We start from the raw sequence: 117,687 nt of genomic DNA, 5'->3' as shown, positions 1-117,687 counted from the left end.
AATGAGATATGGCACAGAAGGGAGTAAGCTCTTCCTGCCCTGTGGAGAATCCACCGAGACTAAGTGGAAACAGATGGGGTTGGATTGGGGGCAGGAGGATGTGGGCTGGACAGCTGGTGATTTCCTCAGGGTCCTGAGCACTGGAATCCCCCAACTTAGGCAAAGGAGGAAATAGAGGTCCTTGGGAGAACCCTGGGGCGAGGTGGGGTGGGCAGACTAGGTGGCCCCTGCCCTGTGCCAGTTCTCAGACCAGCCACGGGATCCGGAATCCGCAGGCTTCAGCTCTTCCCCTGAGCCGTCTCCCTGGAATTCACAGCAAGCGACAGCCAGTCTGGGCAGTGACAGGTGGGGACTGATAGACAAGGGCCTTGTGCTCTGCCAGCGGGTGGGAAGGGGCCTCAGCTGAGCCTTGTGTGGCTGCCTGGCTCCTCCATCTCGGGGAATTCCCCTCCTGCTAAAAGTCAGCCCAGCCCAGCCCTCCTTCCTGCAGAAGCACAGTGAGCGGAGCAGCCTTCACGGGGCCGGCAGCCCCCGCCACACACACCCTGGTCTCCTCCTGCCCTTCTCCAGGTGAGTGACCAGCCTGGGGGCGGTGAGCCAGGCAGGACAGGGGAAAGGGCTCACTGCACCAGGGTGCTGGGCCCTCCTACCTCTGGGCCAAGAGCCACCAGCCTCCCACTTTCCTGCCTGCTGGGGTCACTGCTCCAGGCCCAGGTCCCTCTTCCCCCACTTAGGGCCTGGGCTCTGGGCCTCTCTATGTCCCTGCCTGGCTGGCCGCAGGCCCTGCCGTTCTCTTCTTGCTTCTCTCCCTCCTTTTATTTCCTTTTCCTGCCCTCCTCTTCTTGCCCGGCTTCCTCAGCCAGTCTTTTCTCTCTAGTCGCTACTAGTTTTTCCAAAGAGAAGGAAAAGAAAGGTCTATTTTTATCTTATTCTTCCCCCAAGAAAAGGGAGTAGGTTCACTAGTGTGAACTTAGATGTTTGTGTGTGTGAGTACATGTGTCTTCATTGGTGAGCATGTGTCCAATCTACTGAGGTGTATATGTGTATGACCGTGTGAGTAAAAGTGTGTTTGTATATGTCTGTGTGTGAGGGCAGTGTGTAGGTGTGTAAGTGTGTCTGGATATTATGTGAGTATGTGTGTGTGTCTGTGTGTGTGAGGGGTGTGTATGTGTGTGTGTGATTGTGTCTGGGTATTATGTGTGTGTCTCTGTATGTGAGGGAAGTGTGTGTGTGTGAGTGTATGTGAGTGTTTTGGTATTATGTGAGTGTGTGTGTGTGTGTGTGTGTGTGAGGGGTGTGTAGGTGTGTGTGTGTGTTTGGGTATTATGAGTGTGTGTGTGTGTGTGTCTGTGTGTGAGGGGTGTGTAGGTATGTGTGTGTTTGGGTATTATGAGTGTGTGTGTGTGTGTGTGTGTGTGAGGGGTGTGTAGGTGTGTGTGTGAGTGGGTATTATGAGTGTGTGTGTCTGTGTGTGAGGGGTGTATAGGTATGTGTGTGTTTGGGTATTATGAGTGTGTGTGTGTGTGTGTGTGTGTGAGAGAGAGAGAGAGAGAGGGGTGTGTAGATATGTGTGTGAGTGTTTGGGTATTATGAGTGTGTGTGTGTGTGTGTGTGGTGGGTGTGTGTTGTGGGTGTGTGTAGGTATGTGTGTGAGTGTTTGGGTATTATGAGTGTGTGTGTGTGAGGGGTGTGTAGGTATGTGTGTGTTTGGGTATTATGAGTGTGTGTGTGTATGTGAGAGGGGTGTGTAGGTGTGTGTGTGTCTGTGTGTGAGGGGTGTGTAGTTGTGAATGGGTACTATGAGTGTGTGTGTGTTGGGGGTGTGTGTAGGTGTGTGTGTGAGTGTTTGGATATTATGAGAGTGTGTGTGTGTGTGTGTGTGTGTGTGTATGAGGGGTGTGTAGGTGTGTGTGTGTCTGTGTGAGGGGAATGTGTGTGTGTGTGTGTGAGAGAGGGGTGTGTAGGTGTGTGTGTGTCTGTGTGAGGGGAATGTGTGTGTGTGTGAGAGAGGGGTGTGTAGGTGTGTGTGTGTCTGTGTGAGGGGAGTGTGTGTGTGTGTGTGTCTGTGGAGGGGAATGTGTGGGTGTGTTGGGAACTTTAGTGATCTAAAGCTAGACGGGAAGGGACCGCGCTGGAAGGCTGGGACCCTATAGATCACTCCCCGACCTGCTTCCCACCCGGGGAGGCTGGGCCTTTCTGGGGTGAACCTTTAACAGAGAGCCCGAAGCACCAGGAGTGGGTGAAGGGCTGACAGACGGCGGCCTCATCTTTGATCACAAACAGTCCAGATTTTCCAAAGCTGGTCAGAGCCCAGCCCAGGGAAGTCCCTGGCTAGGAGTAGCAAGGAGTGGAGGCCCAGTCACTGGCGGTGGCTTCTGGGTGGGAGAAGCAGGAGGGGCCCGGGCAGAGCGAGCATGAGAGGACAGGGGTGAGGCTGAGGGAGGATTGATTACTCTCAGGGCCCTGTCAGGGCTTCCCAGGATTAGAAATCGCTCTGATTCCCATGGCTCTGCCTCCCTCAGGGGCTGGGCTGGGCCTGGCCGACCGCTTTCCACTTCCGGGAGGGTGACAAGGGGCAAGCCTGGATCTAAACCCAGATCCGATGGACACCCTGACCTGGAGACAGGGAGGCCAGAGGGAGAGGAGCTGGAACAGGGGAGGCCTGGGCTCCTAGGAACTGTGGGAGGGGTCTGGGGAGGCCACGCTGGCCCAGAATGTCCCCCAGTGTCATTTTGCCTTTCCTCTCTCTAGTGGTGCCCTAGAAACCCTAGTTCCAGGGCCTTAGGGGAAATAGTTGGGGTGGAGAAAGAGGAAAACAGGAGAGACCTTCTTGGCCTGGCCATTCCAAGAACACACTTTGTGAGGTCTGGGCAAGTTCCTCCAGGGCTCTAGGCCATGGGGTCCCTGTAGGATTGACGACCATAATTATTGTTGCTGCTTTTCACCGATGCCAGGCCCTGTGGCATTTCACTTGCTCCACCCTGTGTGTTGGGCACTGTTCTCACCTTCATGCTACGGATGAGGAAACAGGCAGAGAACAATCAGGAGGAGGACTTGCTGTGGCAGGGCTGTCCTCTAGGCCCAGGTCTGTCTGACTCCCTAATCCTCTCAGGATCTGCTTCTTGGAGGAAGGGCAGGTGTGGGTGTATGGTTTAATTCACACCAGGGTGCCGAATGAATGTGCAAAGTTAAAACTGTCTTGCTGCCGTTGTGTCTGTGCTCTCATTCAGTTATTTGGGAGGTAGACAGGGAGAATTAAAGACTGATGTACTTCTTACCAAAACACACGATTACCTAGTACAACTTCAGTCAACAGAAACGTGCGTGACACCCATTCCTCATTTAACTATCACTGACATCTCTCTTGTATACACACACACCCAATCCAGAAAGCACCTAGAATCCACAGTAGGGTTTTACATTCCCGGGGTGGCCTCAGGCTACGGACACGTGGCTCTAAGGAAGGGACCCAGACCCAGGATTGCTCTTTTCTTGGGTCCGTAGCTGCCTGCCCTGAGTTTCACTGACCCCCTAGCCAAGGCCCCGGCTCACTAATTCACATAATGGAATGATACACGAGCTTGTTTGCTTTGAAAGCTCCATTTCTCATCAGCAGCTCGTGTGGAAATAACACTGATCTGGAAGCAGGAGATGGGTTCTAGTCCCAAGTACTAATCACAAACTTGTGAGATCTCCGGTCCTCAGTGGCTTCTCAGTGGCTTCATCCCTACAAGTAAAAGGCTGGGTTTGATCCTTTCTAACTGCTCTTTACAAGGTCTGACATTTTGAGTTCTATGTCTTGCTAGCTGGCACGACTCCAGAACACAATGCTCAGGAATGTTATGAGTTTAAGAGCCTGGATCTTCCTGCTCCAGTTACCTGTTGCTGTATATGACCTTGTCCAAGTCATTTAACAGCCCCAAGCCCCAGTTTCATCTGAGAAATGGGGATGATAACGGTCCTGACCTCAGAGCGTGGTTGGGAGACACAGTATGGAAAAGTGCACACAGCAAACACTCCACAAATGTTACCTTTTAATGTTTTTAATATGCAGCCTTCACTCTTCTTTAGGCACTTGATTTAGAGTTCAATCAGTTATGGGAGGGTTTGGGAGTATTTTGGTTAGAAGTACAAGATTTTTTTTAATTCACTTTTTTATTGTTGACAGTATCAAAGATGTCCCCCATTACCCCTTCCACCTGAGCCCCATATATGTTCTTTGGTTAATCTATTTCTGTCCCCACCCCCCCACCCCCACCTCTGAGATCTGTCAGTCTGTTCCATGTTTCCATGCCTCTGGACCTATTTTGTTCATCAGTTTATTTTGTTCATTAGATCCCACATTTAAGTGAGATCATGTGATATTTGTCTTTCTCTGACTGGCTTATTTCACTTAGCATAATAATCTCCAGGTTCATCCATGCTATTGCAAAGGGTAAGAGATCCTTCTTTTTTACAGCTGCATAATATTCCGTGATGGAAATGTCCCACTTCGTTTTTATTTACTCATCTATGGATGGACACTTGGGCTGTTTCCAGATCTTAGCTATTGTAAACAATGCTGCTATGAACATAGGAATGCATATAATCTTTCTGATAGGTGTTTTGTGATTCTTAGGCTATATTCCCAGAAGTGGGATTGCTGGCTCAAATGACAGTTCCATTTTCAATTTTTTGAGGCAACTCCATACTGTTTTCCACATTAGCTGCACCACCCTGCATTCCCACAGCAGTGTACTAGGGTTCCCTTGTCTCCACATCCTCACCAGCACGGGTCATTTGTTGATTTGTTGATGGTAGCCAGTCTGGCAGGTATGAGGTAATACCTCATTGTAGTTTTAATTTGTATCTCTCTGGTCATTAGTGATGTTGAGCATTTTTTTCATATGTCTGTTGGCCATCTGTATGTCCTCTTTAGAGGAGTGTCTATTCAGGTCCTTTGCCCATTTTAAAAATTGGATTGTGTTCCTGGCGTTAAGTTCTATAAGTTCTTTATGTATTTTGGAAATCAACCCCTTATCAGATGTATCATTGGCAAATATGTCCCCCCACACATGGGTTATTTTCATTTTGATGATGGTTTCTTGTGCTGTGCAGCTTTTTAGTTTGATGTAGTCCCATTTAATTATTTTTTCCTTGTTTCTCTTGTCCTAGGAGATGTATCAGTGAAAATACTGCTATGTGAGATGTCTGAGATTTTACTGCCTATGTTTTCTTTAGAATCTTTATGGTTTTGCAACTTACATTTAAGTCTTTTATCCTTTTTGAGTTTATTCTTGTGTATGGTGTAAGTTGGTGGTCCAGTTCCTTTTTTTTTTTTTTCTGCATGTACCTGTCCAATTTCCCAACACCATTTATTTTATTTTTTAAAAATGTTTCATTCTTGAAATTTTCAAACATGGACAAATATAGAGAGAATAGTATAAAGCAGCGCTATTCCAAGTGCTGTTTATGTATTCCTGGGTTTAACTGTGATGACCTACCCAGTGCATGTAACCCATGTCTACATGCCATTATCATTTCTCAAATGCCTTCTTTGTGCCAAGCTTTGGGCTTTCCTTGCATTATCTCATTTATCCTCAGGATCATCTGAGGGGTAGGTACAATTATCATCTCTACATTCAGAGAGGAACTGAGGCATAGAGAGGCCACCCAGGTCATAAGTGGTTGAGTAGAGGTTAGAACCCCATTAGTTAAATTCATAGCCTATGTTCATAATGAGTGCTGAGGTTCTGTAAGACAGTAGGAAAAATCATGACACTGTAAGGCAACGTGGTGCAGTGGAAAGTGTACATATGCTGGGGAGCCCAAGTCCTGAGTCCCAACACTGGTCGCATCACTCAACACGTGTGGCCTTTAACGAGTCCTTCACTACATTGATGTCTCCGTTTTCCTACCCGTCAAATAAGGGATTGTGATCAGGGGCCCCTCTGGCCTCTAACATGGTGGGATGTTCTGAAGTCCAACAAAGACTTAAAAAAGACTGGAAGGGGTGGATGTGGTCATGACTTTGAAAAGATGAGTTTTCTCACATGTTGTAATTGTTAAGAAAAATTATCCCAAAATAGGAATACAGGCAAAAAGATGACTGTGTAACCTTTTTATGTCATACTAGAGCATTGTCCAAAAAAAACCCACCAAGGAGTCGTCTGGTATTTTGGGGAACGGAATTACTTCCCTAACTCTCTAAGTTCAGTCGGACGCTTTATAAAAACAGCTGAAATAGTTTGGAAACAAAATGCAAATAGTTGAAGACCCTTCTCTCTCTCTCTTTTTTTAAGTAAATTTCAATGTTCATGAGAAGAGAGGTTGGGCTTAGGAAGAGAGCATTCTAGGAAGAGGCAATTTGGGTTGTACAGATGAAGAACAGGAAGAAGACTGGTCTGGGGGACCCAACGGGTAGAGGGGATGCCTGAGGGCTGCCTTATAAATCCTAATCTCCCTATACCCTCCCTCTTGGTGACACTCAATGGTGCTTTGGTGTTTGCATTCCTTGGCTCCCTCCCTTTCTTCAAAATCTGAGTAAATATGTGTATTTATTTTCATAATTAAAATGAACTAGAATTATTTCTTTTTTTAATCCTCACCGAGGATATTCTTTCATTGATTTTTTTTTTTTTTTTAAAGAGAGAATGGAAGGGAGGGAGAGAGGCAGAGAGAAAAACATCAATGTATCATTGGTTGCCTCTGGCACACACCCTGAGCCGAACGGGCCAGGGCTGTTTGCAGAATTTGATAACACCTTTGAAGTAACTGAAGGCATCCCAGGTTGTCACAGAGCCTGAAAGGAGAATGCTTGGATTAGGCATATGCTGGTGTGTGTGTTCGCACAGAATCACAGTTGATTGACAGATCCCTCAAATTTGTAAAACGAGGGCCTGTGTGAAACAGCTCCTCAAATCCTTTCTGAAATTAAACTTACCCTCTTCAGAATAAAATTATGACCTTAAAAAGACCAGTGTTCCCAACCTTAAACCAAACGACTGCTCCGTATGGATCTGGGAAATCCCACAGCCTGGCCCACCCACCGTAAGATATACTAGGTAGGCAGGGCAGGAGGCCGGCTCTGGATTTGTCCACCTGGGTTTGAATCTTGGTTCAGCCACTGACTGACGCAATCTAACCTGTCTGTTTCATATATTTATGTGTGTTGTTTTTTAAAAAAATAAGGCGGGGTGGTGGTGTGCAAAACCCGTCTCAGTAGGGTGGCCGAGTAAATTAAAGTAATGCGTGCAAAGTGCTTACAGTGTCTGGAGCAGTGCATGTTAGCAGCAACAGTAAGACTGCTGAAGGGTCCTTCCAGCTCGGAATGTCTATGAGCTCTGCTAACAAGTCCGGGAGCGCCCGGCACCGAACGCCGGGGCCCTGAGCCGCAGCTCCGGCTGAGCTCCAAACGCTACGTGCCTTTTGGCAAGTTCCTTCCCCGCTCTGGCCTGGTGCCCCTCGGCCCCAGGAAGTTGTGGGGTGGTCTCTGCGGCTCGTCTCCGCTCAGTCGTTTGGGCTTTCAAGTGGCCGCAGCCTCATTCCGGAGCCCGAGGCTTCCGGCGCCGGGAGTGCCGTCAGGAGCTGCCCAGACCCGGGGAGTCGCCGGCCTGTGGGACGGGTACCCGCGGCTGCTCCGCAGCTTCTGGGCTGTTTACCTCGCCGGGCCCCACCCCAGCAGCCGCGGGCCCGCCCGTACCACGCGGCGCGATTGGACGACAGGCCTGTCAATCTCCGGGGACTTTCCCAGGGGTGGGGCAGCCCGGCTCCTGGCACTTCCTTGTCCCAGCCCCTTCCCAGGAGCCGGAGGTGTGCCGCCCGGGCCGCTACCCCGCCACCCCGTCCCTGGAGCGTCCCTGGAGCCCGTGCTTGACGCGGAGAGAGGGCGCTGTCCCTCACGGCCCTCACCCTCAGGTAAGCCAGCCGGGCCTGAGCAAGGATGGAGGGGGAGGAAGGGAGTCTGAGACCGGCCGTTCAGCGCCTCAGCAGTGGCCGGGCATGGAGTGGGAGGTCAGGCCCCGCCCGGTGGCCTGGGGTTCTCGGCTCCCGGGCAATGGCGCTTGAGGCGCCGGGTGGTGGGGCGCCTCCTGGGGGGTCCGGCTCTGCTCTGTGGGGAATCCCTGCTCTCGCGGAGGGTGGCGGGTGCGCGTGCGCACTGCGTAGGCGAGCGTGTCTAGAAACCGTGTGTAGGCCAGTGCAGGGCTTGCAGGCGGTGTGCACCAGCCGGTGGAGAGAGCGTGTGAGCTTGAGTCTGTTTACAGTGTGGGAGACCCGTTTTATTTTATTTTATTTATTATTTATTTATTTATTTATTTGGGAGACCAGTTTTAGAAGCAGTGTGCATAGGTAATGAAGAGGAAAATAATATTCCTCTTCAAAATGAGTGTTAGTATTATTATCCCCAGTTTGCTTCCAACCGAGGCACTTGGAGACGGGAGGTGGGGGGGGGGGGGGGGTTGTCACACAGCTAGGGGGTTGCAGGATTTGAAAGCTGGCATTTGTCTCCGAGTCCCTGCTCTACTGTTGACCATATTTGCACAGTGTTGGAGACTACATCTGTGTGCATGTGCGGGGTATCTGTAGTGAATTTCTGGGAATGATTTTGGGTGTGGAGTTTCTACGTATGGGTGACTTTTCCACTGTAGGGCATTTGTGTGCATACAATGATGTGTATGGAAGCGGTGGCATTATACATTCATTAATCGTGTGTATGGAAGTGTTTATGTGACTGGGCAACAGATTGTGTTTTGGTCGGGAGGGCGGGACTTTTGTGGATGATGCCGAAGACTCTGCAACATCCATCCCCACCCCCTTGCAGAATGACAGCTCAGGGGAAGCTGTGGATTCCGAATGCATCATTTTTATTTCACAGTATAGTCAAAATGGAATTTAAGCAGCACTTACTCACTTTCCAAACAGGGGCGTATGAGAGAGGGGAATTCGGCATCTGATGAGAGGTCAGGAAAGGGGACTCTCAGCATTTTTTTTTTTTTAATTTCTGACAATGGATATTGCATTAGGAAGCTGGAACATTTATTAGTACAGACTTACAGCAATCCTATGATGTTGTATCAACATCCCTATTTTACAGCAGAGGGAACTGAGGCAGTGAACAACCAGTACCGGTAATAATAACAGCTTACATTTATGGACATTTACCATGTGCCAGGCATGGTGCTTTACATTCAGTATCTCATTTAATCTTTCAACAATCCTAGGAGATCATTACTGTTAGTAGCCTCAATTTTCAGGTGAGGAAACTGAGGCCCAAAAAGTTAAGACTTGCCCCAAACTAGTAAGCTTTGAACCCTGGATCCTGTTTCTTTTCCACTGACCAAGGCTCTTGTCCTTGCTGTGTCCTGGGAAAATAATGTGATCAGGGACTGGCACTTCATGGAAGCACTTGATCATGTCCCTCTGAAAGCGGCAGCCGTGAGAGCCCTGTGTTCTTCATACTTATGTGACCCTGTTTCCCCCCACCCGTGGGTGTCCCGTGGGTATGGCATGGCACTCGTGCTGAGGGTTGGTGCCTGCCCCTATGCCCACACCAGGTCCTTTGGGGCCCCAGGAAGCCGTGGGGTCTGACTCATACCCTTACCCCCAGTGCTGCTTGTGACTCGGGCCCGGATGTCCTGGGTTGGGTCGGGCCGACCTGATTTGAGCACCTTAGAATTGTAAGAGGGTGTTTGTCTACCTCCCTCTCTGAGTACCCCTGGGTACCAACTTCCTTCTGCTCTCACTGCGCTTTAGCCATGGGCCCTGCTTTTCTTCCCTGCCAAGCCTGGCCTTTCCTTGAGGCCTTTGTGTATGCTGTTCCTTCTGCTTGGAACACCTTTCTCCAGCTCTTTCTATGGCTGGTTCTTCCTTATTTGTCAAGTCTCAGCTCAAATGTCACCTCCTCAGAGGGGCCTTCCCTGACCTTTCTATGCAAAGTAGCCCCTTTTTTCACTTTCTGTCATAAAACTATTGTGTGTGTTTTTTTCATACAGTTGTCATCCTCTGAAATAATCTCATTTATTTGTGAATGAGAGTGTATGTATAGAACTCAGTGTCTGGCATGTAGTAATTTCAGTGTTTACTTGTTTTTCATCTTTCTCTTTTTCCTAGAAAAAAGAGAGCAGGGGCCTCTTTAGTGTCGTGTGTGCATCCCTGATAATAGATAAGAGGGTCTAGGGTAAGGCTCTGCTGGCTTTGTTCAATGGGTGAGTAGAATAGAAGAAACTAGAATAATGGTGCATTTCCCAGGTGAGGAAACTGAGGCCTAGAGATGGGAAGGCGCTTGTCCCGGAGGGGTAGCGGCAGAGTTGGAATGAGAACCAGAACTTACTTCCCGATGCATTTTTTTTTTTTCATTTTTAAAAATTTAATTTAATTTAATCTTTCCCATCCCCCTTTATCCCTCTCTACACTCAGCGAACATTTCCTGATGGCCCTCGTGCCTGGTGCTGTGAATATGGCCCGATGCTCAGGTGCTTAGGAACTGGCTCTGCCCCAGAGGAACTTGTAGTAGAATGGGGAGGGATGTGCCCAGAGTGCTGTCTGGAGCCCTTGTGTGCCAGCAAGTGCCGGGCAGTAAGTCCGACTGTAGTGCGGAGCAGTTTGCAGGTGCCAGGTGGGCAGGGGGCTTCTGGAGAGAGGTGACTCCAAGGCCAGGCCTGATGATGAGGTGCAGGGCGGGGCCTGAGCCCCTTCTGGAACTTGGTAGGCTGAGCAGCAGATTTGGGGTAAGGTTCTGCTGGGTTGGGGAAGCTGACCAGCTGGGCTAGGAAAAACCCTAAGGTCTTGACTAGCAGGCAGAGACGTGTTGGTTTTTCCCTGTGGGCAGCATTGGGACGTGATTAGACCCTTCGGTTGGCAAACTTAAGCAGGCATCAGCCCCACCTGGGTGTCTTGTTAGATCGCTGGGCTGTGGCCCCTGGTGTCTGATCCAGTAGGTGTTGGAGATGCTGCCTCTGGTCCGGGCGGCTCTTTGAGAACCCCTGGTGTGGAGCCCCTCCTTTAGAGTTCGGCACTCCTGGGTGGCCGCTGCCTCTGCTTCCTCACCTGTAAGGTTCTGTGACATCCTGCTACCTTCTGGAGCGGTGCGAATGAGTGAGACAGAGCGTGGCAAGCACTCAGCGCAGGGCTGATGCGGGGTGAGCCCTCAGTAAACGCCCACTGCTGACCTTGTTAATGGTGATAATCACAAGGGTACTGAAGGGATTTTAATAGGAGAAGATGAGGGATTTAATAGGAGAAGATGAGCAAGGAGAAGATGAGGATTTAATAGGAGAAGATGAGGATGGTCTGTGTTTCCGTGCTTCAGGAAAACTTGCCTTCGACCCTCTGCCACCTATGGACCTTGACCCCCTCTCTGACAGGGTCATCCTTTGCTTTGTCTCAGACCTCTTTCCATCCCTGACTAGAATAGTGGAAGCTTACCTGGGTGAGGGGCACAGAGGACATCTGGCCCAAGTTCCCTCAACAGCACCCAGCACCCCGCACCCCAGCCGGTGATCATCCAGCCGCCACTTGATCCCCACCCCCAGGGTCAGGGAGCACTCTGCCTCCCAGGCTTGCTTTTACAGCAGTGGGAGGGGGCTTGATGCAGGCCCTTCCTTTCTTACCTCCTCTTCGCTCCCTCCTTGCTCACCTGACCACTTTGGGGTGGGGGGAGAGGGGAGGAAAGAGGCAGGGTAGTAGGGTGGTATGGCAGAGAAGGCACAGCTGGCCACCGGAAGACACGGGCCTCTTCCCTCTGCCTCACTGCCATCCCGTGCAACCTTGGGCAGGTCTCTTCGCTTTGCTGACGTTGGCATCCCAGCTGCAAAACGGAGGGATTGCACTGGCTGCTGCCTCAGGGTGTCCTCTTCCAGCTCTCAAAATTCTGTAGCCCAGCGATCGGGCCTCCAGCAGTTTCTGAGCTTTTCCTGGTGGGCCATGTCTTTCTGCGCCCACCCTTCGTGCTTCTAGAACTGTGCCACTGCCCTCCTTTCCCGTCCTTCTCCGAAGGGAGGGAGTCTGGAGTCCTCTGGAGGGTTGCGCAAAAGAAGGCACAGGCAAGCAGGGAGACGCTCCCCAACCCCAGAGACAGATCTCGGCAGCCTCCACGGCCAGTTGCAGGAAGTTCTCCATGTTTTTCCCCATGACCAGCCCAGGACAGTCACTCTTCCTAGAGGAATGAATGACTGGCCTGGGGAACAGCTGCCTCTTTGTCTGGGGGGCTGCCTTCCTGTGGAGCTCTTCTCTTCCCGGGGGACCTTACCCCGAGGCTGGGCCCTGTGTCCGTGAGTACCTGTGGGGTGGACGAACTGGGTGGCCCAGGCAGATGGATGTGTGTGTGGGGAGGACAAGGGGAGGGGCGCTGTGGGAGTCTTGTCACCAAGGAGTCATACTCAGAGGCCAGAGCTGGTATTTTTAGGGCGGGCGTGGGGGGCGGCCCATGAGTCAGGGGCCTTTGGTTTGGTCTCCGCCCACACTGGAGAGTGCAGGCAGTGCTGGTCATTGCCCTCTTCTGCCTTTGTCATGGCCAGCTTCGTCAGAGAGCTCAGGAACCCTGGTCCCTCCGCACCCCACTTCTTCTGCCTCTGCAAGTGTGGCCCCCTCCCATTCTGGAGGCTGGAGATCGAAGTGCCTTACAAGTTTGTCACCAGGGAAGAGGTTCTGAGGACAGCAACATGAACTTTTAGAAAATATGAAGGAATCTTTCAGACATAGAGGGTAATAGAGTTTATTTAGAGTTTATTCTCTTGCATTTCTCCATAGTTTTATTATAAATGTATGCCTCCCTAAGCAATATGTAGTATTGTTTTGTATGTTTGAAAATGTTACTTAAATGCTATCATACTGTCTGTATTATTCTGAAACTTGCTTGTTTTGCTTAATATATTTGTGAGATTCGTCCATGTTGATATCTCTAGGTCTGGATCACTAAAAGTTCATTCATTTTTTATGGCTTTGTGGTATTCCCTAATATGAGATTGTATTTACTCATTTTCTTTTTCATTGGGTAGTCTCCAGCTTTTGCTGTTAAAACAAGACATATTTGGCTTTTATCTGAGTGTTCGTACCCCCGTCCAGCTGTCCCTTTCCTAGCCATTACGGCTCCTGTTGGGCTAGCACTTTAAAATCTACAGAGAGCTATATGGTTTCTAGTTGGTCCTCTCAGCATTTCCACAGAGAGAAACAAGGAAAGTGAGGTCACTCATTGTCACCCGGTAAGGGAGCAGAGCCAGGATTTGAACCCATTCAACCCTCTTCCATCATATTTGTTATAAAGGAATTCTCAAAAGTTGTCATGTTTCCTCTTAGAAAGGGGAATTACAGAGCTGGAGAAACCACCTCTGGGTACATTGGGGACTAGGAGACAGGAGGACAGTTGAGTTCCCATCCCTTTTATCCCACAGTTGGGCCTAGTGCCCTTTGTCCCTGTAGCTGATAGTTGAGGTCCTTCTGGGTTGGGTGAGTTCCCAGCTGCTGAGAGGAAAGTGGGCTTCCAGTCATGTACACACTGTGGATCCCAGAAGCTGAGAGGAGGTGTGCATGGGGGAGAAGGAAAGTGAGCTGGGGTTGCTTGTGCTGCCTTCTTAGCCCTCCTTAGGGGGCTGTTGGCCGTGGGGAGCACAGAGTGGGGACTGGTGAAGGTTCCGCTTTGTCCCTTGGGAACTGTGTGGCTTTGAGCCAAGCTCTGCACCTGTCTCAACCCAGCTTCCTCCAGCAAAGCAGGTGTCAGGCGCGGTGTGCGGGCCCACGGGCAATGGGCAGGGAGCTTGGCACCGGTACCCAGAAGAGGATGGTATCCAAGGCCTGGAGCTTCTCTTTCCACTGTTGCCACCTCAAGGCCAGCCCTGACCTTCCTGAAGCCAAATCCTTTCTGGCAGGTTCCGGGCTGAAACTCTCCTCTATAGTTGCCAACTCTCCATCTACCGAATTCCTTGACTAGAAACCTTGCTCCTGGACTTAACCTCTGATTTATGATCACATCCATATAGCCTTGTCTGTCTGCATGAAGCAAATGCATGGTCAGGAGGCTCTCAACCCTCCCCCAGCCCTCCAGCCTTCTTTGGTGCCAGAACAATAGGCTTTCCCTATTGTCCCAACCTTGTCAAGATACTTAAGTTTAAAAAAAAATTTATTTAAAATCTCCCTGTAGCCTTCGCCGGTGTGCTCAATGGTTAGAGCATCGGCCTACGCACCAAAGGGTCTTGGTTCGATTCCCTGGCAAGGGCACATACCTGGGTTGCAGGTTCCATCCCCAGCGCTGGTTGGGGTGCATGCAGGAGGCAACCAATCGATGTGTTCGCTCACATCGATGGTTCTCTCGTTCTTCCTTCCCTCTCTTCCTCTCCCTCCCTCCCTCCCTTCCTTCCACTGCCTCTAAAAAAATCAATGAGAAAAAGAAGTTACAAAAGAGCATGTGCTCATTGGAGAAAAAAAAATACCCCTCAAACTCAACCAATACAAAGGTATAAAGTAAAAAGTAAAGTTGTCTTCTCTCTTCTTCCTCTCTCCTGCCCTGTCCCTTCTGTATTTTAAAATGAATTAAAAAAAAAAAAGAAAAAAAAAGAACAGAACTAGATTTCCCTTTAAAAGAACTAAAAAGCTAGAGGTAAAAATAAGAGCTTCTTTTGATTCTATCCCAATTTCTCCACCAAAGCTGTCTACTGGTAGCAGTTTGTGTGTATCTTTCAAGAGCTTTTCCTATACACATTTGATATTTTATACACACACACATACACACATAGTTACGTGGTGTGTGTTTTTAAATCCTGTTTACATATAAACCTGTACTTTGCTTTTTTCCTTAACAGTATCTTATAGGCACCTTTCTGTGTCACTGCAAAGCAGTCTGCCCCGTTCTTTTTTATGGCTGTATAGTATTCCATTGAATAAGCTCACTGTAGTTAATTAAACCAATCCCCCCTTGATGGACATTCAGGACAGTTTTGCTATTACAAGGCATGTGACAGTGCACATCTTTGTCCAGCACCCTGTGTACAGTGATGCGAAGGTTTCTAGATTCTTAGATAGGGGATTCCTCAGTCAGTTACCTCTGGGCCTTTAGATAATTGAAACCTCCTCAAGCGTACTCCTCTACAAGAGAACTTTGTTCTCAGCCGTCAGGCAAACGGCCGTCTCAATGTTGACATCATTGAGAAAGGGCATGATTTACTGTGGGTGACCCAGCTGTAAGAAAAACAAATATTTATTAGGTGAGATCAGTAGAAACATAATATATAAAAGGGCGGAGGTGAAAGTTTCTCTGTTTGGTCAGGCAGACCACACCTGGAGCGTTGTGTTCCGTTTCAGGACCAGCTACCAGTAGCGTACAGGAGGTGGGGGGTTGAGGGGAGCGGGTGGGGAGGGGTCTGGAAGCCTGTCCCTGTGAGAAACAGTGGAGGGCACAGGGGCTGATCAGCTGCAAGAGAAAGCATCGGGGTCCAGATCTCTTCAGGGCTGAAATGGAGAAGAGAGGCAGGCCTCTGGTTCCTTATTCCAGGGACCCCAGAGGCAGAGCAAGGGCTGGTGGAAGCAGAACTGGGAGTAGCCGACGGCAGCCAGTGCTGGCGGCTGAGGGGAGGCTCTTTGGGAAGGGTCACTAAAGGTCACTAAAGGTGACCAACCGCAGCCCCTCGGCCCCCTCCCCTAGGACTGGATTAGCACGGGACTGAATTTCCCCTGAGCTTCCTTCCAGCCCGAGACCTAAGCCCTGGTGACTGCTGGCGATTGAGGGCAGCCTGGGATCTGATTGCGTACAAGGTTATAGCCACACAGAGGCAGCGCTGGGAGCCTGGGGCCGTGTTCCAGATAGCCGGCAGCAGGACTGGTTTCCTCCCCCTGAGGTTCAGTCAGTTGCCTCTCAGGCAGTGCAGGCCAGTGGGAAGGGCACGGGTATTGGGGCCTGACAGATGGAGACTGGATTCTTTGTTCTGCCACTAACCAGCTGTGTGTCCTTAGGCAAGTTACTTAACCAATCTGAGTCTGCTTTCTGATCTGAACAACAGGGATAATGCTATCTAGCCGAGAGGATTGGTTTCCTTGCTGGAAAACAGGGATGATAATTTTTATCTCTGTGTGGGAGAGAGAAGTGAGCCAATGTGCATCATGGCACAGCCCATGGCCTGGCATATGGGAGCACTTCACAACTGTCAGGCCCTCTCCCAGCTTTAGGTAGGTGCTCCTTCGTCTTCTTTAGCAGTGACTCCAGCTGGCTGATGGCCCTGATCTACCCCCCTGTCTCCAGGCTGGTGGTGTGGAGCCTAGGTCTTGCAGGCTGAGTGGAGGGAGGTTCCCTCTGTGGGTGAGTCAGAGGAGGGGACAGGAGGGAAGGGAAGGAAGAAGGACATAGCAGGAGGGTAAGACCTTGTGAAGGGCTGCAGACATTATCTGGGAGCTTCTGATTGCTCTTGGGGAGGCGACAGCACCCCGCGCCCCCCTACCATAGCACTTGTGGGAGGGCTCATGGGTCAGGGAAATCCACTTGGGTGTTAGGAGGAATTGGGGCTGCAGAGAGTACCCTTCTCAAGGTCATAAGGTCATAGAAAGGGGTGATAATAAATTGCAAGTTCTGGGCTGTTAGAGTTAGAAGGGGCCTTAAAGATTGTCTAGTCCCCCCACGATGTTATTGCTGCTGTTGCAAACTGAGGCCCACCCAGTGAGGGGAAGGTGTTTGCCCTGGTGTCCCTTGACTACATCCCATGGTTTCTGAGCCCTGGCTCCTCATATTGCACCCGATGCCTACAGCCTCTTGATTGCTGAATTGGTTGCAAAGACTTCTTAAGTCCTTGGCTCCTCAACTGGCGAGGATGCCAGGGTGGGCTCCCTGAGTACATGCCATCGAAAGTAGGTGCTGTGTCTTTGCTGACAGTCATCAAGAGGGCACAGCCAGCTCTTTGATGGATGGGCCTGGGACCACAGTTTCCCTGACTGTGAAATGGGCAGGGACGGATTTTTGCTTTAGTTGGCAAGATGCTTTCAGGACTCCTCAGTTCCTCTCATCCCTGGGGGGAATTGAAGGATATTTCCATTTACAGTTGAGGAGAATGAGGCTCAGATGATTCTCAGTCTTGCATGAGTGTGGTACCGTGCTCCATGGCTGCTTCTACCTACATCTTCACTGGCTATGGTATTGTGCCAGTGTCCCTGCCTAATGGAAACTAAGGTGCCGAGAGTGGGCAGGTTTGCCCATGGCCAGGAGTAGCTGAGTAGACACTAGGACCCTCTGGCTTTCTGTCCTGTGCCTTCCTTCCTGGAGACCCCTCTGCTTCACCTCTCCGTCACCTACACCCACCAGCCTCCCTGGAAGCCCCTGCCGCTGCCTGGTAGTTGACCGTTGGCCACTGTGAACTTCCACCTCAAAATACCTGAGATCTGCCTGGACTTTTCCCTCTGGGACAGGGAGAGCTTCAGTTCCTCGCCCGCCCCGCCCTCTCACCCCCTGCTGTAGGGTATAGCTGGCCCCAGGATGCAGCCAGTCCCCAGCAGCAATAGATCAGGCTGATTAAATTCCTAAGTGGGCCTCAGTTTCCTCATCTGTCAAGCATCAGCCCTGCCTTCCTCCCAAGGCTGTGTAGCAATCAGATGGGAAAACAGTGCTTGGGAAACTACTAGGTATTTTGCAAATGTTACTGGTTTGCAAATTTTCATCGTTTGGGGGGCCCGGGAGCCCTCCTCCTGGTGACAGCACATGGCAATCTCAGATGGACTGAAACACTTCAGGGCAGAAGCTGAGATGTAAATTTAAATCCGAATCTCTTCTTCTTGGGTGGAGGCTGCGATTTGGACCCATGCTCCCACCCCCTCACACTTCCTTAGCTGCTGCCTGTCACCCTGCCACCCTGCCACCTCCTCTTTTTTGTGGGCTGGTGGCTCCTTCTGTTTCAGTAGCATCACTACCATCTTCACTCTGTGGTCCCTGCCTGGCCTATCTGTCTAGGCCCCTTTCTGCCCCTAAACTGGGCCTCTCAGGTTCCAGTGGGCACCCCTGGTCCCCTTGGGGCAGGGGGTGGGAACACCCCCACCCCATCCCACCCGACCCCACCCCCTGCCCCCAGCTGAGGTTTTGTTTTGGAAGACGGTCCGAGCTGACTGCCTCTTCACCATCGGCTGTTTTTTGTTTTTGGAAGGCGGGTTGGTGTCCCTCTGTTGATCTGTAACAAGACCCAGGTGGATATGGGGTCAGGGCCAGACCCCGCAAGAACATAGGGTGGGGACTCTCCTTTGCAGTGGATCCCAGTGCAGGAGCAGTAACGGAGGAGGGGGGAGGGGGGAGGGAGGACAATGGGCAGTCTGGAGAGAGCAGAGACCTTCTGGTTCCAGCCCCGTCCTGACTTTCAGTGACTTTGGCCTTTGTGCTCTGGCTCTGACTGGTGGCCTTCATATCACAAGGGAGAGTCGGAGGACCCCCGGACCCTGGACCCTAGGCGCTGAGCTCCTGCACTGCCCCAGGCGAGGGGTGGGGTCTGTGACCCCACATGCTGTCAGCCTGGCGGGCAGGAGAGTGTAAAGCCGCCCCTCATCCAGAGAGCCCCTGGACGCCTGGGAATGGTCTCGGCTCGGCCTGGCCTCATTGCCCTTGGAGATTCCTGTGCAGCTCCGTCATCCTGGGAATGATCCTCTCTCCAGGAAAGGGTATAAAAACCACCCTGGCCAGGAGGAGAGTTCCTGTCTGTCCAGCAGCATCCTGGAACTGCTGACGGCCATCTGGGCGTGAGGTCAGCAGGACGTGGAAATTCCCCATTTTCCTCTTTGTCTGTCTTTCCTCCAGAAGTCCAGGCCCTCCCTAGGGTGGCCCCTCTGACCTCCAGAGAGGGTTTCTCACAGTAGGCCCTTTGGTCTTTCTTCATCCACCCTCTGCCTGTTCTCCCTGCTGAGGCTGGAGCTGGGGAGAATGGCGCTGCCTACCCCTTCCTTTGCTCCCCCTGAACCCCCTTCCCTGTCAACCCCCAGTGCTGAGGAAGAGCCTGGGCGTTGTGTGGTTTGCAGGATGTGGAGATGGGCTTTCAGTTCCTCTATCCTGCATCCTGGTGTGCCGCCTGGCCTTACATCTGGGCATCTCTGACGGAGCACGGCCGTGCCAGCCCTGGTTCTACAAGTGTGTGGTTGCTCAGAGTGCTCATGGTCAGGCTCTTGGATGTTTGCACATGGCCTCTCAGGAGGCAGGGGCAGGGGCTCCCCCCATCCTATCTCTTTCTGCTCTGATTAGAGATTTATTGAGGCTTTCTTCTGGACCACTCTGAAGATACCCCGGTGGACAAGATGGACTCGGTCCCGGCTCTCCTGGAGCTTCTAATCTATTGGGCAAGCCAGATGTGAAGCAAAAAGCATGCCCAAATTATCACGTAATGTCATCTGTCAGTTCCATTCTGGGTGGGTGCGGAGTGGTGAGCAGGAACCAGGACTCCGGCCGCCCCATATCACCAAAGGTGGCTACAAGTCCCTTCCAGCTCTCAGCCTCCCCCTTCATTCAGCTGTCAATCATGGCTCACCTTCCGAGTCCCAGACCTGTAAAAACAGGAAGTTCTCTTGAAAACAAGCCCCCCCCCCCCCCCGCCCCAACCCCCAGGCTGAGTGATGACTTTTGTGTGGGGTGGGCAGGCTGCTGTCCTTGGCCCCCTGTGGGGCCCAGCAGGGCGTGGGTGCCTCCAGAAGTGTGTATTCCCCTTCTCTGTTTGTCAGGCTTTGGGGGAGGGGTTCTGCTCCCCAGAACTTTATTTTTCGTTCTGACCTATGGCAATGTGGACCCTCTGGCCCAAATCCTTGTTACTTCTTGTGCTTCAATCAGGGGACACTGCCCAGAGGGTACCTAAGAGCCCCTTGTTACCCTACAGTCTGGCTTGAACTCCTCTGGCCAGAGCCTTTGGGGAGCTGCTCAAGTGTAGCAGGGGGTAACAGGGCTTTCTTAGGCAGAGCTGGATTTTCATCTCCCCTGTCACCTGCTGGCCATGTAATCCTGGCTCACTGAGCCTCCCTTATATCACGAGGATAATTTGGTATGTATCTTAGGGTCATTTGCAGCTTACCTGAGATAGTGCACCTGAAGCGCTTAATGCCTGGCATGTAGGTGATTCATGGATGGTGGCTGTTAATATTAGTCCTTTTTCACTCTTCTTTCGGGAATCACTGAGGGGATGGTGATCTTGGGAGGGAGGTTTCAGGGCCCCAAGTCATTCTGAGGTCCCAGTGGAGGCCTTTGGAACTCTTTTGTGTTGGGAAGCTCTTTGTGGGGCTGGAGGCTGGATCAGTTTTTCAGCCTCAGAGCCTTTGCACTCACTGTTCTGTCTGCCTGGAATATTCTTCCCCCAGATATCTGTCTGCATAGCTAGTTCCCTCTCCTCCTCCAGGTGTTTGCTAAAATAACTCCTTCTCTGTGAGGCTTTTCCTGACAGTTCCATGTACAATTAAAGTCCCTGCCTCGTGCTTCCTGTTTAAATTTTATCCATAAATATTTTCATCACTCCTAAGACTGTGTCTGTCTGTCTGTCTGTGTATCTGTCTGTCCATCATCTGTCTGTCTATCTATCTATCACATCCGCCACTAGAATGTAAGCTGCATAAGGGATTTTTGTCTGTTTTGTTAGCTGATAATTTCCCAAACTAGTACCTGGCAAGGACTAGGTGCTCAATAAATAATTGCTGAATGAATGAACAAATGCAAGAACGAAGTTTCTCTACTAAGTCACAGAACTAGGATTCTGAAATCACTTCACAGAGAGGTTTCAAATGAAAGAAAGCAGATGAAATTGAACAGATTAATGTGAAACACTTGTTGAGCAAGTAGTTAGTGGTTTGGTGGAAAATCCATCTGTTCATTAGAACTGGAAGGGACAGATCATGCATGATTATGAGACTAAAGGAGGAGAGTGACAATGTCAACTAGTATATTAAATATTAGTCGGGGTTTTTTTCTTCTTTCTTTTTAAAAAAGATGACATACATATAAATGGAACTTGGGATTGGATTGACTGGCTTATCTGTTAGGGCATAAGCATTTCACTATAAAGTCCTAATTTAGTGAACAACTTTCATTTCCCCTCTGCAGGGAGAGAAAGGGACTGCCCATGATTTCATAGTGAGTTAATGGTTAGACCACTTATTTACTTAGTGTTTATTGGGCACTCATTTTATAGCTAACTAGGGGCCCAGTGCACAAATTCGTGCACCTTAAAAGGAACTGTAGGCCGTGAGTCTGTGGTGGGCATAGGGGCAGGTCTCGGCCCATCCTCTGAGCCCCAGCCCGGCCCCTCCCGCTGCGGCCCCCAGTCCCCTGTGTGCCGGCAGCCCTGCTCCTGCCGCCGCTGCTCCCACGGGCTGATGGCACCGGCCCCACTTGCACGCACTGACAGCGTGGAGTGATTGGGGCTGGCACCAGCAGTGGGTGCGAGCAGCGGCTGTTGCCCTGATCGCCCCTTAGGAGCAGGGGGAGGTGGAGAAGTCCTGAGGGGCAATCAGGGAAGGCACCCACTGCTCGCACCCATTGATGGCGCTGAGTGATCGGGCCGGCGCCTGACACCGGCAGCGGGTGCCAGCGCTGGGCGGGACTGTGGTGCATGAGAGCAAAGAATTTTCACTAATTACCAGAGGCTCGCCCCGATGACAGCGACCTGGCGCCCCACCTTGGTCTGGCGTCCCCGCTCACCTGCTCCACCATCCCACATGGCCCATGCCCGCCATGTTCCGCACACGCACCCCCTCGTGGTCAGCGCATGTCATAGCAACAGGTTGTTTGGTTGTTCCGCCGTTCGGTCTATTTGCATAATAGCCTTTTATTATATAGGATACTGTGCTGGGTTCTGGGGATGCTGTGATGCAGGGGCCCTGGCCTTCTGGACCCCACCAATAGGACATGAACTCAAGTATTTTTACTCCAAGTCTAGTGCTTTCTTATACTTCATCCACATTGTACTTCATAGTTGATTGCTGTTGCAGAGGAGCCAGCAGTGAGTGCAGGGAGGCCGCTGAAAGAAACTGATGCCATTCTTAGGTTGCATTAATAGAGGCAGAGCATCCAGATCAAAGGAGGTGACTGTCTTGCTCTGTTATGCTGTGGCCAGACCAGTCTAAAGTGCTGTGTTCTCTTCTGGGTTATGGGGACTGCCTTCTGGGGCATCTCAGTGGCCTGGCCAGCCCCCTGATTTCCTGCTGTTGTCCTTACAGCCAGGCGGGCACCCCAGCAGGGGCTGAGCCACCCTCATGGAAGGGAGAGGACCGTACCGGATCTACGACCCTGGGGGCAGCGTCCCTCCGGGAGAGGCGTCCACAGCTTTTGAGCGCCTAGTGGAGGAGAATTCCCGACTAAAGGAAAAAATGCAAGGGATAAAGATGTTAGGTAAAGCAGACGTTGCACTCTCCCTGCGAGCCATCTCCCTGTAGCCTGCAGTGCCAGCTGGCATATGCCTCCACCCATGTCATCCCTCTGCCCTTCCCGGCCCTGCGCTGGCTCCTGCCCCACAGCTGTGTCTTTATGCACTTCCATAGCCCTGAGTCCCCAGCACCCAAGAACCACGGTGACAGGACTCAGAATACCTTGAGGGGCTGAGAAAAAAGTGTGGGGCTAGGGAGAGGGAGCTAGAAGGCCCACTTTCTGGATGTGGAACAGAGTGGCCTTGTTTTCCAGAACGCCAGTGAAGGGGGAGCTGGCATCATCTGGGCAACCAGGGCACCGTCCCCAGGTGTTGGAGCAGGGAGCCAAGCTTGGCTTGAAGCGGGCGGGAGTAGGTCCCTTGATTTCTCTTTTCCTGGCTTTTGCTCAAGCTGTCCCCACTGCCAAGGAGCTCCACTTGCCTCGCATGACTGTCATCCCCACCCATCAGCACCCAGCTCGATGCCACCTCCTCCTCCATGACACCCAGTGATTCCCCGCAGAGGGGTCTCTCTTTCCTCCACACTCCTACAACTGTTCCTTTTGCCTTGCTGCCACCTTCTCTGGCCTTAAGCTTTGGGGGCGAGCTCAGTCCCCCAGTTTTCCAAATGCTTCCTCCTTGCTTCACAGACCGCTGCTTGGAATGGCAGATTGGGGAACGAGGAGTAGAGTTGCCGCTTCTCCACTTGTGGGAGAAGGAAAGCTGAGGCCCGGAGGGTGGTTGGCATTATCAAGGGGCTCGTCCCTTAAGACTGCCCCTGACTGTGGATGCAGGCCGTGGGTGGGCCCTGGGTGCCATGATGGTAGCTTTAAGAGAGCCCTGGCTTTCTGTGGAGTCCCGGCCAGCTGTGGCGAGATGGGGCCAGGAGTTTGTCCTAGATTCTCCTCCTCCTTCCCTGATTGCAGGGCCCTCTTCCTTAGGGCCTGTTTCTGGTTGTGGGCTGGAATGATGTTCGTCCCACTCAACCCACAAGGCAATGGTAGCAGTAAAGTTCAAGGCCTGGAGCATCCAAAGCCAGGCCGAAGCAGGCTTAGGGGCACAGGGTGGGGAGAACCTGCGTACAGTGCTGAGTAATTCCTTTTGCTCCTCCTTTCCCCGCTCTTTCCAGGGGAGCTTTTGGAAGAGTCCCAGATGGAAGCATCCAGGCTGCGGCAGAAGGCAGAAGCGCTGGTCCAGGACAGTGAGCTGGTCCAGGACAGGCAGCCGCTCCCACCACCGTCTCCCACTTTGACTTCCTTCGACCACCTGCCTGAGCTCACAGGTCCAAGGGCACCAGGTTGTCCTCTGCCTTTCCTTGTACTCCCAGCTCCCAAAACCCTCAACAGTGGACCCCTTCCTGTTTACAAGTCCACATCTCCTTCACTTTCCCTTGGGCCACAGGCCATCCTTCCGGTCATGTTTTGGATGGGACTCCACACTCCCGAGGCCCTGGCAGACATCAGTTATGGGTCACAGCAATCCACTGTACCCGAGATATGGCCTCGAGATCTTTATCAGATAAAGATCAGCATAGTATTCAGCAAATATTTAATGAGCAGCTATTATGTACCAGGCCGAGCACGCCAGGCATCTACTTCACGTCACTCAGAGTTGGCACGTGAGTCAGTAGCTGTCTGGTCTGGCCCCTCTCCTTCCATTTTAAAGCTGGGGAAGCTGAGGCCCATGGAGAACCTGGCCTTGCCTGTTAGCCTGCTGCAGTGTATTTCAGATGTAAGGTTATGTATGTTACCTATTGCTGGAAAGTGCTGACTGCGACTAAAGGTTAAAGTCCTGCATGTGGTCACCATGCATTCCTCTGGCATGTCTCTGGGTCCGCAGGGGGAAGGTCTCCACCTGTGGGGCTCAGAGGCCTCCCGCTGCAGCCCCACCTACAGCGCCAGCCCAGCCCAGCGTGCCAGCCTTCCATTTGGCTGATGGTTACATTGGTTGAATGGACACATGGAGGAAAGTGATGACCTTAGAGTCCACTGTGCTCCATCAGTGGGTGTTTCCAGTCTCCACGTGTCCTTTCAGCAATGTTTGCCGAGTCCCAGATCGGTGCCGGGTCCATCCCCAGTGTGAGATGTGCAGCTACCCTCAAGGGACTCCCTATGCTGGAGCCCCAGAAGGTCGGGGGGTGGGGAGCCAAGTGTAAGTCCTGGTTTTTCAGTCACTGGCTCCGTGACTTTTTCATGCCTCAGTTTCCTTACCTTTAAAATGGGAATTTGGAGCTGCCATGAGAATTGGCTGAGATAATAAATAAAAAAAATGCTTTGTTACTTGTTAATTGTCATCCTGTCATTACTGAGGCAGGTCCAGGGTAGCAAAAAGCAGTGGCCAGCAAGTCCAGGGAAGATGGTCTCTCTGCCCAAGTTCTGTCCCCGCCATTCCAGGGCCGGTCCCTGGGCCTGGTGGGACCACCTCCCATTTTCCCAGACTCATGGAGGGAACTCGGGATGTCTTCTGGCCAGGACTGTCCTGGAGGGGGCGGTATCTGGGCTTTCCCCTTTCCCTACTGCTCATCTATGTTTTCTCCATTCTCCAGGAAAGGATGCAAATGTCCCAGCACCCGCTGCGGACCCTGCACCCCCCAGTGACAAGCCAGAGCCAGTCCAAAAACCTCCATCCAGTGTAAGTTGTGTTTGGAGTCCTGGCTGAAAGCTGCCTGGACTTCGAGGTTCCTTGGGCCGATACAAGGACATGAAGAGAGAGGGTTGGCGTCTAGAAGCCTAGGTTCTGACTCGCTGGGAGATGTTGGGCAGGCCGATCTCAATCTCTCGGGGTCTCGGTTTCCCCATCTTTAAATGAAAGTCACAATTAAAACTTACCAGGAAGACCCTGCTATGCACAAGGAGTTCCTCCCTTATACTAAGTCGCATAATGTGAAGCATGTATCTATCGACTGCACAGTGCTAGGAAAGCGGGTGGGTGTGACATAGAGCTCATTCCCAGAGGGGCTGAGGAGTCGCCTCGAGACGTTTTGCTTTGTGTCCTAGGACTAGAAGAGACTCAAGTGATCGTATCGTTTAGCATCTTTATCCTACAGATCAGGTCCAAAGTGAGAAGAGCATTTTCCAAGGTCACGCAGACCGCGGGGAAAACAGAGGGGAACATGAGTTTTTTAGGACAGGGCCAAGATTCAGAGCTGGCTTCCTGGTGGCCACGAGGCTCAGAGCAGAGACAGAAGCTGCGAGTGGAGATCCTCCCGTCCATTCCCATCCATCTGCCCTTTCCGGGGGAAGGCTGCAGTGGACTTTGCAGACCAGGTTTAACAGCAATCCCAGAGCCAGTTGCTAGTTCAGAGGGACCATTGGCCTATCTGTTGGTTGCACAACCAGTACATTCCACTTGGAGTGGCTGAGAGATGAGAAAAAGGCTGGGAGTCTTTTTTTTTTTTTTTTTTTAATAGCAATGTCTTTGAAATTTTAATTTTCATGTTATGTAACAGATTCCTGACCCCATTCATAAAGCACCACAGTTCAGACTCAGATTTCACTACTCATAACTGGGAGTCTTTTTTGTTGTTAATCCTCACCCGAGGATATTTTTCCCATTGATTTTTTTTTTTTTTTTTTTTTTTTAGGGAGAGAGGGGCGAAGGGAAGGAGGGAGGAAGAAAGAGAGAGAGAGAATCGGGATATCGGGATTTCTGGGGCTGGTTTGGTAAGGCTGGCACAGGACCACCTCCGTGTGGCCACGCTGACTGCTGTCTGTCCTCCAGCCGAACAGTCAGGGGACACCTGGACCTGGGAGACAGCTCCGAGGCCGTAGTAGGATCATTGGTTTTGCAGGCCTTGGGTTCAGCCCCTCCTTTTTGTATTAGCTAAAAAATACCTTCAGTTTCCTCATCTGGCCAAAGGGGATATAACGCTCTCACCATAATGGAGTTCATGAAAACATTTTAAGTCTCTGGTGGGAGAGAGTTTAAAAGTACAAGTTTAATAAAGAAAAGACCCTGAAGTTCTGGTGGTTCAAGGTCAGCTCGTCCAATATTCCTGTTTTACGGATGAGGAAACTGGTCGCAGAGGGCCTGTAAGCTCAGACCTCACAGTGAGTGGGTTGTGGGCAGACTTGTTGGGATCCTGCTTCATGGTCGCACATGAGCTGATGTGTAACCGCCCGGGGAGCTAAGTTCTGCACGGAGGGGCTGCCGGGATGAACTGGATGTGAGAAGAGATTTTTGTCCTTCCATTCCCTGCCACTCCCTGCTGCTGTCAGCTGTGGGTTGAGGGATTTTTATTCTCAGGCCTGTAACTCCCTTTCTGCACAGGGCACTTCCTCTGAATTTGAAGTGGTTCCCACCGAGGAGCAGAATTCTCCACCAGAGAGCGGCGGCCAAACCAGAAACATGATGGTGAGTGGATGGCAGGTCCCTGGGCACATCCCATATCTCCTCTCTGTTTCAGTCACCTGGCCCTGGGTCAGAGGCACAGGGTCCCTTGGGCACCCTGGAGTCAATTGGGGACCCATGGGGGGCCGGAGGAGGGGATGCTTCTCGAACATGCAAATCCCTTGCTGGTGACTTCCCCTACTTGGGTCACACAGGCGGCTGATCATTGTGAAAGCCTGGGCACATCACCAGCCCTGCTGGTCTCCATGAATGCCGGGCACCTCCACACACTATGACTCAGCCTCTGGGCCAGTGGGCTCCTACCCGGGTGGAACAGAAAGGGTCCGGGAGACCCAGAGCAGCTTAGGCAGGTAGTTTTCCCTTTTGTGCAGGCTGAGTGTTAGAAAGGTTCTGAGTTTTGTCTCCTGGGAACTTCTGTGCCCTTCCCCTGCTCTGTCTCTGAGGACTCTGAGAAGCTGGTGGAGGCAGCAAGAACCCCCTGCTCTGAAAATATTTGCCCTATGACCTTGGACCAGTCACATTATCTCATTAAGTTCCTCCTTAGCCCCACCATGTGCCTAGTCTGTGCTGAGTCAAGACAAGATGGCCTCCCTGCCCTCTGGGCGCTTGTAGGCTAGTTGGGGAGATCAGTGGATGAAGCAGTTCATGGACCTTAAATAAAGCAGCTTTTGCCACCTCAAATTCTTTGTGAAGAGAGGCAGTGGGGATGAATGCAGAATCCAAGAAGCCGCGTTATCTCCTGTTAGAATAAAGTGCTAACAGTATTGCACAGGCATTTACTGAGCATCAGGAAGCCTCAGTTCCAGTCCTGGCGCTGCCACTGAGCCACTGGGCGGCTCTGGGCAAGTTCCTGTTCCCTGTAGCTTAGTTTCCCAGCCTGAACCCTGAGGCTCCCCATAGCTCTACTGTCCTGCAACATCCGGGTTTAGGGGAGACCCTGCTAGAAGAGTGGAAATGTGGGCAAGGCCAGGAAGGATGAGCCGAGGGGACACTGGGAATGGAGCCATAGGATGTGTGGGAGCTCCGCCAGGGGAAGGTGGGGTCTCCGATGACTGGCAGGGTAGCAGTTAGCTGTAAGGGGCCACTCTGGATCCTCGGGCACAGTGTTGGCATAACTAAGGCACTGTCTTTGGAAGGAATGTTCTAGACACAGGAGAGATGGAGAGAGACAGATTGATTGATTATTGACATTGGACTCTCTTGCCCATGGTATGCTTCCTTTCTTATGTACTTTACTGGATTGGATTCTTTGAAATATCTAGAGTTAAGATTCTTAACCTGTTTTGAGTCTTGGGTCCTCTGAGAAGCTGATGAATGCTGCAGCTATTCCCCAGAAAACACACAATAGACATAAAAGTCAGGCAGCTCTGGTCTCTGCGTGGCTTCCTTAGCAAGACTCCCTAAGCCCGTGGTCGGCAAACTGCAGCTCGCGAGCCACATGCGGCTCTTTGGCCCCTTGAGTGTGGCTCTTCCACAAAATACTACGGCCTGGGCGAGTCTATTTGAAGAAGTGGCGTTAGAAGAAGTTTAAGTTAAAAAAATTAGGCTCTCAAAAGAAATTTCAATCGTTGTACTGTTGATATTTGGCTCTGTTGACTAAGGAGTTTGCCGACCACTGCCCTAAGCCAAAGAAGAAGTACTGTGCATGGAGTGGGACCCTTTCCCGGGCTTGCTGCCTTCACGTGGCAGTTCACCCTCCTGAGCACCCTGTGAGCTGGGAGGGAGGGAAGGGGTGTGTGCACACTTGGTAGATGAGGATTCCGAAGCCCAGCAGATGAGCGATCCACCCCCAGGCACTCGGGGAGGCCCAGAGCGTGGGAGGAAGGTGGCTCCACTGCTGGTAAGCCAGCCACTGGCCTGGGAGTCCCGGTCCTGCCCTGTGAGTCAGCCCAGACAGGGAACCTGCGTAACTGGAGAATTTCCCTGGGCTGAGCTGGGAGCAGAGGGGGAAACTGAGTCATGAGGAATGGGGAAGCAGAAGGAGAATGGGAAGGATGAGCGCCTACTCAGACCCTGGGTAGCACCATTGCTATTCTGCACCTCCCTCCCTTCCCCATCTGTAATGGCCCTGGTCCCCTCCTCCTCGCCAGGAGCTGGGTCCCCTGCCCCACGAGGACAGCAACCTGATGCTGCACCTGCAGCGCCTGGAGACCACCCTGAGCGTGTGCGCCGAGGAGCCGGACCACAGCCAGCTCTTCACCCACCTGGGCCGCATGGCCCTCGAGTTCAACCGGCTGGCCTCCAAGGTGCACAAGAATGAGCAGCGCACCTCCATCCTGCAGGTGAGGCCGGCCGGGGGAGGTCACCTGGGAGGGGCAGGTGTGCTTCCCCTCCCTCCTCCTCTGGCTCTTCTTGGGAATCCAGGGTACTCTGGGACTTCTGAGAATGACGTTGCCATTGGGGGCTGGCTTGGGGCTTCTTGTTTGAGGTGGTGAGCAGGGTAAGGAAGTTGTGGGAAGGGGTGAGGAAGAGGAAGGAAATTGGGAAATATGGGATGGGCAATGCAGATTTCATGGTTGGGGGCCGTGGATGTGGGCAGGCTGGGAACAGCCCTGCCTTGTTCTTCGCAGACAGACAGGTGGGGAAAGGGCGGGGACCAAGGCGAGAGGACCATCATTATCCCCACTTCACAGGTGGGGACACAGCCCTGGAGAGGTTATTTGTTTATTTATTTTTGCCTAAGGTTGCAGCTGGTAGAGGGTGCACTTGGGATTTGAACCTCAACCTGTCATATTCCAAAGCCCATGCTCTCCACCACCATCCCAGCTTATCTCCCCAGTGGAGGCGGCTTCCTTTCATAACTCCCTGTGCCGTGGGAACGAAGCCAGATTGACTTCCTAGGCCAGCCCAGGCCTTGAAGCCCTATGGTCCTTGGTTCCAGTAGGGACTCTGTTGCTGAATGACCTTGGACAAGTCACTTATCCTCTCTGTCCCTCACTGCCCCTATCAGTAGCATGGTGCTGGGAGTGCCTGCCTCATGGGATTGCTGTGAGTATTAAATGAAGTCCAGTCTAGAACATTTAAGTGCTAAAAAAGTGGTCACTATTAGGATTTGATGATAACCACACTTCCATACTGGGCCGGAGGTCTTAGCCTTGAGGGCTTGGGGGTAGGGAAGGATTCACAGATGGCAAAACTGAGGCTCCTAGGGAACCTGCTCAGGACCTGAGCACCTGTCCCCTCAGTGACAGGGCTATAACTTTAAGTCCCCTGCCTCCCTCCCGGGCCCCCCTCCAGTCAGTGGTCTCATTTGTGGCAGCAAACATTCACGTGCCCAGTTAATGGGGGAGAAGTCTACCATGTGTGACCTCAAGAAGGGCCTACGTTGATAAGAGCAGAAGGGCATCCCGGCTGGAGACAGTGTGAGGAGAGATGTGGGGAGCAGAGGACCCCAAGGAGAGTGCAGGACCCCCAATCCGGCTCCACTGAGGGCACAAGGGAGGCAAGGCTGGAGGAGTGATTGGAGCCTGAAAGCCAGGCTGAGGGAGATTCTCAGATGTCAGCAAGGCTTAGAGGTGTCAAAGCTGAGCTCCGGGGAGGCGAACCCGGTGCATCGCACGGGTGACATAATTTTCAGTATCAATTTTTTGGCTTTGCAGTGGGGATCGATACTGGGCCTCATCCAAAGGGGGTCCTGTCAACCTCTGTTGTTTTTTATATCAGGCCCTTGTTTATTTCCTTCTTAGCTCTTAACATAGTTTGTAATAGTTTTATTGTATTAGGTGGTTTTTTTTGCTTTGTGGCTTTTTTCCTTGTACTTCCTGCTGGAAGATAAGCCTCACAGGAGGGGCAGGTACTGTGTCTCTCATATTCCTCACTGTATCCCAGTGCCTGGCACTTAATAGGTGCTTACTGCACATTTAGTGAGCAAATGAATGAATGAGTGTGTGAACTAAGGAACTCACAGGTGAGCTCTGTGAGCCCCTTCAGTGGACTGTGACCTTTGTGACGACTTATCTCCGCCAGCTGCTTTGTGCGCAGGGAAATTCCCCAGAAGCCTGGAGGGAACAGCCCTCTAGCCTGGAAAGGTGGACAGCACACCATGTCCAGCCTTCCCTTAGTGTCCCGGAGCAGGACGTTCTGTTCCCTGGAGGCCCCACCCAGGGCTGTGGCATCCTGGGTATTTGCCCCGCCTGTGGGTAGAGGCAAATTAATCCGGTTCCTCTTCATTCATTTGTTGATTTGTTTCTTGGTTTACTCGATCACATTTTCAAGGCCAGCTATGACGCAAGGCTTCTGCTAGGCATTGGAACCCAATCACAGTTTCTGTTCTCTCTGCCTCGGACCTCTGATGTCTGACCCCCAGTTCCAGGCTTTGATGCCTTCCCAAGTCTCTCCTGGGAAACAAACAACTCTGAAATCCCTCAGGATAACAAAAGTTTTCCCTCATTCCCTGTGGCAGGGACTCGTTCTGCTCCACAGTTACTTAGCGGCCCCTTCATCTTGTGCCCTTTGGATTATGAGGCAGCCACAGCCACAGGAAGAGAGACCAGAGACTGTGCATGGGCCAGCCCAGGATGGACCCTTATCACTTCCACTCACCTTTCCTTGGCCAGAAATAGTCACATGACCACAGCAAGAGGGGAGGGGGCGGAGTTTGGGGAGAGACCTGATTAGGGCCAGATGGAGTTTAATCCCCCTGGTGGTTCTTAACAGCTGTGCAACCTCATGCAAATTAATTCACCTGCCTTAGCCTACTTTAAAAATAGACATGAATTATGTCGCTTTGAGAACACTGTGAGGCTCCGATGATGCAGTGAGTGGAAGAGCACCCAGCCACGCACCTGGCGCCGTTAGGTGCTCACTCAGTATTTGTTAAAGATTGAGCACTTAGTACGGCACGGCACAGCACCGTTGCTATTCTGCACCTCCCTCCCTTCCCCATCTGTAATGCCCTGAGTCTGGCTGTCCATCTTACATGCCCTCACCTCGCAGCTCTCTGGGAACACAAGTCGTCAGGTATTGTCAGGTGCCTGACAGTTCACAGGGTGCTTGCCCTCTCTCGGTCTTGTTTGTCCTCTGAGGGACCCTATGAAGGAGGCGGAGAAGGTGCAGTTACCCACGTTGTGTAGGGGAGGGAACTGTGGCGCGGAGGCCAAGGAAGCCTGAGCCGCTCCTGAGGAGTTGGCCGGACACCCGGTCTTCTGACGTGCCAGTTGACCACCCTGGAAGCCTCGTCCGCTTCCCCAAATCGACTGAGCTTGTAGGACGCTACGTCTCAGATCTTCACTTGTTCGTTCATTCGTTTGGCCATTCAGTCATTTGTTCCTTCAACAGAGTTAAGTGTCAGCCTGTGCTAGATCCTGAGCTGGGCTGGGATCTGGCAGTGGACAAGAGAATGGGGAGGGGTCCCAGGCCTTAGGTTGCTCACAGACTAGAGAGGGTGGGTTGGAGTTGGATATTAAGAAAATAAGGACAAAAATAGCTCTTCAGCTCTCATTGTCACAAGTACTGAGAACGGGGGGCTGTGAGCAAGGATAATGGAGGTGACCTAACCCACTGAGATGTAGAAATCAGGCAGGGAGGACTTCTCCGAGGAAGTGATGTTCAGGCTAACTTGAAGCAGGAGTAAAAATCGGGAAGGCCTGTGGGGAAGAGTGTTCTAGGATGTGGGAACTGCAGTGAAGGAGGGGAGATGGAGCTCTCTGCCTTGGGGAAGGAAAAGGCCCTTTGGCTGATTCTTGTTTGGGCATCCTCATGGCTGGCTTTATGAGGATGCCTAAAGGAGCTTGGGTGGGCCTAGCGGCTTGGCTCTCAGCTGTCCTGGGAGGGGGGTTGTGTCAGGCCATGCCAAGGGGCTAATGTGTAGGACCTGGTAGCCCCTGTCCTGTCTTCCAACATCAACGTGGATTAGGAATGCACCCCTCCCCTTCCCTTGCCCTCATCTACCCCTCTGCCCTTCAGACCCTGTGTGAGCAGCTTCGGAAGGAGAATGAGACCCTGAAGGCCAAACTGGACAAGGGCCTGGAACAACGGGACCAGGCTGCTGAGAGGCTGCGGTAAGTCCAGGCTCCTCAGAGCAGGGATGTGGAGTCAGATGGCCAGGAGGAGGGGGCGGGTGCATGGCACTGATTTCTGGGCGGAGGGCTCAGAGGCCTATGGAGCTCTGAGGCCTGTGCCCAGAGCCCGGCTTTGGATGTCTTTGGCTCTTGTTCTTGGGTACCTTGGGGGGTATTTATAAAGTGCCTGGAGAACTTGAGAAGAAGGTCTGTACAAAGTGCACTTCTTCCTTGGGAACTTAAGCCTAAGCTTAGCCTGCTAACAGCTGCTGGCTGGTTGTAGGAGGGCTCAGGACTGTGCTGCCTCCTGCTGGTCATCATTCTGTTCTGCTCTGTATTCCTGAGAACAGCTGGGGCTCCCTCATCAGGGCTAGTGGGTCATGGACTTAATTACGCACCAGGATCACTGAGGGTCAGGCAAGGCCCCCAGTTTACACTCCCACACCCCCTCCTCTACCAAGACTCGGAGACCGTGGGTCTGAGGCAGGACCTAGGCACCTGCTTGTTCCTAAGGGCCACTGGGATTATGATGTCGGCTGGTCCAGGATCACACTTGAGAAACACCGATCTTGACTGTCAGAACACTAAGTGCCCTGTGGGGTCACAGGGGCTAAACCTTTACCTCATTGTGCAGAGAGAGACTGAGGCCCAGAGAGAGGCATGTGAGGTCCAGACAGAGCAATAGTAATGACTGAGCCACCATGCCACTTTGAATCTGCATATATTTATTTACTTCCAAGCAGTTGGAGTTTCATAGCTCTAATGACTCCATCCATGGATCCAAAAACCCAGGCTGCAGGAAAGACTCCTGACTAGAGAGCAGGTGTACAAAGCTGTGTGGCCTTGGGAAAGCCACTTCTCTGTTTTTCTATTATTACATGGAAACCCAGCGGGCAAACAGAACATAAATATTTTTCATATTTCAGTCACACTACTTTTATTATGTCCTGTATCTATCTTGTTATTTACTTAAGAATTTACTTTAATTTGAATCATGTTTTGACTTAAAAAAAAATACTATAAAGAAAGCTTTCACTAAAGTAAATGGAAGACAGCATTCCCTCTAATAAGTAAAAGGTAATTCCAACAATAAATGTAGTGAAAATCAAAGGATGTTCTGGATTCTGGCAAAGTACCGTTGCCCACTGAAGGCTCTGAGCCTGAAGCCTGCTCTCTCTTTCTCTTTCTTTTCTTTTCTTTCTCTTTCTCTCTCTCTAAATAAATCATTTTTATTGATTTGAGAGAGAGAAAGAGAGAGATAAAAAACATCAATGATGAGAGAGAGAGAGAGAGAGAGAGAGAGAGAGAGAGAGAGATAGAAAACATCAATGATGAGAATCATCAATCGGCTGCCTCCTGCATGCCCCCTACTGGGGATTGAGCTCACAACTCAGGCATGTGCCCTGACAGGGAATCAAACCGTGACTTCCTGGTTCATAAGTTGAGGCTCAACCACTCAGCCACCAACTGGCAGCTATCTCCCTTTTAACAAGGGAGACTGGCAAGTACAGGAAAGGTGCTCAAGACATCACGCTGAGACTTTCCCCCTGCTCCACACTGGAAGCTGGAAGATAATTGGGAAGGATCACTAGAGTGTGATCCAGGGTTACTAATGCAGTTTTGGCTGCGTCCTGAGGATCCCATGTCTGCAGGCATCCCAGTTGGGGACACCCTGCGGTGGTGACTGGCGACTCCCAGGGAAGCCCACAGATTGCCACAGGAGTTTAAGGATGCCCTTTGGTTGCACCAGAGGAAAGGTTTCAGGGTCTTGCTTACACCCCAGGTCTCAGCTGCCACTCAGATGAAAGTAGGTCCTTACCCCAGAGCCAGCAAGGTGACTTCTGTGTTTGCCTCCGACCCAGGGAGGAAAACATGGAGCTCAAGAAGTTGTTGATGACCAGCGGCAAAGACGTCTGCGGGCGGCCAGGCTCACCCAAGATGGAAGGCGCAGGCAAGAAGGGGGTAGCTGGACAGCTGCAGGTATGTGGTCAGAAACTCCTTCCACAGCATCCCCGCCTGCCGGTGCCAGCCTCCGTTGCCACCTCCAGTGGTGGTGAGCTCACTGCCTCCTGCTCAGCCAGTTCCATTGTTCAAAAGTTCTAGTGGTTAGATGGCTTTTCCTTAGCTTGGCCTGACAGTCCAGCTCACTGGAGCTTCTACCACTCAGTGCTTATTCTGCCTTCAGCCACATGGAGCATCCATTCCTTGCAACACACACGCAGGCTGCCAGCCAGGACCGTGGCTCTGTGGCCCCCAGCAGCCCTCTCTTCTCCAGGCTGAATAGCTCCAGTTCCATTGCTCAAAGACGGTGGTCGAGTCCTTGGCTCAGTGTGAGCACATTCCCTGAACACATCCCACTCTTTACAGGGTGGCTCCCGAGCATGACATCTCAGACATTCCTGGCAGAATCGGGGTGTTAGCCCCCTGCAGGCTTCTCAGAGGACTCTGCTAAGCTCCTGTGCTTGCCCCGGGAGCCTCTGACATGGAGAGAGGGGGACATGGCCTGGTAGTGCCCCCGGGCTGGCCACTTGCCCCCTTCCTACCACCGCTGCTGTATCCCTGGCTCTCGTCCAGTCCCCAGGCAGGAACTGGTTCCTTGCCCTGTCAGTGCCTTTCCCCTGGCTGCAGGGCTGTGTCCCAGTTTCTTACTAACACATTTTCCCCTTTAATGGGGTTTAATGGCTGCACAGCAGGCCTCAATTGTCTTTAATAAGCCCCACACCTATGTAATTGTCCTAGTAACTTAATTACTTCTTACTATAGAGTTTACCTAAGACTCAAAAATCCAATCCATCGTCCTGTTCGGATCTCTCTTCCCCCTGTAAGGTAGGCAGAGCCAGGACTATTACTCCATTACCCAGCCTTGCCTGGAGGCTGGAAAGCATGACCTTGCAGAGGTCATGTGGCATCACTAACCAAGCTTCCTGCACCACTCGCTGTCAGGCAGACCCGAGGTGGGGCCGGGAACCACACTGGGAAGTGGCCATCTCTGCTTCCATTTGCCCCTCCCGTCAGGTTCTGCCTTGTTTGTCCTCTCGTGGAAGTGACTTGGGGACTCTCCTGATCTCTGGGTTCTTGGGATTCTGTGGGCAGGCCTCTTCACTTTCCAAAGCTCTTTAATATCAACTCCCCAGAAGGCCAGACGGTCTTACCACCCTGCTCAGGGGAAGGCTCTGTGGGCTTATGGGCAGCGGTGAAGCCAGTGCCCTGGAGTCCCATATGGGTTGAATGCTGCTGCCCCCTTGGACAAGTTACATACCCTCTCCGGCCTCAGTTTCCTCCTTGCATAATGGAGATATTAGCACGTCTCTCAGAGGGTAGTTGGAGGGTTCGGTGGTGTGCCTGTAGAGTAGGTGCAGTGCTTGGCACGTGGTCAGCAGTGCCCATTAGCTGTGGCTTTAATGGTAGATTGGGTGCCAGCAGCCAGGTAGTCTGACTCCTCTCTTCTTTGTGGAGGTTAAGAATGTACCCTCTGGGAGCCTGTCACCCCCATTTCCTCCTGCCCCAGTAATGCCAAGCACAGCTCCCCTCCAGGAGGCAGCAGGCTTCTAGGGTCAGGCCCATCTCTTTCTCAGGGGAAGTGGTGGTCCCTGGATGGTTCTCCCAGCTTGCTCCCTTTACTCCCTGTTCTATGGTGTGCTTGCAGACTTTAGCCTGCAGGGGGCACGTGAGCCTCCCAAGTTCTGCTCTCAGGGCTCACCCTAGGCCTTAAAGTCCTACAAATCCAGGGTTCAGTGATCAAAACTAGAAAACGCACTTGGGCACAGTACTGTTAAACTGCAGACTTCAGATCCCACCAGTTTCTCACTCATGATCTCCTGTACCATGATCGATTCCAGATCCCACATTGTATTTAGTTGTCACGACTCTTTAGTCTCCTCCAATCTGTGACAGGTCCCAGGGTTCCTTGTCTTGTCTTTCATAAGCTTGGGGTTATACTAGCCATTTATTTTGTAGAATGTCCCTCAATTTGGGTTTGTTGGATGTTTACCTATGCTTGGATTGGGGTTATGGGTTTGGGCAAGAACATCACAGGAGTGATGTCGCACCCTCCTTACTGCATCATGTCAGGTGTCTTATTGCTGTCAACCTTGATCATGTGGCTAAGTGGGTGTCTGTCAGCTTTCTCTGCATAAAGCAACGAATTTTCTCTCTGTAATTATTAAACACTTGTTTTTAGGAGAAACTTGGAGGCTGTGCAAATGCCCTGTTTCTCGTATGCTTTTGCTCACTAGCTTCGGTATCCATTGGTGACTCTCACTGCAGTGATTAGGTTAGCCGTAGTATTATCATGACAGTTTTGCATGTCCCTCATTTTTTCCATGGTCACTAATTGGAATTCTTATGTAAGGAAGAGTTGTTCCTTCTCCCCATTTACTTAATTATTCAGCTATATTTTCCTACCACTATGGACTCAAGGATATTAATTTTATTCTTTGGACTGTAATCCATTGTTATCATGATTTATTTTATGGTTCACATTGTTCCAGCTTGGCTACGAGAAGCTCTTTCAAGTTGTCTCCTATGCCCATTTGACTGGCCATTATTATTATTATTATTATTATTATTATTATTATTGGTATTATTTTTTGGCACTTCTTTACTTTCTGACACCATGAGGTGCTCCAAACCCATTCCCTGCCCCAGCCCTAGAATTAACCCCTTGTCCAAGGAGTCCTGTTCCTTTTTGTTGGAGAATGGTATTTAGGAACCAAGATAGGGGCCTTAGGTGTGCTCATTGCTACTGGAGTGTCACTGCTTTAGGCTCTCTCAGAGAACAGAGCTAGAAAGTATGTGTATGTGTACTAATGACATAGACATCTTTATTTTTGTATCTTTCTAAAAACATTTTAAAATAATTATTTTATAAAACATTTAAAAATATATAACTCTTACTTCCAGGCCAGAGGATTTGGGGTTGACGTGGGGATAGAGGAGGGGGAGAGCAGCTGGCAGTGCCTTAGAGATAGAGCTTGAGCAGGGAAAGACATGGATGTGGGAGGAGGACAGGGGAGGAGGACCTAGGAGCCCCTGTGGGTCAGGAAGGGGCAATAGTGATCTCAGTGGACTTTCCGAGGGGGTTTAGTCATGGCTGGGATGTGTAGCAGTGTCCCGGTGGATGGGAGGGTAGAGGTAGGGACACACGGGTAGGTGAGGGCCCTTAGATCGGTGAGAGTATGGTTATTTGAGGCTTTGCTAAAGGCCCCTCTGTGTTTCTCCCCAGGCTAGTGCAACAGCAAGTAAGACCCCAGAGGCGGGAGCCTTGGGTGCAGCTGAGAAGAAGGTGAAGATGCTGGAGCAGCAGCGCACAGAGGTAGGTGGCCTCCTGGGACCCGCAGGACAAAGGTCCTCCCTTGTCCCCTGGCTCTGGCTAGTCCTAGGTCACCATGGTGACCACTGAACCATCTGCCCATAGACTTGATGGACTTTTCTTAAATCTTCACCTGAGGATATGTTTTCATTGATTTTGAGAGAGAGAGAGAGGAAGGGAGAGAGAGAGAAAAACATCAATGTGAAAGAGAAACATGGACGGTTTGCCTCCTGTACGTGCCCCCACTGGGGATCAAACCTGCAACCGAGGCATGTGCCCTGACCAGGAATCGAACCAGCAACTTTTTGGTGTATGAGTTGACACTCCAACTAACTGAGCCACCCAGCCAGGGCTGTCCTGGAATCTTGTCTCTTGGTCAATCCCCTTGCCCACAAGGGTCACTCTGAGGAGGAAACATTTGGGCACAGCCTAAAATTGTTAGCAGGGGAGGGGTGATTTAGGAAGACTAAACCCTAAATGGTGGAAAGAGGTTGTGATAAGGTGGGTGAGTTTCAGCCTCAGGAATGGGGAGCCTGGGGTTCATCGGTCACCTTGGAACTGGTTTAGGATAGAGGGAGATCCCACGCCTTGTGGCACTGCTTCTAACCAGCTGAGAATCCCCAGATCGAGGCTATTTCCTTGTCTCATGCCTGTTCCCCCTCCATCTCCCACCCCCAGGTGGAGCCCAGTCCCCTTCGTTCTCTGAGCCCCTCCTCTCTGCGGAGCTCCGTCCTTCTCCTGGTGCTGGGCCTCTCTGCCTCCCTGGCCCAGCACACTGGGAAGGCAGCCTCCATTAGTCCTTTGCCTGTGTACATACTAATTTTAGTTTTCTGCTTGTATTGCCCTAAGGTATTTTTTCTGATTAGCAAAGTAATATAATGTTCATTATAAAAAGATTGAGAATCTCACCTCCTAGAGTAATAATTAACGGTTAGTAACAATTCATTACATATTCCTTGTTTTCATCTGTGTAACTCACTAATATATAATCTGGCTTTTAAAATAGCAGAAAAAATTGTACATATTGCATTACAAATTTATTTTTTCCTTTAAAATTAACTATAATTTTAAGGATGTCCATAGATATGTACATGTGTATATATGTATATACTGTATATTCATTTAATATATATGTATATATTTAATATGTATATTTCTTTCATTCTGAGTACTTTTTATTTTATGTTTCTGAAATTGGGATACCCTTTCCCATCATTTTATTTGTGATGTAGGGTTATTTTTGGTCCCGGAGGAATTGTTATATCGGGAATATGGCAAATAAGTAGTGTCACCTTAGAACCGAGGCAGCATATTAGGTTTTCTGAATAATTGCATGGCGCTCCGCTTCTGATTACCCTGTAATTTCTGTCACCCATCTTCTATGCCTAGGCTGGCCTCTAGATTGTTTTGTAATACAAACGTTGAAATGATCATGATAGACATATATTTTTATGATTCTTTTGGTTACTATTTTTAGAATAGAATTACTGGGTTAGAGAGAACAAGAACTTAAGAGTTTTTATACGTAGTCCCAAACTGCCCTCTAAATGGGTGTGTGTTTCATAATTCTACACCAACTGATACACTGTTTTTGTGTCTTGGTGTTAGTCTCGCTGTCCTGGCAAGGATAAAATGTGGCGATTGATAGAAGGACCCTCTTTGAAGAGCACTGAGTTTTATTGAGCAGCGAGAGGTTGAGGCAGTGTCTGTAGCCAGCGTTCGCACACTGAGCGCTCCTGGGGAAGCTGGTGTGCGTGGAGTTGGCTGTCTGTGGTCCTCTGCTTATCCCCTGCTAACCCCGCTCTCTCCCCACAGCTGCTTGAAGTGAACAAACAGTGGGACCAGCATTTCCGGTCCATGAAGCAGCAGTACGAGCAGAAGGTAGTGTGGGAGTTACGGGAAGTCAAGGCTGAGCCCAGGTTCTCGGCTGTTGTCAGCGCATCCCCTGCTGTCCTGCTCAGCACTGTTGTCGCTGGGGCAGCCACGTTCACGCACCCCCTCCCTCTGCCTCTGAACCCAGATCACTGAGCTGCGCCAGAAGCTGGCGGACCTGCAGAAGCAGGTGACTGACCTGGAAGCTGAGCGGGAGCAGAAGCAGCGTGACTTTGACCGCAAGCTTCTCCTGGCCAAGTCCAAGATTGAAATGGAGGAGGCAAGTGTGGCTGCTGGGCCCTGTGGGTTTGGCTCCGGGAGGCCTGCTTCTCCCTCCCGGTGGAGTAAACAAGCCAGGGCAGAGTCAGGAGACCTGGGGATTCTGGCTCCCGCTCTGGTGCAGAGGGCTGTGTGGCCATCGGCAGAAGCACTTTCCTTCCCCTTGCCCCAGTTTCCCATCTAAACATTGAGGAGATTGGATTAGCCATTGCTTTTTATATTTTCTAACAGAACTTTTTGTTCAATTAGCATCTATGGGCTAGGGCAGTGGTTGGCAAACTCATTTGTCAACAGAGCCAAATATCAACAGTACAACGATTGAAATTTCTTTTGAGAGCCACATTTTTTAAACTTAAACTTCTAACGCCACTTCTTCAAAATAGACTCGCCCAGGCCGTGGTATTTTGTGGAAGAGCCACATTCAAGGTGCCAAAGAGCTGAATGTGGCTCGAGAGCCGCAGTTTGCCGACCACGGGGCTAGGGAAGCACAGAATAGAAAAGAGAAAGAAGCAGGCCGGCTCTGGGGCACTCGATGGGGTGGGTGCTGTTGAGTGTTTGAGTTGTGATGGCTCTTGGTTGGGGACAAAGTTTCTCTATTCATTCATCTAGTCATTATTCAACAGACCATACACTTGGCACTGTGCTGGGCAGAGAGACTAAGTGCTGAACAGTCCAATCCCAGCTTTGAGGGGGAAGAGACGCTAAACAACTGATTACAGAAGCAAATAAGCTGAAGTGTGTTAAGTACTACACAGGACCAGTGACAGGGATCGCGGAGGGGGCAGGAGGAGGAACCAGATTTAGTCAGGGGGCCAGGAATCTGACCCCTGAAGAAGCAGCATCTGATCTGTCATCCGTGTGACTGATCCCAGCCAAGGCCTTCGGGGTCCTGTTACAACTGAAAGAGGCAAGGCCGCCTGCCCCACAGACTTCTGGGAGATTTTATTTATGTCATGATGCCTTCCCTTTCATGGGAATGGCCCAGGCTATTATTGTTTAGCTTCAAAATGGACATTTTCAACACAGTTTGCATTTCAGAGTTCCCTCTCATCAGCATAGGACACCCAGGGGCCTTGTCTGAGCTGTCAACTGCCTCCGTGACCACCCCTGCCCTTGAAGATGAGTATTAGGGAGGACACTGCCTATCTTTTCTCTTGAGTGCAGTCACATCTTGTGACTGTCAGCCTGTGACCCCTAGCTCTTTGGTCCCTTCCCCTGGCTCACATCCGTAGGTGGACAGGTCCCTGGATCTGACAGCACCTCCCTCTCAGCGGGGGAAGGTGGGATGTTTAGAGACAAAGCACAGCCCTGTAGATAAGGACACGTGGCGATAGAAGCCGTGCTAATCCTGGAGCCTCTTCAACAGGAGTCCAGCCCAGCTCCCACCAGTTCTGACCAAGGCTGCCCTCGGCAATCTCTGGCTGCCTGTCCCTATTTTAAACACTTTCTGTGACTTGCAAGGTGAGAGAGAGCACTGGAATTCAGATACCTGGGCTCTAGCCCCAGGTATCACTGTGTAGCCTGGGAGAAATCATCTCCCCTCTCTGCACAGTCATTTCCCATCATATAAAGGGGCTAGGACTTGATGCTCTCTAAGGGCCAATCCAGCTGTGGCCCTGCAGTGAAGGAGCCCTGATTGTTCCATAGTGGGTGTGGGAGCAGTGCTTCCCCCTGGAAGCCTTCCCTGATTTCTTCTCAGCTGTTGCACGCTCTCTTTTAACCTTACAGGACGGACTATTTCTCTGTGTAGGAACGCTTTCTGCCTTATGCTACTTTTATTTCTTTGAGTGTTTTCTCTCCTCTAGGTTCAGAGACTAAACAGCAGAAAGGTCTTTTAGAGATTCTTAGTGGTTTCTCACTTTCTGTGTCACAGAAGAACCCTGTGCAAATCTGGCAGAAACTATGGCTTTTCTCCCTAGAAAATTGCACAGACAAAATTTTACACTGTTTTGGGGCTCACAGACCTCCTGAGGTCCATGTGTGACTCATGTTAAGAGCTCCTTGCCCTGGCCAGTGTGACTCAGTGGTTAGAGCGTCAGCCTGTGCACCCTAGGGTCTTGGGTTCGATTTCTGGTCAAGGGTGAGTACCTGGGTTGCAGGTTTGATCCTCGCCCCCAGTCGGGACACATGCAGGAGGCAACCAATCTCTCACATCAATGTCTCTCTCTCTCCTCCTCCCTCCCTTTCCACTGTCTCTAAAAATCAATGGGAAAAAAATATATATCCTCAGGTGAGGATTAACAGAAAAACAAAAGAAACTCCTTACCGATGGTGAATAGGTAAGCTTAGACCAGAGAGGGTTGTGACAGTGCCCCAGGTCTCATCTGGTGGAGGAGCTGGTGTCAGAACCCAGCACCTTTCACTCAACCGAAGTGCCTCTTCTTTGAGGTCAGGACCTTTGGGCATTACTGCTCTGACCCAGGGTGCCCTGTGTGAGCACAGTGAGAGCTGCGGAGTGAGAGCAGGAGAGGAGGCATGCTGGAGAGGCGGGGCAGCAGTGCAGAGGCTCCAGCTTACCCGCCCTGTGCTCCCTGCAGACCGACAAGGAGCAGCTGTCAGCAGAGGCCAAGGAGCTGCGCCAGAAGGTCAAGTGTCTGCACGAACAGCTGAGCCCACTGACCCGGCAGCGGGATTACCAGGAAAAGGAGATCCAGCGGCTCAACAAGGTGGGCACCTTGGTCCTGGTCCCTCGGGCAAGCAGAGCTTCCCTAAGCCCAACTCCCACCAGTTCCCAACCCTCAGCTCAGGAGGGGCAAGTCTGGGTGAGGGCACCGGTGCTGAGGGCCCGGGTGCCGCCCGAGGTCCCCGCCTCTGCCTTTTCCTCCCCGCACGCAGAGGGGCCAGCCCTGGGACGAGCCTGTGCTTGCTCCCCTCCATGCCCTCGGACGTGCTGTGTCCTCACTCATGCCACCCTGCTCATTGTTCAGGTGCAGCGAGGCCTTCCGCAAATCTCCTTCCGGTCGCCCTGCTTTACGCACCTAGAGTCCCAGCAACTTCTTTCCCGCCCCTTCTCGCATTTTCTTCTGATTACTTATTTAACATTCTGTCTTCTCATGCAGTGGTGGGCGGTGCGCGTCTTCACAGGGACATATACCCCCAGTGTCTGGCACAAAGCACATGCCCAGGGAATACTCGCTGACGGGAGTGAGTGAGCACAGGTCCTGGGGGTTCCCACCCTTGCGAAGTGGGACCCAGGGAGACAGGGCGCCCGGGGTGGGCTAGGGAAAACAGAAACCCTCTCCCCTGAGTCAGGCGAGTGGCAGTGGCCGGGCCGGGTCTCTCTCCTCTCTGGGCCTCCACGTTGCCATCCGAACCATCCGGCCCTGCCCACCTTCCAGTGCAGGGTTAGAGGAATGCACTGCCCGCGGGAGCTGGTCTGGATCCTGTTGAAGAGGCTTCAGGATTAGCACGGCTTCTATCGCCACGTGTCCTTATCGACAGGGCTGTGCTTCCTCTCTGAAGGCCTGGAGTTGCTGAGTCTATGGGCCGGCTTTTCCCTTCTGTTGGCTTTGGTATTTGAAAAGCATTGATTATGATGAGTCTGGGTCCCTGGGACCTGATCTCAGAGAAAAGAAGGATGTGTCCCGACCTGGGGGACTTGGGGTTAAAATCCAGGCAGAATACTGTACATGGTGCTGCTCATAGGGATGGCCCAGGTAGGATCATGCCCCCCAGGTTTCCTTGGCATAGCTGGGGAAGGGGCTCAGGTGTGGATGATTGATGCCAGGCCCTCCCTGCCTCTGGACCTCCATCTTCTCACCTGAAAAATGGGGCAGAGGGAGTAGGAGAATGAAAGGGAGCCATAGCCTCCGCTCACAGCATCCCGAAATCGACTCTTGACTCAGCTTTGTTTCTGGGGGAGTCAAGCAGACCAAGTGGCAGACCCAGTCCAAGTTGGGGGAGGTTTCCTTGACCTCCGTGCCATCCAGGAAGGCACCTTGGGCAATGCTGCCACATGGCGGGCAGAGGCCCTGCTGTCCAAGGGGCTGAAGTTGAGGTGGGGATGAGGGTGGCCAGTCGTGAGAGGTGTTCCAAAGTTCTCACCTAACAGGTTAACAGGTTTGGAGGAGAAAACCAGTTACTAGAAACCTTTTAAGAGGTGAGCAAGTTGAAATTAAAATCCAGTCTAATCTAACTCCAGGAGAGTTGAGGGTGGAAGGGTTGGCTTAGTGGGAATGGCTTGTGGAAGCTGACAGATCTCAGGACAGGCCAGACTGAAGATTCTCTGAAGGACTTAATATTCCTTCTAGGTCTGGGTGCTGGGCTTGAGCCACACCTGCTCAGGAAAAGCGAAATTCTCCCTTATTCATGAAGTTTAGGCTGCTGGTTAATAGCACACACTGGATTTAAATCCCCACTTTGCCTCTTGCTGTGTGGCTTTGGACAAATCACTTCAGGTCTTGGAACCTCAGTTTTCACATCTGTAAAATGGGGATGATAGTCTTTTCTTCCTGGGACTGTGGAGAGGATTCAGTGAAATGATGTGTGCATAGTATTAACGAATAGGGTAGCATTTATTAAATAGTACTGGTGGTGGTGGTTATCATCATTATTGTCAGGAAGGGGGTCCCTAAGGATGACCCTGTCAGTGGAACCTGACTTTCAGGGCTTCTGCTGATGGACCCATCTTCTCTCTTGCTGGTCTCAGGCCCTAGAGGAAGCACTGAGCATCCAGGCCTCCCCATCGTCTCCACCAACAGCCTTTGGGAACCCAGAAGGAGCTGGGGGCCTCCTCAGAAAACAGGAGCTGATCACGCAGAATGAATTGCTAAAACAGCAGGTGAGCCTTGGGGGGAGGCCAGGTAGGAGGTGGTAGTGGGAGCTGGAGCCTCCTGAGCACCCAGGATGGGCTTGGCATCACATGGAAGCAGTAATTGGTAGTCCACTTTCTGCCTTTGGCCAGGACCCCGGCCTGGTTATGGGTTTATCCTTTCCAGCATTGTGTCCCTAACTAGTCATTGCTCTATGATTTAGCCATCCTTACCCCAACTGTGCCATATCTACCTAGTATTTTAAGAGTACATTTTAAATAAGTTACTTTCAATAAATGTAATTAAAAAGGAGCTTTATATCACTACTATAAATAGAAAAACCTGTTTGTTATTTTTCCATAAGTAAAAAGGTAACTGTAAGCAAGCAAAACAGTGTTATTAAACTTGAGCCGGATACTCTTGTCTGATGAAGATTCTGAACTTGAGTCCTCATTCCCTTCACTTAAGGGAAACTAACACATACCAGAAAGGCGTTAAAGACAGACTAGCATAAAACAGAGACTTTCTCCTCAAGGGACACAGGAGGCTTGAAAGGAGGTTGGAAAGGTCACGCTGTCCCCTGTGTTTCCATGGGATGCCATGCAGGTCCCAGCCTCTTCCCTGCCAGGCTTCTGGAAGCCGTGGGAGAGCTCTGTAAGCCTTCTACCCTCGGAAAGTCTTCCATCCACACTCTGGTCCCATAGCCTCCACCTCTGGGGCCAAAGCAGAATGATAGGATTGGACTGGCTGATGGCTGTCAACCTTTTTTAAAAAGTCATACATCCCTTATTTAAATGAACCCTGTGTTGAAGCCCAGAATATAAAATAGGGGGATCCACACCTGGCTCAGTGGTTGAGCGTTGACGACGAAGCAAGAGGTCACTGGTTGATTCCTGGTCAGGGCACATGCTCGGGTTGTGAGCTTAGTCTCCAGTAGGGGCATGCAAGAGGCAGCTGATAGATGATGTTTCTCATTCATTGATGTTTCTAGTTCTCTATCCTTCTTCCTTCCTCTCTCTCTAAAAAATCAATAAAAACATATTTTAAAAAATAGTGTATCTAAGACATAATAAATAAATAAACTAGGGGGATCCGGAACTACTTTGTTTGAAGATGGGGGTGGGGCTGGAGGTGTACCTATTCCCACTCCATGGGGGCTGTCGAGATGGGGTGACATCAGCTCTGATGACTCTCGGCAGCCAGCCCAGGCTTCCGGGCCTCAGCAGGTCTGAGCCTCCACTCAGGTGCACCTCCTCCCTCACCCCTTCCCTCTCTCCCCTCCTCACCCCTGCAGGTGAAGATCTTCGAGGAGGACTTCCAGAGAGAGCGCAGTGATCGGGAGCGCATGAATGAGGAGAAGGAAGAGCTGAAGAAGCAGGTAGAGAAACTGCAGGCCCAGGTCACCCTGTCAAACGCCCAGGTGAGAAGAGCTGGCCCGAGGAAGGGGCCGTTGGCCTGCCCTCGTGGGGACGGGGGCATGGATTGCAGGATCCCTGTGAGCCTGGATGTCAGGACACTCACTGCTTCTCCTTCCAGCTCTGCTATAAGTCTCTGTGGATTTCAGGGAGACATGCCCACCCCACCCCTAACCTCTAGCTCTGACTTTCCACAGTCAGTTTTGATGCCTTCAAAGAGCAAATTCGGGATTGGCCCAGAGCCCCCCATTGTCTCACAGAATGAACCTGAAAAATGTTAATATGGAAGCCTCCTGACTGGTGTTCAGACCTCCCACAGTGAGCAGGCCTTACCTGTAGCCACCGGCCTGGGCTGTGCTCTGCCCCACAGGGCCCTTCCCCAGGCTGGGCCAGGCAGGACAGCCCACGCTGCATCAGCCCATCAACCCTGGGGCTGCTGAAGCCCGGGTCCAGGCTTGGCCAGGCAGCACCTGGGCCAACAGTCTTCTCTCCCTCCTTTCTTCTCTCAGCTAAAAGCATTCAAAGATGAAGAAAAGGCGAAAGAAGCCCTCAAACAGCAGAAGAGGAAAGCAAAGGTGAGGGGGCTCAAGGAGGAAGCAGCATTTACTTCACTGACCTTCCTCAGAGAGCTACAGTCTGCTGGGAGAGGCAGTGTTTGCTCAGGTGCCCAACTAACTAATGAGTAATGCAGCAGAGCACTTAGAACAGTACTTGGGACGGAGTAAGTACTCAGGTCACATGAGCTGTCATCACTGTTGCTATTCCATGCCGTGTCCCAGCCTTCAGAGAGCTAACATTCTAGAGGATGAGAGATGAGATGGTGTCACTGGGGATGGCCCTGCAGCCTGTCTCAGGCCAGAGCCAGACATCAGCCTTTCTTGCAGGCCTCGGCAGAGCGCTACCACGTGGAGCCCCGCCCGGAGCACCTCTGCGGGGCCTACCCCTATGCCTATCCGCCCATGCCAGCTATGATGCCACATCACGGCTATGAGGATTGGTCCCAGATCCGCTACCCCCCGCCCCCCATGGCTATGGAGCACCCGCCCCCACTCCCCAGCTCCCGCCTCTACCATATGGTGAGTCTGTGCCCCTCCTTCACCCCAGGACCCACAGGGCCACCCCAGACACTTTCCAGAGGGCAAAGTCAAGTGGGGGTGTCAGAAACTCCACTCTTGGCTCCTTCCTAACAGCACTGTGGTGTGCGGGCGGATGTCCAGGGCCCGGCTCTGGCCTGCTATCCCAGGGGCAGGACTCCAGCCCAGGGCCACTGATATAGGACAGAAAAGGCTGAGAAAGAGGGCTGGGTAGCAAGGAGGACTCCCTCCAACCAACCAGGCCAGGGTATCAGAGTGTGGGTTTGGCTTTGTCTTCTGACTTCCACATGTGGTCAGGCACCACAGATCCTCACCATGCATTCTCCCCTCCCCTTTTTCTCCTCTTTTTTCAGTTTCCTTTTCTCTCCTCTCTCTCTCTCTCTCTCTCTCTCTCTCTCTCTCTCTCTCTCTCTCTCTCTCTCTCTCTCCTCTCTCTCTGCTGTCTTCTCTTTTCCTTGCTTGTCATTGTTTCTCCAAAGAGCTGCTGTCACCTGTCCCATCCTCTGCAGTCCCTCTGCCACAGCCCCCTCAGGCAGCCCCACTCTCACTGGACAGGGACAGCAGCCTCCTTTCCGGCCTCTCTTTCAGCTTCTCTCCCTATGACCATTCTCTCTCCCTGTGACCCTTCTTTACTGGAGTATAACGTGGGGCTTAAGAGGTTGACTCTGGGTTATAGAGATCTGGGTTCTAATAAACATTTGGCCACTTTTCTAGATGGATGACCTTTGAAAAGTTACTTAACCCCACTGAGCCTCAGTTCCCTTATCTGTAAAATGGGGATGGCAACCTAGATTGTTGTAAGAATTCCATTACAGTCGACCCTCCATATCCACCGGTTCCACATCCATGGGTTCAATCAATCGTGGATTGAAAATATCCGGAAAAAATGTTACGTTGTTGCTGACATGTACCATGTAGTTAGGCCGACAATGGTTGATTTTACTGAACGAGACCTTTTTTAAAATCATTATTCCCTAAACAATACAGTATAACAGCTACTTACCTGACATTCATGTTGTATTATGTGCTATAAGTAATCCAGAGATGATTTAAAGTATATGGGAGGATGAGTGTAGGTTATATACAAATACTACAACATTTCATACAAGTGACTTGAGTATCCTTGGATTTTGGTATCCCTGGGGTAGGGGGTGATCCTGGAACCAATCCCCTGAGGATACTGAGGGAGAGCTGTATACTTGATTACTGTGTGTTTAGTACTGTTTAGTGCTGCTCTTATAATTTCCAAGTGTGGTGGTTGATGACTAAGCACCAGTTTTGTTGCAGCCAGAATACACCTGGCGGCCACCCTATGGAGGGATGCGCAATCAGACCTCCCAAGTGATGGACTCGCCTGCAGCTAGGCCTGCAGAACCAGGTAAGCGTGATCCCCCCCGTACAGAGGGGTTTGGGAAGGGTCTCAGCTGTGCAGAAACCGGGGGGCTCTGCTGGGAGGGAGTGGGCCCCTTCACGAAGGGGTGCGAGCCGAGGCTGTTGGCAGCTTGGAGGGAGTGAGGTTGGAGGAGCTAGTGGTTGGGAGGAGGGATTGGGCTGCTCAGTCATTTTCTCATGTTCCCCAGAGGCGGCCAAATGGGCGGGGCTGTCCCCTCTTCCGGAACTGCCCCACTTCTGGGATCGAGCGAGGCTGACTAGGCTCCAACACTTCCTAGAACTGGGACTTTGGGCAGGTTTTTAAAACCTCTGTGGGCCCCAGCTCCCTCCTCCATAAAGGGATAGTCATCTGCCTGCTTCATAGGGCTGAACTGTATTGAAAGATGAATGTAGCTAAGGTTCTTCGCCCAGGGCCTGGCGCACGGTAACACTGAATAACTCGAGCTGTTACTTTCACTGTTACTGTATTGGTTTCTACAGGACTTTGAAACCTACTGTACCACCTCATCTTTAAGTCCTCAACGTTTTTGTTTATTTAGACTCTGCAAAAAATGACCGCAAGGGGCCTCAGTGAGACCAGATTACTTCACTTGGCTTCACCTTCGTCCTGCAGAGCCAGCTGACCTCAGATTTCTGAAAAACTAGAGGCCACGTGCTCTGTGTGGCCAGAGTCTGAGCCAGACAGGAAGCTGAGAGGGGCCACCCGCCTGTGCCCTGGCCCCAACCTGAACTGTTTGCAGATTGGGGAGGCTCTACCCAGAAGGCTTCCGTCTGCGCCCTTCCTTTGGCGCAACTGGAAAAAAACTCACTGTCCTGCCACCGCGTGGAGAGAGGACCTGCCATCCTTGTGGAATCCGCCGGGGGACGTCAGTCACAAGAGTGGGGTGCAGCTGAGGCCCCTTTCTTTCAGAACTCCCCCAGAAGTGGTTCCAGCCTCTCTGGGGACCACGTTCAATTCATGTGTGTGTTTAATTTTGCTTCAAGCTCTGTAGTAGCAGGACCTAGACCACGCCCACCCCTCCCCCTCCGTGAGGAGCTGCGGGAAGAGTAGGTTTGCCTCCGGGAGCCAAGAGAACGAGGGTTGTTCTGCTGCGGGGCCCTCCACCTCCACCCAAGCAGCCTTGCTCGCGCCACTGCAGCCCGGATGAAGGCCATGCCGGCCACATATGCTGAGGGGCCCAAGCCCGAAGCCACCAGGCCCTCGGCCCCGCCCCTGGAGGCCTGCGGTGCTGGAGGCCCGGACTGGGGTGGCTGTCTGTCCCTGGGCAGCTCTTTGCACGAATCTTGGACATAAACCCAAGTGGAAGTTTCTGTAACTGGTGTTTTTATGTCGCGGCTAATGTTCCATCCCAGTCCGTCAGAATGCTGCTTCCCTGGTCCCTGTCCTCTGTGCCCCCCACGCCCCCCCGCCCCCCCCCCCCAGTCTCCCGAGAGCATCACTGTTGCTCTTGGCTGATGTCCCTGGGGTCCTGCTCAGAGCCTCCGTGAGAGCGGGGCATCCAGGAGCAGTGGGAGGAGCCTGGGCTGGGAGTCAGGTGACCTGGTCTACATTCCAGTCCCACACCGCTCATCAGGAGACCTTGGGCAAGGCCTGGGTCTTCTGTGAGCCTCATTTTCCTCTCCCGTCAAATAGAACACCTCACCTCAGCCCTTGGAGAATCGTGGGAGGGAATGAGAATAGATGTTTCATAAACTCCAAATGCTGAGTGAGAGAAGCAGAGTGGGCCTAGGTAGAAACCAAAAAGCAAGGGCCCGAAGCACTCCATGTCTTTTCTCTTTCTCATACCCTCCCCCCTCCCTGCCCCCCCTTGTCCCCTGGAGCAGCCCCATGGAGGAAGCACCACAGTAGGCTCAGCTGCTGCAGAAAGGCCTTTACTGGGCAGATGGGGGTGAGTCTATGCCAATGGGCCAGGGTGAGGGGTGAGAGCACATCCTCCGAAGTAGCAGGGGTGGCATCCCTGCCTGGGGGTCTCAGCCTGAATGCACTAAAGGCTGGCCCTTCAGACAGGCTCAGGGGAGGTCCGCCCACTAGGGCTTCGGGCCCCTCCTTCATAGAGACGCCACTCCTGACACGGGGAATGTGGCCCTTACTCTCACGTCTGCCTTGGCTGCTCAGGGAGCACTGTGGGGTGGGGTGAGGGGCTTGGGAGGGCCCTTCAGGAAGGAGAGAGACCGTACAGAGGAGAGGCGGGAGGGTGGACAGTGTGGTAGACCCAGAAACTTCTGGGCACTGCAGTGGTGGTACTTGGAGGCGGGGGAGATGCTGGCCCCAAAGCTGAGGTCCAGGGAGAGCAGAATAATTGCGTCTAGAGCTGGTTTCTTCTTTGGGCTCGGCTCAAAGTGAGTTGTTATCACTGGGGCAGAGAACTGGAGAGAAAGGGTGTTATTCTCTAGCATTCTCCACAGCACACAGCCATGGGCACATACTGGTACACATTCCTGGGTATTCGTCCAGGTAGACACATGTGGCTGCACACTCATGTGCATTCACACATGATCTCACACCTGTGGGCATGTGGGCAAACACCCAGTACAGACACATTGTATGCGCACTGGGGCCTTGTATAGTAGGAAGGGTCTGGTAGGAGTGGTGTGGCTGGAGATATGGATTCCTTCCTGAACAGAGTCCCTCCCCGGCCCCGCGTGGTGGATGTGGGGTGGGCAGGCCTGTTACTTCCCCCTGACCCCCAGGGCTGCCTGCTGCCTCATGTAGGCCAGGATGTCCATCTTGACGTTGCTGACCGTGGTCCGGTGGTACCAGCGCATGATGGGTTTACCGTCCGGCCCCACCAGGAACTTCTCAAAGTTCCAGCGGACGTCGTGGACCTTCATGGGTTCCCAGAAGAGGCGGTTAGGCGAGCCCAGGAGCTCCGAGGTGGGAGGGCAGGAGTTCTGGAACAGGGATGAATAATGTTAACCCTGCTGGGGGGGGCGGGGAGGGGAGGGCTCCCACCTCCCGGTGCGGGGGGGGGGGGGGGGGGGACGCGCGAACCGCCTGCCGCTGAGGAAGGAGCACCAGTTTGGGAGACTGGATCTCAGAACCATGGTTGGCTCTAGTGGATTGTGAGACCCTTAACTTGTCCCTTCTGGGGCCCTGCCTGGGCCTTATTGTAAAATGGGCTGATGAGATCTAGGGTGTGCAAAGCCCTCTAGTGGAACGATAGTTGGATGCCCAGAAATTCCCCCAGAGCCGGGCAGGGCAGGGCAGGGCAGCACGGCCTTGTCTCTGTAGGGGCTGGAGCCGAGCAGCCCCGCCCAGAGCCGCATCGCCGGGCAGAGCCGCTCCGCAGAGGCGGCTGCACACTCACCTTCAGGAACGTGTAGACCTTCTGCTCTTTCTCCCCGTTCACATCTCCTTTCTCAAAGAGTTGGAAATTGGGGACGAAGCCCCCACCCGGTCGTACATGCCTATGAGAAATGTTCTTAGGTGGGTCCCAAGGAGATGGATGGGCACAAGGCTCAGAGATGAGAGGAAGGGACAGAACAGGGCAGGGGGTGCTGGGAACCTGGGTTTTATTCCCTAGTGGGCAGTGGGAGCCAATGAATATTGACTGGGCAAAGGCATAATGTGGGTCTGCAGTCTTCTCTTTCCATTCTGGTACCTTCTCAGTAACCCCTGCCCCCCACATGCACCCTCCCATCCGTCATGCACTCACAACCAGTCCTCCCTGTCCCTGTTCCTCCCCTGTCCCTGCTTCCCCTCATTCCATTAAGTGGGGTTCCTGGAGAGGAGAGGAGTTCTTCGGGGCTGATAAATGTCCATCATGAGTGGGAGCCAGTGCAAGAGACGCCTGGCGCCCGGGCTGGGGCGCAGCTGGCTGTGCTGGAGGGGCTTTCTGGACGCCGCGTGAGCACTCACTTGAGGGTGGGTAGGATCTCCGAGTTCTCTCCTGGCTCCTGTTTTCCAAATTGGTTGCAGGGGAAGCCCAGAATGACCAGACCAAATGGTTGCAGCTCCTCCTGTAGTGCATTCAGTTCTGGGCCAGGGGGAGAGAGCAGAGGCCAGGTAGCCTGGTGAGGTGCCCTGCCTCATCGCACCACCACCTGCTTGCCCGTGGTACAGCTTAAATCACAGAGGCCTGGCAGTGGGGGCTTGCCCAGGATCGCTCTGCGAATGTGTCAGTGCTGGGCATCAAGTCCCACCCTCCTGACTCGGCTGGATGGGTTGCAGGTTTGGGGGAAAAGCAAGTAACACCCTTTCTCAAATCAGTACTCAGTCACTGGCCCACTGCCAAGTTCCTTCGGGATTGAGTCTCCTGGAACAAGAACTCGCCATCCCTGGGGGAAGGCAGAGGACCTCCCTGGGGTGAGGTGGGGCCCTCACAGCCCTCCTATACTCTGGGAAGCAGGGACCCAAGGGAGGCCCTGGCGCAGCTCCCTCTGCCCGTGGCCTGTACAAGGCCATGCCCAGCCCTACTCCTGCATAAACGCACGGCTCTATTCCGAGGCCTGACAGAAGCATTCTAAACAGAGCATCCCTGCCCACTTTGCAGCCCAGTCGCCATCACTGCACTCGCAGGAATTTCCCATAATTGCCAGGCAGGACATTCAGACTGCCCTGCTTCCTCCCAGCCCCTCCCAGGCCCTCCCAGCCAACGGTGCTCAGCCCCAGAGCATTTTCCTGCCGGCGCTGTCAGTCCTGTGCCTGCAGAGTTGCCCGGCTAAAGGAGATGAGTGGGGACACTAGAGTTCCCAGAATGTGGGTGAAACACCTCAAGCCACTGCCTGCCTTCCAGATAGGGGCCAGGAGAAGTACTAAGGGCGATGGGGCTGAGGCAGATGAGAAATTCTCAGCAAGACAACGCTACCTCTGTCCAGGGAAAGCACACTTCAGGCACAAACGCAATCTCCTCCATCCCACTGCTTTTAGGGCAGTTGTGCTCAGGGATGAAGGATTGCAGGGAGTCTTCTAGAACATGTCCAAGGCAAGCAGATCTCAGATTTAGGTAATCATCTTCACAAGACCGTGGCACAGAGAACTGGGATGCACGGTTTGGAATCTCATGATCACTGTCCCCCTCCCCCCTCGAAACATTCCCAGCTGGCAGCAACGGCCCCGGACAAAGCAGAGGGCTCTTACCGACGTACTGGCCCGTCAGGCCTCAGTAGCTGGCCACGTTGACAAAGAGGACGTATTTGCCGGCATACTGCTTGAAGGGGATGTACTCCTCCCCGTTGAGGGTGAGGGCTCCGTACTCGAAGATGGTGCCGCTCACACCAGCATGGCAGTCCGTCTGGAACGAGACCAGCGCCAGGGCGTGGTGAGAGCTGGGAAGGAACTGGGGCGTCTCCACTTTCAAGACCATGAAAGACCCCAAGACCACTCCAGGCTCTGGAACTAGACTGGCACCGAGGCCTCCTAATTCCTTGCACGAGGAAATGATTGTGGAAGCACTTAGTATGCTGGTGAGTGCCATGGTAACCGGGAGGTAGCTTACTGTCATCAGTACTGCACAGCACACGTGGATCCGTAAAGATTTACCAGCCCTGAGGGACACTACGCTGATACTGGCGGTCTCGTTACTGGATGGGCTGATGGAGACTGGGTGGGCGGCTGGTGCAAGAATCCAGGCAAGAGATGATGAGGCTGAACTAAACCACATTGTAAAGGCAGAACTGAGCAGGAAGAAGGAAGGGGCAGGCTGGAGAGAGGTGATTCAGAGGTTCCAGACCTGGGGGACTGGACAGCTGAGGCTGTGGTTGTAGAATAGGGACCCAGGAGGAGGAGCCAGGGATGGGGAAAGGCCACGTGAGGATGAAGGGTAACGAACAGCGCCTCGCGTATATCAGATGTCCCTATGAGTGAGCCGTTGCGATGACGAGCCTTGTGCCATCCTCTCTGCCCAACCTCTGCTCCACAGTCAACCTCCAAGACAAGTAGGAACAGGGTGCAATGGGCTGCAAGTCAGGGGACCTGGATTCCATGTCTAGCTCTGCCACTAACTCGCTGTGTGGTCCTGGACTGGCCCTTTCTCTTCTCTGGACCTCAGCTTCCTCGTTTATAAAAATGAGAATCTTGAACTGGATCAGCTGTTCTCAATCACGATGGCTGGACAGCATGCTGTCAGTGGGAATGCTGCTAACGAGCACGAGGTTGCATTCACTCCATCGCCCCTCCCTCAGCTCTGGCCCAGCTTACAAAAATCTGGGTCTGTTCTCGAAAGGATGTCATGGCATCAGTAACACAACCAGCAGGTGCGCTGGTCGTGATGGGAAAGGAGAGAGCTTGCCACTATTGTATCGGGCCCTGACTGCCAATGAGAAGTGGAAAGACAAGCAAAGTAGCGTTACAGACCCGGGCAGACAGACACAGGTGAATGGAGTTGGAGAAGCAAGTCCACACCCTCTCTTCCCATCAGTCCCGGAAGACTTGCTGTTGAGGTGAGGTACCTGGGCCCAAGTGGGTGAAGGGAGCCCTCTGGGCTGGCAGGGCGTGGCTCCAGGAGGGTGAAGGAAAGCCACCCCTGTCTTGAAGAGGCCACAGGTCTGCTGAGCAGGTGAGGCTGGGTCCCGCCATTCCCTGGCAGCGGCAAGCTCTCTTGGCTTCCGTGCAAATTCCCTGCTTTACATGAGTCTAATAGTCCATGCCCATGACTTGTTGGGTGCTGAAGGCAGGCCTTAGACCTAAGCTCGATATTTCTCCAGCCGCCGGGCCTTCATGGCCCCATCTGGGATCAGTTCCACCACAAACAACTGAGGGCACAGCAAACACACCCCAGGGTGCACGAGGTCTAGCAGCCAGGAGGCAAGGCCTCCCAGCACGCCTCTCCACCTCCTCCACTCTGCCCTGATCGAAGACAAACTGGGGAATGGAGAGAACAAAAGCCAAAAGGTTGTCCAAATAATGAAAGCCTGTAAACAACAGGAGGATCCACTTCTGGGCACAGTTTCGGGGTGGGGGTGGGGCGAGGGGAATCTCCTCTCATCAGGTTTCAGTCTTTGCTGGCTCACTCTCTGAGCCTCCCCAAATGGCTGTGAGACTCTGGTGGCAGGTCAAAAAGTCTTGAAAGCCTCTCTTGGAAAGAAACCCCCACATCCAGGGGTAGTGATTATTCTGCCTGCAGCCAGGGTAGAGGGCCCCGCTGTTCCCACATTATTGTGAAGCGGCCCTTGATGTTCCCCAGCCACTGTGCAGGTGATGCACTGGCAGGGTGTCTCCAGGAGGAAGGACCAGTGACAGAGCTTCCTCGCTTTCTACTGGGGCCAGTGAGGTCAGCGCTCAGGGTTCAGACCAATGCGGCTCAGAGTGGCCAGGGTCGGGGAAGCCATGGCTTGCACTCACCACTGGGCACTACAACCCAGTTCTTACATAAGCCTCTTTACCCCCTCTGAGCCTATGGGATCCCAGAGCCCTCACCTTAAACAGGGGAGGCCAGAGAAGACGGAAGGAAGGGCAGTGAGAATGCCTCAATCTTCCCAGTTGGACAAGACAGGAGAGTTCTGATGGCTTGAGAGTGGGAGGTGCATAGGGACTCAGACGGCTGCGCTTGCGTCTTTCTCCTCTCCTATCTTACCACTCCCATCAATGGGATGCTGTGAAGGGAGAACTGGACTGAGGGCAGGAGACCTGAGCTCTGGGCCTGGCCGTGCCTCTGACTCTGTAACTACTGCTCTCCCCTCTCCTTATTGTGAGATGGGGTCAGATTCAGGGCTGTCACAAGGGCCCTTCAGCTCCATCCGTCTGTGGTTCCATGATTCTCTCTGCCTGATTTAGTCACCTAGAAACCAGCGGTTACTAGGATCCTGTGCACGTCAGCAGCTGTTTCTCTCTACAGCTTCTGCACGGTCCTTTTGCAGAGCAAGGACAGGAGTCTGGGCAGCCCTGAGCTGGACTGGAGAGGGGACACAGCAAGGAAAGGAGGATCCCCTTTGTTCTCTAGCCCCTCCCTTTGAGTGGGAGGAGAAAACATCTCTCTGGGGCAGTCACCTTTGGTCCAGCCCATTCTGCCCCCTGCCTGACCTCTTGGCCCTGGGGTGAGGGTAATGTAAACGTTTGAGCCCTAGAACCAGGGTGATGACATCGCAACTATCTGCTGACCAGGGAAGAAAGATGGCCATGCCCAAACTGTTATTAGCCAGCAAGTCTAGCTGGAAGCAGCTGATATGATCAGACCTACCCTAAGACTTTTCTTGGCCATATCCATCCTGTTCTCTCTAAGTCCATCTATTCCTCCCCAGAGTTCTACAGAGAACACACAGCTATGATGAAGGAACCCTGTGCTTGGAATGGGCTTCCTGAGCAGTGGATAGAATTTTGGAAACAGAATCATAGACTCGTTGAGATCTTAGAAGAAAGACCCGGAAGATTTTAGGAACACAGAGGCTCAAAGCTTCTCTTGAGCTTGCACAAGCCTGGTGTATGTGTGTTGGGAGGTTGGAGACGGGAATCTCTCTCTATGCCTGGCTTCTGCCTCCCTACCCCGGGAAGAGGAGAAATCTCCAGGGACCACCTTGGCATATGAATCCAAGGAGATAGGCATGCTAGGTCGTCCTGGCCTCAGCACCCCCACTCTAGCGAAGGGTCACACGGCCGGCTGGGGATACACTGGGGCTCAGGAGACTTCGGCCTCCCCCATTGAGCTGGCAGTGCCCAGCCTGCTCCAACTACCAGGTGTGCTCAGGCCAATATGGGCAGTGGGTGGTGGGTGGAGGCTGCCCCAGGGCAAGAAACCCTCCTGAGAACAGCATGTGGATTTTGCAGCTTCTCCAAGCGTCATCCCTTCTGAAATCATCAGCTTCATTTTGCCACTGCCCTCCCCACCCCACCCCACACTCACCCCACACTCACCTCCTGCAGATGGAGGAGCAGGTCCTAAGGAGTAGGGACCTAGTCAGGGACCTGCGAGTTGTGCCCTGCCAGTCCAGAGCTCCTTCTGTCACAGATCTCTGCCTCTTCTATCAATGCCCCGAATCCACGTGCCTCTCTACCTGCGTTTATTTTTGGACTAGAGGAGCCCCCAAGGCAATTCTTCAAAACAGGGGACCGCCCAGCTGCAATTCTCCCCCCTTCCTCCTGGCTTGTCAGTCTCCCGGGGAACCTCCACGGCCAACCAGTTGCCAAGTCTCTAGGCCTGTTCTGTGAGCGCACCCCCTTCAGGCCTGTCTGGAGGGGAGCAGCTAGGGGCCAGAGGTGGCATGGATGTAGCAAGGCGACCCCAGGTAGCCATGGGGGAGAACTCGCGAACTTGGGGAGAGGGACTTCCCTCCCCTATTCACTGCGCACCCGGGGCACCCAGGCTTCCAACATAGAACTGCGAGGAGAGGAGAAGGAGGGTCTGGGTGTGGGGGTCCCTGCGCAGGAGAGGGAAGCAACTGGAGTTAAAGGCGTCCCTCTCCCCTAGGTGTCGCCCTTCTGGAGGGGAGCCCGGGGGAGAGGGGGTGCCTCGCCACCGCGAGATGGACACCTGGGGGCTGTGCGCGTTCCCCGGCCCCCCACCTCGGAGGCTCACTCACCTTCGACTTCTCCTGCCCCCGGCTCGGCACGAGGCCGGCCAGGAGCAGGGAGAAAAGGCAGGATGCCCGGAGCAGCCGGGCCATGGCGCGCGGAGGGTGCGTCTCGGACTGGCCTGAGGCGCTGATCCCGGGCCACCTTCCGTCTGAGGTGGCCAGTGCGCTCAGCCACCTTTCAAGCCCTCAGCGATGACCAATCCGCGACCGGCCCCGAGTCCCTGCAGCCAATCGCAGGGCGGCTGGCATTTCAGGGGCGGGCACGATTTCCCCGCTTCTCCCCCTCCCCAGGCTCGGGGCGACAGTGACGTAAGCAAGTCTGGACCGAGAGGTGGGAGCCAGGTCCTTGTGACCCTGAGAGGCGCCCCCCCTTCTTTTGGCTCTAAAGTGCGGGAGGAGGCAGGCACCATGCCCGCCAGCACAGCCAGGGAGAGGGCTTTAGATAGCCCGGAAGGACTGATGGAAGGCTCAATGTTGGGAAGGCTCAATCCTAGTCTAGAGCATTTCTTACTCCTAGGCTTTAAAATACCCCATGGCGTTCCCTCTTTCCTCCCTGTCCATTCGGTTGTCGAGGATTGAAAATGTCAACAAGATCTGGAGTTAGACGTCAGGGAACATTTATTCTGTATAGGTTTAATGTTTAGAAGCAAACTGTGGTTGTCCTGGGTGGAACACTGGGATACCTCAGCTGCTTTGAGAGCAGGAAATTCGTTTGCTCCCTGTGCAGTCTTGAACAACTTGCTTTTCCTCTCAGGGCCTCGGTTTTCCCATCTGTGTAATGGGATTGGTTGATGATCTCTAAGGCCCTGCTGGTTCTGGCTAGATGGCTTGCTTCTAAAGTAAGCGACAGATCAGGAGTCCCTCCAGAGTAGGGACCATAATCAATACCTGGCACAGGGCCTAGAACACAACAGGTGCTTAATATTTGCTGCATTACTCGATCAATGAATTCGTTTCTCTGCTTGGAGATACGGATGCTCAGGTCAGGCAGCTCTAGGTCTGGGCTGTCTAAGTATGATTCTGTCCACAGATAGGGAAATGCGTTGAGATCAGTGCTTTGCAAACCTGTCTGCCTACCTGGGAAGCTTGTAATACAGATCCCCAGGCCCCACTTCCGAATCACTGCGTTAGAATCTCAGGGGCAGAAGCTGAGAATCTACACCAGACAGGTTCCAAAGGTGATTCTGAGGCAGGTGATTCTCCGTCTTCTGATGGAGAAGTACCTTGGGATACCATGTTTTTACTATGATTTAAGATATTAGGTTCCTGTGGGAACTTGGAAGGTCTGTCTCAAGTCCCACATTCTCTGTGTATCTCCAGCCACTGCCTGTTGAAAAGAAGGGAACCTTGAATGCCAGGAAGTCTTGAAATGAGTTAAAGCACCAAGAACAGTGGCTGAAACAGAGTATGTGCTCAATAAATGAGATTTACTAAACCACCTCATTTCATCGAAGCCTGGAGATGGGGAACCATTTACCCAACTTCCCATAGCACATAGGTGGTGGAGAGGAGACCAGAATCCAGGGTTCTAGGCTCCAATCTCAAGCTCTCTTCACTTTGTTCTGTTGTCTTTTGTTGGTCATACTAGTATACACCCAAAGATACAAACACCTGTACACATATCAGTTGGTCAGAAATTCATTGTTCATTAGCATCAGCAGGCATCTAGTGATCCTCAAAATGTGTGCCTAGCATCATGTCCACACCATGAGAGATGTCAGAGAGTTTTCTTGAAGTTATAATCCCACCCCTCAAAGTGTGAGCCAATAGAGCAAGGAGTACGATGATGCAAGTGGCACCTAGGATGGGGCAGGGTGAGCACCTAGGATGGGGCAGGGTGAGCACCTAGGATGGGGCAGGGTGAGCACCTAGGATGGGGCAGGGTGAGCACCTAGGATGGGGCAGGGTGAGCACCTAGGATGGGGCAGGGTGAGCACCTAGGATGGGGCTACTGGCACCTAGGATGGGGCAGGGTGAGCACCTAGGATGTGGCAGGGTGAGCACCTAGGATGGGGCAGGGTGAGCACCTAGGATGTGGCAGGGTGAGCACCTAGGATGGGGCAGGGTGAGCACCTAGGATGGGGCAGGGTGAGCACCTAGGGTGGGGCAGGGTGAGCACCTAGGATGGGGCAGGGTGAGCACCTAGGATGGGGCAGGTTGAGCACCTAGGATGGGGCAGGGTGAGCACCTAGGATGGGGCAGGGTGAGCACCTAGGATGGGGCAGGGTGAGCACCTAGGATGGGGCAGGGTGAGCACCTAGGATGGGGCAGGTTGAGCACCTAGGATGGGGCAGGTTGAGCATCTCGGGTCATGGAAGTGCAGAGCTGGCACCCGAGAGTGAGCACCTCTCTAGATTCTGCACCCTCTGTGCCTGACTTGCCTCACCCTAGTCCCAGCCCTGCTGTTCCTTTTCTTTTGGGGGAAAGAGAAGGCCGCAGAGGCCCTGCAGTTCCAAGGGCTTAAGGAAGGCCTGTGCTGTACCAGATTCAGGCGTCCTGATTTCATGGGCAGTGGGGTGAGAGGTCGGGGAGCATGGCCGGGGCCTTCAGGCTATAGAATACTTTCAATGGAGGTCTGAGCCTTAGTACAAAGAGCATGAAGATGAAAAGGAAAACAGTACTGTCCAGTCTTCAACCACCAGCTTTTGAAGCGCATTTTGGTGACTTGTTCCCAGAAACCCCATGTTTTGAAAGATGTTATTCTCCAGGCTGTTTGCTCTTACCCTCAGGTTAAAGTCCAAATTCCGTAGCGCTTCAATATCCTCAAAGTCCAGCCACCTCCTCGTCTTTGCCACACTCCTCCTGTTCTCTCTAGCCCAGCTGTGCTGGACTTTAGTCGATTCTTCCCACACGCCGTTCTCTCTCACCCCATGTTTTGTCTATGCCCCTGGTCGGCAAACTGCGGCTCGCGAGCCACATGCAGCTCTTTGGCCCTTTGAGTGTGGCTCTTCCACAAAATACCACGGCCTGGGCGAGTCTATTTTGAAGAAGTGGTGTTAGAAGAAGTTTAAGTTTAAAAAAATTGGCTCTCCAAAGAAATTTCAATTGTTGTACTGTTGATATTTGGCTCTGTTGACTAATGAGTTTGGCGACCACTGGTCTATGCTGTTTCTCTGCCTGGAGCACTCCATGGTCTCTCTTTAACTGCTTCTCTCCTACCGTTTTTCAGGTCTCAACTTCAATGTTATTTCTTAAGAAAAGAGTTTTGTCCAGTACCCCTTACAGTTTCTAGAACATTGGGCACTTTCTACATCAACCCTTTGTGGTACTTCATCATCATTTCTTGTTTGTCTATCTTCTACACTGAATCATAAGGTCCACAAAAGCTTCATTCCCAGCACTTTGCCCAGGGGTTAATACATAGTAGATGCTCAATAAAAATCTATTAAGTACATAAAACACTATTTGGCATAAAGAATAAGCAGAGCTTTAGCTCAACACATGCTAACAAGTTTGAGCCCTTAAAACTGGTCTGATTCCAGCTGCTAGCAAGACTCAAGCCATGGGAGTTGTGCTGACTGAGCTTGTCAAAGGAGGATAGATGACTTGCATTGAAGATCGGGAAAGGAAGCGTGGAAACAGATGCTGTAGATAAATCATAAGGCAGTTTTGCTTTCAACCTGAGGAAGTGCTCTGCTACATCGACATGTGGGCACCTAGTACCTCTTCACCCTCTTTTTTTTTGAGACATATACAGGGAGCTCACTACCTACCCAGAATCTTTGCTTGCTGGTGAATGGGGACTGCAGATGACTTAGAACGAGGTTTAAAAAACAGTGCTGATAGACCTGGCCCAGTGGTTAAGTCGATTGGAGTGTCATCCTCTGCACCAAAAAGTTGTGGGTTCAATCCCGTCAGGGTGCATACAGAAGGCAACTGATCAATGTTTCTCTCTCACATATGGATCTCTCTCCCTCTCTCTCTCCCTCTCTCCCTCTCTCCCTCTCTCCCCCCTCTCTTCCCCCCTTTTCTCTCTCTCCCTATTTATCTCCCTCTTTTCTCCTCTCTTTACACATATCCTTGGGTGAGGATTAAAAAAAGCAATGCTGATGCTCTGTGTCTTCGAGGAAGATAGAACACGAGTTAATAAACAATAGGCTGTAAAAGCCAAGAGTGGAAGCCAGCCCTGCCATTGCTGAGTAAGCACTGAACTCAGTGACGGGGTCAGCCAGCCCAACTAATGGGTCCGCGTGGAGGCAGCAGCCAGGAGGCCCAGCCCCCGTCTCTTCAGTGCCAACTTCAAATAGTGGCCCTGTTTGACCGACCAGACAGGATTGCAGAACCCAGGTAGGGCCAGATGCTGCTTTTCTGAATTAGTGGCAGACCCTGTCTCAGAGCGGCCAGGAGAGAGGGAGTCTGTCAGGAGGAGAGGTGGCTAGAGCCTTTGCTTTGGAAACCAGTGCCTTCCAAACTCTGAGTCCGTTTCCTCATCTATGGAATGAGGAGCTGGACAAGTCGATCCCAAGAGCCACGCTTTTGTATAATAAGAGTAATGGCCAGCATTCACCCAACATCCTATATGAACCCGGTGCTGCCTTAGATTTGTTCACTTTTTGAAAAGTCGGTGCAACCTCATGAAGTAGTTAACATTATTATGCCAATTTTACAGATGAGGAAAGAAATACATAGAGAAGTTGAATACATTTGCTTAAGGTCATGCAGTTGGTAGGTGGCAGAACCAGGATCCTGACCCGGATGTCTTGTCTCCAGAGCACTTGTCATTAATCTCTAGGCCTGTGACATCAGCATAGCAGCCACTAGAGGGGTGTGGCTAATGAGCACTTGGAATGTCTACATCGAGATGTGCAATCACTGTAAAATACAGTCTGGATTTTGAAGACTTAGTAGGAAAAAAAGGAATGTAAACATACCTCAATAAATCTATCATTACATGTTGAAATGTTAACATTTTATATATTGGGCTAAGAAAAATGTTTTTCTTGAAATTAATTTACTTGTTTCTTTTAAATTTTAAAATGTGACTGCTAGAAAATTTAAAATTAAATATGCAACTGATCTTACATTTCTACTGGACAGTGCTGGTTTAAGCTACATAGGGTGTCCCAAAAAGTAGGTACACACTTGGAATAACTATAAAGGCAGTGTTTATTAAAATACATGTTGTTTTCCAAAATTGAGCTATGAGCTGTTAAAGTGTGTGTACGCTTTTTGGGACACCCTATTCGTAAAAGACTGGTGTAGGATTATGTCTCTGTGAAGTCCAGGCTTATCTCCTTTCTGAGGTCCCCCAAGCCCACCTCCAGGTTCAGTGACCCTAGGAGGACTCGCAGAACTCAGCATGTGATCGCAGCGAAAGGATACAAAGCAAAATCAGCAAAGGGAAAAGGTGCAAGGGACAAAGTCTGGAGGGAACCAGGCACAAGCTTCCAGGAGTCCTCTCCCAGCTGAGTTACACAAGACGAGCTTAATTCCTCTTACAACAAACCGTGACAACATGTGTAAAGCGTTGTCCCAGGAAAGCTCATTAGAGACTCAATACCCAGGGCTTCTTTTGGGGCTAGCCACGTAGGCATCCCCTGCCGCGCATGTAATTCCAGACTCCCAGGAGGAAATCAGGTGTTCAGCACAAGCCACATTGCTTGTACAAACAGTTGCGTCACAATTCTCAGTTCTGGGGACAATAGAAATCTCCTGAAATCAAAGTTCCTGAATGCCACCCAAGGACAAGCCGTGCAAGGAGATCTTTCTAAGGATAGCAGTCTCAGGCCTGCTTTGATAACTCTTTTCCTCGGTCTCCTGGTTTAGTTTCAACAGGACTTGGCCTGGCAAAGGTAGGCCTTGGCACATGCTGCAATGGACTCAATGACTCCCACCCCCTCCAAAGTCTGCATTGTTGGAGGGAGAGTTATAAAAAGGGGAAAAGTCCCTAGAAACTATCTCATTCATCTGAGCAGCTGAGGCTCACAGAAGCTGAGTGATTTGTCCAAGGTCCCACAGGAAATAGGTGTCTGCAAGTCAGACCTAGGCTGGATACAGTTCCAAACTTGCAATCAAAATGTCGCTTCCCTTCTCTTGATGTCCTTATATGTTGCTGGAACCCAAAACATGTACCTTTTCCCCCATTTCTTAATAGGGAGCCCTATCTATGCCTCTGCTAGCCTCACTCCACCCATACTCCATCCTCTCTAGTTAGTGTTAGCTGAGCGATAACAGTGCTGGAGTAGTAATAACAACCTTCATAAACAGTCACCAAACAGTGAATGAGCAACCCACATCCTACTGTGGGTTAACTAACAATGCACAAAACCAGTGAGGGCTAGCCCTGGCCAGTGTGGCTCAGTTATAATTGAGCATTGTCCTATGCATAGATAGGGCATATGCCTGGGTTGTAGGCTTGATCCCCAGTAGGAGTCGTGCAGGAGGCAGCTGGTCGATGTTTCTTTCTCACATCGATATTTCTCTCTCTCTCCCTCTCCCATCTTCTCTCTCTCAAGTCAATAAAAAATATATTTTTAAAAAACCTAAAACAACAACAATGAGATCTAGAGGGAGCCAATAAACTCTAGTCAGTAGCTTATCACCCCCTCTGCCTCTCTTCTCCCAACAGGACCACAGCTAACAAATGACCAAGTCAGGTCCACATCATTCTTACTCCTTCCTCAACTCAGAAGGGAGGTACACGTGAAAAAGTTTTGGACTGAAAATCTGGAGTCCTGATCCTGTCTCAGTATGTACCTTAGCCTCGTCCCTTCTCTCTGAGCCTTGGACTCCCTCCAATTCTGAAATGAGGAAATTAGAATTCTGAGGTTTTGTCCATGCTTCTCAGTCTATAATTATAGTTTCTCATGAACTGACCCCAGGGGAGGAGTTCCTGAGGACAAATGGAGTGGTGCCCTAGAGTGTCTGCCCAGTCGGGGTTGGGTTACAGGGTGAGGGTGGACTATGGGTAAATCCTTTGGCGTTATTATCACCCTCGAATAGTTATTTTGATTTTAAGTGAGTGAAGACACTTATTTCAGAGTCTACATATTACCACCCCATCCACATCCCTGTAAGATGAAGAAGTTAGGCTCAATGATATCTCCCATCTGAGGGGTGACCTTCCCCAGCTGTTACATGGGGTTAATAATTTCTGCCCTGCCTACTCAATAAGGTGGTAAGGAGGCTCTGATAGAGGGTGGGGGCCGGAAGATGCTGGACTCTGAACTCCAACAAGAACTGAGGAATTGTTTTTTTTTCCTTCCAATTCATTCTTTGTCTCCAAAACCATATCTTGTCAATACTTTTCCTCATATTACTGAGTTCCTAAGCTTACTAAGTGTTGCTTAATTCAACAGGTGTTTATTAAGGCGCTGTGCCAACTGCTGAGGATTCGATCATTCAGAGCAAACAAGACATGATCCCTGACCTCGAGGGGCTCACAGCCTGGTGAGTTGATGACAGTCAACTGGCTGCACAGGGTGATGGATGCTCTGTGGGGAAAGGACAGCACAGAAGGACAACTGACCCAGACAAGTGATAGCAGGGCTGGCCTCCAGGTGGAAGTATCCAGGAAACTGGGAAGGAGTACAAGGAGTCAGCTGGGTGAGACATGAAAGCGGCAGGGAAGAAGGGAAAGAGTGGAGTAGAAGGAACCACATGATCAAAGGCTGAAGTGAGAAGGTTGGAGCACTAACCAGGGCAGATGGCAATGGTCTTTGGTGGCCTTGGACTTTATCTTGAGGACAGTGGACAGAAGAAAACCCCATCACTTTGTTTTGTCACTGTTTGTTTTGTTATTTTTTTAATTACTTTTCACAATTTTAAATAATCGCATCCATTTATCTACCTATTTATGGTCTATCCCATTCTCCTCCCAATGGGAATGTAAGCAACATGAGGTCTAAGACCATGTCTATTTTATTCTCTGTTGTAACTCCAGCCCCTAGCAGAGTACCAGGCACATAAAGTACTCAATACATAGTTTTGTGTGTGTGTGTTTTTAAGAATGAATGAATGAATGAATGAGAAAAAGAAGTGGGGCACATAGATTTGAGGGTGTGTCTTATCCCTGGTTTGTCCTTTGCCTTTATTTAGGGACAAGCCTCTGCCTCCCACCCTCCATAGGGGAGGGGTGTGGCTTGGAAAGTTTTGTCTCTTGCCTTCAGGCAGTGAAGTGCAGGTTAGGCTAAGAAACGAGCCAGTGAGGAGGATCCGGATAAGCTGACCCTAAGCTGAAAGCCTGCCTGAGCTCTGGACATAAAGTTCCTTTTTCTTAAGGGGTCTGTGGTCCATGGGAAATAAATAGCCTGGCCCTCATGCTGAACTCCAATGTTCTTTTAGGGTAGGATCAGAATCAGTTCTTGTGCTACTTCTCAGGCTTTGATCTCTCAACCTCCTGGAGATTATCAGGCCAGAAGGGTCCTTAGAGATGACCTAGTTCCTTGCTACTCAAAATGTGGTCCTGGGACTCCACTGACAGACGTCCCCAAAGCTGCCTGCCCTGCCTGTGGCTCTATCTTTTCCCATCTAGTGTAACAGGACATTTGGGATCTAGTTCTGGCTTTGTTATGTTTTATTAGCAACCCCCATCCATTACCCAATGGGTCCCTGAGGATCAGCTCTATAGGGTAGGCACTATTATCCTCACACTTCAAATGATAATTTTCAAATTTGAGAGAGGATTTGCCCAAGGTCACGGGGCTTGTACACGGCAGAGCTGGGTGATGCAAAGGGCCTTTCTGATGCCCCATCAGTAACATTCCACCTTAAAACCACTCATTTAACAAGCTATCCCACATGAAACACAATCCACACAGGTGTAAGATTATTTTCAACCTTTCCCTCCCCCTGGTTCCTCCTCTTTAAGCCCTTTGTAAGCCCATTTTAAATTGCTTTGTGGAAGCATTCTTTCCCTGCCCTAACCTGTTTCTCTGAAAACCCACCCTTGCATTCCCTCCCTCTTGACGTGGTCCAGTGGGAACAGTATTGAGCTGAGACTAGACTACCTGGTCCTTGTCACTCAGCCCTGAAACCCCCTCACAAGACTATTGTCTTCTTACCTGGAGAAGGTGGGGGAGGTATGTGGACTAGGTGACCTATAAGCCCTTCAGATTTAAGTCTATCTGTGCCCCAGACAGTGCTAACCGATCCCCTGGACGGGCAAGGCTGAAGGCCCCCCTTGGGGAGAAAGAATCTCTTTCCCAGGCCTGCTTTCTTGTACCCTCCTGGATGGTATTTCTCCAAGTGGCTTTGCAGTCTTTCTCGAGTTTAATTGCCATTCCTAGAGCCACACTCTGGCCTTGCCCTGCCCTGGTTTGGCAAGGCTCTTTGAATGCATTGCTACACCCAGCCATCTGTTGTGCTCTGGAGGAATACCACTGTCAGCTTGACACTCAGCGTTTAAGCCACTGTCACCCACCCTGAACTCTATGATGTTAAAGCCCCTGAATCAGGAACTACCATGGCATCTATGTTACAGATACTGAGGCTTATGGAGTCAGAGAGTGACTTGCCCAAGGGTCACAGTGAGCCATGGAGCTAAACACTAACATGCAGGTTTTCTGGCCCAGGTTTCATTCTCTCCATCCGTATTTTCTTATGTTTATTGGGCACCGACCATCGTCAGGTCCTGGGCTGGGCACTGAGCATATTGCAGTGAACATAACAGATGGGTTTCCGCACATGTGGGAAGGCAGACTGTATGCTAGGGACCTAAATCATATGTTTCTTACACTGCAGTCAAATAACAAATTCATGTCAACTTGATATTTTTTTTTGAGAGGAAGAAGTTTCTTTTTCAGGTTACCCCCTTTCTTACATCTCCCCCTCACTTTCCATTTGTTCCTGATCTTCCATCCAAGTCGGTCAAGGCCCTGGCTGAAGTTTGGGCAAGTCAGGCCCATAAGCTTCATTCACCCCAGGCTCGAAGCCCTCCTTCCCTGCCTCTGGCAAAAAGTAGCCACCGCTCCTCCCCTGACGGTGGGGGCAGATCGCATCAAGGCAGGGCCCCTGACGGAGAGGACCCCACACGGGCTGGTCTCCCACGTGGCTCGCGGGTCAGGGTGAACAGGGCTGGGAAGATCACCTGGAGCCCAGGCTCATCCATGGGTGTTATCTGCTTGGCCAGTCAGCTGGACAAAAATGAAAGGTCCTTATTTTTCTGGGTGTGGCCTCAAGCCCCACGTGAGGCACTGGGAAGCACTAAAAGTGTGTCACATGAGCACTCTGGCTCTGGCGTCCGAAAACCCTGGATCTGAATCTCAGCTCTGCCTCTTTCTCGTTGTTTCACCCTGGGCAAGGATTCTTGCCTCATCTGTAAAAGGGGTTTTGTGTGGACTGAGGTAATGCATGTAAATACATTTGGTGCAGTGCTTGGGATATATTCCTTCCTCTTCACATAGTTATCACTAAATACATCAATGATGCCCCAAGAATCTTAGCTGTGGAGTGAGTGCATCCTAGAACCCTCAGCATGCTACCATCCACTGCCCCTCCAACCCCTCCGTGCTCTGCATATCCCCACCTGCAGTTCTACAGCTCATCACAGCGTTGTCCCTGCAGTCGCTCCGGACCTCCCTGCCCTTTCTGCTCCAAGGATCACATGGCCTCCCAGGCTCCACCTGGTTTGGAAAGCCTTTGACTAGTTTCCTGGGGTCTCCCTGGGACAGGCAAGGACTTTGTGTACAAGATTCTGAGCTCTTCTTCTCCAGAGGTCAACAAAGAGGAGCAATGTGAGGTTTCAGGACTTGAGAATGCCTGCTCTCCCCGTGGGCACACACCCTCCATTCAACCTGTCATTCACATATAACAGCTGAGATTGACTGAGTGATGCCTACTACGGGCTAGGTTCTGGTCTAAGTGTTTGAAACAGACTATGTAATCCCATAACAACTCTATAAAGTATGTATAATATAAATTGCATTTTAAAATTGAGGAAACTGGGGCACAGGGAGGTTAATAACCCAAGCTAGTAAGTGGTGGGATGGGGTTCCATTTCAGACAACCTGGCTCCAGGGCCTACACCCTTCACTTCTATCCCACACTGCACTGAAGCCCAGAGAGTGAAGGGGATTTGCCCAAAGTCACACAGCGATTTATGCGACAATCTCTCACCATTAAGCCACTGGAAGAGTCATCTATGGAAGGCAATTATAAGCCAGAGCTTAAAATACCCTGGTCTCTCCCATTCTACATTCTCCTTCCACCCCCAAATCCTACCGACTGTTTATTAAAAGCAAAGAGGCCTAGGGTGTGTCCTTGTGGGTCAGGGCCTAGGCTGAGTGGCTTGGCTGGCCCCACAGTGGTCAGCCCTCTTTAGAGCTAAGCCTGGCTCCCTCTCTCACCCACCCAGGCCCCATAAGCACAGTCAGAGGGGGCGGAAGTGCTGGGGGTGGAGGTGGGAAGCAGGACTGGAGCAGGAAACTAGACAGAGAAAAGGGCAGGGGCCAGGGTTAGGGAGGAAAGGAGGACTGAAGGGGGAAAAGGGAAAAACAAACGTGTTTTAAGTACCCACAGAGTGTGCCAGGCACCTTCCCATACACCCTGTGAGGAGGGCCCCATTATTACCCTGTTTTTGTTTTTTAAAAATATACTTTTATTGATTTCAGAGAGGAAGGGAGAGGGAGAGAGGGATAGAAACATCAATGATGAGAGAGAATCATTGATTGGCTGCCTCCTGCATGCCCCTCCGGGCATGTGCCCTGACCAGGAATTGAACCATAACCTCCTGGTTCATGGGTTGATGCTGCGGCTGGGCAGTTACCCCAATTTTTTTTTTTACAAGGAAGGAAACTGAGATACAGGGATGAATTATGGGTGTGTCTACTGTGAAAATGGATCCCCTTTCCATTATAGAAGGAAGGAGAGAGTGACAGGAGACAGGAAAGAGGAGGAGAGCCACAGTGGGAAGAAAGGAGAAGGAGGTGAGGTTTGAGGGCCTTGGTGCTCTACCCCACAAGGGCGATGGGCCCCGAGTTGTCCTTGCATCCCAGAAGGCTCCCTGGGCAAATGTTTAAACATTCAGAAGCAGCGTGACCTCCCAGCCTGTCTGTTCCCAACCCGTGACTGCGCCTGGACATAAACAGCCTGTTTATTAACCCCGGAAAACTGGCTCCTCTGCTGCTTAGCTTTATCGGCTGGGGTGGGCGGGCATGGAGAGCAGGAGGTGCCTGGCCAAGAGTTTCCAGACTGGGAGGAGCGGCTGCCAGGAACTCGATGGTCCTTAAAGAGCTGGGCCAGAGGAGGCCACCGAGAGTGCACCTCCTGTGTCCGCCCCTTGCCGACTTGCTCAAGGCCCTACAGTAGGTTAATGGGCCCAAGAAGCCTTTGACCCAGTGGTTGCCACTTTAAGGGAATCACAGCTTGACTCATCTCATTATTTTCCCTAATGACCCCCACCATTAGAGCGCTGTGGTGAAATCAGATGAAATCATGGCTGTAAGGGCACTTGGCAAACGGAACCCCCCTGAGCACCTGAGAAGTTGTTCCCTAGTCTAGTCCCTCCTCCTCCCTAGTCCCCACACCCCTCCCCAGTCCCCACACCCCACCTTCATTCAGTCCCTTAAGACAAACTCAAGTAGTGAGACACACACACACACACACACACACACACACACACACACACACTCAACTACCCCATCTTACCACCACACCAAGGCTCAGCTAGGAAATGAGGGTTGTAATAATATTGGCCTACAGGGTTGTTGGAAGGTTAGAGACACTTCCTATGAAGTTTGGCACCGTGCCTGGCACCTCCCCCTGCTCAGTCTTAGCTACATCTATTCCAGTGTCCCTTGAGAGAGTCCATCAGAGGCCTCCCCCAGCAATCCTCTCACACGTGACCTACATTGGGAATATTTCTGAATGGGAGACGAGCGGATGCGGCAGGTTATGTGCTGGGGCTGGACGGGGAGGGAGTGGATTTCATAGGCAGCTTGAAGGATCAGAATGAGAGCACCACGAGCAACCACTGTGGAATTCTGGGAAAGAGGAGCAGGTGCAAACACAGGAATTGGATGAAAAGTCCTAGGACATTTACAACGTAGAACAGTCTCATTCCAAGGCCAGGGGCATGGTGACCTTTCAATGACACATGAATTTGTGCTGTAATTGAAAGGTGTTAAAAACTAACTGAGCGCACAGGGCCCATCCAGCGGCTGCCTCTGCAGGGCTAGGAGTGCAGGAGCGGCCCCCTCCACCTCGCACTTCCAGAAGCTTCTTCCCGTGCTCCCAGTAACAGTGTCCAACCCAGAGTCCCGCAATCTGTGCCTATCTCTTCCATTCTCTCTTCTTCCCCTTGAATCTATGTAACTTTTTTAAAGTTTGAGAGTTTTTTCCACATGAGTGATATGTGATCATATTCTCCTTGAAAAATTAAAATTTGACAAGTGAGGCTAAAATCCCATTTCACCCCTTCTGCTCTGCATTTTTGTCCCAACGCCCCTCTAGCACAATTAGCAGTATGCTTATTCTTCCAGAATGTTCTCTATACGCACACAAACGCGCACAGTCAGCATTTAAAATGCATAGGTGGCAGCATTTTTGGACTTCCTTCTTCTTTTTCCATAAGTACTATTGCACATTATTATTGTACTGCAACTTGTTTTTCTCACTACTGTGTGTTTTAGAGATCTGTCCGTGTTAGTATTTTTAATCTACTTAATTTTTAACCATGGCACCGTGTGGGTGTTTTATGGTTCATTGGCTCACTCCTCTGGCCACCCGGCCTCTCACGGCTGCAAACAGTGCTGCGTGACTAGCCTCCGGACGCCTTCCTGTGCACATGTGATTTCATTTCCCGGGGACAGAAAGCTGGCAGTGGAATTACGGATTATTTTAAGTACTCACAGACTCAGAAAAAGTTCCTGGGTCTGAAAATCTACCTCTGTAAGCGGAGGGTAGGGAAAGACTGAAGGAAGAGACTGCCCAGTTCAGTCTGGTAACTGAGAGAGGGGAACTTACCAACAAGGCATGTCTTGGGTGGCCGCAGGCAAATGGATCCCTGCACGCTTGCAGGTGCCAAAGAATTACATAGAAAATAAAAGAGGGAGTGGGGAAGCTGGAGGGGGTGAATGGGGGGAAAAGGGGGGGGGGGATATGTAATACTTTCAACAATAAAGAATTATTTTTAAAAAGGGGGGAAAAATGAAGATAAAGGAGGGATAACACGTGAATACTACCCGGTCTGGGAAATTACCATACATGCTTGACCAGGTCAGGACAGTGACCTGTTCCAGGAACCAGCATGCACCAGGAGGCAGAGGAGGGGTGCTGGTTTAGGTCAGAATGGTTTGTGCCTATTACTGTCAGTCTCCAGGGGAGGTGGGTTTGCAGTGAGGAATCTCCATGCTGACCCAGGTCCAGCTCACAGGTCAGACAGCAGCCAGGTCTCGGAGCAGTCTCTTCTCAACAGTTCCCAAGGCATGAACACCCCCCGCTGAATCTCAAGTATAGACTGTCCCTGGCTGGCTCCGGGGTCATTTCTTCTGATTCTCAGGTAGCACATCTAAATCACCAGCTTCCTGCTTCTAACTCCCCACTGAACAACCCCACCCAGAGGTGGCTCACATTCCCCAACCTCATATAACAAAAGTGACTTTACTGCTTCATTCCCCACAGCCCCTCTCTTGGGGTACACCCCCACATTCTCCCCAGTTACGCAAACATGGAAACCTGAGACACAGTTCTCTCTCCCCCCAATATATAATAAGATGTCAGATCTTGTGGATTTTATCTCAGTAATGCTTTTTTTTGGTTCTCATTCCTTATTATCTTTAGTCAGGATTATGTTAACAACCCCCTAACTAGCCTCCTTGTTCCCTTATGCAATGCACCGAAGTAATCTTCACAAAGTACAGGTGATGTCATTCTCTGTGGCCGGTTCCCCGCCTGCATATAAACTAGCCTGTATGGTGATACAGCAGGATCTCCTTGGCCTGCTATTCACAGACCTCTCCAATCTGGCTCCGTTTTCTTCCTCTAGTTTTAATCTCTTCAGAGTCTTCCTCTTTCATACTCCAAGCACACTGGTCCCCTTGTATTCCCAAATGTGCCGGCCTTTCTTGTCCCCCAGATTTTGTTCCTGCGTTTCCCTCCCTACGAGCCTTTCTCCGAGCTCTGCCCAGTGAAGGTCTACCATCCCTTCTAGATCCTGCCCAACACACATTGAGGGTGTGGGTTGTAGGCCTCTTCTCTGTAAAAAGGATGTACCGCCTTCTGAGTCCAGGGGGAGCTTTAAACGAGATTCTGCTTCTCACAGAGAAAACGCTAAACAAACCTCAACTCGTATTGCTGCCAGGCCTCTTTCATAAAGCTGTGCCCAGCTCACTGTCAGAGCGACTCTCCTGCCCCCCCCCCCCCCCGGGCTCTCTGTATTCTGGGGGCATTTAGTTATCCAACTATTTGTGAATAAGTCTGTCCCCGCACTTGATAATGAGTGCCCCCCTGAGGAGCAAGGAGCCCCTTTCTCCTTGTTTCGGAATAGTGCCCTGCACGGTTCCTAGAACTGAATGGGGCGTGGGGAGAAGGGAAGCGCGGTGCCAAGCGGAGAGCCAGCTCTAGGAACCAGAGGCCAGCTTTCCACTCCCCTGGGCACTCACTGTTGGCGAAAATCCACACACCTCGCTTACTCCGCCCACTATGTTTCCTTATCCATACAAAGGGAAAAACCTAAAGCCTGCCTCACCAGGTTGGGGTGAGCTTATGTACGCTAAAGAAATCTCTAGTGTTTTGTTTTGTTTTAAATCTTTGTTTTCTCACAGTAGCCTGCTTCCCCCTTGTGGATAAAATTCAAATCGCATACTAAAGCCAATCGATATCAATAATCTAGGAACCAGAGGTTTATCTCAGCGTTGTTGCATGTAGTTTATTTTACTGAAAAAGTGAAAAGAAACCAGGCCTCCAAATAGGAGCTTGGCTAAATATATGGTGACATACCCACGCGAGGGAATACTATCGAGCCATTTTAATATAATGACGTCTATGGTGTGCTGCTAAGTAAAACTCCAGCTCTAAACATATAAACTTTGCTCCATTTCTGTAAACATCTCATGTTAATCGTGTTTATGTTGGGAGGTGAAGTTCCGTTGCTTTTCGCTTTCTTCTTTATAGTTGCATGTCTGAGTTTTTAACAGTGAGCTTGTATCATTGCTATTCGAAACACTGAGCTCATTGAATGTGGGGAGCCTAGTAGTAGAACAAGAACCCCATTGGTTGCCTGTGGTGACAGGCCACGCTGAGTCAGGGAGTACTCCGAGTCATGTGTTTTAAAAACATCTCATGCTCCAGTACAGCGCATGCACCTGTATAAACTGATGTTTACGTCAAACCGGGAGACATGGGCCTCGCTGAGAGGCAGCCTCCACAGTCCTCCTTCTGTTCCTTGGACCTGCTCCACGCAGAGGGTCCTGGGTGGGAAAAGGTGGGAATAGCAACCAAGGAGAATGAAGGATCCGGGGCTGGAGGGCTGGGTCTCCTATCAGGGTTTGTCTATTTAGCAAAGTAAAATCCGCCGAAACCGGTTTGGCTCAGTGGATAGAGCGTCGGCCTGTGGACTCAAGGGTCCCAGGTTCGATTCCGGTCAAGGGCATGTACCTTGGTTGCGGGCACATCCCCAGTAGGGGGTGTGCAGGAGGCAGCTGATCGATGTTTCTCTCTCATCGATGTTTCTGGCTCTCTATCCCTCTCTCTTTCTCTCTGTAAAAAATCAATAAAAATATATTTAAAAAAATAAATAAATAGCAAAGTAAAATCCCTTGGGGAAGTCACTATGCGCAGCACACATTCAAGGACCAAGAAGTTATGCTCTACATTCTTGAGGGCAGAGTACCTGTTGATTTTAAAACTACTTGTTATTTTCTCAGTGGTTGCTCGAGGGCTTAGACATTATCCATTAATTTACCATAATCTCCTCCAGATTAATGTTAAACTCAATTCCAGTGATATATAAAATATTTGCCCCACTCTGCACCCCTTCATGCTGTTATTATCATATATGTCTATGTATGCTAAAAACAAATATTCTAACTGTTGTTTTACCTAACGTTATATCTTTTGAAGAAACTAAGAGAAGAAAGAACACACACATATATACATGCACAACACATATAATTTTTAAAAAAACATTTACCATTTCTGGCACTCTTCAATTTTTTCTATGCTTTCAAGTTACCATCTGATGTCACTTCCTCACTCCCTTCCTTTGTACTGTAAAGTAAGTTAAATCTCTATATGTTATAGGCCCAACAATTCAATTTTTAAAACAGATTTATGGAGATATAGTTCACATACCATAAACTCACCCACTTAAAGTGTACAATTCAATGGTTTCAGTATATTCACAGATTTGTGTGACTATTATCACAGTAAATATTAGACATTGTGCCCTGGGCGGTGTGGCTCAGTTGGTTGAGGATTGTCCTGTGCCAAACCAAAAGATTACGGGTTTGATTCCCGGTTATTTTCTCAGTGGTTGCTCGAGGTTATGGGTTTAATTCCTGGTTGGGATGCATGTGGGAGGCAGCTGATCGATATTTCTTTCTCACTTTGATGTTTCTCATTCTTCTACTCTTTCCTCTCTCTCTAAAGAATCCCAGAGGGAAGGTGGGGTGGGGGTTGAGTAGGGAGAGATTAAGCAAATAACTTGTATGCATATATGCATAACCCATGTAGTGAAGTCTGGGGTGGGGGTCAATGGGGGAAAAAAGGGATATATGCAATTCTTTTTTTAAAAAATTTTTATTGATTTTTAGAAAGAGAAAGGAAGAGAGAGATAGAAACATCAGTGATGAGAATCATTGATCAGCTGCCTCTTGCACACCCCCTACTGGATCTGTGAGTAAAAAGTTATGACGAAAAGGGAAATATATCTTAGCGATTTCTTTAAAATGCCTGCAAATCAAGGCTTACAGTGCTTTAAATTAGTATTCTGTGACCAAGTGGTTATTTCCCAAGCGCACACACACATGTATATAGATTACACACATATGAAGACTAATAGCTGAGCCCTGGCCGGGTAGCTTCAGTTGGTTAGAGCATCGTCTGATTTGTGGGTTTGATTTCTGGTCAGGGCACATACAAGAAGCAACCAATGAATGCATAAATAAGTGGAACAACAAATCGACATTTCTCTCCCTTCGTCTCCCTCTCTTTCTCTCTCTCTCTCAAAAAAAAAAAAATCAATTAACTCATCTCAGTAATATTTAAAAAGAAAAACTTGAAAAAGCTGTGAGGCAGCTTTCCTCCACAGGACAGTTTAATATTATGAAGATGCTATTCCTCCAAGTTGATGTAGTGCAACATTAATCAGTGCCCTAACTGATAGGTGGCCAAACTTCTAGGGAAACTGGTTATTTGGAAAAAAAGAATATTGGATAACCACCTTTTGTGTTGTTACAATTTTCGTGTGGCTTAAAAGTTACAACAAAAAGAAAGGCCTAAACAGCATTTACTATTGGGTAATAAAGGATTTGGCTGGCTTTTGTTCTAGGTTCCTGGGAAGTAACCTCTTAACCCTAATTGTTTTGTGACCTTTAAACTTTTTTTTTGTCAAAACATTGAACACCATTTTACTGTTGGCTATAGCTGTATAGAGAAATGAAAATATAGTAAAACTATTTACTACCCTGCAATTAATTAAACATTGAAAATATGTTTTATTTATTTTCAAAAACCTATGTTGAATAGCTTGAACAGTATTTACCTTCCTGTGATTGTATAACTGATGATATTGAGTGAACCTGTTATCTGTGCCTTAGTGAATTGTTAGACTCTTTTGTAGGTTGGATCAGCTTCCAACATTTTATTCTTTGTGCTTTCAATGTTGTGAACTATGTCCAAGGCAATGTGGCTAGTTGTCTAGGTATACTATCTGAGGTTTATTGAGCTTCTTGGATGTGTAATTTAATGTTTTTCATGAAAGTTGGTAATTTTAAAGACATTTCTCCAAATATTTTTTGCCTCTTTCTTTCCTCTATCTATCATGCCAATTACTTATATGATAGAATGCCTAATATTGCTCCATAGATCCCTGAGGTTCTGTTTAACTTTTTACAATCTTTTTGTTGTTACTGTTCTTTGGGTTGGATAATTTCTAGTGATTTAGCTACCAGTTTACGATTTTGCTTTTGCTTTGTGCTTTGTCAAATCTACTAATGAGCCCATCTAGTCAAATTTTTATTTCAGCCTTAGAATTTTTTTGTCTTTTAATTTATATAAAATATATGTTACTCGTTCTTTAAATTTTGACGAAGACATAAAGTAAGTTAACTACCTCCCAATTGTGACATAAAAAAGCTCCTTACTCTCAAAATTTCCTCTTGCTGTCTCTTTATAGTCCAACTCATTCTTTTATGTACTTTTTTTCTTTTGAAATTGCCTATTTGTTCATTCACTTTTATCATCTTTTCCCTTACATTTTTAATGTTTATAATAGCTTCTTTAATAACTTTGTTTGCTAAATATAACATTTGCACCCACTTAAAGTCAGTTTCTATTGACTGATTTTGTTTCTCAGGTCATATTTTCCTGTTTCTTTGGTTGAAAACTACATCGTAGACAGTATAATGCAGTGTCTCTGAATTCTGCTGGTCCTTCTGAAGGTTTTGTTTTTGGTATAAAAAATTTAACTTGCTTAGACTCAGACTGTGACATTTGTTTCTCCCGTGGAGTGTTATTACCGATGTCTCTGCTTAGTTTTTTTGTTTTGTTTTGTTTTGTTTTAAATCCAGGCTCTCTAAGGGACTCCCTGCACCTGCACAAACTAGAAGTGTTAGGGATTTGAACAGAAGTTATATCAGACATCTAAAGCCAGTATGGCTCCCACTCTTTGCCACCTGAATTGCGCATGTGTCAGACTGCTTTAAAAGTATAGCAAATTTGCAAGTCTCTAAACATTCAGTCATTGCTGGGCTCTTTGCCCAAATATTTTAGCAGTTAGTATTCCCCAGCACTCCTGTAAGATCTCTCCGCAAAGTTTGCACCTCACTGGTTTGTATAATCCTCCTTTCCATCCCTTCCCCTCCCTCACAGCCGTGGCGCCGCCTGCGCACAGCTGGGAATGAAGGAATTCCTCCGCGTACGGAACTGCAGGGACCCTCAACAGGGCGTCTCCCATTCACACACAGGGCGTGGGGGCGGCCACATTGCCTGATGAACAAAGCCGCTGAGGATGCGAAGTGTCAAAGCAGCCGGGTACGGATCTGCGCAGGCGCGGAGGCCCTCGCTCTGCTCACCCAGACTGGAAGCGAAAGAGTTCATCAATATGGATGTGACGGTCGTCTCGCATTAAGCCGTGAACGGAGCCTCAGGTCAGAAGGCGGATGCCTGCTGTGATGAGTGTCTTGGATTGGCAATGAGAAGGGAGGGGTCCGTGAGGGTCAGTGATTGGAGGGGTAAGAAGTCTTGGTGGAGAAGGAATGTGGGATTGGTGCTGCATTTATTTGGGAGTCTGGGATGGTGTGAACTATTAGACTAGTAATTGGGGAGTGATGTGTCATTGATGGGATTGTCTGTGGAATCCGAAATGGCACGTAAAGTGACATACTGGTGGGGAATACTGGGTGGGTGATTTAGGGGACTCTGGGAATCAGTGATTGGTGAGGGGGCTGTGGACTAAATGATGGGGGCTTCCATGTGGTGGTCAGTGATGTGATGGGCCTAGGGGAGTTCTGTGGGGGGTGTGATTGCTAAGCCCCAGGATTCAGCGATTTGGATGGGGCGGTAATGGTATCAGGGCATCATGGTGATCAGCGCTAATTTACTGGAAAAGGTTTTACATACATTAAAATTTCCACAGGTCATAGGGAACTTGAGTTCTTAAATCCATCACTGCACCCTTAATCTGACGCTCCCCACAGAAATGACCATTTTAAAACAAGACCAAACAAAAAGGATAGGATTATTATGAAAAGTGTGATTTTGGGCTTACTTGTTTCTAAGTTTATTGAAATCATTTTATATTTTATTCAAGAAACATTTGAGTACCTGCTGGGTACTGAGAAATTAGTGCGATTATTTCTCCTGGTTTTCCTTCCAGATCTGTTTTGATAAAGTGTCCCTGTCAAGGGAGCACTCACATCCTCTGAACCAGTTCAGTCCTGTCTGCATGCCTCCAATTGGGACTGAGGAAAATTTACCAGGTATGTACCTTCCAATAAAAATTTAAACAGAAAACAGGTTGAAATCAACATTTAGGTCCATGAATATTGATTGGCAGGAGAGTTTGCCGAGTTGAAGGAAAATAATAGAGTATTGGAATTCAGTTGCTGGTTTTTCTAAGGAATAAAGAAATATAGTTTCCCATCTGCCATTCTTTTCTTTTTTTTTTCTAATATATTTTATTGATTTTTTACAAAGAGGAAGAGAGAGGGATAGAGAGTTAGAATCATCGATGAGAGAGAAACATCGATCAGCCGCCTCCTGCACTCTCCCCACTGGGGATGTGCCCGCAACCAAGGTACATGCCCTTGACCGGAATCGAACCTGGGACCCTTCAGTCCACAGGCCGACGCACTATCCACTGAGCCAAACCGGTTTTGGCCCATCTGCCATTCTTATTGCCAGGGAACTCCATCTACAGTTAAATCTTTATAGAGATCAATTCATGTTTATGCCTTATGAAAACATTTCACAAATATAATTTCTGGTTCATAGGGGGAAAAATAAGTTGTCAGTAAATCCACATGTAACATCTTCACATCTATACAATTAAAAAACCTTGCCTAAGTTCTGTGTGGTCAGAAGAGGACTTCCTTCACATGGTGCTTGCTGAACATTCTGCAAGGACCAAACGACCTTCTCCCACAGGTTGGCCTGTCATCCACCCAACTCCTGGTCCTAGTTGTTTCTAGAATGGTGAATAGGAAGCTGCATTCTGGGTCTGGTCTGTGAAAACGTCCTTCTCATCACCTGTTTTGCTTTTTTCAGGCATCTGTTCGTTTAAAAGAGAGCAGAAAAGGATGAAGTCCCAAGTGAGTTGCTTTTATTTTTAAAATGTCCTCCTTGGTTTTCCATATATTCCAATTTAAAAGTTAAAAAGAGCTAAAATTTGGATTAGGGCAAAGGTAGACAAACTAAAGATCAAAACCTAAAAGAGTTGCTAGGTAATATGTAGAAAACCTAGCCTGAAACCATTTAAATGAATTGATGTACCGGTTTTTCAGATCTTCCTTGCAGAGGTCATCCATTACATGATTTGCAGCTCTCTAAAGAGGACTATCTCAAGAACAGTTAGGCATGGTTCTTTCCTAGGAGGAATGAGGGAGAAAAATGGGGTAAGCCAAGTGGAAATCAACATTGACATATAGACCTGAGTGCAAGGAACTGTTAACAGCAGAGAGGGGGAAGCAACTAGCTTTATAAGGAAGTTGGAAATAGGATTAAAAGATTATTGAACTTTGGATCATGAAGGAAGGTAGGGTGAGGATGGAAAACAGCATTTGCAAAAGTAAAAAGAGCAGAGTGGTTTTAGGAAGGCTGAGAATTTGAGGAAAACCAAAGTGGAGGCTGTTTCATGGAAAGTTTGACTACAGATGGTATTGAAGTCATAAATATAAAAGATCATGTTTTTTTTTTTAAATATATTTTATTGATTTTTTTAATTGATTTTTTTTACAGAGAGGAAGGGAGAGAGATAGAGAGCCAGAAACACTGATGAGAGAGAAACATCGATCAGCCGCCTCCCGCACACCCCATCCTGGGGATGTGCCCGCAACCAAGGTACATGCCCTTGACTGGAATTGAACCTGGAACCCTTCAGTCCGCAGGCCAACGCTCTATCCACTGAGCCAAACCGGTTAGGGCAAAAGATCATGTTTACAATAGCAAGGAGGCAGTGGTCAAGAACCCAAACTACCAAATCAGAACACGTACTTTTAAATCTCAGTTAATCAATCATATATTCAATAACCTCTGGCAAGTGCTAGTTAAACTGTAATCCTCAGTTTTCTCAAACAGAAAATGGGAAAATTAATAGAGTTGTTATGAGGGTAAACTAAATGCTTGGCAGCTTGATGGTCTAAATATGGGACGTGTGGTGGGACGAGAGAAACTATAAGATTGAGAGGAGGCTATTTGCATGTTCCAGCAGGATGGGTCCAAAGGAGGCTTTTTAAGCAGGAGAATGTTGATATTTGAAACAATATTTAATTTGTTTTTATTCTGAAAGCAGTGTTTTATAATAATGGAATATTTAGGAAAGACTGACAAATAGTTTAAAATAATACAGATCATTCAGATTCTGTTAGATGACAACTGTTGTGAACATAATGCTGACATCATTAAAATAGTTAATTCTCCCTCCAGAAACATCTTTTGGCTCTACACTTACCCAGGTCCTTTATTTTAATGCCATGTCAATAATTTCTTGGTGGGGTATTCTTCCCCCTCCCCCATGAATATTTCCTGCACATTTTTAAGTTTGTTCTGTGATATTGCTATTTCAATTGATATATTTCATTATATTACTGGCTATTGAGTATATGTAGTAGAACTGTTAGATTTCAGAGAAGCTAAGATTATATTTCTATAAAATGAGGGGATTAGATTATGATCTAATTCAAGAACTCTGACATTCTGTGATTTCTAAGTATTATGCTTAGAAAGGCCTTTTCTCCTCTATAATTATTAATAAAAATTCTCTAATGTTTTGTTCTGTTACTTTTATGGCCTTTGGTATTTTTTATAATTTAAATTTTGGCTCCATTTGGAATGTATTTTTTCTATTTTCTAAGACATAAGATATGGTGTATTAGTTTGCTAGGACTGCCATAACAAAGTACCACAAACTGGGTAGATTAAACAACAGAAATTTATTATCTCACAGTTCTGGAGGCTAGAAGTCAAAACTCAAGATATCAGTAGGATTGGTTCCTTGGAAGGGCTGTGAGGGAAGGATCTGTTTCAGGGCTCTCTCCTTGGATTATAGATAGCCATCTTCTCCTCATGTATCTTCATATCATCATCTTCTCTCTATGCCTACCTGTCCCTCTGTTCAACTTTCTCCTATTGATATGGACATCAGTCATATTGGATTAGAATCCACCCTAATGGCCTCATGTAACCGACTACATCTGCAATGACCTATTTGCAAATGAGGAAACATTCTGAGGCACTGGGAGTTCGGATTTCCACATATAAGTTTTCAGGGGGATACAATTTAACCTGGATTCAGCATTATTCTTTACCTGTTGACTACCTGTTACTACTATTGATTGAATAATCCACTTTCCTCCCAGTTATTTGAATGCTGCCCTTATCATGTATCAAATTATCATTTGTATTAGGTAGACATTTTATTATTTGCCTCTTCTGTTTTCCAGATCTATCTGGCTCTTCCAGCTAATGACAATATATTACTAGTACATTGTTTATCCCAGATAACATGATATAAAACCAAGTGTAGATATAGTATTGCATGCTCTAGTAGAAAAAAGAATGATCACTTCAGATTGAACAGGAATATACTGTTACAGGGATTAGTATCATTCAAGGATGTGGCTGTGGATTTCACTCAGGAGGAGTGGCAGCAACTGGACCCTGCTCAGAGGACCCTGTATAGGGATGTGATGCTGGAGAACTACAGCCATCTGGTCTCAATGGGTAAGGATGCCTTTCTGCATAACTCAGACTTGTACAATCAAATACCTTTCCTTATCAGTTGCTGTGGTTAGGTGGTTCCTGACATATAATAACCTTTATGATCATCATACCTTCCCAAACGGAGGTCATTACTCTGCTGAGGGCTATCTGGACTGCTTCGTTGTACACTTGAACTGTACCCTCTCTTCTTCCTTCAATGTGGTATATCCCATTTCCTCTGTGTTTTCCATTGAATAGGGCATCCAGTTTCCAAACCAGATGTAATCTCCAAGTTGGAACAAGGAGAAGATCCATGGATCATTAAGAGAGACATATCAAATTGGATTTATCCAGGTAAAAATCTGGCAGATGGGAAACAAGAGAAGTGAAATGTCAGTTTGTTTGTTTATTTTATTTAACAGATTGGTGCCCAAGGCTTATGTTTCTATCCTTATTGAAATCTCTTATTCTTTGCTGCTGTGCTGAGAATTTAGTAGGCATTCAACTAATAATCAATTAAATAATTGTAAGTATTTACAGGGGGAGCTATTTTTTACTGATCCCCACTCTTTCATATATATAAATGCCTTTTATGAAAAGTCTTAATAGGCCATAGAAGATACATGGGTTATACTTTAGAAGTTAAGACTTCCAGGTGCATGGCTATACAAAATTAAATATCGAATATACGTAGTTTCCAATTTTAAAAGTTCAGAGAAAATTAGAGTTTAAAGAGATGCAACAGCCCTAACCAGTTTGGCTCAGTGGATAGAGCATCGGCCTATGGACTCAAGGGACCCCAGGTTCGATTCCGGTCAAGGGCATGCACCTTCATTGCGAGCACATACCCAGTAGGGAGTGTGTAGGAGGCAGCTGATCGATGTTTCTAACTCTTTATCCTTCTCCCTTCCTCTCTGTAAAAAGTCAATAAAAAATATATATTAAAAAAAAGAGAGAGATGCAACAGAATTTGAGAAGGTATTTTTCGAGTATGCAGCAGTAGCTGCTTTGAAAGATATCAAGTATTGATGATGCCAAAGGAGGAAGATGAAGTCAAACTGCTGTAGTGTGGTGGTGCTGTAGTGTGGTGGTGTAGTGTGGGGGGAGTATATGAGTTAGGGAAATATGGCTCTTCTGGGTGAACTTTGCCAGTTTTATTTGATGCATATAGAAGATAAATGTACCTAATATGGGAAATATATTTATGAGGAATAGTGGAATTCAAGTTTGGATTCTTGGTGTGAATCTGATATTGAGTCCATAAGATGATCTTGAATTATTCTGTTGTTTATATTATTTGTTAATTAGGAATGTAGACAGAGGAGAAGTAAAGTATTTTGAGTACCAGAGAGTACTTGTTTCTTTAGATAGTGGTGGCAGGACAATAGTAGTCATATATATATATATATATGGCAAATGGTTTATGAAATCAATGACCTAAAAAGGTGAAAGGTGTTTTCATTAAGAAAGCAGTGTAAATGGGAAGATGCTAGTATAGTAATCCAAGATTAAAGTGATAATAACACGAACACTTTTCTATCTCCTTCAAGTCTAGCTTTGCCATGAATATTTCTCTTTGAGATCTTTGTATGTCCATTCACCTGGTCATACTATATGCTGTACTATCTTACAAAATGGCCTGTCTCCATCCATGTTTTCTGAGTTCATCTACATTAGATCAGTTATTTGTTTCACACCTCTGTGTTCTGTTAACTATTCTTTATGATTGTTTTATTTATCTTTCTTTTCTTTAGACAGGAAGAGTAACCTTGAAAACCCCCAATCATGTATTTTTGGGTCCTTTTCCTTTCATAATAAGACACTGAAAGGAGTCACAAAGGATGGTTCATTGTACTCCATTTTAAAAGTAAGTCAAGTTGATGGCCAGCTGCAGAGATGTCCAGAAAATCAAGACAGACTTTTCAGTCAAGTAGCAGTTATCAATAACAACAGAGTGACTGTGGAGGCAGGCTATAAATATAAGGTATTGGGGAAAATGTTTCGAGACTTCATAGAGCCAGATACTTCAAGACAAAGACCCCATAACTATGATGAATTTAAAAAGGACTTGAAATTTAATATTGACCTACCTAGTTGTAATGAGATTGGTTCAAGAAAAAATCCTGATGAGAGATTTGGATGTGAAAAATCATCTAGCCACAATGTGTCCAATTCTAATCTTGAGAAAATTCAAAATGGAGTAATACCCTGTGATGGTAAAAGCATTTTAACTAAACAATCCCTTATTCATTATAAGAATGTTGAAACTAAAGAGAAAACTTGTGTATGTATTACATGTGGAAAAGGCTTTGCTAAGAAGTTACAGCTTATTGTACATCAACGAATTCATACTGGAAAGAAACCATATGATTGTGGTGCATGTGGGAAAGGGTTCAGTGAGAAGTTTCATCTCATTGTACATCAGAGAACTCATACAGGGGAGAAACCTTATGAATGTTCTGAATGTGGAAAAGCCTTCTCTCAAAAATCATCTCTCATTATACATCAGAGAGTTCATACTGGGGAAAAACCATATGAATGTAGTGACTGTGGGAAAGCCTTCTCCCAGAAATCACCCCTCATTATACATCAGAGAATCCACACTGGAGAGAAACCTTATGCATGTAGAGAGTGTGGTAAGGCCTTCTCCCAGAAGTCACAACTGATTATACATCATAGAACTCATACTGGAGAGAAGCCATATGAGTGTACTGAATGTGGGAAGGCCTTCTGTGAGAAGTCCCACCTCATTATACATAAAAGAATTCACACTGGAGAGAAACCCTACAAATGTGCTCAATGTGCAGAAGCCTTCAGCAGGAAGACAGAACTCATCACACACCAGTTAATTCATACTGGGGAGAAACCTTATGAATGTACTGAATGTAGGAAGACCTTCTCTCGGAAGTCACAGCTCATCATACATCAGAGAACACATACTGGAGAGAAACCCTATAAATGCAATGAATGTGGAAAGGCCTTCTGTCAGAAATCACATCTCATTGGACATCAGAGAGTTCACACAGGAGAAAAACCTTATATATGTACTGAATGTGGGAAAGCCTTCTCTCAGAAGTCCCACCTCCCAGGACATCAGCGAATTCATACAGGAGAGAAACCTTACATGTGTGCTGAATGTGGAAAGGCCTTTTCTCAAAAGTCGGACCTTGTTTTACATCAGAGAATTCATACTGGGGAAAGGCCCTATCAGTGCGCTACATGTGGAAAAGCCTTCATACAGAAGTCACAACTCACTGTGCACCAGAGAATTCATAACAGTGGCAAAACCATAATGAAGTGAACACAGAAAAGCCTTCAGTATTAGCTCAAGCCTTAATAAATACTAGAAACCTGAGTAATTTGATAAATTTGTGGAAGACATCATTATACATAAAATTTTACAAGATAATTCACATCTATAGTGTGATGATATGTAATTCAGCAAAGATGGTGCAAAACTTAATCTACATGGCATATATAGCTTTGAACTGAATGGTCAATAGAACAAATTATGTATACAGAATGATGTCAAGTTACATATTCCTTACTACACAATATAATAATAACCAGACATTGTGAAATTGCGAATATTAGCTAATCATAGTTTTGGCCATACAGCCAGACCCTATAGAGGACATGGAGAAAGCTTGAATAAAAAAAGTCAATTCCTAGAAATTGCATTATAAGGAATATAGCATGACCCCTAATGATACATGTAAAATTCTTGTGCAATGATGGAAAGAGATAGTTAATCAAATGCAATAAAGGTGATGTTTATGTGTTTTCCCATCTCAAGCATATACTAGTAGGTTGACCTGTATCACTGGAAGTATCCTGAACCTTGAAGTGGATGCTTCTTGACCAGGTATCCCCTTTATTTCCTTCACTGGAATTTGGAATGGTGGAAAGACTTTGGTACAGAACCAGATGGTCTTGGGTTTAAATCCTGGCTCAACTATTCAAAGATTGTGTGACTTCAGGCAAGCCTGCTTTGCCCATCTGAATATTTTTTTCTTATTGGTAAATAAAAGTGTAATACCGAGCACATTTTTATTTAATATTAGTCCTTTTTAATACTCTCTCTCCTGCTATAACAGGGTGCTAACGTCTAAAAGACACATGTGTATTTGCACTTCCGACACTCTTGCTTTTGATATCTCATTCCTATGACTGGCTCATTTACTGCCTTTGGTCTTGGTGGCCTTGATTATTGGTATGTTAAAGTGACATTTTATCTTTTATTATGTTTTACATACACTTGTATAAACTGTGGTGACTGCACATAAAGACCCTGCCTAATGTCTCTTCAGTTCCTTTCTGACCCCTGCCCTGCAGCCTCAGCTGTTCTCCCTGAGAGCCAAGGGTACTTACAGAGGAAACTGTTGGGGTGAGAAATCATGCCTGCCATAGCTGGGGAATTTGGTATCTCTAGGTTATTTCCTGCCCTCCTTTCTGTGGTTTTACCTGTTTGTTCATGAGCAGCTTTAGAGGAGGACCTGTGCTGGGGGTGCCCTGTAGGAAAGCATGCCTGGAAAGGATGAAGGTGACTTTATGAATAAACAGTTGACCCATGTTCACCTAGTTCCCACTTGATTCCTACACATTTCCTGCTCACTTGATCCCTTTCTTGCATGGCTGAATTGTCTATTGTGAAAAGACAGGGCCCCTGTGGGTGACAACCTCTGCAGAGGAGAGGGCACACCTGACAGAGATGTGGGAAGATGTGTGGGCCAATTCATCTCTCATTATGAGCAGTGAGGGGACTGCTCCCCAGAGGGAGAGCACAGGCTGGGTCATTTGTCTTGAGGCTTTATCTCTATCTTGCAGGTGGGAATCTTAGGGGAGGTCTCAGGGGACGGTTTCAACAGAATCATGGTCTTTACTGATTGGTCTGTGTCAGGGCAGGAGCTCGTCAGTCTTGCAGCTGATCCTGGTGTCACCCACATGGTTTTGCTGCTTTTCTGGGTCTGGAGCTGAAATGCAGTTGAGGTCTAGATGTCATTTCTAGGGAGGTGACCTCTGTATCTGTGTAAATTACTCTGCCAGTTTGTTTAGCTATCTGTTTCAGTTTCCCTATTTCACTTGTCTTAGTTTACTGGCCTGTCACATTATGAGCATTAGCTATGACAGTAAAGTGCCAGTTTCACCTACTTCTGCCAGTTTCACAACACCTGGCACAGAGTAGGTAAGCAGCAAGATGAAGCTTTTCTTCCCACAGGAGACATCAGTTCATTACACAGTAGACTTGACCTCGTGCCCTATGGAGATCATAATCCAGAGAGGAAAACAGGCAGATTCTTTTAATATTACTTAGCAGCTTTCTTGTGGTGCTTACCAGTCTACCTTGCATGATCCATGATTTAGCATTTGTGACCCTCATGAGCCTGAGCCAATGAGGAAAAGAACTACTATAGTTCACCAGTGAACATCCTCATACACCTTTATACACTTTTGTTCATATATCTGCAGAATACATTTCTAGAGGTGAGACTACTGGCCAAGGGGTATGTACATTTAACATTTTGGTAGCTACTAACAAATTGTTCATGTGTGCACAACCATGTTGAACTACCCCTGACATATAAAACCAGTGCATGGCCGTCATGGGGAGACAGACCATGGTTAAAAATAAAGTGCTTCCTCATAGTTAAAAATAACCCACATCAGATCAGGTTGCCTGGGTTGGAGTAATACGTTTTCAAGAATAGAGTTAGTGGTCTGGATTCTGTAGAGGGCATTACAACATTGGGCATGAGATTAGAGAAGCTGACATCTAAGGAATCTCTGAAATTTGGCCTTGGGAAAACCTCTCCAATGTGGCTCATTTGGCCTTGGGCCCTTCCAAATGTGATGTTGTTTCCAGGTGAGTCTCAGAGAGCACCAGAGACTTTGCAGGACCAGCCTTTGACTCCTTTCCCAAAGCACTCCGGCCGCGTCGTCTAGAGTTTCTGCTAAATCTTAACCTCTGGGCTCTGCTTGCCTTTTACCTCAAAGACAGGTATGTACATTGTGCCCTCAGTGAAATGGCCCAAGTACTGTTGTAAGGTCCACTGGTGATCTCAGGAGGTAAACAAGGTTTTTACAATAAACAAAAAGATCTTCTCTTGCATCTGAAGGGAGACACAGGTGAAGATAAAAAGAGCAGCTAGTGGCAAAGCTTGACATCAGATGGAGGTGGCCAAATGCAGATGTTTTGGCTATGATTTTGAGGCTCTATGGAGGAGACCTTTTAAGGGCATTACAACATTGGGTGTGAGAATGCAGGAGCTGGCATCCAGGGAGCTCTGAAATTCACCCGCAGGAAACACTTTGGAGGCACTAGGAGCCTGGGCTGGTGATAGAGCTGGAAAGTCCTCAGCGCAGAAGTAGGTAAAACCAGGAGATGGATGAGTTCACCAGGAACAGGGGAGAAGAAACAACTCAGGAAGGACACAGAGAAGGAACAGCCAAGGAAATAAGGAAACCAGGAGAGTGGGTTGTCATTGGTGCCAAGAAGGCGTTTCTAGTAGGAAGAAGTGATCAGCAAGATCAAACACAGCAAGAAAGTTCTGATTGTACAAAAGCCAGAAAAACGGCTCCATTCGAGCAATGCCAAAGTCGCTGTGACCCTGGGCTGATATCACACAGCAGCAGCCGGATGTCAGCCTCATTTATTTAAATAGCTCGCATGCAAACGTTCTTCTCTCGGGTGCTCAGCCATAGAGATTCTCATGTCTCCCCATTTCCCCATCAAAGTTTAAACCATTTTTTATGGAGGCCTGACTGATTCTGAAATTATGGAAACACAGTGGATGTCTTCCTATAGTCTTCACCCAGGGCCTTTTCTATCTGCTACTCACCTCGGAGTCATCTCAGGCCAGTGAAGGGGTAGGTCCTGGCATCCACAAGTGAAAATGGATTCTCTCACGGTGGGGTTTACCTCCCAGGGTTTAGGACAATCTTTCTCTTTTCATCTCTAGGTAAGGGCAATGCCCATCTCAGTATCATGAAGTAATGCTTGTTGTAACTGGGATGGTGCCCCTGCCATTCATCGCCCCTTTGCTCAACTTTGGTGCTGGTGTGATGTTTGTATACAAGCCAATAAGTATGTGTTGTGTGCAAAGATTTGTATGGCTGTATCTTGGAACACAGCTGTGTACAGGGAGCGGGGGATGTTGTATTGCACAAAAGACCCCAGTCAAGTGGGATGACTAGGCTCTAGAACGCAGAGGGCAAGTGAGGTCTAAAGAGGACCTTTCTTTTCTGATACAGGAGGAAAGGGTGGTGTCTTAATCCATTCAGGCTGCTACAACAAATTACATAGACTGGGTGGCTTATTAGAAACATAAATTTATATCTCACAGTTCTGGAAGCTAAAAGACCAAGCACAGGATGCCACCATGGTCCCGTCCTGGAGAGAACCCTTTTCTATAAGGGACTAATCCCATTCACGAGGGCTCCACCCTCATGACCTAATCACAATCCAAGGCCCCATCTCCTGCTGCAGCCCGGTCCCCTGTCTGCCGGCAGCCTCGTTCCGCTGTCCTCTCCCACAAGCTGATGGTGCCTGCCCCACTTGCACCCACTGACGGCATGGAGCGGTTGGGGCCAGCACCATTAGCGGGTGCAAGCGGCAGCTGCTAGCCCCTATTGCCCCTCAGGAGCAGAGGGAGTTGGAGAAGCCCTCAGGGGTGATGGGGCTGGCAGTCACCCCTGGCACCCACTGATGGCACCGAGCGATCGGGACCGGCGCCAGGCGCCAGCAGCAGGTGTGAGCAGTGGGTGCGATCAGGGCAGCACCGGCAATAGGTGCAAGCATCAGGTGGAACTGCAGTGCAGGGGAGCAAAGAATTTTCAGTAACCATCAGAGGCTCACCCACAGAGGCCTACGCCCACCCTGTTCCACACGCGCCCCCTGGTGGTCAGTGCACACCATAGCGACCAGTTGTTCAGTTGTTTGGTTGTTCCACTGTTCAGTCTATTTGCATATTTGGGTTTTATATATAGATACTTTGTCGGTGTATCTGCAGAATAGATTGCTAGAAGTGTTGGCCAAAGTGTATACATATTTTAAATTTTGATAGCTACTAACAAATTGTGCACATGCACACAGTGTGCTGCATGGCCTCTGATGTAGACAAAAATCAATGCATGATGGTCACAGGGAGAGAGGTTATGGCTCAGATAAAGGGAGGACTTTCTATTAGTTAAAAATGTCCCACAACAGACCAGACTGCCTGTATTGGGATTGTAAGTGTTCAAGAATAGATTGGATGGTCAGTATGCTTTTAAGGGCATTACAACATTGGGTGTGAGAATGCAGGAGCTGGCATCCAGGGAGCTCTGAAATTCACCCGCAGGAAACACTTTGGAGGCACTAGGAGCCTTCTCCTCATGACAAGGCCTCCAAAATGGTGGCTCATTGATCCCTGAACCCCTCCCAGTGCAATTCATTTTCAAGTGAGCCTCAGAGCACTACCTGCTTTGCAGAGGCCAAAGCACCCTGGCCCCATTCAGAGCCCACATCCTGGGCATGTGCCCTGATGGGGAATTGAATCCTAACCTCCTGGTTCATAGGTCAATGCTCATCCACAGGGCCACACCAGCCGGGCACTGCATTTTTTTTCTAGCTTCTCTTCCACCTTTGTCTCACTCTCCCAGTTTCCTCACTTGGATTTCCTGGGATCGTCTTCCAAATAAACACTTGCACCCACGTCCTCCCCAAATGCACGTTCTGCCTCATTGAGCTTGTCGTGTGCTTTTTCTCCTCTGTGTCTTATAATGTGGTGGTTGTCAGCAGTTTATCTTTACACATTAATCAATCTCGAGTTATGGAAATAAACAATATGGTTGTAATATACCATTAAATAGATAGATGGAGAGAGAGGGGGGAGAGAGAAATGGATTCAGCTTTCTAACACGGTATCCTATAACTTTCATTCCTTATAAACTCCTTATCAGGTTTGGGCATCAAAGTTGTGCTGCCCTTATAAAATGAGGAGAGGAGTCTATCCTCTTTTTCTATTTCCTGGAGAGACAATTGGAAAATGCATATCCAACGCTTTAAATTAAACTATAATCTTGGACCCTTTCTTAGGAAATTATTGCCAAGAAATTATCAGACAACTGAATGGGGATGAGGATGCAAACATTTGTTCTTTATCAAAATAAAAAGTAGAAGCAAAGTAGGTCTTTTCAGGAGGGGATGCTACAAAGAAAATGCACTGGAGGAAGAAAATGTCAAAAAGTTAAGAAACTAATGCGTTTTCTCCCAATAATCACAAACCAACGACTAAAAAAGAATAACTGTGATGATCACCAGATGGCGGTGTGGCTCTTTTTTCCAAATGGAGCACTTCACCATTAGTTCCAGAAGTTTACAGCTTAGTAAATCAAGGTTTGTATTATGAGAGTCCTGAAATCAAAACTGAGAGCTGTAAGGGACTCAGAACTTACCGAGTCCCACTCCGCACACCCTTCCCACGCCCGCCTGGCAGGAATCTCCGTCCCAGACAGCCCCCGTCAGGCACTGTGGTTAAGCCCAGCACAGGAGAATGCCATGGCGGTGTTAGGGAGCTGTGTACTAAATGTTCTCTAAATGAGATGTTCCAGCAGCCCTAGTCAGCCCTGCTCTCTTGTGCCACATAGAGCTTGTCTGCTCTCCCCTCCAGAACTTTTTACTTTTTTTTTTTGTAGTGGCATAAAAATTTTAAATTCAAAATAGACACTCATGAATAGGTTTTAAAAAAATAAACTTCAACAATTTTGTGGGCATTTAACAACAGAGTAAACCAACAATCACAGACCAGTTTCACAATTGGCTCAAATGTGCACATTATAGCAATTACATGCAAGCATTACTTTTTATAAAATTTTAACTTTAATTTTACTTGAATTTCACAAAAGAAAAAGAAAGAGAACTTGATGGGATTGCTGAATTCATATAAATATTTCCTCTAGATAAGAGATACTTCCTCTAAAATATCCCTTCAAGATTAAAAAAAAAGAAGAAGAAACTGTGAGAATATTAAAGGTTGAAATCATTATGATTTTTTCCAAGGACATATTTTCATTTTTGTTTGTATAGACTGACTTCTTGCTGTGAAAGATGAGTTCGTTGGCCCAGCCACACTGGCATGAACACGCAGTTCTGAAAATACTGAAGCCCTTCTGTACCAGTTAGTAATGTCAGCCACTGGACTCTCCCTCTCTTCTGGCTGCCCCATCCAACCACCAGGACCAACCCCAACCCCCATCACCCTGGGACCAAGAGCTACAAGGGAAAGGGGACTCTCCTCTCATCTCCCAGTTGCCTTCAATACTGGCCATTTTGCCCCAAGCAGCTTAGTTTGCATCATCCGGTAAGGCTTTGTTTGCAGAAAGTATTCAGTATGAAAACCCGGTTGAAAACCCCTGCTCAAATCAAGGTCAGCCCTCAGGCCCTTGCAAGTTTGCACAGTTGGGATTTCGGAGAATGGAGGCCTTTCTCCCAAACACACTAGCTCCTCATGAAGTCAAGTGCACGTCTGCATCCTGGTGCAATTACCCTGCATCCAAATGGGCAACAGACACAGGCCTGCGGGTATGGAGATGACCCCTGAGGCGGCTCCAAATCAGATGAGGCAGAAGGTGCTGGAGCCCAGGCTCGAGTGGAGGTGGCAGGAAGAGAGTGGGCTTCGCCCCGTGCCCAGCCCTGTGCCAGGTGCTCACAGTCCAGATCGTCTCCAATCCTATGAGAGGTGTTTCTTCGCTCCCTTCCCGCTCTCCCTCCTTCCCTTCCTTCTGGGTTTACTGAGCACCTGTCTGTGCCAGGGGCTGGGGTACAAAGGCAAAGCTAGCATCCCCAAGACCTCACTGCCCCGTGAGAGCATCATCCAGAAAACGGTGCAGGATGCAGAGGGAGCCCCAAGTGACTCAGGGAAGGTCCTCCAGTGGAGTTAAAGCCGAGCTAAGATTTGAAGGATGAGGAAGGGCATTCAAGGTGGAGGAAACTGCATGTGTGAAGGCAGAGAAGACAGGAAACAGCCTGCCTGGTCTGGGAACTGTGGGAGGGAGATGGAGCCCAGGTGCAGGAAATCTGCTGGGTGAGGTTGGGGTCCCAGAACCCACTACCTGGACCCTCTGCCTCCTTGACCTCCTTCGCTCCCGGCTGCCTGGCCAGGAAGAGGCCCCTGCCGACCTGCACAAAAGGAGGCTTTGAAGCTGGCGAGAGGGAGGAAAGAGGGGCCAGCTGGTGTGTATTTTTGGATTGCTTCTCAGAAATCTCCTCCTTCTCCTCCTCCGACACCATAGCAACCAGGTGGCAGCTGGGGGAGCGACCTGTGAGCTGGGCTGGGTTGAGGGGGAGGTGGGCTGGGGGTAGGGACCTCTGCTCCCCTCTCTGAGCCTCAGTTTTGGCATTTAGAATATGGGCACGAAAACCCAGTTGCTGGCTCCTGTCAACCCGGGTGCTTCAGAAAGGGGAGCCCCAGGCTGGACTCATTAGGGGAAAGGCCTGGGAGGTAAGGACGGGGGGGCTGAGGAGTGCCCTGCATCATCCTGCAGCGGGGCTGCCAGGAGCCCCTGAGCCACGTAGCCTGCACTTCCCACCAAGCAGCCTGCCCTGGTGTGCCCACTGCACTGTCACCGCCCAGGAGCCCCCCGGAGGAGCGGGAGACGGAGCCGAGGCACAGACACAGGGATGGATCTCCCTGTGAGCCCTGCAGCGAGAGGCCTAGGGGTTCTCCCCTGCCGAAGCACAGGGCTCAACTGTTCCCAGAACCCGGTCAAAGCCCCAAAAGGAGGGGCAGGGAGCGGTCTACTTCCTGGAGCTGCTGCTCCAACGACCACAGGCTGGCCTAAACAAACAGGAACAGGTGCTCTCCCCGTTCTGGGGCCAGAATCTGAAATCAGGGTGTCTGGGGCTGTGGTCCTTCCCAGGGCTCCAGGGGAGGGTCCTTCCTGCCTCTTCAGCTTCTGGGGGCTCCTGGCCGCATCCCTTTAATCTTCACGTGGCCCCGCCCTCTTGTTCATATGCCCACTTCCAGTTGATCATGTGCCCCCTTGTTCATGTGCCTGCTCTCGCGTGATCATGTGCCCCTGCCCCCTTGTTCATGTGCCTGCTCTCGCGTGATCATGTGCCCCCGCCCCCTTGTTCAGGTGCCTACGCTCCTGTGTTCATGTGGCCCCGCCCTCTTGTTCAGGTGCCCACGCTCCTGTGTTCATGTGGCCCCGCCCCCTTGAGACCTCGCATGCTCTGTTTCCGAGTGCCACCTCCCAGGTTGGCTGTCTGCCCCCTGCTCTCACACCTGTCAACAGTCCCTCTGCCAAAGCCCTTCCAGAAAATCCTTTGGGCGCGCCATCTCCTTCCTGCTGGGACTGTGACAGCTGGGATTGAAAAGGAGACAGGAGAGCAGTGGCCTGTCCAGAGTCCATACAAGGGGTCCAGAGGGGCCTGTGCGGTCCCTGGAAGGCCCTGCTGAAGGGTAACCCGGTGTTATCCTCTGCTCTTGCCCTATGCTGGCCCGTTCCTGTTACTGCAGAAGGTAAGAGTCATCCCTGTTGCCCAGACATTTCCTACTGGGAACCAGCCCAGCACATCATTCCCATTTCACAGATAAGAGCCAGGCGCTCCCCTCACCTGGGATGGAGTAGAGCTGGATTGGGAATCAGAATGGTCTCTGCTGCTGATGTATGTGGTCCCCAATTTCACGAATCCAGGAGGCTCCAGGGCCCTCTGTGCATCTGTAACTGTGGCTATGTCGTTGTATTACCCTGCAGGGAGGTTGTAAGAGCTAACGTCCCAGAGATATCAACACCCACCTGTATTTACTTGTGGGTCGGGGCTGATTGAATGGCAGCTGCTTCACTTGTAGCCTTTGACCCACTTCAATCTACATTCGGAGAAGCCTTGGTTTGGAGTCAGGAAACCGTTCTTGTCCTGCCTGTTACACACATGAGTCCCTGGGCCTGACAAGTTCCGGTGCATGCCTTGTCTCTGACATGATCCCATGGGACTTAGGAGCTGCCCGAGATCCCTTCGGTTCTGAGAGCGTGTGACCCGCTGTCGTAATGATAGACACCTGTGAGTCACGAGCTTATTGGCACACAATGGAGATAGAAATGAGGGACTTGGTCACTTCTTCCCCCACTGATCCAGGACCCCAATCCAGCCGTGTCTCTGTAACATTCACTCTGGCACAGCCCACGGTTCGGTCAAGCTGAGGGCCTCGTTTTCTGCCTCCACAAGTTCACGTGCTCCTGGTGCTCTCGCCATTGGACCTCTGCCCACGTGTAAGTCCTTTTCCACATGCACTTGAGTAAGAGGGAAACCGCGGGCCAGGTGAAGATGAGCATCTGCCCAGAGATGTCAGAGGTGCTCTGAGCCTCCATCTGACGTTCCAGAACTCACGGAAGAGAACATCTCCAGGATCCTGAACAACCTGGTGTTCCGAATTCTGAAGAAATGCTGTCGAGAAGGATTTGAGTCAATGGAGGAGATTCCTACAATCAAGGACATCTCTCCTGAAAGGCCACATGACACTGACAATTGCGAGGGGTGTCTGCAGGGCTTTTGTCACTGCAGAAGGTAAGAGTCCCCTTCACTTCCCACACGAAGCACACCTACCTTTGGGGTCCCCATCTATAAACCTTCTCTCACAAGGAGTAGCACCATAGCGGATACAGTGACAGGGGGCCCTGGGGTGAGGAAAGGAGAGGCAGTGCACAAACCCTGGTTTCCTGAGCCCCCATGGGCTAAGCGTCCCAGAGTGAACACCGACTACCCGGGAAAGAGTATAGTCCAGGTCTCCCCCCACGGGAGTATTTGTGTTCCCGCACAGCAGAATTGCATGCACTGCAATTTCGGAATTTGCTGCTATTCAGTCATTCTAATCCTAATCATTATCATTGTGGTGGTGATTGTTGTTAAAACCACCATATGAACCTCAAAAACATGGTGCTAAGTTTAAAAATCAGACACACAAAGTCATATATTGTATGATCCTGCCGATGTGAACTATTCCGACTAGGTACATCAGGGAGTAGATTTGTGTCCATACTACTGTTGTGGCCGGTGTGGCTCAGTTGGTGGAGCGTCGTCCCATGTACCAAAAGGTTGCTGGTTTGATTCCATCAGGGCATGTGCCCAGGTTTCAGATTCCTTCCCCGGTTAGGGTGCATGCAGAAGGCAGCTGATGGATGTTTCTCTTTCTCTCCCTCTCCCTTCATCTCTCTCTTTGAAAGAGGTGATGAAGTTCTTAATTTTGGAGTCATCCAGGAAAATCTGGCCCTGGTGGGGCACCGGGCTCTGGCTCTGAGTGCAGGTGACGCCCCCAGCCCCACTGCAGGCCCACACCCCCAAGGACCACGCCAAGGGCAGGGCCCAGGCCCAGAGTGCCCCGCACACCAGCCACATCCTCCGCGTTGTTTTTTTAAGCCCATGTAGTAACATTATGTTATTTCCCAGAGACTGTCATCTTCTGAACGTATTGGACAGGTGCCTCTGCTGGAGTCACCAGCAACATGACTCAAGGTCTCCCCTGGCTGGTCTCCATGACTGGTTCTGGTGCTTTAAGTTCTTTTATAGGGTGTTATTGGGGGCGGGAGAGTCAAAAGAGCAGTGATACAATGGAGTTCTTTAGCTATACCCGCCCATTCGCCAACTGGGCTACGTGAAGGCCCATTTGCCTGGTATAAACATGGTGACTTCTGGATTATTACTGCCTTCAGAACTTAATTTAATTAAACAAAATTAAAGTAAGGCCTAAATGTATTGCTAGCCAAAAATAAAAATAAAAAAATAAAAAAAAATGAGTGTGTATTAGTCCAAACTGTTGCTTTAGTTCTCAGTGGCTCCCAACCTGGGGTCCTTTCCTGTCAGTGCTTAGATTCAGGCAAGACAGAAACCAGTCCCCCCCGCAGCCCCTAAAAAGGTCAGAATGTTGGGTGTTGGTCCACTCCTCTCCCTTCCTCCCCAGGGAGAAGCTGGGAGCTGAGGGTTTCCTTGTGGCCATGTGCCGCTGTGCTGGGGGGAGGGATTATGGTAAGACCGAGCCACAGATGTTCCAACCAGCTCCAGTACAGCTGGCTTTGTGCTCACACTGGGTACAGGATCCTCAAAATGGATCGTAAGGTTTCTCAGAAGTGGAATTGGTCTGTGTGTTGTTGAATCAGTGTGTCCACGGGGGAATGAAGGGTCTGGAACCTTTAGAGTGTCCTCTCTCTACTCATAAGAAAGTTTGCTGTAAACTACTGTGCCAACTTATGCTGGCAGCAACCTCATACATTTTGTGTTTACCCTTGACCACTTGTCACAATACCCTCTTCTAACTCCTGCCTCTGTGCAACAGTCCTGTTCCTGGGAAAAGTTTTCTGTTCCCGCTGTGTCCACTTCTAAGCTCCCACTTGTTCCTTAATTCTCAAAGTATGATGTGATCCCTCATACACCTCTTACCACCTGACCTTCTCAATCTCCTGGCTTTGCTTTGTCCTCTCTAGACCTTTTCCACTACTATGTAGTGGTCTCCAAGTCCTACAGTTAGCACCTCCCCCCCACCCCCGCTCAGTCTTACCCTCTGCCTGGGTGCTCCTGTCCAGTTTTGTGCCATATCTGCCCTATACAGGTGACCCCCCCCCAAACCCAACTCCAGCCATAAGATCTATCCCAACGAACAGACCCAGGTTCCCAACTGCATCCTGAAAGTATCCACCTGAATATCACAAGCACTTCAAACTCAACACATCCAGCACTAAATTCTTATCTTCCAAAATCATTCTTCTCTGCATTCTGTGTCGGTGTAAATTGCACAACTATTCACCCACTTGCCAAAGCTAGAACCCTAGAAGTCTATTTGGTTCTTCTCTTTCCAATTCTGTTCCTGCATTCAAACTGTCTCTATGACCCATAAATTCAGTGGAGTCCTTTGACCCGAGTTCCTAAGTTTAATACATATTCTTTAAAGAAATACCTCAGCCATGCTCGTTCAAGCACTTTATTGGAAATTGGTTGTGTACATCAATGAGATCAGATCAAAGTAAAAGCATCATTTCCACACAATAATATCCTGATATCTGTGCTATCTTTTTACATAATTTAATAAATCCAATGAGGCTCCTGATTTGGGTCAAAGAGCTTGAGTGGTCCAGAAATCTCTTTATATAAATATAAATCACAGCATCTAAAATAACCATCATTGTTTTGAGCTAGTTTCCAAAGTCCTGGGAACAGCTCTTAACACATTAGTCTGTACCTTGGATTGTTTGCGGTGCTGGTGGGAGTGAGTGAAGGGGGTACATATACCGTGGGGCTAAATCTAGCAGGAGTGGGGGAGAGGGGGGCACGAGGCGCTGGGGACTGGAGATGCTGAAAGCTGGCTGGGAACTCGGCTACCCTGCATTTTCCAACATTGCTAGAGTGTCAAAGCTATGAGACTCCAGAGCAGAAAGGAGGAGTTGCCCCAGCTCCCTTGGCATTGCCAGGACGTGGCAGAGCCCTCCTCCAGATTGTAGAAGGGAAGAGATTCTGGCACAGACCAAGTCCTGGAAAGTTCCCCCATCTCCCCCCGGCCCCCACTGCCATGATGAATTCCCTCCCGAATTAGAAAACTTGAGGGGGTGGCACATCAAAGAAAATCCCTTTGAGCCAGTGCGTGGCTGGCCCCTTGGAATGAGGACAGAGTGCCTTCGCGTGGTTTGACCTGAGGAGCACTGACAAAGGCTGCTCTGGCCCCATTGTCTCCCTCGCCCCTTGAAGGCCATCATCAGTAATTGGGTTCTTTGGTTCTTCCGAGCTTCTCAGCATCCAGCAGTAACACCTGTGTAGCGGGGTTGGCTTCATTGCTCACAAACAGCCTCAACCTCCACCACGTCATTGGTTCTCACAAGCCTATGAGGTAGGAAGGGCAGGGATCGCAATCCCCATTTGAAAGGTAAGGAACCTGGAACTCATAGAATTAGGTCCCCCCCGTGGAACTCACGCAGCTGGCCAGTGGCAGAGTCAAAACCAGAACTCAGGTCTCCCCTCCCATATCAAGCTTCAGAGTCTATACTCCAAAGTCCCTCCTGCTGCTTCTCTGAGAAAGGGGGAGAGCCTGGGGGAGGGGACGCTGCCCTCATCCCTCCCCTGCCCCCTCTTGGCAGGCTCTCAGACAGCCCCGTTGAGGACAGGATGAGTCCGCATGCGATAGATGATGACCGCAGTGGCCGGGCACAGCAACAAGGAGGTCATGATGACAATGGTGGCCAGGATGATGAGGACAATGACCCAGATATCCAGGATGTGCTTGGGAAGCACGACTTCCGCGGGGACCTCGCTGCCGGCGTCCATGCTGCGTCACTCTGTAACAGACAGCGAAGAGGAAATCACTGTTTGGCACCTTCGCCCTGCCTCCCTAGTGGGGAGAAAACCTGCTCCAGGAGTCAGAAACTTGAGTCATTTACGAGCTGTGTGCTCTAAAGTTGCTTGATCAATAATAACAATGGCCACATTCACTGAGGGCTTCCTGTGTGCCAGGCACCGTGCTAGGCACTTACAGGCACTAACTCACTTAGTCCTCACCTCAACCACCAACCCTAGGGGGTGGGGACTCTTGGGGCTTTTTTGTTTGTTGGCCTTTATCTTCACTTATCCCCATTTTATTTATTTATTTTTTAAAATAATTTTTTAAAATATATTTTATTGATTTTTTACAGAGAGGAAGGGAGAGGGATAGAGAGCTAGAAACATCGATGATAGAGAAACATCGACCAGCTGCCTCCTGCACACCTCCTACCGGGATGTGCCCGCAACCGATGTACATGCCCTTGACCGGAATGGAACCTGGGACCCTTCAGTCCGCAGGCCGACGCTCTATCCACTGAGCCAAACCGGTTTTGGTAAGTTATCCCCATTTTAAAGATGAGGACTCTAAAGCCTTACAAAGTGTAGATGTAGCTAATTTGCCCGAGGAAGTGAAGCCCGCTGGGATGTTTAACCAGCGCCTCGATGTTTAACTATTAAACCACCAAATTCCCAGTGTATTTCTTCTCCTATAAAATGGGAGATTCATTGCTTTTGGTCCTGTACCCCTTCTCCCATTCTCCTGGTAACAGAACCCCCGCTTTTCTGTGAAGAACCTACACACTCCATGCACAGGGGTGGATATGTGACTTGGGCTTGGCCATGAAAAATCTCCATAGCCTCAATTCAGGAACAGGTGGGCAACCCAGGGTAGATCGACCAAAGTCCTCCCAGGGCTCCTATGCACAAGCCGTGGGGAAAGATGACCCTTTTTGCTGGGATGCTAACCTGAAGGGTGTGAGTCTGGAAGGGACGGGTGTGGGGCTATCTTGCCCATATGTGGAGAGCCTGTGCTAGAGATGGAAAGAAAAATAGAGCCTGTTTTGAATAATCCAGCCCAGTCTGACGCCATCTGCAAACCAAGACATCCCAGATTATAAACCAACTAGAGGCCCAGTGCACAAAATTTGTGCACTTGGGAGGGGGGTGGGGCTCAGCCTGGCCTGCGCCCTCTTGCAGTCCGGGAGCCCTTGGGGGATGTCCAACTGACGGCTTAGGCCCACTCTCTGCGGGCCTAAGCCGTCAGTTGGACATCCTTAGTGCTGTGAGCCTGCTTCTGGCTGAGTGGCACGCCCCCTGTGGGAGCGCACTGACCACCGGGGGCAGCTTCTGCGTTGAGCATCTGCCCCCTGGTGGTCAGTACGCATCATAGCTACCAGTCATTCCGCCGTTCGGTTGATTTGCATATTAGCCTTTTATTATATAGGATGGTTTCTGGGTTTTGCTTAAGCATTGCCAGTTTGGTTTCTCTGACTTGGAGCTAAAAGAGTTCTGATGGATAAAATATATAAATCAGTTGTTCCCAAACTTCTTCAATTCACAGCGCCCTTAATGTCTTAGTAATTTCCTGACAGCACTCCAGGCCAAAAGAAATAGCTAGCAGTTCTGCTCATTATGTAGTTAAGTTCAAGGAACTTAATAAGCATTTACGTCCGAACTAAAATAGTAACTATTTGAAAAAGATAATGGACACAAATTGAAAGGAAAAAAAATATGTTTTTAATTCTTAACTAGTTACTGAGTAATGGGATGTGTACAACATTTGGACACTGCACAATTTTTGAAACTTCAGAGTCAGATTGGACAATGAGGTGCTCACTTCCTATTCTACATTCATTGGTGTGCAGTACTTGCTGTATCATAGCAACCACCCAAAGCTCAGTTCCACAAATTATAGCATAATCAAAAGGAATGTAGTAGAATTAATGTTAAACTGTAAGCTCTCTTGAGCCAGTAGTTTACACAGTGTCTGAGAGATGTCAAATATCACTATTCTTGTCAAAAATATTAAAGATCTTGCAGTCCCTATACAACCAACTTTCCAGTGAGTTCACTGTGGCTCCCCAGGGCCCAGTGCACAACTTGGGAACCACATTCCCTGCCCAGAGGCTGGTATAAACAACCTCCCAAGGTTCCTTTTAGATCTAAGATATTTTTTATTTTATTTTTTTATTTTATTGACTATAGAGAGAGGAAGGGAGAGGGAGAGAGGGAGAGAAACATCAATGATGAGAGAGAATCATTGATCGGCTGCCTCCTGCATGCCCCACACTGGGGATTAAGCCCAAAACCCGGCATGTACCCTGACTGGGACTCGAACCCTGACCTCCTGGTTCATAGGTCGACACTCAACCACTGAGCAATACCAGCCAGGCTAGATCTAAGATTGTTAATCCTGATGATTCTAGGTCCCAAACAAAATTTCCAATTCCAGTCCTATTTCCTGCTTTTATGTAATTAGTAACTTTTCCTTTCTAGTCCCTTTGGCTCCATGCCCACTGTTGCCACTCTAAGTACAGTACTGATTACCATACTTTGCTACTGATTCTAGAGTCCCCAAGATATACATACAAGGATGCTCGTTTCTGCATTGTTTGTTATAGCAACCAACATAACAGAAGTGTCCATAAATAGTAAAATAAAGTAAGGTGTAGCCATATAATGGAATATCATACCGCAATTTCATTCCTTCATTTAGCATATATGTAGTGCTTGTTACACACCAAGCATTGTTCCAATATGTTACAATATTAACTTATTTAATAGTTATTAAAAAGAATGATGGTCTGTGGGGGAAAATTGAGCACAGGATAATATGAATAGGATCATTCCTTTGGTTTGGATTTCATAGAATTAAGTAGATAGATAGGTAAGGGTATAAAAATGAAAAATCTTTTATAAGCGAAATCCCTTTTATGAGTGTTAATAGTGATTGCTTTTGAGTGTTAGACTGGGAGTGGAAATTTTTGCTTTTTCTTCTTCATGTCTTTACAGTGTTTGAATTTTCTAAAATGAGCATGTATTGCTTTTTTTGAAATTACTGTACTGAAAATTTATTGCAATTGTTATTGATATTTATAGACCATCTGCTAATTGCTTAGAATATTCTAAGATTCATGGGGATGGACATAGGTTTTCTATTCACTGGAAGCAGCATGGATGAGGAATCCCCAGGGCTAAGAATTTGATATTGTCAAAAAAGCAACCACATTTTCTTTCTTTTTTCCTTCTTTTCTGGATTTTTTTGTTCTTTTTTAAAAATTGAGGTATAATTGACATAACATTATATTACTTTTGGGTGCACAACGTAATGATTTGAATTTATGTATATTGCAAAATGATCACCACAATAAGTCTAGTTAGCATCACCACACATAGTTAAAAATGTTTTTTCTTGTGATGAGAACTTTTAAGATTTACTCTCAGCAATGTTCAAATATGCAATACAGTATTTTTAACTGTAGTCACCATGCTGCACATCACATCCCCATGATTGATTGATTTTATAACTGGACGTTTGTACCTTTTACCCCCTTCACCCATTTCGCCCAGCCCCCACCACCTGCTTCTGGTGACCACCAATCTGTTAACTGAATCTATGAGTTCAAGTTTTATTTTGCTTTATATTCCACTTATAGGTAAGATGATATGGTATTTCTCTTTCTCTGCCTAATTTCACTTAGCATAATGCCCTAAAGGTCTATCCATGTTGTTGCAAATGGTGAGATTTCGTTATTTTTGAATAATATTCCGTATTTATATACCACGTTTTCTTTATCCATTCACCCATTGACAGGCACTTGGGTTGTTTCCATGTCTTGGCTATTGTAAATAATGCTGCAATGAACAGGAGAGTGCAGATATCTTTTCAAAGCAGTGTTTTCATTTCCTTCAGATAAATACCTAAACGTGGAATTGCTAAGTCATATGGCAGTTCTATTTTTAATATTTGAGGAACCTCCATACTGTTTCCTGTTGTGGCTACACCAATTTACATTCCCAACAGTGCGTGAGACTTCCCTTTTCTCCATATCCTCGCCAACACTTGCTATTTCTTTGTGATAATAGCCCTTCTAACAGGTGTAAGGTGATATCTCATTGTGGTTTTGACTTGCATTTCCCTGATGATTAGTGATGTTGAGCATCTTTTCATGTAAATGCTGGCCAACTGTATGTCTTCTTTACTTTTAATTTTTTTTTACATCAACTGAATGGAGGGGAAAAAATGGAAACGGGGGGGAGGGGTCTTTATAATTCTCTGTATTAAAAAGAGTAAATACATACATTATGATTTTTAAGTCAAATAAGATTCAAGTCTGAGACTAGATCAGTGGTCACCACGTGTTATAGAGAGTGCTCAGTGAGAACCACCTTCGGACAGTATAAAAAACACTAATTTCTGGGTCCTATTCCAGACTTAGTGAATTAGACTCAAGAGGAGATGGGAGGGGGGCTTTTCTCCCCATTGCCCAGGTGATTTGAATGTGCAGCCAGGTTTGGGAACCCCCGAACTCAACCATCTCTGAGGCCTCTACAACTCTTCCTAGCACTAGGATTTGAGAATTGATTCCGAGGTGTTCCATTGCCAGTCTGGTCGGATCTGGGCAAGACTGAGGTTAAGGAGAAGCCTCTGGAGAGGCTCCCTCAGGCCTGCGGAGGAGGGAGAGGCACTGGCTGGCCCTGCCTCGGCCTTGGAAACGTGGTCACTCTCGCCAAAGTCTTCAGCATGGAAGCATGAGTCACAGGGACTCACGCACAGTGCTCAGGAGGTACGGGGGCGGGAGAACTTACTCTGTGGTCTCCTGACTACACCAACAGCTAGCCTGCTTTGGGCCAAAAGAACCCCACAAAGCTCTTTCTGGTAAACCCATTAACATGAGTCTGTGACTCCAGATGCCAGGAACACATCATCTCCCTGGCTGGTTTTCGTAAGCAAAACGTGTCATTTACAGGAACTCAGGCTTAGGGCTCATCCACAACCAAGACTCAAAGAACACGGAAGCCAGAGCCAACCTTATTTCCCAGATGGCAACGCTGAGGCACGAGGTTCCCCCCACTTCAACCCCACTCCTTTCCCGAAGAATCATTCAAAGTCATAAATCTGATCAAGTCACTGTCCCATCTAAGAAAACAGAGCAAGTAAATGAATGAACGAAACTTTTTCCGTAAAGTGTATTCTCGACTGTACTAATATTACTCTTTTGCACATAAGATTGTTTAAAACCCCCATCACACACACACACACACACACACACACACACCACACAGATAAAAGTACAGCTGCTCTAGAATGCCAGGAAGGGGCTAAGGGAGGAGGTCTGGGGGCCTACTCAGTCAACAGGGCTGGATAAATATCCTTAGAAGCCCTAAGCCCTAGAGATTAGAGTGCTCACCCCCTTCACATATACAATTCAAAATAAAAGTAATACTACACCACAACACAAAAATGTACATGTTACCATGACATTAAAGTCGCTTTTTTTTTTTTTTTTGTAACTGAAAACATCGGAGAAAATCACTTTTCCCAGTTATTTTGTTGGTGTCTGCTTAGCACAGCCTGCTCACCTGGCACAGCACAGCTGTTCAGCTTCCCCTTGGCCCCTAGGTCCCAGGGCTCCAAGGCTGGCCATGTACATAGCCAGACCACAGAGGGCACAGGGAGTGCCATCTGCCTGTGTCAACCTTCTCAATCCTTGAGCACGTGTCCTTCTGTGGGCTGTTCCTTCCCAGGTAATAGGGATCCCACTCACTTCCCCCTCCCCGCCCCGTGAAAGAAAAACTTTGTCCCCAAAATAAGAGCTCCACAAACGTTCAGCATCCTTAATGGCATGCTGGAAAAATCCGCTTGAGAAAAAGCAGGGCTCTGAGCTGCTGCTCGCTGACTTCTGTTTGACCTCTGTTTGGCATCTGGGTGCTCTGGCTCCTTGTGAACGCATGAAACCCTGCTTCTCGGCACATTTAATTACTAACCAAAGATCGATCTGCTTATCATTTGCTTTGCAGATATATTCCTTATTATTTCTGATTAATGAGTGGGTCACGTCAGAATATGGCCCAAACCATTCACGTCACAAACTTAACCTTATTACTGATAAAAGCGTGATGTTTTTATGACCAGGGGAGGTAAAACAGCAGTCAATCCTAAACTCCTGTCTTTTTAAACCGGCATCCTTTATCTGCTGACCTCATTCATGAATAATAAACTTGACAAGTGTTTAATATAAGTTTGTCTAAGAAACTGAGTTGGCACCACCCTGAGCTGATAAGCAGGGAAGCCACTGTTCTCATCAACCACGGACACCACCAGGTCCCTACACCTGCCCTGAGCTGGAGCAGTATCGACAATTCAATGCAAAAGTTAAAAATCCCAAAATGACTGTTTTTGTGTCCATTAACAAGATTAAGTGTAAGGAAGAAAAAACTGTAGTTCCTCCAAAGGAAGAAAACATGGTACCTTCTCCAAAGGTGGAAAATCCATCCCATCCATCACGTACTGTACATGGTCCAATCTAGGAAGGAAAGGGGGTGGGTGCCCCGTCTCCTGCTTGGGGAAACACCAAGTTTTATTCTGAGACCATTTTTCTAAGCAACTAAAAATCCTTTAGCAAACACACAAAGAAAAGTCACTGTTCCAGCCAATTCCATCATATGGCAAAATTTTTAATTCTAATAAAAAATATATAAATTTCCTACATTAAAATTTCCTACAAGTCAGAATTTTAGAATAACTGAATTCAAGGTGAATAATCTGTGCTATCTACCCACCTTTTAATTATGAGGCTCATTCCCCAGCAGCAACTTTACCTCTCTGACAGAGCAATATTGTTTTTGGTTGGCACTTATCAGAGCAAGTAACTTTGTCCAGGGTATTTGTTCATTCATTCCTTCATTTGCCAAGTACTTGTCAAGTACTTACTATATAGAAGTCACTCTTTTAGGAACTACCATTATTTACTCAGAAGACATAGCTCTTTTACTTCCAAGGAGCACAGAGAAGTTAAGTACCCCTCTCCTTTATACCCTTAAACATGAAATCCCACAAGCCAGCATTTCTTTAACAAACGTATGGGACAAGTGCCAAGCACTGTGCTAGGCCTTGTCCCATACATTAACTTACTCGACCTTCACAATAATCCTGTGCAGGATGTGTTATTTTACAGATGTGGAAACTGGCTAGTGATCATAAAGCTAAGTAAATGGGATTCAAACTCAGGCCTCCTGACCCTGTCATCACCACTACCCACTGCTACCTCCAAAGCATCCACGTGGACCCCAAATGTGCGAGCATGGAGTATGGCAGATCCACAGCTCTCTTCTAAGTCCAGGTCAGACTCTTACTGCTTTTGGCCAAAGCCATTTTAGATTTAGAGAATTAAGAAGAGATATGGAATCTACAAAGATTAGGACTTTTATTGCCAGTACTAGACCAAATGCCAAACTAAACCATTTTGACCAATGCTTACCGAGGACAACTAGAAAAATTGGACCCAAAAAATATGCCTGAAGGCACTAAGAAGTAACAAAACAATGAATTACCAGGCTAAGATCTGGGAGGACAGAAATCCAGGGCGCTGAGTCTGGCATTTGAAGCGGTATTTCCACTGGTGGGGAGTGGAAACTAAGCAGTGTTTCTGACAGACTCGGGAGTTCAAGCCCGCCAAACAGGGAGACTTAACCCCTTGCATTTTGAGGTTGGATTTCAATGAGCACTTTTAGTGCTAAGTGTGAACTAGACGTACATCAAGCAGCTTTGAATCATCACAGTCCCTGAAACTGAATTAACCCTTTGCGCTCACTTGCTTTTTTCTCGATTCCTGCTACCGATGCTAACCGTGTCGAGTCACACTCAACATCCGAGTGCAAAGGGTTAAGGTTGTTCCAGGTTTGCCAGGTGCCTGGCAGAAGCAAACCTTTATCCTCTCTCAAAGAGATAACATCCCAATAGGCTTCAATCCCCCCCCCTCCGCCCCCCATCAAACATAATGTTCAGTACATAACCAAAAAATAAGCAGGAATGAAAAAGGGCAAGATGACATGTACAGGACCATCAGAAACAAGAGACAATAGAAAAAGATCTGTAGGACTCCAGATATTGGAATCGTCAGACTTGAAATAAACCTTGCCCACTATGTTCAAGAAGAAAAAAAAATCGAAGATTAAGAAATTTGACAGAGATCTGGAAACTATGAGAAAAAACACAACAGATATTTTTAAAGAACCAAATAGAAATTCTAGAACTGGAAAATATAATAACAGAAATAATGGAAACTGTGAGATCATGAATGTATCTTTTAAGCCACTAAATTTGTGTTAATTTGTAATGGCAACATTAGAAAACAAATATTGCAGTACTGGGTTTGTCCTGTGCAGATGAAACTACTACAAACTAACGGAATTCTGGAAATCTACACAGAATTTAGACACTATCTAGTTTAAACCGCATAACCTACTTTCCACTTTACAGACTGAAGGCAATGACTCCCCCCAAAGTCACAGAGCAAATCAGTGGCAGGACAGAGGGGAGAACTCAGGCCTCCTGATGTGCATACTCTTTTCAATTCCATCACTAGCCAGGCTTCTTGACTACACCTTTTTACTTGTAAACGGTGACAGAGGACCTTGAGGCCCAGAGCCCTAAGCAACTTCACCATTGGTGAAGCAGGTGAGATTGTTTTCCAGGAACACACACACACACACACACACACACACACACACACACAGAAATGTCCTATCAGAATCGGTCCTTTACATTCCATCCCTTTAACTCAAGGCCCAAATGCAATTAAATCTAGTGAAGAAGGTAATAGCCAAACCTTGTAACTTATTTATTCCTGGCTCTGGGTAAGAACATCAGAGAAGAGAGGGGGAGACACTGGAATCCTACTTGTAGTGGGAGATTCCACCAAACTGGGGGAAAAGCTTACGTGCATATGGGATGAAGGACTGGGAGAGCAATGGATAATTTGGGTTCCACTCTGCCCTGACAGACGTCACCCAACAGAGCTCACTTTTCCTCACTGAATGCCTTTCCTCTCTCCTCCGTGGTATTGATACTGAAAGAACAATTCTTAAATCCACAATCCCCAAGCTCCTGTATTGGGGAGTGCAGTAGGTGGAGGGAATCCTGGGAAATGGTAGGGAAGTCTGTCCTTTACACTCACACTCACACTCACACTGCAGAGTAGTGTTAAACGCCCAGGCTTAGAGGCCAGGGGGCTTGGATTTAAATCTGGTTCCACCACTTTCTAGCTGACCAACCTTGCACAACTTAAATTTCACAATGCTTTTATATCCTCAGCTGAAAACAAAAACAAAAGTGAGGAAATAATGGTATCTACCCCATAGGGTTCGGAGAATTCCATGGGACAATCACACATAGTTCTTAGCAGTGTTCCAACACACACAATAAGTACTCTATGACTGTTTGTTCTCTGATTAATAATTCCTGGCCTTATGTAGGGACTCATTGATCCAAGCAAATATCCCACCCTCCTTCAGCTAGTTTGTTAGAATCCCTAACTTGGATCATATCTTTATCAACAAAAACGATAGATGATTAATGTATATTAATGATTTTTAAAAATCAACCAGCAGCAAGCTCGATTTACTTGACCTATCCCTCCAGTTCAAGTATGAAACTGGTAGAGTAGCAATTTAATCTAATTCAATACACATTTACGGCACTGTAATTAACACTGGGGATCAAGGAGTGGTGTAGAGACAGAGATCAATAAAATAGTGTTTGTCCTTAAGAAGTTCACTCCCTTATGGAGGAAAAAAGACATTAATTACAACTTCTAGTTGCAATAGAAGGCAAAGAAATGCTACCTGAAGGTACAAACCACATGCTACTGAGAAGAGGGAAGAAGGAGAAAGAGCATTGACTCTGGAGTTAAGAGGATCTTAATTTGAATCCTGCTTTCCACCCTTACTGGAGGTGTGACTTTGGAAAAGTTATTGAAAATCTCCAAACCTCAATCTTCTGATCTGTACACTAGGAACCCTAAAAGCACTGCATTGCACCATCCTGTTGTGAGGATAAAGTGAGGCGAAGTATATAAAGCCCTTGAACGTAACAGATGCTCAAAAATACTCATTCTCATTCCTCTGTTTTTGTCTAAGTAAAATAAAAGCCTTTACAAGGAAGGAGGCCTTTGGACACGGGCTTTGAAGAGAAGTAGGAGCTCAAAAAGAAGAGATAAGGGGAAAGGCAGGAAAAGCAGAATAAGCCCAGAGGTGGTGAGCTACCTGGTGTGTTGGGAGCATATGCAGTCCTTGTGGCTTTGGCAAGAGGCTTGCCTCTGTAAGCTTCAGTTTCATTTGTAAAATGGAAATCATAACACCTAATGATAGTAACTACTTCATTGGAGTGGCAGGGGAGTTGAATGAGCGAATACACATAAAGCACTTAGGACAATGGCTGGTACACAGTGAGGGCTTCATATAAGTTCAACTGAGCTAGTGAACACAGCATAGCTCCTACATTCAAAGAGGTCCGAGGCCTCACCCTTAGTTTGGGTGCCGTGACTGCTCTGAATCTGGTCTAGGAAACCACAGTGATAGTTTCATAAGGAAATACCCTTTGATAGTCTGTCCCAGCTTTGACCTTCCACCAGAAACGCACACCCTCCACATCTGAACTGCTGCTAACAGTTAACTTTTGAGAGATTGCCAAGGCTATGCAACCAGCTTTATCGCCAAGGAGTTGACTGAGAAAGAAGGCAATAAAAGAAATGACTTCCTGCTGGCAGGCGAGCTTAATTATCCCAAAGTGGGAGAAAAGGCAGAGAGAGGCAGGTGGCTTCCTGCAGGTGTCACTGCCAGCGCTCACAGACAGTGCTGCTGCTGCTTCATTCCCACCAGACACAGGGGCCAGAGAGGAGGCAGCTAGAACCCGCCGTGAGTCACTGATGCTGGCGGCATCTCTTCAAGCATCTTGCAGAATGTGAACAATGAGGCAGATGGTTCCCAGGGCAGTAGATTTGGGAGTTTACCAGCATCACACAGCTTATGGGACCCCTGTAAAGCTCTACCCTCGGGAGCTGGTGAGACTGTCAGAGAAGAATAGAGCATTTATTTATTTATTTTAAAATGTATTTTTATTGATTTCAGAAAGGGAGAGGGACAGGGAGAGAGAAACATCAATGATGAGAGAGAATCATTGATTGGCTACCTCCTGCACACCCCCTACTGGGGATCGAGCCCACAACCCAGGCATGTGCCCTTGACCAGAATAGAACCTAGGACCCTTCAGTCCGTAGGCCGACGCTCTATCCACTGAGCTAAACCAGCTAGGGCTGGAGCATTTAGACAAGACAGAGAGGACAACCCAAGTACCAAGATGGGGCCCCATTGGCCACCTAGGAGCCTGGGTAACCTAATGACCTGTGTCCCAAATGCTGGTCCCACTTTGAGACCTCTGTTCGTGCTGTTCCCTCTTCTTAGAATGCTCTTCCCCCCCAGATCTTCCTTTTCTTTTCTGTTTTTAATATATTTTTATTGATTTCAGAGAGGAAGGGAGAAGGAGAGAGAGATGAGAAAGAATCATTGATCAGCTGCATCCTGCACTCCCTACACTGGGGATCAAGCCCACAACCCAGGCATGTGCCCTGACTGGGAATCAAACTGTGACCTCCTGGTTTATAGGTCGATGCTCAACCACTGAGCCACGCCGGTCGGGCCAGATCTTCCCTTTCAACATCCAGTGTCTCAGTGTCCACAATCTCAACTTAGATGTCACTTCTTAGGAAAAATCTTTCCAGATTCTCTCTGACCTTGTTTTATTTTCTTTATACACTTTTCACAATCTAAAGCCTGTTTATTTGCTTGTTTATTTGTTTTTATTGGCCATCTTTACCTGCTCCAATACAAGCCCAAGATCAGAAGCCTCAGCTCTTGCTCGCTGCTGTACCCTCAGCACCTACCCCCGGCCCTGGCACACAGTAAATGCCCAATACATTTGAGACCGGTGAAGGAATGAATATGGGCTAGCTGGGGAACTGCAGATTTGTGTTCAACTCCAGGAACTTCAGTGGTGGAGGTCAAGAGAGGCTTCTCAGCCCCGCAGAAAGTCCAGTGACCCTAAAAGTCAGAACCCTATCTCCAAAATAATTGACAATCTCTGATTTGATCATTTTCTGGGCTCTCTGTACATCCAGGAAGGATTATGGGGATCTCTTTGTTTCCTAGCCCACCCTGTACTTACCAGGCAGAGGAGGACTGGACTTTCAGAATACTGCCTTCTAGAATCTGCTCTTGCTCATTTGCTGAGGCTGGTGAGCTCATATTAGTGTTTTGATTCCCCGTGCTCAGGCGCTGGGCATTGAGGTTGGTGAAGGGATGTGAGAGTTGCTGCCCAGGGTCTGAACCTTCCTTTCTTTGTTCTTAGAAGAGGACAGGGAGGCTGATAAAAGGGGAGGAGATTTCCCATGCCAAGTTCCGTGTGAAAAGGCCATCCCAGCTCACATTCATATTGGAAAAAGTTTCCCTCCCATAATGTAAGAGTTAGTCTCAAGCATTTACCAACCCAGCACAGAGTCCATTTCACCAGGGACTTTTGTTCCATAGAAAGGGGCCGGAGGGAGGAATGGTCAGGACACACAACTATCAAAAATGTGAAATAAATCAAATTGGAGGCATTTCTCCAATGACCCAACGTCCCTGAGGAGAGCTCTGTTCCCATTTTACCCCATTTGGCTTCTGTCTCCTCCAAAATTCTTAACAGTCTAAAGACTTGTTCTGTGTCCGAGCTTCTATCTGTTCCTCTGTGGCTGGAAAATGGAAAAACACCAGAATACTTCAAAGAGATCAGAAAGCAGGCAGAGCTGCACAAGACTACACGTACCATCTGACCCAGCCAATCATAGAGTCTTAGAAACCAACAGGGAGCCAGCAGAGGAGAAACCCAGGCCAAATCCACAGCATCCTGTTTAAACCTCTACCATCCATCATTGTGACTTGCCGGTGACTAAGTGTTTGCTGCATGCTGGCCTGACTGGAGACTGTCCATAAGGTGGGTTGTCAGGGGGGCTCAGTGGCAGCTGCAAGGGCACTAGAGTGGCACTAATCCCCTGCCTCGCTGCGTCTGGTAGGTGAAATAATGGCCCCTTGAAGTGTCCATGTCCTGGGCCCCTGACCTTGAATACGAAAAACGAAACATGACTCAGAGGGTGGAACCATGTGATTAAAGTTAAGGACTTTGGGATAGGGAGATACAAAGTGGGCCCAATCTAATCACGAGTCCTTAAAAGTGAAGAGAAAGGCAGAAGATTCACCATGAGACAGACTCAACTCTCCGTTGCTTGCTGGGAAGATGCTGAAAGGCGGCTATGAGCCAAGGAATGCAGTGGCCTCTCGGAGCGGAGAATGACCCCTTCTAGCCAATGAGAAAACAGTGACCTTGGTCCTACAACCAGAGGAACTGAATTCTGTCAACAACTCAAAAAAGTAGGGAACGAATTCTCCCTTAAAGACTCCAGAAAGAAACACAGCCTAATGATGCCTTGGTTCTCTTCTAGGGAAGCTTCGGACCTATAGAATTGTAACAGACTAATACATTTGATTTCTTTAAGCCAGTGGTTGGCAAACTCATTAGTCAACAGAGCCAAATAACAACAGTACAACGACTGAAATTTCTTTTGAGAGCCAAATTTTTTAAACTTAAACTTCTTCTAATGCCACTTCTTCAAAATAGACTCGCCCAGGCCGTGGTATTTTGTGGAAGAGCCACACTCAAGGGGCCAAAGAGCCGCATGTGGCTCGCGAGACGCAGTTTGCCAACCACGGCTTTAAGCCATTAAATCTGTGGTAACTTGTGATATGGTAGCATTAGAAAACCAATACACTGTGTGATCCTAAATAATTCCTTCTTTCAAACTGGGCCTTAGTTTCCTGTCAGTCAATTGGAAAGGATGGACAAAGTGATCTAACTCTAAGGGTCTGGCTGGCTCTCAAAGACTGCCTCTGCTCCCCTGACATTCCACCTCCCCGAGAGCCCTGCCCCAAGTCCAGGACCTCTTCGTTTGAAAACCATTAAGGAAAAAATGGAAAGGAGTGCTGGGAGGGAAGATTAATCTTTAAAAAGCCCCAAGGAGTCTCCTAAGAGGCAACCAGGGCACTCAGAGGGAGATTCGGTACTTACTTGACTATACCCCAAGGGCATGAAGTGGGAAGTCTGGGAGAACAAGATAAAAGCTTCACAGTCAACTGGTAGAGGTTTGTCCAGAGCACTGAGTTCAGAAGGATTTCCTAGCCCAGCTGGTGTGGCTCAGTGGTTGAGCATCCACCTATGAACCAGGAGGTCATGGTTCAATTCTCAGTCAGGGCACATGCCCAGGTTGTGGGCTCGATCCCCAGTGCAGGGCATGTGGGAGGCAGCTGATCAATGATTATCTCTCATCATTGATGTTTCTCTCTCTCCCTCTCCCTTCCTTTCTTAAATCATTTATATATATCTTTTAATCAATAAAAAAATAAAGAAGGATTTCCTGGCCTTGTGGGGTTATGTGCAAGGTCCTGATTATCAATGTCTGCCTGGGGCCGGGGATGGGGGATTAGGGACATATGTGTCAGATATGTGTCATCACTAATTGAAATACAGTTTAGTTTTGTCTGTCTTTCCTTCTCTCTCTTCCATTTCATTTCCCCTGATCCTACATAGTGGGTCACCAGCCATTCACATGCCCAATTGCCCAGTCAAAGGCCAAATCAGCCCAAATACGGAAGCTATATCTATACACAACTAAGCAGTTTAAAGTACATGGTTTGGTACTGAATCTGGTTTGCTGTTGTCTAATGTGTCAGGCAGCTATAACTCTGACTGTTCCCCTTTCCGGCCACCTAACTTCTGGAAAAACACCATTCTCACTTGACACTCCTTGTCTGTTTTCTCAGTGAGTTGGAAGGGTACCAGGGTCCCTAGTAATTCACTAGTCCAGGGGCTGTCATTTAACTCCCCCCTAGGTCACCCTGCAAGTAAGTGACAGAGGCAAGATCTAAACACATAGCCCCCAATTTCAATGCAATTCAGTATATAGGCCCTGGAGCCACACTGCCTGGGTTCAAAGTACAGCTCTGCCACTTAGTTCCTGAGTGACCGTGGGTGCGTCACTTACTCTCTCTCTCTCTGGACGTAATGGATGTAATGATGGTCTCTACCTCAAAGGGCTGAGGTAGACTAAATGAATTACTGCATATAAAATGCTTAGAATAATGTCTGGCTCATAGCACTCAGTAAGTGCCAAGTTTGACTACATCGTTCATCTTACCTAGCCAATCAGGGTGGGGGCCTGCAGGGTGTGGTAATACCAACATTCGCTCCTATAAACTGTGAGTGTGAGTACATGTGTCTATCTTTGATACTACAGTCAATAGCGGCAGTGTAAGATCAACTCAGATAAAGATCCTCTTTCCTTGGAGATGTTTCCTTTGTAGGTTTCATCCATGGAGAGGAAACAGAAGTGCAAAGAAGGATCAGCATATGGCTGGGGAAAGCTCGGAGGCTGTGACCTCCTCTTTACCCCTGGGTCTGTCACCCCTGGGCTCAGACTACAACCCGACCACGTCAGACCCATCCCTCCTGCCCCAGTCTCTAATTTGTTTTATGTCTCACACAGCTCAGTGATTCTCAGGCTGTGCTAGGAAGGGGGAATCCCCCAGACCTTTTATGCAATGGAGCCCACAGTCCTGACGCCTGAGAGGTCAGTGTTTGGAAGATTTGACGGAGCATGACTTGTAACCTCCCACAGCATGATTCACGGCCCGGGACAGCTGGAAGCAGGAGGTCCCTGCTGGAGCAGAGAAGCGCTTGTCCTCGGCTTTTTCAGTTGTTACTGCAAACGTGCATGCTGTCCTGAGCTCAGACGGGCTGTCTCGAATGTGCTCAGAGGATGGCTAAGTGGCCTTCATCACCCAAAGAGCGCGTGATGCTCAACCACAACCGCCCATCTGTTTAACCCCCACTTCCTCATCCTACAGATGGGAAGGCGCGGTGCAGGCAGTGGAAGGTAACTCAGAGCGTCCCCTGACTCCCAGGGAACTGTTCTTTCCACCTCCACCCCCCACTCTTGACCCCATTCAGGCACCCACACCCACTGCAGTGGTGGCACGGTTCGTGGCAGGTGTGCACGGAATCGCTGATCCTCGAATGACTGGGCCACTTTCACAACTGCAGTCTAGCGCTTTGAGGAATCTATAGACGGGGTGGGGGTGGGTGGGGGGGGGATGTGTGAGCCCCAGGGGCCAGCGGGACCAGCGCTGTCAGGAACACCCAGGGGAGCTGCAGGGGACTCGGAGAAGCGCTGGGACCGTCCCTGTGAGTAAGAGCCCAGCCTGGCCGCTCCCTCCACATCAGAACCTCTGCCCGTGGGACAGGTCTGTACGGCTCCCGTCTCTCGTTCTTCCCCTCAGTAAACATTACTGTGTCAGGCCCCGTGCCAAGGGCTGAGGATGGCTCACAGATGCGCCTGGAGAGACAGTCCCTACCCTCAAGGAATGTGTGGAAGGGACACGGATGCAAGGGAACCGGCCACCGGAACAACCAAGTCCCCACGCGGGAAAGAGGCCGAGGAGGAGAGGAGGGAGCCTGAGAGGAAGCCTTCTCCCCAGGGGGCTCTGCACACCCCTCTCTCTCCTGACTTCTGTAACTGCAAAGGCTATTTCCTCCAATGCACAGATGGAGACGGGGTGGTGGCAGTGCCAGTGACAGACCAGGGCGGCCACCCACCACCCCTGACTGCAAACTCCCAGCGCCTCCCGCGGGGGGGGGGGGGGGGGGGGGCTGTGAGACGAAGGGGGCCGACAACCGGACAGAAGTCTGTCTCCTGTGGGGCTGGAGCTCACCGGCCCGAGGTCCGGCCTCCCCTGCGGCCCAAGATCGTGTGTGTGTGTGTGTGTGTGTGTGTGTGTGTGTGTGTGTGTGTGTGTGTGTGTAAGGCAGCTGGAACTTAGGGTGAGCGGAGGAAAAAGGGGAAATGCTGAAGTGCTCAAGTGGGGAAACGAGGGAGCGGAGGGGAGAAGAGAGGGGAGCTGGGAGGGCGCTAGGACAGGGGCGGCGCGAGGACCGGAGCCCCGCGCACGACCCCGGAGATGGCCCCACTCACCGGGTTCCTTCCGCGCGGCTGCTTTCAAAACGCACGGCGCCGCCGCAGCTGGATCGCGCCGGGTCTGGGCAAGTTCCTGGGGCAGGGACGGCCCCAGCCTTCTCCGGGTCCCCGGAGCGGGAAGCGGCCCCCGGCCCTGGGATCTCTGCGCCCCGGGAGGCAGGCGCGCGCGGCGGCTGGGACGCGGCTGGCAGCGGACACTGATCCGGAGGCTCAGGAATTCACGGCCGCCAGGGACCGCCCCCGGAAAGCCGGCCGTGCGCCGCCACCGGCTCAGCTCCTCCCCCTGCTCCCCGGGGCTGCGGGTGAGAAAGGAGCCAGCCGGGGAGACGGGAGAGCGAGGGGTGGCGGGAGCCCCTCGCAGCCTCGTCACGCACTCGCCCTGAGGCCCTGACAGTTACTTGGCCCGTGTGTGTGTGTGTGTGTGTGTGTGTGTGTGTGCGCGCGCGTGTGTGTGTTGGGGGGGGGGGGGGGGGGTGTCTGCTCTCTGTCTTGTATGTAAGCCCTACAGGGCTGACCCAAAATGTGTCCTCCAAGAGCCTTCTTCCCAGGTGTAGGCTGCGCA

The 117,687-nt window shown here is 49.1% G+C and overlaps 4 protein-coding genes and 1 long non-coding RNA gene across 14 annotated transcripts; 2 read left to right on the top strand and 3 right to left on the bottom strand.

Annotated features, from left to right (window-relative positions):
- The first annotated feature begins 552 nt into the window (after positions 1–552).
- Positions 553–50,080, top strand: TNIP1 (TNFAIP3 interacting protein 1). Of its 10 annotated transcripts, none has more exons than XM_054718045.1 (18): positions 553–570; positions 22,117–22,288; positions 23,431–23,598; positions 24,847–24,932; positions 26,571–26,654; positions 28,742–28,933; positions 32,556–32,650; positions 34,513–34,630; positions 37,875–37,964; positions 39,777–39,842; positions 39,982–40,113; positions 42,650–42,778; positions 44,761–44,892; positions 46,158–46,283; positions 46,788–46,853; positions 47,163–47,354; positions 48,660–48,750; positions 49,304–50,080. In XM_054718045.1, exons 2-18 carry the CDS (start codon positions 22,153–22,155, stop codon positions 49,336–49,338), a joined length of 1,938 nt encoding a protein of 645 aa, XP_054574020.1. In that variant the 5' UTR covers positions 553–570; positions 22,117–22,152; the 3' UTR covers positions 49,339–50,080. The 10 variants fall into 10 exon arrangements, with proteins under 10 accessions (XP_054574020.1, XP_054574026.1, XP_054574024.1 ...); XM_054718049.1 differs by lacking the exon at positions 553–570 and adding an exon at positions 7,754–7,896 and having other exon boundaries at positions 48,664–48,750; positions 49,245–49,307; XM_054718048.1 differs by lacking the exon at positions 553–570 and adding an exon at positions 7,755–7,896 and having other exon boundaries at positions 48,664–48,750.
- LOC114235376 (uncharacterized) lies at positions 6,086–7,750 on the bottom strand. Its single transcript, XR_003621576.2, has 2 exons — positions 7,246–7,750; positions 6,086–6,781 (listed from the first exon to the last, which is right to left on the bottom strand). It is a non-coding gene; the product is annotated as an uncharacterized LOC114235376 (long non-coding RNA).
- Positions 50,081–50,628: 548 nt separating the features above from the next.
- Positions 50,629–58,348, bottom strand: GPX3 (glutathione peroxidase 3). Its single transcript, XM_008152224.3, has 5 exons — positions 58,218–58,348; positions 53,845–53,998; positions 52,624–52,741; positions 52,073–52,172; positions 50,629–51,656 (listed from the first exon to the last, which is right to left on the bottom strand). Exons 1-5 carry the CDS (start codon positions 58,299–58,301, stop codon positions 51,435–51,437), a joined length of 678 nt encoding a protein of 225 aa, XP_008150446.2. The 5' UTR covers positions 58,302–58,348; the 3' UTR covers positions 50,629–51,434.
- Positions 58,349–80,552: 22,204 nt separating this feature from the next.
- Positions 80,553–86,725, top strand: ZNF300 (zinc finger protein 300). Its single transcript, XM_054716749.1, has 3 exons — positions 80,553–80,562; positions 85,034–85,452; positions 85,621–86,725. Exons 1-3 carry the CDS (start codon positions 80,553–80,555, stop codon positions 86,026–86,028), a joined length of 837 nt encoding a protein of 278 aa, XP_054572724.1. The 3' UTR covers positions 86,029–86,725.
- An 11,936-nt stretch (positions 86,726–98,661) lies between these two features.
- On the bottom strand, positions 98,662–117,327 carry SMIM3 (small integral membrane protein 3). Its single transcript, XM_054718043.1, has 2 exons — positions 117,123–117,327; positions 98,662–100,022 (listed from the first exon to the last, which is right to left on the bottom strand). Exon 2 carries the CDS (start codon positions 100,009–100,011, stop codon positions 99,829–99,831), a length of 183 nt encoding a protein of 60 aa, XP_054574018.1. The 5' UTR covers positions 100,012–100,022; positions 117,123–117,327; the 3' UTR covers positions 98,662–99,828.
- Positions 117,328–117,687: the final 360 nt, after the last annotated feature.

The sequence above is a fragment of the Eptesicus fuscus genome, chromosome 6, assembly GCF_027574615.1.
Source record: "Eptesicus fuscus isolate TK198812 chromosome 6, DD_ASM_mEF_20220401, whole genome shotgun sequence".
Lineage (NCBI taxonomy): Eukaryota > Metazoa > Chordata > Mammalia > Chiroptera > Vespertilionidae > Eptesicus > Eptesicus fuscus.
The sequence above is the reverse complement of the archived record's forward strand: the minus strand, read 5'-3'. Positions and strand labels throughout refer to the sequence as shown.

What these genes read in the sequence shown, in the direction of transcription:
- TNIP1 (XM_054718045.1), top strand. Translation starts at nt 22,153, where the DNA reads ATGGAAGGGAGAGGACCGTACCGGATCTACGACCCTGGGGGCAGCGTC. An exon ending in TGGAGCAGCAGCGCACAGAG is followed by an intron (nt 37,965 to 39,776) that starts GTAGGTGGCCTC and finishes CTCTCCCCACAG; the next exon opens with CTGCTTGAAGTGAACAAACA. An exon ending in CCAAGATTGAAATGGAGGAG is followed by an intron (nt 40,114 to 42,649) that starts GCAAGTGTGGCT and finishes TGCTCCCTGCAG; the next exon opens with ACCGACAAGGAGCAGCTGTC.
- SMIM3 (XM_054718043.1), bottom strand. Translation starts at nt 100,011, where the DNA reads ATGGACGCCGGCAGCGAGGTCCCCGCGGAAGTCGTGCTTCCCAAGCAC.
- ZNF300 (XM_054716749.1), top strand. An exon ending in AGTGTACTGAATGTGGGAAG is followed by an intron (nt 85,453 to 85,620) that starts GCCTTCTGTGAG and finishes GAATGTAGGAAG; the next exon opens with ACCTTCTCTCGGAAGTCACA.